This window comes from Zalophus californianus, chromosome 3, assembly GCF_009762305.2.
Source record: "Zalophus californianus isolate mZalCal1 chromosome 3, mZalCal1.pri.v2, whole genome shotgun sequence".
Lineage (NCBI taxonomy): Eukaryota > Metazoa > Chordata > Mammalia > Carnivora > Otariidae > Zalophus > Zalophus californianus.
Window position 1 is genome coordinate 62,149,250 of NC_045597.1, and position 144,179 is coordinate 62,293,428.

General features: G+C 42.0%; 2 protein-coding genes and 1 non-coding gene across 3 annotated transcripts; 1 reads left to right on the forward strand and 2 right to left on the reverse strand.

The window, feature by feature from the left end:
* Positions 1 to 19,425: 19,425 nt before the first annotated feature.
* FOXO1 (forkhead box O1) lies at positions 19,426 to 112,029 on the forward strand. The gene is made up of 3 exons (XM_027588680.2): positions 19,426 to 20,485; positions 106,748 to 108,103; positions 108,567 to 112,029. Exons 1-2 carry the CDS (start codon positions 19,835 to 19,837, stop codon positions 108,083 to 108,085), a joined length of 1,989 nt encoding a protein of 662 aa, XP_027444481.1. The 5' UTR covers positions 19,426 to 19,834; the 3' UTR covers positions 108,086 to 108,103; positions 108,567 to 112,029.
* Positions 20,772 to 21,203, reverse strand: LOC113919483. The gene has a single exon (XM_027588681.1). It carries the CDS (start codon positions 21,189 to 21,191, stop codon positions 20,835 to 20,837), a length of 357 nt encoding a protein of 118 aa, XP_027444482.1. The 5' UTR covers positions 21,192 to 21,203; the 3' UTR covers positions 20,772 to 20,834.
* Positions 79,002 to 79,108, reverse strand: LOC113921110. The gene has a single exon (XR_003519518.1). It is a non-coding gene; the product is annotated as a U6 spliceosomal RNA (small nuclear RNA).
* Positions 112,030 to 144,179: the final 32,150 nt, after the last annotated feature.

A 144,179-nucleotide genomic window follows, 5' to 3' on the forward strand; every position in this document is an offset into this window, starting at 1 on the left:
GGACCCAGCCCGGACTTTCTGATCAGAGCCCCTGAGCGTAGGAACCTGGAAATTTGCTTAATAAATTCTGCCCTCTGGGAAGTATGAGAAACACTCCTGTGGATGTTGGTTCCATAAACCCGAGTCTTCAGATATGTCCGGGGTAGGCATATTGGAGCAACCTGGGGAGTTTGACGAAAATACAAAGGCTGCTGAAAAGAAAAAAAAAAAAAAAAAAATTCAAATGCTGCTGATTCGGCCCCAGAGATTCTGATTTCAGAGGGTCTGACGAGAGTCTTGGGAATCTGAAGTTTTAACAATCCTCCCTCCCTAAGGTGATTCTAAAATGCAGCCAGGAGCCAGGGGACCAATGCATTAGCTGACAGTGCTACCAGTTAATTCAACTACTTATATCTTTCATCACTTTCCATTGATATTGACCTTTACAATGTTCAAGATACTTCCTGTTATTTGTAGATCTATTGTGGGAGATAAAGGTGACTAAGTCATGACCCCTAGCTACAACAGCTTCAGTCTGGAGGGAAAGACGGGCATAAAACAATTAGCTAGAAGCCAATGTGAATCAGAGGTCAGCGTATTTTAACCCAAGAACCATGTGTAATTTATTGAGTGCCCATTTTCGTGCTGGGTACTGTGTAGTGTAAACACTTGACACTCCTCCATGGGGCCCCTGGGTGGCTCAGTTGGTGAAGCCTCTGCCTTCAGCTCAGGTCATGATCCCAGAGTCCCGGGATCGAGCCCCATGTCGGGCTCCCTGCTCGGTGGGGAGTCTGCTTCTCCCTCTGACCCTCACCCTGCTCGTGCTCTCTCTCTCTCTCACTCTCAAATAAACAAATAAAATCTTTAAAAAAAAAACAAAACACTTGACACTCCTCCAAATGCATGTATGAATTCTGGGGACATGAGCTTTTTTTTTTTGGTGGTGGTTTAATTGCAAAGCAATCTGAATCGTGATTTCTCGTTCTGATGTTGTGTCCTCTGTTTCTGGGAAATCACTTGATTAATTCTATTTTACTGCAGGTGATACATGGAAATATCAGGACATTTTCTTAAAATTCTATCTAAACTCATTATGAAATGTTACCACCCCACTCAGAGGATATTTGGGAATGTGTGTGACAGGAGGATGGTTTTTGATTTTTGGTTGTCACCATGACTCTCAGGGGACAGTGGTGTTACTAGGGGCCACGACTGCTAAATCAACACCTTGTAATACACATGACGGTCCAGCATGTTGAAGAACTGCCCTAAATGCCAATATTGATCCTGCCAAGATACAGTGGTAGCATATTTTTTTTATTTTAAATTTTTATTTATTTTTCTTAAGTAAACTCGAAGCCCAACGTGGGGCTTGAACTCATGACCCCAAGAGCAAGAGTCACATGCTCTACGAACCGAGCCAGCCAGGTGCCCCTCAGGTCCTTCTTCTTGATTTCCCTACTTGGGGGACACTGACAGCTCAACCCAAGGTACTGGACTGCCCAGCCTTCTTTCCCAGTCTTGCATCCAGCACAGGAGGAGGAAGGATCAAACCTCTGATCTCTCTCTCTCTTTCTCAGTTCTTATCACCTTTGCAAACACCAGCTCAGCAGACTCAAGTCTGTAAAATCATCCTATAATCTATAAGAGTAGAGTGGGCTAAGTCCAGATTTGGGTAGGAGGGGCTCCCCGAATGGAAACAGAATTTACCGGAGCAGAGTCCTATAAGAAGATAACGGAACACTTTGCATCTCCTCCTGAAGCATCACAATCCTGTGGTCCCCAGGAACAATCAGGATGAATTTGCTCCTACGTGCTTAACTAAAAGAGCCCAAAGTAGATCACACAATTCCTCCCGAGTGATCTTTTTTTTAAAAGCAGTGTTGATAAGCTTTTTTTTTTTTTAAAGATTTTATTTATTTATTTGAGAGAGAGTGAGTCAGAGAGAGCATGAGCAGGCGCAGAGGGAGAGGGACAAACAGACTCCCCGCTGAGCAGGGAGCCCATTGCTGGGCTAGATCCCGGCGACCCTGGGATCATGACCCGAGCTGAAGGCAGACGCCTGACAACTGAGCCATCCAGGCGCCCCTGTTGATAAGCTTCTCTTAAAAAAATCTACCCCCCTCCCCACCAAAGGCTTCCATAGCCTTGCATTGATTAAATGGCAAACATTTTTATCTTTCCATGTGCTGATCCTTGTTTGGAGCACCACCACCTTCTCTAATTGAGAAACACCTTACCATTTCTATTTTTTTTAAAGATTTTATTTATTTATTTATTTGAGAGAGAGAAGGAGAGAGAGAGCATGAGAGGGGGAGGGTCAGAGGGAGAAGCAGACTCCCCGCCGAGCAGGGAGCCCGATGCAGGACTCGATCCCAGGACTCCGGGATCATGACCTGAGCCGAAGGCAGTTGCTTAACCAACTGAGCCACCCAGGCGCCCCACACCTTACCATTTCTAAAAAACATAGCTTAGCAGTGGCTGCTGGAGGCTTCCCTTCCAGGATCTCCCTACAGAACTGGCCCTGGTCTCCCCTGCTTGCTCCCAAGGGACAGTGTGGGACAACGTAAATGCAGCACACCCACTTAGGTTACCAACACGGGAAGCCTGGTTCCGTGATGAGCTGTGTCATTGTGCATAAATTATTTACCACCTTGTGCCTTTGTTTCCTTATTTGACAGCAATTGTAAAACTTGTCCCTAGCCCGGAGGATGGTTGTGATATGTTGTCTAATACGAATAAAGGTACATACTAAGCATGAACTAAATGCTTATTCATACATCTCTACTGTAGCCTTAAACATTGTGTAAGTAGGCTTCAGTGGATTTCTTGTTGAACCGCTATGTAATCCCAGGTTTTCTCTACGTTAATGGTGGAACTTAGCATAAAGAAAATCAGGGCAGAAGGTAGCTACACTGGTGGTGAGCAGAGCATAATGTGTAAACTTGCCGAATCATTATGTTGTACACCTAAAACTAATATAACGTTGTGTGTCAACTGTATTCAGATTAAAAAAGAAGAAGAAAGAAAAGGAGAAACCAAAGAAAATCAGGACAACTGCTTTTTACATCAGGGTTTCCAACTTGCCCTACCTGTAGGAGTTGTGCTATTAATTAATTAATTAATTAATTTGACACACAGAGAGAGAAAGCACAAGCAGGGGGAGCAGCAGAGGGAGGGGGAGAAGCAGACTTCCTGCCCGATGCGGGACTCAATCCCAGGACCCTGGGATCATGACCTGAGACCAAGGCAGATGCTTAACCCACCGAGCCACCCAGGTGCCCTAGGAGTTGTGCTTTTATTTTTTTTTTTTAAAGATTTTATTTATTTATTCATGAGTGACAGAGGGGGGGAAAGAGAGAGAGAGAGAGAGAAGCAGAGGGAGAAGCAGGCTCCCAAGGAGCAGGGAGCCCGATGTGGGACTCGATCCCAGGACCCTGGGATCATGACCTGAACCGAAGGCAGAAGCCCAACCATCTGAGCCACCCAGGCGCCCTAGGAGTTGTGCTTTTAAAGCACATTCGAGACTGCATACGCCATAATGTGTTTGTGGGTGACAGTCTATTTTTACTCTTTCTTCGATTTAGGCGTTTTAGGCAAACTATGGATTGCAGATGAATATGAACTCCTTCATGAGAATGATCTGTATATTAGTAGGCTTGCTTATAAAAACAAACAAACAAACAAAAGAAGCCAACATTCGTCCTGTCCCTTCCCCTGGAGCATGAGCTGAGAGGTACAGTTGAATCAAATTTATAATGTGCTTCTGACCCTATGAGAAATAAACCCTGAAGACGAGCATGGATTTCCAAGTTGTCTAGTTCCTGTGAAATCATAATGGGTAGGTTTGGTTTTAGAAGAACTTGTCCCTTAAAGCAGTTTTTTCCCCTACAGTATGACTAATAATGGTGGTTATTAACATTGAAGCCAAAGTACCTAGAATTAAGATTTTGGCAGAACACACTGAGGCATTCCATAGTTTTGGACATTTAAGTCCATGCCCTTGATGAAAAATTTACTTCTTGCTTAAGAGACTTTAAAACAAGAGGTGGAAATAAGTGACAGAAATAAAAGTAATATGACAAATGTACCTCAAAAGCTCTCCTCCAGTGATTTTTAAAATTAAAATTAGGATAAGGATAAAAAGCCCAAGAACATCAGGTCTAAAGGATTTGCAAACAGCTTAGAAAATCCTTGAGGAACTAGCAGAAGAGCATTTCAGGCAATTTAAATTTCCTGGGACGCTTTGCTCATTGTGAGGATATGATACTTTGAGAGCATTTTTTTTTTCACCTCAGGGCTAATCTTTCAAACCTGGCACAAGGTTATAAGTGAAATGGTTTCACTTGGCATATTTGTGACATGAATCTATCTCTAGCTTCCCTTTGGTTTTGCCAATACGGGCCCACCCATCAACGGCTGAATTGGAAACCCCTGTACGGTGTGTCTTACCCCACATGGGGCCCCTGGAACCCATCAGTGCGGATCAGGCGCCACTTGGTTGTGGTCTGCTGCTTGGACGCGCCCCTCTGTTTTCTCCTCTTCCTTCTGGCTAAGAGTGCACAGAGAGGTCTAGGCCATACGGGCTCCTTCTGGGCCCAGTTGGCTGTACACTCCACCCAAATGCAACGAGAAAAAGTAGTTTCTGTGTGCAAATCGATGTTGCGAAATTATTTTACTATCTAAAGCAGGGCTTGCTTTATTAAGGACAAAAATCTTCCTCCACATTTCATTAAAAGTCATTCTAGTTCCAACTTACCCCCCCCCCCCACTCGTTTGCCTCAGTTCCTCTCCGCGTCAGTGGCCCATTCATCCGTGGTCTCTCATGTGGCACTGAGTGTTCTTCTACTATCCTTCTAGGGGTTTGGGGTTTTGTCGTAATGGCTAGTCATCGTTCTACTTCCATAATTATCACTGTTTATGAAAATCTAAGGCATAAATTTCTTTTAAAGATCAATTCATTCCCAAAGCCTACTTCCTCCCTTTTCCTCGAGTGGAACGATGCTATTTTTAAACTAACAAAAAAGATGCTTCAGAGAGGATGTGAAGATCTAAGGAAAATTCTCTCGTAGTAAGTATATTTACTCATTAAGTAAAAATGACCCAGTTTCCAAAAGTGCAACTGATAAAAGTTTTTTTCCCCTGCCAAAACTAAATATTAGATCGAAAAGAGCTAATAGAGAATTCAAGACATTTTATGTTAAAGCATGCCTATATAATGAACAATAATGAAAATGGTGGAGTATTTGTGTTACTTTTAAGATATTTTAAAAATTAAACAATGTCTAAAAGGCTGATAAAAGACTTTTATTCCCCCCCTACATTTACGTCTTTTCTCTAAAAGGTAAAGGGCACCTTTTTTTGCAGAGGGACTACTAATATTACCTACCAGTAGGGGGCACTAAAACACTGCTTTTAGACGTTACTAAAAGTACTTTTATCAACGTGAAAAAGGACTTTTTGGCAACTTTGCCCCTTCTCATTCATCAGAAGATGATGGAGGACACTGTCAAGGGAGAGAAAAGTGGTTCAAGTAAAAGATGAAAGCTAACAAAGAACTATGACTAAGTTTGCGGAGAATCATTTTCTGTGTAAAAAGTAGCGTGACAGCTCGGTTTAATATGTTTAGTATTAGTGAACGGCTCAGGAACATAAAACTTCATGCTAGTTCTCTGACGCCCCACAATGACTGTAGGCAATTATGTATGAGGATCCCCCAAACTGAAACAAACGGCAAAACCCAATTGCACCTGGTCTGCTGTACATTTTGATGGTCTATAATATGCAACTTCAGAAAATACTACATTGTAATAGCTTTCAGATAGATGATAGTTTAGGCTTGGAACATTTAGCTGTCTACTTGAGGTGTGGCAAGAGTACATGGTGAAGAAGGGCCAGATGGCCCTCCTGGGTGCCGGGAGCCATATTGGGAAGGCTGAACTACGGGGGGGCCTTGACTACTGGCCGGGGCGACCAGCACTGGGAGGTAAATGAACTGAACATCTGATCCTAAAACAGTGCTCAATTTCTTGGAGTGTTTATTTCCATGAGAACAGAGGGAAAAGCAAGCCCATGCATTTCCCTTTGGCCCCGCCACACAGTTTGAGAATGTGCACTGCATTTAGCCCAGCCTGTGGCATTTTTGTCCTTTGTTTTGCAAATCTTAGTGGTATAGAAAGAAGCCAACAGCACAGGAAAAAAAAATTCCTATGGCTCTGAATATGTTAAGATTTATCTTAAATAGGGGGCCCAGCCCAGCTAGTCTCTTGTGGGGTAAGCTTGGTGCTCTGTCCCTGCCAAGATGTAAAGAACCCTCTCCGCAAGATAATTTAGCTGCACCAGACATGAGATGAGCTGGGTTTAGATCCTGACATGGGAGGAGCTGCAGTAATGGAGCCGAGGGGAATGCAAGCTCCGGTGGGGAGTGTTGATTTCAAAAGCACGTTCTTGAAAGAGTTTTTCTCTTCCCATCATGAGGCTCGTGCTAAGATCAAGAGTAGGAAGGGAATTAATTAAATGTTGTCATCAGCCCAAACAGGTGGATGGCAAGGCATGGACAATGCTGCTGAGGCCAAATGTCAGAGATGGGGGGTGACTGACAACTCCCCAGTGTGAGTCCAGAAGGCCCAAGCTGTGGGGGCCTGGGAGGAAGCCACAGAAGTTACCTGGAGGGCCAGGGTTTACAATCTGGGTGGACTGGGTCTAACCCGGACATCTGAGGCCTGTGTCAGGGAAGACTGGTGGCCTTATGATGCCTCACAGCCACAGGGACCATACAGGGCAATGAGCTTGAATGCACTCTGGGTGCTGGCTGCGGGAGGGAGAAGCTTCTGGTAGGTTTTGAATGTTCCCGCTCCTGGCTCCTGCAGGGGGCTGCCAACAGATCTGGTCTTGTGCTTACCTTATTCAGTAGGCTGTCTTTCCGTTTCTTTCTTTTTTTAAAAAAGATTTTATTTATTTATTTACTTAATTTTAAAAATTTTATTTATTTTTTAGAGAGAAAGAGCACAAGCAGGGGGAGCGGCAGACAGAGGGAGAGGAAGAAGCAGATTCCCTGCTGAGCAGGGAGATCAACCCTGGGGCTCGATCCCAGGGTCCAAGGATCATGACCTAAGCTGAAGGTAGATGCTCAACTGACTGAATCACCCAGGGACTCCAATATTTTATTTTTAAATAAATTCTACACCCAAGGTGGGGCCTGAGCTCACAACCCCGAGATCAAGAGTCACGTGCTCTACCAACTGAACCAGCCAGGTGCCCCAACCTTCCCCTTCTTTCAGAGCCCCCTCCCACATATGTTTTTCATCCAAAGACTGCTTGTCCTAAGCATGGTGTTTCTAAGGGCTCTGCAAAGCCTTAGGGAAGGCGGGAGAGAAGGCTCCAGAGACTAGGGGAAGGTGAGTGGGGACCTCTCTTTCCTCCCATCCTTACTTGTTCACAGAATGGTTTACGGAAGGCAAGGACGGACCTGTGTGGATGGCATGATTGAGCCCTCGCGGACTATAGATACAAGACCAACTGGGGGTGCCTGGCTGGCCCAGTTGGAGGAGCATGCGGCTCTTGATCTCAGGGTCCTGAGTTCGAGCCCCACGTTGGGTGTAGAGATTACTAAAAAATAAATAAACTTAAAAAAAATAAATAAAGGACCAGCCGGTAGGGGATATAAGCCCCTGATGGAACTAAGGCCATGGTGGATTCCCACTCAGCAGAGAACCCCTCTAAATATTTCCAGAAGGAATCTCAGTCCCTGTAAACATGCCAACAGTGCCTGGGGCTAATCCCCCCTGCAAAGCACCTTTCTAAGATTGTCTAAGTTGGCCCCCACAGTGGATAGGCGTTATCATTCCCATAAGGGGATATCATTATCATTCAGATAAGGAAGCTACCAGGAGGGGTAAGGGGTAGAGTGTGAATTTCAATTCAGGTCTTTTAACTTCCCCTCTTGTGTTCTTACCCGTTCTTCCTGATGTGTGCTGGGTCGGTGAGGAAGGGTAATAAGTAGTAGATTTACTAATTAAGGATGCCACATGGCTTCCCGGTTAAGGGCAAAGACTCTGGACTCCCTCAGTTAGTATCCCAGCTCTCACGCTTGCTAGCTAGGTGACCGTGGGCAAGTGACTCCACCACTCTGGACTCACCTGTAAGACAGTAGGACCTACCCCCAAGGGTTTTGTGAAGACGAAATGAGTTTATACAAGAGAGTGCTTAGAACAATACCTGGCACACGGTTCTCCTCTCATGCTGGCCATGCTGCTTGTTAATAAACCCAGCATTAGCAGATGGATTTGGTCGAGGCTTTGGCTCTCAAATTAGTGTTTTATTTGCTTAACTGTCTTTCTGGGTTAGGGCCTTTAGTTCCTCAATGGAATGTTAAAAATCTAACTTAACCTTTGGAAAAACATAACTGATCATTTAGTCAGTGTATTAGTTTGCTCGGGCTGCCATAACAATATACCACAGACGGGGGCGGCGGGGGTGCGGGGGGGTGGGGCTTAAACAGCAGAAATTAATTTTCTCCCAGTTCTGGAGGCTGGATGTCCAAGATCAAGGTGCCAGCAAGATTGTTTGTTTGTTTGGGTTTGTTTTGTTTGGAGTCCTCTTTCCTTCGCTGGCAGGCCTCCTTCTCTGTGTCCTCATATCATAGGCCTCTGGGGTCTCTCCTGTGTCCAAATTTCCACTTCTTAGAAGAAAACCAGTCAGATTGGATCCGGGCCCACCCTAATACCGCATTTAACTGAATTACCTCTTTAAAGACACCATCTCCAAATGCAGTCACATTCTGAGGTTCTGGGGGCTTCAATATATGAATTTGGAGCAGGGCTGGAGGGAGGACATAATTCAGCCCATAACAGATTCCTCAAGCAAAAAAAAAAAAAAAATCCAGATGCATTAACATCAATCAAAGAATGTGCCAGGTGTCATTTAAAGGGAGAAGTTGAGAGATTGGGAGCCTGATGGTTGGTGAATGCTAGCAGGAGTACCCTCGCATGAAGGGTTCAGGAACCCTGAACATCAAGGAGGATGTTCAGGAGCCAAAGTATACTCCAGATTTGGAACTAAGTTGGATATCATGGTTTAAAAATTTTCCCTAGCTTCTCTCTTCTACTCTCTTTCTCAGCTGGCTACCAGAAGCGAAGTGGTCAGGGATAGCAGAGGGAAATTAGTGAGGACTGAGGAGAGCTATTTCAGGAACACTGGTGGTCCTTGTCACCCCCCCCCCCCACTGCAATACATACACACCTGTCCAACTCAAGAAAGGCCTAAGAGTTACAGAGATAAGGGAGAGTGCTTTCCCCATTACAAGTATTTTTTAAAAGATTTTATTTTTAAGCAAACTCTACACCCAACATGGGGCTCAAACTCACAACCCCGAGATTAAGAGTTGCATGCTCTACCAACTGAGCCAGCCAGGCACCCCTACCCATTATTACTATTTTAATAATTTCTCCATCATGACCCATTTAAAAATAATTTTTCCATTATGACGAGTTTAAGAATTTGTTAGCAAAGGCCCTTGCCAATAGAAAACCTCCACATCTTTAAATGTTTTGGGGGTAACATTCTTACCTTGACTGTGTAATTTTATCAACTTTTTTTAATTTCAGGTCCATCTGATTGCTAATTTAAGAGGTTTCCAATGGTTCTCATCAACTTCTGTTTATTAGTGACTAAATCTGCTGTATGTTTTAATTGGACTGTAAAAATAAGGTGGCGATTTGTGATATTTTAATAGAATCCTGGTGTGTACACATAACGTGCGTGAGCACACACACTAGCATATGCGCACGCGCACACACACACACTGACACGTGGTTTTATAGCCCAGCTGCCAAGAATAACTAATCTAGGAATAACTGCAGAATCTGATAATACAGGTGGTGTTTCTTGTTAGAAATAATTTGTCTACATGAACAAGCATGAGTCTTTTTTAATTTTAAAAGTGATTATTAAAATTAAGTTACTGACTCCTTCCTCAATAGCTATTTAAATAGTCAAAAAAAAAATCATTCCTTAAAAAAAAAAGGATTCAGGACTTAGAAGCCATTATATTCCATTTCCATTTAAGTAGAATACTTACCGTCCCTGTTGTTCTGTAAGTTTTCTTTTCTTTTTTTGAGAGAGCTAATTTTGTAGGATTTTTGTTTGTTTTCTCTTCATGAGAAAGTCACTTGTCTTCAGTTTCTAGGTTTCTTGGATGCAACAACCTCTAATAAAATATATTGGGGTGTCTGCGTGGGTTTCATTTTTAAGAATTTTACCCTAAGGAACCACAGAAAACCAAAGAATACATTGTATCAATTCTCTGTTGAAATTATTTTAGAGAAATTTTCTCTATTGTTAAGTTGGGCTGCCTTCTGTGATAACATTATCTGTTGAAGTTGAAGCTGCCAGTAACATCATCAGCTAACCTCCCCAAATGAGTCAGCTAACTTTATTTTTAACTGCTTTTTAATTGTCTACTGAGACTGTCAAGGATAATAGGATCTTTAAGGACTTTATAGCAAAGTTTTGGTATTATCAGACCATAAAAAAGGTGGATCAAAGGTTCAGAATCCTCAAGTCCTTTTTATGTATTGCTTTCTTTTTTAAACTCAGCTGTAGGCCATTGATAGGTAGTAAAGATCCCTAATTTGAGACTTTTCCTAAATGCTTGTTATGATATTCCACGGGTATTACACACATTACTTCTGAATTCACAAAGAATCAGTTGGAATTGGGCAAGCAATGTTCGTAACACTTGAATACAAAGGCAAAGGAGCCATAGTAGGATTTTGAACAAATACCAGTGATTTAGAAATCATATGTTTACCTACGTTAAAGTAATTCATAGTGTAACAAAAACCTACCCACGAGGTTGTACCAATGTCAAAGAACAAACATTTCATCCCTGTTTCAAAGCGTTTTAAGACATTATTTTAATCTTTATAATACCTCATTGAGGTATGTGGGTGGCAAGTCATACCAAGATAAAAATTCAAAATGCAGAATAAATTGAACATTGCATAGGGAAGAAAAGAGCTTCTAGTTGATCGTGCCTTGTTGGTTTTTGGCTTGTCTTGGAAGATCCATTGGTGATTTCACTTTATCATCTTTTGCATGTAGGGCCAACAAACATCATGGCAGCATACTTTATAAAAAGGCTAACAAATCCATGTCTCTGCAGTTTCCTGCTCCCTCAAGCCCTGGCTGGAGACAATCGAAGGGACACAGTGGGGCGGGCTTTCAGATTCCAGAGGAGGCACTCTGCTCTTCTCCACCCTGTTTCCCCAGGCCCTGTCAGGCTTCTGATATAGCTGTGTCTATCATGGAAAGTGAAAAATCAGATAAAAAATCAGATACATGGCTAGTAAAGAAGAGAGGTAATATATTGGGATGATTGACTTTACTTGGTTATCACACAAAGGCTGGCATTAATCTTCGACATTTGCAGACTCTCCCGGCAACTGGATGGATTGGGAAAAGTTCAATGGGTCATTAAAAGGAGGCTATCTCCTGGAGATTCGAAAGCACTGAGGAGTGATTTTCCTTTTGTGATTCATTGGCAATTGAAAGGGTTCCTGGCTGAAAGGAAGGTAGCCGCAGATAAGTTCTTCTGACTAATACTGACCGGTAGTCTGGTTTGTAGAGACTGCCTATACTTCCCTGTGTTGTGAGGCTAAAGGCAAGAGAACACACCCTAAACCCTTAGCTGAAGGATGTTTTATTCATGCCTTTTATGAGACCTGGGGGCATTAAGATATGATCCCATGCCATTCCCACAGTCGTTTTCTAAAGGTGCTTTAAAAATATTTCTGATAGTTTGTGCTCACTGGATGGTGGAGGAGGCACTTTCCGATTCATTTTGAGGTTGGCTTCAAAATAGAAGGGAACACAGGGTTTTATTTGTTTTGCTTGTAATTTTGTTTATTTTCTCAGGAAGGAGACCTGAGGGCTCTGACCAACCCGCAGCAGATTCAGCAATAGAGCTGGATTTTAAATAAGTAAGGCCTCCATTTGAACTGTAAAATAGATGTTCATGTGTTCTAATCTAAACCCAAGCTTCTGAAACTCATATGAAGAAAGCCTTTTAGGTAAAAATCCCATACAAATAACCTTCTTTAGGGGGAAGAGAGCCCAAGCTAGCTGTTCAATTTGGTTTCTTGTGCTTTTATTCAGGATAAGACGAGCTGTGGAAAGAGTTCCAGATAAGCCAACCATTCCGGAAGGGCAGGTTGCTCTTATTGTATATGGTCGGTTCAAATAAGCAAGTGCTAATGGCTTGACATCCCCCACATCATTTGCGTTATACAAATGCAAACATCAGCATTATTATTGTTATTTATGTTCTATCTCTAGGCTTCTTACATTAACATAAAGTAAACTGGTTTCAGGCAGAGCCCACTGCAGGTAACCACGCCCCCCTAACCAAAAAAAGTCCAAATGTCAATTTTCTGGAAAAAAATGGAATCATCGAATTAATCTCTGGTGAATTTCTATTTCTCTTTTTAAAATTTCCAACATTTTATGGAGGCAGAGAGTTAGTGTTAAACAGGAGACAAGCTCTGGATTTTGATAATGGTAGGTTCAAGTCTGCCTATAATTAGATAAACTTGTAAGGTAAGACCTTGGGTTAATTGCTTAGGTCTTCGTACCTCAGTTTCCCAATTTCTGTAAAATGTGAATCATAATATCTCCTACCTTATCGGGTGGTTTTGAGGGCTGATTCAGATGATAGCTACAAAGTGCTTAGTCCATAATAGTTGAAAAAATAGTTGTTTTTATTAATCCTGGGGCACAAAGAAAATAACTTTAATGTATATGTTTGATTCTGGGTCAATAGTGATCTATGGTTTATAACTGAAAACATTTTGAAATAAGAAGTATATACTTATATTTGTCAATTTATATAACATCTTGTTTCAGATCATATATAAATCTGAAAAATAGGAGGAAGGGATTTCACCAAGCCTCGTCTTGGATTGTGGAAAGTTTTTCCAGGTTGGGTTCTTCCAGAGTGCAGGCATGCAATATAGCTGTCAAATGTTCTGTTTTTAGTTTGTTGTTCAAACACAAAATTATTTAAAGCACACATGGCATCATATGAGACAAATCAGTTTTTCCTCCAGCATGATATCAGTGATCAGCTAATTAGAAATTCCATTTTTAAATGCTAAACCTTAGAATATAGAATATTTCAATGTGTTTTAAAGGCTGTATTTACCGCCAAATAGAAACCTGATATCCTGGAGAACTACTGATCCATCTATGTTTACTCTCTGGCACAGCCGACTTTGCATATGGGTGGGCCCTGTGAGACAGCCAAATCTGAAATTTGATAAAACTCTTACCTCCTGTTTTCACACCCTAACTGACACAGTCGGTGACTATACGTATCATTAAAAACACATGTACTCTACAGAGTCATTACCTCTTGTTATTGATTTTTATCAACCAATGACAAGCAACATGGTTAGTTACTATAAAACGCTAACAGTTTTTTCTTCATTCTTCTATTACTGTCACAACTCTCATGGGTTGCTTTCCAATCACATTGGACTCCCTTTCCTTACTTAATGGTATGGAAATAGGGTGATTGGATTTGAAAAAAAAAACACCCAATTATTGTAAAACAGCAATTAATTCTTACTGCTTAACTTGAACATTCATACATATTAGTTTTCCAAGTAAATAAGTAAAATGCCTCGTTAAACTTCCTTTCTGCCAAAAATGTACTACCATCTGTGTTCTACATGGCAGCGTTTTCTTATTTAATACATATGTCCCCCCTTTTTTGGAAGCATGTTAAGAGCTTTAATATGACATGAAACAGAAATAAAATAGTGAAAACACATTGTGTTTAAGCATGGATGCAAAATTCAGATTTGTGACATTCAAAGAATTTGGGATTTCATGTGCCATCCATGAATTTTATGGCAATTTCATGAGTCCTTAATGTCAGGAAAAATTTTAATTGTAATACTGATACAGTTTGGAGTTTGGGAGAGTTATTTTATAGTGTCAAAAATAGAGACCTAGCATTTAAAACAGGTTGAATTTGAGGGGCAACTGGCTCAGTCAGTAAAGCATGCAACTCTTGATTTTTGAGTGGTGAGTTCAAGCCCCCCGCTGGGTGTATGGCTTACTTTGAAAAAAAAAAAAAAAGGTTGAATTTTAAACAAACAAACAAATAAAATAAAGTAGGTTGAATGTCATCAAATAGTCTGAAAATCCCAGTTAGCAAAGGTACTGTCGTGAGAAGCAATGCACGAGAACTCAGTTTTGGCCTGAATGTTGAGAGGTCTGCATTCTGGTCCCAGTGCTTTACTAACTGTACAGCCATGGGTCAATCTTTTAAGTTCTTAGTGTCTCTGTTTTCTTACCTGTAAAAGGAGGAGTTTGTGTTAGACCAATAATGATCACCTATAAGTCCATCACCCAGATACAACCACTGCTAACATTTTTAGCTGACAGTAGTACCTTCCAATCTTCTAAATACTGTTATCACCAGCATCGCACCATCACAAATGTCATTACAAATGCTTTGTCCACTTTATTTGAAATGACATAAGATTCTACCTTACAGATATGCCATTATTTATTTAACCATTCTCTATTGCTGGTCATTTAAATTATCTACAAGTATATTTCAGCATTCCTGTAGAGACCCACAAGTAGTCTCTCACTAACACTTCAAATGAGGGAACAGAATTTATCAAAGGTAACAAATATTGGCTCTTTGTAATTGAAAACACTGATGATCTGGTTCATGACTGGCCCAAGGCCTCTCTCCTGTTATACGTCAGTAAGCATTGTCTTTGTGATTGGCAAATAACCTGATGTAGCTTTTGTCTTTTATCCATTTGAACGAAAATCATCTAAACTCCAAGGGCTGGTGGCCAGAGCTCATACTCCCAATGCCTGTGAATGGCACATTTATTTAGTTTTTTTTACTTCTTATTATTTTTCTTCAAAATTGATGATAATATTTCAATTTTTTCCTGACAGCATTCTTTGTAGCTACCAAATGCTTTGTATGTGTATGTGTGTGTGTGTGTGTCATTCCTCCAAATAAATATTGTTAATACGCACTGGTTATTTAAGAGTATCATCCGTTGTCCTAACTCTGACATCAAAATCATATAAAGCAAAAAAAAAAAAAAAAGATTTGCAAACTCAAGGAATTTGCCATCAAAACAAAGTACTAAGATGCACAATATCTGGCATATGCATAGTAGGTGCTCTATAAATCTTTGTTGAAAGGATAACCAAATCCAAAGGAAATTATCCCTCAAGAAAAATGAGGGACTCCTACTATTGCTAGAGCTACCACTTAATATGTCAGTCGGGTTTCAGGACATCGGTTTAAGAACCTGAAGCTGTGGTTTTTCAGATTATTTTCTAGGGGCAAAGTGAAGAAAGGTTTTAGGTTGATAGCAATACCTCTTTTTTTTTTTGTAAGATTTTATTTATTTATTTGACAGAGAGAGACACAGCGAGAGAGGGAACACAAGCGGGGGAGTGGGAGAGGTAGAAGCAGTCTTCCCGCGGAGCAGGGAGCCCGATGCAGGATTTGATCCCAGGACCCTGGGATCACAACCGGAGCCGAAAGCAGATGCTTAACAACTGAGCCTCCCAGGTGCCCCGATAGCAGTACCTCTTAATAATTCAGACAAAATATCAGAAATGAGCAGTTGTTGAGGAAAGGGAAGGTGAGGTATGAAGCGAAGTGTCATGACTGAAAAAGAAACATCCGGACTTTTCATTTACTCATTATATTGGACTTAAGTTACCTATTTTGACAGGTAAAGAATTTAAACCAAAGATCAGTATGTTGGTGGTGAGGGGTAAATGCACAAGTTTCTGCCAAGGAATTGATGGAAGGGAACCATCCCTCAGTCTTCCTGTCAAGGGTGGTGCGACAGCTACTCTGAAAACCAGGCAGAAGAAAGAACACCACATAGGTTTGTGAGATGGACTTTGTGAGGATAAATTTCCTTTTTCAATTTAATTGTTCTTACCTGACATGAAACATTTCTCTTTCCATTTGGGACATACGCACCAACCAGTAAGCGATGATCATTAGAAACGGCCTTCGAAGCAAACAGCTACCACAAAAAATAGTGAAGAAAAGAAGTGAACTTTTTTCTCTTAAGCAGAACTAGTGCCAACCTCAGTACTTTGGCATCCTTCAAAGAGAGAGAAAATGTTTGTTTCTGACTAAAAAAGCCCAAACAACTTGTTTTGTAATCTTTTTTTCTTTCATTATCTTACTGTCACTATCATTTTTTTGTGTGTGTCTGCTTTTTCAATCTTCCAAAATCCAAACTTTGTTTGGTTCAGTGGAGTTCACCTAACTAAAATTACTAAAATCTGTGGGGTTGACTGGAAGGAAATACACTACAAAGTTTTAGAGTGGTTATCGCTATATAGGAATTGCGGATATTTCTGATTTTCTGTGTATTGAAGAGATTATTGATGGGAAAGCAGGAAATTGGAATTCCAGCCATGGCAGCACCACTGGCTTCTGTGTGACCTTGGGCAAATCAGCCTCTCTGTGCCTCAATTTCCTTATGGAGAAATTAAAGGAGGCCACTAAGGTGATCTCTACTTTCAATTTTAACATTCTGTGGGTCTAGCTGAAAAGAACGTTTAGCTTGGTACAACTCTTATGGAAGGCAATTTGACAGTGTGTCTCAAAATTGCAAATGCAGGGGCGCCTGGATGGCTCAGTCGTTAAGCGTCTGCCTTCGGCTCAGGTCCCGATCCCTCAGGTCCTGGTCGCAGGGTCCTGGGATCAAGCACCGCATCGGGCTCCCTGCTCGGCTGGAAGCCTGCTTCTCCCTCTCCCACTCCCCCTGCTTGTGTTCCCTCTCTCGCTGTGTCTCTCTCTGTCAAATAAATAAATAAAATCTTTAAAAAAATTGCAAATGCATTTAACTGCTGACCCAGTGATCTCTTTTCTGGAAATTCCTCCTGTATATTATACTTGCACAGAAGCAAAATGAGTTATGTATGGTTATTCATTACAGAATAGCTTGTGTGAGCTAAAGATTGGAAACAAGCCAGTGTTCACCAGCACCCTAAGGTTCAGTAAATTGACATGCACAATGGTATAGTAGGCAGCTAGAAACACCTTTAAACATTTGTTCACTTTTTTGGAACTATGTGTCAGGGACATTGGCACTGTACTCTGTGCCTGCTTCAAGACCAAAGAAAAGCAAATTACAACATTTAAACAATTAGGCAGGAGAGTCCAGATTTCAAGGACCTGAGGAAAGTCTGTAAGAAAACTTCCTTAATCAAATACTCTCCTCTGACCTAACCCATGAAAAATTGGAATTGAAAGGAAAGCAAGGCCAAATCCGCAGCTGGTTTCCTTTGCCAAGAATGATCCACCAGGGCACCGCCTATTTGTAGGGTGCGGCCATCTGAATGGGGGCTGCCTCTGCAGAGCTTAATTGGAGAGGTTGAGGGTATCCACAGTTCCACATTACCTCCTTCCTTTGAGCTCATCGTCTGGGTTACTGAGGTCCCCTAGCGGCTGGTAGAGGTGGCCCGAACTGTCCAAATTTGATAGTAAACGCGGAGACCACAGGAGAAGGAGGGTGGGAACCAACCCTGTCCTTAATCCATCAGGCTCACGACCTTCTCCCCCAGCCCCCCATTATCGGTAGGAAGTTCTTGCGATAAGTGGGCTAAGAATAAATAGGGGTCTGAACTAGGGAGATGATAGTGAGAATGTAAAGGAAGAAATAAATCTCTAAGTCCTTTCAAACTTCTGTAAATGAGGCCTAATTTTCTTTAGATGCCACTTTTTCAACTGAAGAATTACCTGTAAGAAAAAGGGGATTTTTAAAATAATTGGGAGCTGTCATTTTGGACAAGGTATTTAAAACCCTACCGTCAATCTTCCACCCTAAGTGATCCCATCCCTATGAAGGGAAATGCCTTCCATATTCCTCCTAAAAATCAAACCAAAACAAAAAAGCTGTTTCTTGAAAACTCTTTCTTTTGCCCCCTAAGACACAAGGACCATTGTCTTCCTACCTTTGGCACCACTGATCTCGACAGGACCTGGAGCCCAGATGGGGAAAGGTGTGGTGGGGTGGGTGAGGGGTTTACTGATACTCGCGGCAAACAGTTTAAATGAACCTGGGGGTGGGGCAGGGCTGAGCCCCAAGGCTTTGGTCTTACCCCTCTTGCGCTTTTACTTCTCGACACCTTACCACTTGCATCCTAAACAGCAAAGAAATAACAAGCAAACAGTTGAACTTAATTAGGGGTAAGTAATAAAGTAACAAGGTTCTGTCTGCATCCCTTCTCTGATCCCTTCCCCGCAGCGCCTGGACTATTAAGAGTCTGAGGTTCCCGCCCAGGGGAAGATGTTCCCACAGAGGGCCTGCGGTCTAGGATGCTTCCGAGTCTGTGTGTGCGTGTGAAACAGGACTGTCTTCGGCCCGCGCTGAGGCCCTTTCCCTTATTTCTAGCCTTTTAGGTCAAGAATGGAGTGAACCCAGCTGGAGGCTGCTGGGCTGAACGCCTGGCCCCCGGCGAGAGCGAACCGCAGAGGCTCAACTTGTGGGTGCGGACAGGTGGGCTCCCGGCGCAGAGGCGGCGGGGAGGATGCCCGCCGCGCGGACTCCACCGCCAGGATCCAGGTGCCGGGGGGGGGGTCTGTGCAGCCCGCGTGGGGGCTAAAGAACTTGACAGATCGCAGGGAAAGAAAACAAAAAACAAAAACAAAGCCCACCGACTTCCCCACGTCTCTCTGCAAAAAAAATCGTGGGTGGAGCCGAGAAGGGGGCGACTGAGTAGAATTCCGCGAGGCCGCCTCCGCCCGCCCACCCAGTGCCGGCGGAGCTAGGAGCGTTCCCCCGGCCCCCGCCCCGCCCCACTTTGGGCCCCGAGCGGAGGTCGAGGCGAAGCGAGAGACTCGTTCCACTCGAGCTTCCCGAGTACTCGGCTTTGCTCCTCAGTAGTAAACAAAGTGTCGCCGCCGCCTCCACGCTGGTTTGCCTCCTAGCAATCAAAACACTGAGAGCGCGAGAGACTCACAGAAACACTTGAGAATTACCAGAAAATAACAGAGATCCAAAAAAAAGAGAGAGGAGAGAGAAGAGAGGGAGGGGGAGAGAGGGGGGAGAGGGGGGGAGGGAGGGAGGGAGGGAGGGAGGGGGAGAGAGAGAGAGAGAGAGAGAGAGGAGAGAGAGAGAGAGAGAGAGAGAGAGAGAGAGAGAGAGGAGAGAGAGAGAGAGAGAGTGTGAAAGAGAAAAACACCCCACTACCCCCCCACCAAACCACTGCCGCCTCCCGGTGGAAAACCGGCCCCCGCCCAAGCGGGCGACCACTGGCTGCCTGGGCGGCGGCGCCGCGCGCTCATTGGCCGCGCGGGCTGTCAGTCAGGGGGCGGGCCGGCGCGCGCGCCGCCGCGGGCGGGGGGCGGCGGCAGATCCCGTAAGTCGGGCGGCAGCGTAATCGCTGCAGCCGCCGCCGCCGCCGCCACATTCAACAGGCAGCAGCGCCGCGGTCGCGCCGCCGGGAAAGCGAGCAGCCCGCGGCGTCCATCCGTCCTTCCGTCTGCGGGCCCTGTCAGCAGGAGTGCGGCGCCGACCGCTGCCCGGCCGGGTGACTCTGGCTTGCCGTCCTGCCCGTGCAGCGGACCTGGAAGAGCCTAGATGTTGATGGACCCGCGAAGTTAAGTTCTGGGCTCGCGCTTCCACTCCGCCGCGCCTTCCTCCCGGTTTTCGTCGGCTCGAGGCACGGACCTCGCCCCCGCAAATCTCGGACCGGCTCTTCGCGCCCCCTCCCCTTTGGCCCCGTGTGGTGCGCTCGACCCCTCGGCTCTCCCGCGGCTGGGGGAGGGGTGGGGGTCACCATGGCCGAAGCGCCCCAGGTGGTGGAGATCGACCCGGACTTCGAGCCGCTGCCCCGGCCGCGCTCGTGCACCTGGCCGCTGCCCAGGCCGGAGTTTAGCCAGTCCAACTCGGCCACCTCCAGCCCGGCACCGTCGGGCGGCGCGGCCGCGAACCCCGACGCCGCCGCCGGCCTGCCCTCGGCCTCGGCGGCCGCTGTCAACGCCGACTTCATGAGCAACCTGAGCCTGCTAGAGGAGACCGGGGACTTCCAGCAGGCGCCCGGCTCCGTGGCGGCGGCCGCAGCGGCGGCGGCAGCGGTGGCGGCGGCAGCGGCCGCCGCCGCCGCCACCGGGGGGCTGTGCGGGGACTTCCAGGGCCCGGAGGCGGGCTGCCTGCACCCGGCGCCACCGCAGCCTCCGCCGCCCGGGCCGTTGTCTCAGCACCCGCCGGTGCCGCCAGCCGCCGCCGGGCCGCTCGCAGGGCAGCCGCGAAAGAGCAGCTCGTCCCGCCGTAACGCGTGGGGCAACCTGTCCTACGCCGACCTCATCACCAAGGCCATCGAGAGCTCAGCCGAGAAGCGGCTCACGCTGTCGCAGATCTACGAGTGGATGGTCAAGAGCGTGCCCTACTTCAAAGATAAGGGTGACAGCAACAGCTCGGCGGGCTGGAAGGTGAGTGGCCTCGGGGCGCACAGCCGGATAGGGAGTGGGGCGCGGGGACCCCTGCCTCCACCTGAGGTTGTGGTGGGGCAGACGAGGGGGCGGCTGTGGAAGTTGGCTTGCCCTGAAAGTGCAGGGCATGCGGGCAGCGAGTGCAGAGAGCGCGAGAAGTGGCAGATGTGAGTGGTGGGCTTGCCCGGGACCTGTCGGGGGACCGGAATAAGTGTGTGAGCGCGCTCAAGTGAGAGTTCGAGCGCGACGGGGGAGGGGGCTCACTTGGGAATTAGGGAGTGAAAAAAGTACGACAAGAAGTGGACATAAAAGCGGAGAGAAAAGTTCGCCAGTGAAAGGAGGAAGGGGTTTACTGGGGGCTGCTCGCCCACGACCGGCGAGGACCCTGCCACTGCTCCTTTTCCTTCTGGACCTTGGGGGTGAGGGCGGCTCCTCTCCGTCTCCGCGGCGCGCGTCCCAGCAGCCTTGGACTGCGCCGCAGAGCCGTTTCCGCCGCGCTGGGCGGAGGAGGGCGCGGCGAGGCTCTTCGGGGCCCCGCCGCCCGGGGACGGAGCTGTAGGTGGAGGGGACGGACAGGTCGCGAGCCGACCCCTGGGGGCAGGCAGCGCAGTTTTTGGAGGCCGGTGTGCACTTTGCTTTGTTTTGATTTTATCCGAAGTGGCCTCGAGTGCAAGGGGCCGGGCGCGCCGAGCCCGAGGTAGTGCATCCGACACGTGCGAAGAGGCGGCCACCGCCTGCGGTGCGCGGGCGCCGGGCCGCGCGGGGAGAGCTAAAGTTCAAGTGTGACCCTCGGCGGAGGCGTGGGCGGGAGCGGGAGCTGCGACGACGAGGGAGGGGCCGCAGGCGTAGGAAGAGAGCGCCTTTAAAGGGCCAGCGCGCCCGGGCGGTGCGCCGCTCCGGGCCGGACCGCGGGGGTGCGAGGCCATCACTTCTCAGCGCTAGGAAATTCCCCCAAACTTGGCCTCGCTCATTGTCCGAGGTCTTTGATTGGGCTTGGAGAAGCTGCCCTGGGTGACTAGAAGTGGAGATGTGTGTACCTTTTTTCTCACTTTGCCACCTCAGTGTTACGGAGCGTGGAAGTACAGATAACGAGGGGCAAGGCGGGGGTCTTTGTGACAAGTGTTTTGGGGGAGTCGGAGTGGAGGTGCGCATCAAAGGAACGTGTGCTAACGTCCTGCTTCGATGGAGGACTGTAGATGAGGCTCCTCTGGTCCTTTCTGCCTTTCAGAGAGGGGAGACTCGGAGGGACTCAGGGTGGGGGCCAGGTACTTCCCTACTTGCAGGCCAAAAGACCCGGGGGCTCTCAGGACAGGCTGTGGGCTGGCTTACCGGGGGGTCCGTTCGCCGCGCGGCCTTCTGAAGCTGACAATTTCTCACTGTCACAGGTGGAGGGATCGATACGAAAGTTTAATTGAGAACTTCTTCCTCACTCCTTATCCTGACTGTACAGCATAATAAAGATTGATCTTTGCTGCGCAATTGGTTACACCACGGTTGTTTTACATACACTGTCACGTTTGTGGTTAATGTGTGTCAAAAAGGTTAAGTTACTCATATCTTATTGAAGTTCCTGGAGAAGGAGCCAGGATTTTATTTTTTCCAAAGTGTGTTTTAGAGTAAAGGTACCACTTACAATCTCATTACTAGGCATTACATGCAGTTTTACCAAGTTTTAAAAAGCTTGGTATGTATTCTTTTAAGTCACAAAATCAGGATTGTCTGCCAAATCCAGTTTTACTTAACATTTGAATTTAAGTACTTGACTTACTCATCTTATCAACCCTGCTCGAGCTATTTATTATGAAGCGTTTGCCATTTAAAAAAAAATTTTTTTTTTTTTTTTGGACATTCAAAGTACGGTGTGTACTTACACCATTCTTTTACGTCCTTGGAAATGGATACAATCTACTTCAGTTTGCTGGAGTGCCTTTCTTTAGAGATGGGGAAGGGCAGTGTTTTGGGATTATATTTAGTTTTGCCTCTCAGGGTCTTAAATCAGAGTATTCTTCTTAAACTAGGAATATAACCTAGAATTTTAAGATTTAGTGCTTTTAAAAAATAGATTTTAAGGCCAAATCAAACCCCCAACCTTTTTTATTAGGTTCTTCTAACTTTTTTCCCCAAATGCAGTTATAATTTTTTCTTTAAAAATGTACTCAAATAGCTAGAAGATCCATTAAGCGATAGTAAGAATTGTTAATATCTGCTAAGGATTGGAGGCCCAGCGGCATCTCCCAGTGGAAACCAAGTGGGGCTTTGGAAGGGAGCAGGCTGCCATTCTCAAGTGAGTAAATGTTTCAGGTGTAATGAGAGTCCGTTGGTGCAAGTCACATTATAGCAAGTGCATTTTCACTTTGAGTAAAAGGATATTTTAAGAAGAAAAGAAACAACTTTATTCTAACTCATAACTAGTCTTCTGATTTGAGTTTTCATAAAAATGTGTTACTTGTTAAAACCAAGTTTCTCAGATTTGAAAGACCCTCCTGTTTTAAAGAATCACAAAAGGGACAAATTTTATTATGACTTTTAGCTTAAAAAAAAATTCGAATTCTAAAATGCAAATCAACCAAAACCTAACTGTTTTAGAACTGAGGAGAGGCTGCTTTGGAACTATTTCCTGTGATTTACTACTGGGAATTAGACTGAATCTTTAATTATACAGTTTCTTGTGCTTCAACTTCCTGGGGCCTGCCAGAGAATTTGAAAGTCATTTGCATAGGACAGAATAATTGAAAAGCTGTTAAAGAGTTCATAAACTTCTAGTTCCTTAGACACTGGTTATATTTGTGGGATGTGCGTTTTGTATTTGTAGGGATGGTACATTACATCTGCTTTACACTTGTTTTAATATTGGCCATAACTGTCATAAGGTTACACTCAAAGTGGAAGCTAAGACTTGGAAAACCCAGGATCTTTTAAACCATGTACAGTATTTATAAATAGTGAAACTTCTTTTCCATGACCTGTTTTCTCCCCGCCCCCCCCTTCACACCCATAGAAAGCTTTCTAGAGCTTGGGAAGTAGTATTGTGAGCTCTGGTTCTGTGTGGGTCCCCCCCCCCCCCACCGCCTTTAATGGCAGTTTTAAGTTGACTCTTGTTTTTTGTTTCGACATTATTTGGAACACCTGGATTAAAGAATGCTTCAACAATAAATCTTAATACATTTTAAAGAAAAGTTTAAATTGTTTTATATACCTCAGATATTCTTTATTTTGGAATAATGTTTTTTTAATTTGGCCTATGAACTGACAGTACTTTTTAAAAATTTTTTATTTTAAAATTCATATTCTGTACTTCAGGTTTGTAATCTTCAGGTGAGTGATTTAAATAGCCACAGAGCCCTTGGCACAGCGATGACAGATGTTTTCTTGCTACATACTCATATTTGACTTAAAGAATGGCCTCTCAGTGAGGCTAACTTCTAGTTACTGAAATTACCTTAAAGTGGAAATTTCAATATATGTATTTGGGGAAGGGAGCATGAAGAGAATTAAAAATAAATAAGGGAATTATGCAGCCAAATTGGTACCATATTTGCTGAAGACTGAAAAAGGTATGTGGGACTGATGTGACAGATCTTATGGCTGGCATGTTTTTTTCCAGAAATTCTAAAATCGGTGTCGGTGTCAAGTTTGAGTCCTTAATTGATGATTATAAGAATTTTATTTTTATTTTACCTGTGTTTTTGTGGCAGATCCTTGGGAGAGCTGTGGCCAGAGTGGTGACTTCTGTTTTTGATTTTTTTCCAAATTTTATTTTCTTAGAGTGGCAAATATTTGAATACTGGAAAGAAGACATTTTTAATTCTCATGCAAACTTTATAAAAAGGTTAAAGTACATTGAGACACTCCCCTCCCTCCGCTATTACTTAGAGGCTGTCACATTGGCAATGGACACAAATGTGGCTAGATACTAAGCACTGCACAGGGAATCTTTTGAGGGGATATATAAAACGAGGAGGAGGGGAAAGAATACTCAGTGGTGAGTTAGAATCCCTGATAGGTTGAGAATGTTTTGCCTGTTTTTGTGCCTCTCCATCCAAGCTCCTAAACTACAATTCTGTATGATTTTCTAAGACAGCCGCTGTCTGTATTTGCCTGGAATTTCTTTGGAGAGTCTGAATTATTTGCATTTTTCTAGAACACTCTGCCCTTGGAAACTACCCAGTACCCTGGCATCATGGGAATTTAATCGCCTGCTTTTTTTTCCCCCCTGCATGTGCCATAACTTTGGGGCTTCCTGGAATCCTCTTGGAGAAGCAGTATAAACCCCATGGTGATTGGAGAGAGCAAAGGAGTGTTTAGTTGTACGGAGCATTGGAACATTGAGTGATTGAGCAGAGTGGATCTAGCCCTGCTTCTTTCAACATTGCCTTGGCCTTCATAATAACAACTTGTAGAGACTTGCCCTTGCCCTTGCCCCTGCCCCAAACCCCTGGAATCTCCCTTGGGTCAGATAACTACCTTTTCTTGGTGTGTACAAAATCCTGAAGTTAGCTGGGCTCCTCTTCAGTTGTCAAACAGAGAAGATCAGATGAACTTGAGAAAGTGTATTATTTTGGTGTCTAAGGCTTTGTGTGTTCCAGTGGATATGCTGTACATAAATGTACTAAAGTCTGGAAGAATTCTCCCTTTTTGCTAATTCCTGATAAGGAGTAACAGAACTCATGTCAGTGGCACAGAAATTCTTTGCAGAGAATTACTGCTTGTTATCTGTGGTCTTCTAAGGAACATATGAAATGTGAAAATGCATTTTTGTACATTAGTGATTTCATATGGTTCAATTTTTTTAAAAAACTACCCTCCCCATTGGCATCCCACTTTATTCTACTCAGTCTACCTATGGTTTATAAATTTGTGGGTTAAGCACTGCAAATACTGAGGCTTGGTATTCTTGCCACTTGGAAGGCTTTTTTGGGATGCTTTCCTTTTTTTCTTCCCCTCTTTTTTTCTTTTTCATCCATCCTCATATACCTTTGACGTAAGCTATTAAAAAGCAAACTAGTATTGATATTATGCCAAATAAGATTAGAAAGCTAAATTTACAATCCCTTTCCAGTTTATTTTTTAGTGAATTTTCACCTTAATGCATTACTTTAAGGACAGAAATTAAACATCTGTCCTTTATTTCAGGCTATATTTATTACAGAAAAAAAAGTGAGACAGAGCTGTGTGATGAGCTTCTGTAGCCCCCAATTTTTGGCTTCAGATGTTTGCTGAAGCTTGCAGTCTTTATGGGTCAGAAGTCACTAAGGCTGACAGGGGAGTGTCTAAGTCTTCTCCTTTCTCAGTTTTCCATTGACCACCCCGTACATTCTTATTGGGAACTCAGTTACATTGGACTATCCTGATACCCTCCCCTCTCCCCCTTTCATCTGGCTTCTCCTCCAGTTGGTTCGCTTATCATTTTTTCTTCTGTGCTCAAACCTAAAGATACCTCAGGACAAGTTGTGGACTTTTTCTCTGGTTCCTTTCTAGATAACTTACCCCCTCTATTGTCCTGGTCTCCAGGCCATTAGTGTCCCACTTTCACCTCAAATTGAACACGTCGAAACCCAAGTGTGCTATATTTCCTCTTACTCTGAGATGAGGTTCCCATCTTGAGTTCCTTGATTTGGTTAGTGGTCTAGTTAGTTAACCCTTTCCCTAGTTTTCAGACTTGGACGTCCTCTTCAGCACACTCTTCTCATGCCCCTGAGTCTGTTAGCTCTTTTTTCTTAGTCTCTTGAGACATTGACTTCCTGACTGTACCCATTCTCCTTGGTTAGGTCTCTTATTTAAGTTCTAGACCATCCTGTCTGTAGGACTTGGATCATCTTGTGCCTCTACTGGAAGTTCTGAAAATTCTGCTTAGTATGCAAAGCTCATGACTGTCCCACCAACTTCCAGTCTTGGTTCCTGCCTGAAGGCATTTTTGCCTTCTCTGTGTGGATGCCTGGTGATCGCTTAATTCATGCTGCTGTGTATTATAATTTAACTTTAATGCCTGCATGTTATATTGTCTCAGTTATATTGTAAATATGTGGTTGGGAAAGTTTTTCTTGAACCATGGATCTTTTATATTTTAGCTTTCTATGTGTTCACAGTGTGATAATGTTTATATTAGTATAGCTGTAAAGATCTGTGATTATTTTCTGGAGATGGTCAAAGTATTTTTACTTTTTCCCCATTTGTTGAATGATTATTGGGTAATTGATGTAATGAATGATTACAGAATGTTGTACTAGATGTATCTGAATGATAGAAAACTGATTCAAATGTGGATCCTGTAGGGAGATGAGGTATGACATGGAAATAACTATATAGTACATGGTAGAAAGGGTTAAGTGCCTTCGGGGAAACATAGAGTTCTGTGTTGGCTATCGAAATGGACCTTGAAAATGGGATGTTAGTCTCCAAAGATTGCATTATAATATTTTCAAATGTTCAGCAGTGTTGAAAGAATTCTACATTGAACACCTGTATACCTGCCATCTAGTTTTTACTACTACCATTTTATTATACTTTATCGTGTATCTGTCCATTGGCACATCCATTTTTCTATCAGATTATTTTTTTTTATTTTTTTTTATTTTTTTATTTTATTTTATTTTATTTTTTTAAAGATTTTATTTATTTATTTGAGAGAGAGAGAATGAGAGATAGAGAGCACGAGAGGGAAGAGGGTCAGAGGGAGAAGCAGACTCCCTGCCGAGCAGGGAGCCCGATGTGGGACTCGATCCCGGGACTCCAGGATCATGACCTGAGCCGAAGGCAGTCGCTTAACCAACTGAGCCACCCAGGCGCCCCAGATTATTTTTTTTTAAAGATTCCATTTATTTTAGAGAGAGAGAGAGAGAGAGAGCAAGCACAAGCAGAGGGAGAAGCAGGCTCCTCTCTGAGTGGGGAGCCTGACGGGCTCCATTCCAGGACCCTGGGATCATGACCTGAGCTGAAGGCAGACACTTTACCGACTAAGCCACCCAGGTGCCCCCCATCAGATTATTTTTAAATTGGTTTTCTAAATGATGTATTGGCATTCATAAAGGCATGAAAATAGGGGAAGCATCAGTTTCTCAGAGTAATATATGAAACCTAGGAAGTTTAAAAAGTATAGGTAGACTATTGTCAGATTGAAATTGGACTTTGTATATATTATGAAAATAATATTATAGACCAAATTTTTCTATGAAATTATATTTTTTTATAATGTAAGGAATTAATGAAAATGTCACATTTTTAGTTCTTAAAATTTAATTTCTTAGAGATGCTTATGAAAATATAGAAACCCATGGAATGCAAGTGAAGCCAGTGTACTGCATTTGGTTTAAAATTCATATACAGAATTTGATAATGGAACATGGAACTTATTATATAATTGACTTAATATGAATAGTAGGCATGGGGCGCCTGGGTGGTGCAGTAGGTTAAGTGTCTGACTCTTGCTTTCAGCTGGGGTCGTGATCTGAGGAGCGATCTCAGGCTCTCAGGATTTATCCAGCTCTCCACTGAGCAGAGTCTGCTTGGGATTCTCTTCTCCCTCTGCACCTCTTCCCCGTACCCCCCACTAAAAAAAATAAGAAAAACATTTGAATAGTAGGTATTTATAAAGTATTTAGCTTTTTGCTTGGTCTATTAATTAAAACTAACTTAGTTTTAGGGGGTGCCTGGCTGGCTCAGTCCGGTGGAGCATACAATTCTTGATCTCAGGGTGGTGAATTTGAGCACCACCTTAGGGGCAGAGTTTATTTAAAAACAAAAACCTAACCTTCGTACTTTGTGTCCTGGGAGCAGAGTGATTTAAACAAAGCAAGCTCATTTTTTTTTTTTAAGATTTTATTTATATATTAATGAAAGAGAGAACACAAGCAGTGGCAGAGGGAGAGGGAGAAGCAGACTCCCCACTGAGCAGGGAGCCCGACCTGGGGCTTGATCCCAGACTCTGGGATCATGACCCGAGCTGAAGGCAGACACCTAAACAATTGAGCCAGCCAAGCGCCACCCCCTTTTTATTTTATTTTTATTTTATTTTATTTTATTTTATTTGACAGAGAGAGACACAGTGAGAGGGAACACAAGCAGGGGGAGTGGGAGAGGGAGAAGCAGGCTTCCTGCCAAGCAGGGAGCCCAATGCGGGACTTGATCCCAGGACCCTGGGATCATGACCTGAGCTGAAGGCAGATGCTTAACGACTGAGCCACCCAGGTGCCCCCCCTTTAAAAATATTTTATTAATTCATTTGAGAGAGTGTGAGAATGAGCAGGGGGAGGGGCAGAGAGAGAGAGAAAATCACCCCCTCAACCCCCCACCCCCGCTGAGCAGGAAGCGGGACATGGGCCTTGCCTCCATCCCAGGACCCATAGATAATGACCTGAGCAGAAGGCAGATGCCCAACTGACTGAGCCACCCAGGCGCCCCAGAATGCTCATTGTTATACATAATTTTTGTTTTTTTTTTGAAAAAATTAGAAATTCTAAAGTTGGAGTTAGCAATCTCAGAATATACTTAGGGCAATTATGAGGGAAAGTTGTATTGTCTTCAAAAGATGCTTTAAAATTTAAACGTCGGTTCTAGTATTGCATTAGCTAAATAATAGAAATTCTTGATAGCTTTCTCGTAATATGTCTTTACCCACTGACCCTGGTGTAGGAATGAAGGTTATAATGAGATACTTCAGTGGATCCAGAGGAAGTTAAATTGTGATGTGCTAAACCTAAAAGTGATACCAGGCAGGCATGGAACTGAATGTATTCAGAATACTTGTGAGTGAGCCTGGCTATCTCATGGAGAACTTAAAGATTTATGCAATAGAAAATGTATTTGGGTATAGCAAAAGGCACAAATACACATTATTAACCATGTTAGAAATAACAAGTGTTGGAGAAACGTAGAAAGCTATTTTAGTAGTATATACATACCTGTAGTAGCAGACAACATATTATTTAAAAGGTACTTTGCTTTGGGGAGTGAGAGACAGGGAAACAAAAAGAGCTTACTACTACAAGGTTTTATTAAATGTGTAAATTATCTTCCACGTGGGCAAAATAGCTTTCATAGCACATCACGATATCACACTTGTGAGATCAAGTGAGGTTCAGAATTGCAGCTCATCTTTGGTCTTTTCATTCCATAAGTAGAGAGAGATGTAAAACATCTTCATCCTTTAACTTGTGTCTTGGTTCTGATTTTGAAGGAGAGAAGTGTGGAGTCTTTGCTCTTGGGAGGAGAGGCAGAGTCAATTTGTAGATCTGTGGGAGGACAGGTCATTTTTTCCAAGGTAGCCTGTCCCTTTGACACTAAGTCACAGGAGTTCTAGAATTCTTAGGAATGGTGGATGGCACATCTCTCAAGAGAATGCCACCTCTAAAGCCTGTGGTTCATTGGTCTGCCCTGCAGTGCCTGCGACATGGCATGTGCTCTTAGCTCCAGCATCCCATGCTCCTCTTAACATACTCCTGCTGACCACATACGTGGAAGTCCCCAGGCTGCCACCTTTGTGAGTGTGACCTGGTTCCAGCATCTCTCTGTGGCTCTTTGAGACCTGAAAAGAAAATCTTTTTCTGCCTTGATTAACTTCTCATCCTAGATGATACTCGTCTTAATTACGGTGTGTTGCTTAAGTTATGGAACTGATCCTGATGCTAAATCCTGTGACTTTAGTGGCTTTGGAGATGCTGCTTAACTCCTCTGATTAAAACAGAGCTGTTAGGCGGAAGAGGGTGGGAAGAAGGGGTGGCCTGTTTTCTTTTGTTGGATTAAACACATTTCTTGGATAAGCAGATTTTTCTCAGTTGCCATTCCTCATGAATCTGGAAAATGGGTCATGGTTTTGTGAATCTCTTCTTTTATTATACCAGAGATCTGATAAACATCAGAGGTGAGAAAAAAATGTTTGTCTCTTTACAACCTGATACTGAAGTTGTTACAGAGCTGCCTTTGCACTGCTGGTGAGAGGCCTCACGTTACTGGTTTGCTGAGTTAACAGTTTGAAAGTAGCTAAAGGAACCTGACTTCAGGAAGGGGAGGGGACCTCAGTAGTTGCATTTTATAACTGCAGTAGAAAAGTCTCAAAGAGGGTGATTAACCCTCTGAGTCTTGCTTGGACTCCAGCCAAGAGAAAGGCCTAATGAAGGAAGGAGGAAGAGGAGAACCAGCTTGGATGATGTGGGCAGATAAAGATCTTTTCAGTATCTCTCCAAGGGTTATCTGACGCCTGGGGGCACTTAGCTTTTAGCTTTGCCTCCTCAAATCCTCCTTGTGCGTACCCCCCCCCCCCCCCCGGTGTGCCAAACAGTTTTCCTTTTTTTTTTAGTAGGCTCTGTGCCCACCATGGAGCTTGGTCTCACAACCCCTAGTTCAAGAGTCTCATGCTCTACTGACGGAGGCAGCTGGGCGCCCCCAGTTTTCCTTTTTTAATCTAGAAAATTAGTGCTTTTCCTCTACCAGTTTCTTTCTTTCTTTCTTTTTTTTTAAAAAGATTTTATTTATTTATTAGAGAGAGAGAATGAGAGATAGAAAGCACAAGAGGGAAGAGGGTCAGAGGGAGAAGCAGACTCCCCGCTGAGCAGGGAGCCCGATGTGGGACTCGATTCCGGGACTCCAGGATCATGACCAGAGCCGAAGGCAGTCGCTTAACCAACTGAGCCACCCAGGCGCCCGCCTCTACCAGTTTCATGCCCCAGAAAGCCTAACATGCAGGTGTCTTGAGAGAAGCCCCATCTTGTTGTCTAGGTGAGAAATCCCTACATACGGAATGGGAGGGTCTTTATCTTTTCAGGGGTGGGGAGGGTAAGAGTGAAAAGGGCTTACCCTGCATTTTGTATTTGAAAAGAAATGCGTTTGGATTTCAAATCCAATTTGAAGAGAGAAATTATAATGAATTATATAATTCCTAGGGTTGTAAATATTATGTGTCCTTCAAAGCTTGAAAACAAAATAACCACATAAATATTTGGGAATGGTCTATACAAGTAAATTATCAAATACCTTAGACAGTTTGGTTGCTTGGAAGCAAGGTCAAAGGAAATGGTTTGCATATGGTTTAGCTAGAGGCTCTTATTCTGGCAGATTCTTGAGGTAGTGACAGTCAAAATGTGGATTTTATTGTACTATTTTGACATGAAAGGAATTTTTTTCCCTGTTGTTCTCGTATAACCTTAAATGTAGGGTTGCATCAGGATAAATGCATCAAGATAAGTACCTTCAGGCACCCTAACTTTGTTTTGGAGATGATGTAGTTTCTTGAATTTGTGACTTGTAATTTGCAGAATCATCAGTTTGTCACACCAGTGAAGTTTCAGTGTCAGGTTCAGCCCACCATACTGTGATTTGAATGTAGGAGAAACCCAACTACCTTAAGGCAAGTGTTACATCACCTGCTTGCATCTGGGGACCTCTCTTTCTCAGTCTGTGGGGCCAGCTCTGAAGGGGGGGAGAGGGGAACTTGCAGAACTTGTAAATATCAACTAAGGTTGTTTGTGTACTGGGTACCAAGCTAATTGCATCTCTCTAAATTTGAATGTAAACCTTTTCTCTCAGGATGGGTAGATATGCATGCCATCATGAAATTTACATGCAGTGAATGTGAAAGCTTCCTGTGGACCATCCTGCTGACTTTTACGTAATCTATGGGGCTGAATTGGTCTCTCCTTCCTCTTTACTGTCCCATTATAACGTTTGCATATGCCGAATGTGAAAGATTCCTATACTTCTGTTACCTATGTGCCTCAAATGGTTTCTTGAACCTCTTAGAATTCATGAAATAGAATTGATTATATATGGCCTAGAATAATGTCTATTATGTGTATTTGCATTAACAGGCAGACTTTCAGATTATAACACTTATTTTTTTGGGGGGGTGATATATAATACTGATTTCAAACACAGTATTTGATGGCTTTACATTTTAGAAGAGATCACCAAATGATTTTCTTTCTTTCTTTTTAAAGATTTTATTTATTTATTTGACAGAGAGAGAGATAGCGAGAGCAGGAACACAAGCAAGGGGGAGTGGGAGAGGGAGAAGCAGGCTCCCTCACGCAGAGCAGGGATCCCGATGTGGGGCTCGACCCCAGGACCCCGGGATCATGACCTGAGCCGAAGGCAGACACATAACGACCCAGGTGCCCCACCAAATGGTTTTCATTGCTATTTTCTCTTCTGAAGTATTGGGGAAAATTAAAAAATAAATGCTAAGGAAAGGTATTAGGGTTAAAAATTCCTGTAATTAGATATGTTTTGATGTGATTTTCCTTTTTTTTTTTTTTTTGGTTCTGTAATGGGTACTTCCTCAGCTGTGATCACTGTGCTTTGTAGTAGCACTGTAATATTATATCCTAGTATTTCTGGGATATTTCTTTAAGGTGCTTTATATTTCTCAAAATGCCATTTTGATATCTTTGAATAGTTATACAGAGGACATACTTGAAAAAAAACAAAACAAAACACAAAGAAGCAGATTTAGAATTACCAAAATAGAAATTTAGAATCATGGTTGCCATGGCTTTCAGAATTACCCTGCTCACACTTTGGTGTGTAGTTGGGTCCCCTGTATTTGAGGGCTAGTCCCCACGCCATCTGTTTCTATTTTTTCAGAGATTGACCTTCTTCATGATCTTTTTAGCCTGTGGTGTCTAACTCAGAAGTAAGTATTCTGGAGTCATCTTTTCAGGTTAGTTGGGTTTCAAGCCATTTAATAAGTAGTTTGAGTATTAAAGTTTGTGTCATTGCATTCCTTAGTGTGATTGCTTTATTTTTGCTTTATTTTGAGCTAAAGGTAGAGGATGTGGGAGAGAGACATAGAATAAAATGGAGAGAGTATTATATTGATACATATGTAGCTCACATTTATGCTGTTCATTCTGCTCCACAAACTCTGGGAGGGTGCATGTTTGAAAGTCAATTTCAGAATTCATTACCATTCAATTGCATGACTTATAAATTGTATTTCTAAGAAAAAAAATTAAAATAATGACTATTGTGCTGTGTGTTTCTGTTGAACGGTGAATGATCTTGGGTTATATCAGATGCTGAATTTATTCATAGAAAGATCCTACTTAATTTCTTTTGTGATGAAATTATGGAGACATTTTAATCAAAGACCAGTTGTTGATGGCTATGGTTCTTAGACTAACCATGACTTCCGTCTGTGTTTGTATAAAAGGCAAGAAGAGAAAAAAGGAAAACACAAGCAGTCACGGAAGTCAAGGGCTGAGATCATTCTCCTGCGATTGACAGCTCAGGGCCTCCAGTTAAGCCTCATTCACACTTCCCACCCCCATTTGTGTTTCAAATAACTTTTAAAGAGGACTGGGAGGAAGAAGTAAAGATGTCAGAGGCATAAAATGAAAAACTTTAAACAGCTCAGATTCTAAGATACTGCATCATAGGAATTCCTTTCCTTACTAACTTCAAATGGAGAGCCCTCCCTTAGTCACATGCCCTAGTAAGCTGAGACTGTTTCAGGGCTCACTTAAATAAAAAAATGACATTGAATTTTATTAAGCAAACTTTGGAGTCTATGACTTGCCTTTTGCACAAAAGCTCATCTCTCCTGGTGAGGGTCGCCTGCTCCCTCAGGCTATTTTGTTACTCTGGCTTGAAACAAGTTAGCAGCCACTTGCCTGCAGACCTTCACAGGGCTGTCCCATCAGGGGCCCACTGATAAGAGCATAATGACTTGTTAGACTACATTTATTTTGCAGATGAACTTGATTGTCACCAGGACAGCACACTGGGTGTAGGCTTAAAAACTTTTGAATTTAATGCCTCTTCCATCTTTCATCAGGTTATAGCTTTTGGATTTATAGTTATTCGTTCTAGCTATAAATACATTAATAGCATTTTTCTTTGGCCAAATATGGGGCATGACCTTTGACATCCTGCCTGGCTGTGCCTGGGAATTTGACATCCTTCAATTTAGATGGAATTCCCTTGCTTTGTTTCCTGTGATAGTGTGGGGAATACACATTTTGGCTCTTTCAAACAGAGGTGGAGGAAGACAGGAAAAAAATAAAATTGGACAGCACAAAGTGGGTCTTAATTATTTCTGCTGGGTGTGGTTCAAAACTGGCACGCTCTTTATAGGAGTCTGAGCCTACGAAATTATTTAGTGTGGAATATTAAGAAAATAATGATATTTAGTTTTATTGTCTTTGATCTGGGTTTAATTTTTGACTAGTTAGACATTTTAGGATCTTTGAACGCTTGTATTTATAGGAGAAAGAAAATCTTTCTGTGATGCTTTTATGTCCTAAGTATGCTATCAACAGCAGAGAAAGCTTCAAAAGGGAACCTATGGCTCCTCTCCCGAGTGGAGAGTGTTTTAAAGTTTACATGTGTGATTGTTTCCTGAACCACCGGTGGTCAGAACCACCATCAAAAATTATCCCCTCTGAATTGTCATCAAATTCAGTATCTAAAATTTGATGAGGTAGAGAGAAATGTTGAAGCCAGACTTTTGCAGTGTTTCTCTTTTTAAGAGTCACAAAAGTCCACTTTTGCCTTAAGTGCTTTAAACAGAAAATCATGATCTGTTTATGACACTCTCCCTGACCCCCTCCCCCCATTAATAGGCTTGCTATTTGTTCATTAATTTTCTCATTTCCCATCTAAGGCTGATACCTGGGGTAGATTAGTTAAAAATGTGGGATGTAGGGAGTCTTTCTGATCTTTTCTCAATTATTCACCAAATGAAGAATGCCACATAATTTTCTGAGCTTTTGAGGGCACAGATCTGAATGGCTTATATTAAATGGGTCTTTTTGATCATCTCCTACTCCCCCCTCCTTACTTTTTCATTTCCTCTTTGCTTTCTTTCTCATTTTCAGCCCCCTAGTTTATTCAATTTGAATTAATTTCTCCAACCTATTAAGGTAAATCGGGTGAGAAGTTTCTTCAAAGGTTATTGCTGGTTCCTGGTACATTTTTACTTCATTACAACAACCCAGTTGTATTAATTACTGCCATTGGAAATGGTCACTAAATTATTAATAGATCTAATGCCATTCATAAGTATTTACAAGTAGAAGATTTAATGTCTGACAAATTGTGTAGGAATTATGTCAACGTGTTTGCACTCTCATTTATTTCCTAGTTCTTGAATTTTGGCTTGGGCTTTCAAGTTTCTTAAACTTTGTATAATGAAGGTATGAAGAATCATGGAGACTATTTTATTTTATTTTATTTTTAAGTAATCTCTACACCTAATGTGGGGCTCAAACTCCCAACCCCGAGATCAGGAGTCACATGCTCCACCCATGGAGCCAGCCAGGCTCCCCTGAAGTTTTATTTTGAACAAATTTTATAACTATCACCTGGTACAGAAGCCTCTCCTTGGCCATTTGGGGATTTTGAGAATCTATTATTTCCCACACTGCTATAAGGTTTATTTCTATATTGAGCATAGGTGTTTCCCTATAACTGCCCCCTCCCCTGCCCCTGGCTTGCTTCTGGTTCTGGATTTGGGAGCTACCTTGAATTAGCTTAATTTATTTTCCCTTCAGGTACATGAAGCCAATTCCTATAATTATTCTTTTCCCAGCTAACCCATCCTAACTCTTTAATAAGCCTTTCAGAGGGACTTAGATTTTCTTTGTTTCTTTGTTTCTTTGTTTCTTTTCTTTCTTTCTTTCTTTCTTTCTTTCTTTCTTTCTTTCTTTCTTTCTTTCTTTCTTCTTTCTTTCTTTCTTTCTTTCTTTCTTTCTTTCTTTCTTTCTTTCTTTCCTTTTTTTTTTTTTTAAAGATTTTATTTATTTGACAGAGAGAGAGACAGCGAGAGAGGGAACACAAGCAGGGGGAGTGGGAGAGGGAGAAGTAGACGCTTAATGACTGAGCCATCCAGGCACCCTGGGACTTAGATTTCTATGTGTTGACAAATACAGAATCCCAAACCTAGGGTTCTGTTGTCGATGGGGAATGACCAGTGAAGTACACAGGGGGTTGGTAGCACCCTTGTCTAGGGACACCATGCTTCTGGGAAGGTGGCTTGAGCCTGTGCTAGGTTTTAGATGCTGTCACCCTTTGACATAGAAGAGCTGTAAAAGACTGTAGGGCCAAGGGGCCTCTGCTTCTAACCAGTGTTTGGAGGATGGTACTGTGCTTCATGGGAGCAAGTTCCACATTAAGCAAAGCCCATAAAGAGGAGAGTAACTGAGGGGAGTAAGCTAAATGGAAACAACTCTGTATATTATAGGCTTTAAGCTAAAAAATCTGTTAAGTGTGTGTTTGCCTGTCTTGAAAGATACTTTTATTAACTTCAGTTTGTACTGGTAAATGGGCGGGGAAGGGAAGCAGACAGCTTTTCCGGCATCAGATAGTCTGGATGTATAGATGTCAATTTTCACTTGAATCTGCACTATCAAATCCATCCCATTGTGTGATGCGTAGTTAACCTATATTTGACTTTTGGGAGGAGAGAACCATGGCAAGGTGCAAGATGAGTAATTACAGCCATATCAGTGTTAATTCTAGGTGCATTTTTTTTTTAAGATCTTATTTTTAAGTAATTTCTATACTCAGTGTGGGGTTTGAACTCACAATCCCAAGATCAAGAGTCACATGCTCTTCCGACAGAGCCAGCCAGGTGCCCCTCTAGGTGCATACTATTATCACTTGTCCTCATTGAGCTAAAAGTGTCTTCTTGCTGTTCAGTGCTGACTCTTGAACTCTGTAGCCATAATCTGGTTTAGGAGATTTTGCAGCCTTCCTGCCCTGTGATAAATCCGGAAATTATTAGTTTGGAGTTGGGTGGTGTTGGTTGACTTCACATTCTGACATGTCTCTACGTTAGCATAGTCTGTACATTAGTAAAAGGAGTTAAAAACTCGGATTGTATGGTTTTTGTACTTTAATGAGGATGAGCAAGAATGATGTCCCTGTGTATTGGTTTAATACTTGGCATAGACATTTTATCTGTTAATTACAGAGATTTGACCCTGTCAAACCAGGCATTATGGAGTTGGGATCTCCAGTGCTAAGAGCTCCAAGCTCCTATAAACCACTTGGGAAGTGCCTGAGCCAACACTGCACGTGTGACCTGTTACATGCCTTGGGATGGTTCACGTACAGATCTTAGGCCATGAATATTTCTTCGGCTGCATTAGATTGGGTGTTCATCCTGTCTCTGCCTTCATCATCATCTCCCCACCCCTCCTAATATCTCCCTTTCTGTTCCAAGCGGTGAAGTTCCCACTCTCCTCTGTCAGTCTATGTGGAAACTGTCTACTTGGCTTCATTTGTGGTGAGCTGAGGTGGGAGAGGAAGACTAGTACTAGTCCTGTCTTAATCAGATTGTTGGGGAGGTGTGTTTTAATTTCCTTCTGTCTCCATTTTCCCACCTGTGATTTTGGACAGTGCTAATTGGCCAGCCAGTGCCAGTGCCTACAAAAACATGCTTGGAGGTCTTTGGTCAGATATGTTTTCTAACACCCCTGGAAAGATGTCCTTAAGATCACTAGGGTGTTCCAGAACTGATGTTGCAGCCATTGCAGAGCCACCAGAATTCATTCTAACATTTGCATTTTAAAATGCCCTCATGAGCCTCGCTCGCCCAGATCTGTAATTTTGTGGTAAATATTAGGAGTCCTGGATTCTGTTTTCAGATTGGTAACCAGATAATTTAAATTTAGATGAATCACATCACTGCTGTATACTAGCTTCTTGATCTGTAAAATGGGGTTAACGATACCATGGGAAGTTCTTGGTAGGGCAAATGGGAGTGTTCACAGCAGGAGCTTTTTATGCCATATTACACACTTTAGCATTAGCCAAAATAGTTGGACTTAAAATTCAGAGTAGCTGAGAGTTAGGGGCTTTCATTTTTTTGTTCATGGGCTTCTGGATTTTACGGGGTATTTTTATTTTTATTTATTTAAAAAAAAAAGATTTATTCGTGAGAGGTATAGAGAGGGCAGAGCAGGGAGCCCAATGTGGGACTCGATCCCAGGACCGTGGGATCACAACCTGAGCCGAAGGCAGATGCCCAACCTACTGAGCCAGCCAGGCGCCCTAGAATATTTTCATTTATTTATTAATATTTTTATTTTTTAAAAAGATTTTATTTATTTGACAGAGAACGTGCACAAGCAGGGGGAACTGCAGGCAGAGGGAGAAGCAGGCTCCCCACTGAGCAGGGAGCCCGACATAGGGCTGGATCCCAGGACCCTGGGATCATGACCTGAGCCGAAGGCAGACACTTAACCAACTGAGCTACCTAGGTGCCCCTATATGGAATATTTTTAGATAAAAAGCACAGATCATAACCAAAGAAAGAGCCAAAATACCTAGCTATCTTTCCTAATAATACTGTAGCAAGTTTGATAGGGGCACTCTGGAAGACTTGTTTTGTGTTTTGGAAGAGCTTCTGATGGCATGGAAAATATTCATCAACATGAAAAAGCAGAATATAAAATTGTATGTAAACTGATCTGAGTGTATGAAATATCTTTCAGTTTCCAATTGTGTGAAAAATCTGAAGGAAATAATACCCAAATGTTAATGGTGGGTAGTATTTGGATTATATAAATATGGGTAATTTATTTTTCCTTTATATTTTGACTGACTTTTCACATTTTGAGCAACAAACACATTAGAAGCATTTAAAGTTTTTGAAATTCTTCTTTGAAAGATACTGGATTCAAGCAAGTGTTGATTAGTTCTACTGTTGAAGGAGAAGAGGATGGGAATTAGACTTCGTGTTTATTATTTAATTGCATGAGCATACCAGGTAGATATTGTTACTATCCCCATTTTAAATTATTTTTTCATTTATTTTTATTATTTTTTTAAGTTTTAATTATTCATTTAAGCAATCTCTGCACCCAGTGTGGGGCTTGAACTCGTGACCCAACGTCAAGAGTCTCATGCTTCTCTGAGCCAGCCAGGTGTCCTCTCTCCCCATTTTTTAGATGAGGAAACTGAGGCACAAAATTAATTGCCCAATGTTACATAGTAAGTGATGGAACCAAGCAAGATCTCACTGGGTTTTTATTGTAAATCTCAGGCTCTTAACCAGCTCTTAACCACTTTACTGTGCTACATCAGAGAGAATGATTATCTTTGGAATCTTGGAGAAAAAAACTAGAACTTAAATTTAAAGTTGGAAATAACGAAGGTAAAATAAAATTAATGATAGATAATCAGTTAATTAACAGAATCTAAACAGTTAATGCACATACTGACAGTCCCAAGACAAATTTGGTTGGCTCATCCAGCTAGTTAACTCTTGAGGATGACAAAGTACTTTGATATAGGGAACCTTTGGGTTAGTGGATTTTCTCCTCTTCTGAGGAGAGGAAGGAGTGTATTTGTGGTGATGATTAGTGAGTAGTTGGGAAGAGATGACCAAGTGACCCAGACATGGCTCACAGTGTGGCCAATAGGAGTTGCCCCATGTTTTCCTCAGTAGGTGGATGGGTGGACTTTACTCCTTTGTACTCTGTCACTCCCTTCACATACTGCTTAAAAGGAGGAAAAGTACTTCCTTTCACAGGGAGATGGACTTGGCTTTTTGATGCTCTATGATTGACAAATAGAACAAATACTGACCCATTTGGACAGAAAAGACTTTGTTCTTGGGGTGAGCTTAAGCTTCAGAAAGGTTACTGAGTCCTCATTTGAGGAGCAAGGATGAGGTAAAATTCTCAGTTAAGGTGTTATCCAAATTTCACTAAGTGCTGGTTCGTCTTCCTTACCATTCGGCAGTGTCTCCATTGCATGGATAGGAAACTGAGGCCAAGGGAGGCGTTGTGGCTTGCTCCAGACCACCCTCCTTGCATTGTAGGAGTTGTGGATTGCCAAGCTGCTCTTCTTACTAGATCATCAGTTGGCCTGTATAACTCCTGGGATTTCCCTTGTTTAGAGAAAGTCTTTTGGTTTTGCTTTGAAAGATGCATGGAGAGAGTAGTGTGGTTCAGAGGAAGGATAGCCTGGGCTTCAGAAATAGGTGCTGCTTGCCTTTGGATCTTGCTTCCAGATAATGTTCATTCCCATATAACCTTTAAGAAATCATGTCAGCTTACATTGGTTCTTTGCTTGTACGAAGTGGTGGCGTTTTAGGTGTTCCTGAACAAGTAGTTCATAATAGATGGACAGGATTTGTGCCAGTTTAGCATGAGATGATATAGAAGGTTATTAATATTTTATTAAAGTGATTGAATTTCTGTTTACCTATGTAAAAGGGCTCCTTGGGGCAGTAAATAGTGTTTTGAACCATGATACTGTCACCAAATTTATTCAAGCTTGTTGAACTTAGCAGAACTTTGGGCAAGTTAACATTAAGTATGGGTTTCTTCATCTTTAATGATGTTTGTTTTGAGGGCTGAGGGTGGGGTTGCCACATAAGAAGGCAGAGGTTGCTGTCTCCCCTGTCCTCCATCCATTTTATCTGCAGAGATTTTTCAGATAGAAGGGAGAAAGGAAAAAATTCTAAGTATTTCTACATTCTTCTTGTACAAAAGACTAGGCTGGTGGTTCTCAGCTGGGGAGGATTTTGCCCCCCAGGGCACGTTTGGCAATTGGGGAAGCACTTTTGGTTGTGGAAATGGGGCAGGAGGGGGTCACTACTGGCATATCTAGAGGTGAAAGGCCAGAGTTGTTGCTAAACATCAAAACATCCAGCAGGGCTCAGGACAGCCCCTCAACAAAGAATAATCTGGTCTCAAATGCCAAATTCTGCTGAGATTGAGAAACCCTGCTCTGTGCAAAATTACCCTGTATATTTTCCCTGCAGTAAAATCCTTCTATTTGTTGATTATTAAGCTTCTGCAAAACTTAGAGTGGCATGAATATAGAGTTTGCCTCCGTTCTTCTCATCACTGTCCTGAGAGGTCAGTAATTCACTCAGGACAGTTGCTGCCTTCTGAGATCTTCATTCCCCCAGGTGTATGTTAGTAAAATGCTCATTCCAGGCCTGGTCCTCACGCCTTCATGGAATGGGCATTGCTCACACTGTGCTTCCTTCCTCCTCCCGTGCAACCTCTTTTGCCACCTCCTTTATGAAGCTTTTTTTGATTTCCTCCCAGTTGAATGGGATCTCTTTCCTTGGATTCCTCATAAACAGGTGTGCTTTCTCATGGAAATTCTCCTGGATTAGTCTCTTGCTTCCTGTGTCTCATTGGGCTGTGAGCTCTGTAGGGTGATATTCTTCCCTTCTCTTTCCTGATCCTGGAAACACCTGAGTATGGTTCCTCACACATAATGGGCATGAAACAGACATTTAAAAAATAACACATTACATTTTCCTTGATGAGGTTGTGAAAACTATTTTATTCTTTCATCTTATGTCTTCCTCCTATTACTTTACTATTCCTCTGTAAGTTATATGATAATGATGATGTCATCAAAGGTTCTCATCTGGCTTCACATGTTTTTCTAGAGTAACCATTTAAATTATCAGGTCCTTAAATTACCAGGTTCACTGTTATTATTGGGCTAACCTAACCTGACCCAATCCATATGATTCTTAAATTTAGAAAGGAAGAGAGTATTCCAGTCTTTTCTGCCAATGAACTGTGCTGGTAGAAAAAGAGATTTCAAGAATTAAAAAAAAATACAGTTGAAGTAGGCAGACATATCATTGTTAATGAAGTAGGTGGACCCTAGGTAAAAATGTATATTGTAGCTTGGAAATGAGTCTAAAGTGCTTCAGAATTTTAGTCTCGCCTGTAATTGATTTATAGAGAAACAAAATGTTTCTGAAATTCTGTAGTATTGGTTATCTAAACTATAGATTTAAGTTATTCTCATAAAGTTTATAGTTGCTGAGAAGTCAGTGTACTAGAGGGCCAAGAGCTTGGGTTCTGCTGGTCGCACTGTCTGGGTCAAATCCTTAGCAGCTTTGTTACTTGGGCAACCCATCTCACTGTGCTTTAGCTTTCTTATCTGAAAAATGTGAATAGTAATTCTCTTCTAAGTTGTGAGAATTCAATAAAATGTAGAATGTTCTAGTGAGGTGTTTGGTATGTAGGAAGTGTTTTATAAATGGTAGCTATTATCGTTATTTTAGCATAGAACAATTTATAGAAGGCAGAAAATAGGAAGGAGATTGACATTTTTTGAGTTGGGTGGAATTTATACATGGGAAGACTCAGGTCAAGGGTGAGCTCCGCACGTGGACCTGCTGTGAGCATTTATACTAAAGTCATTAGCCATTCAATACCTCCACTGCTGCAGGGTGAGCTGCTGTCTGATTTTTGAATCCAGTCTTCCTCCATTTGTGAAGTTCTTAATCTCTACGCCTCAGTTTCCTCATCTATCAGCTGGGATAATAATGATTGAAGGTTGTTGTGAGAAGTGGTTGAGTTAATACATGTGAAGCCTGGCACATAGTCTATGTTCGAGAAATGCCATTGTTTATAATTACTGTTATTTATTCCGCTTGTACTTGGTGCCAGATACCGTGCTAGGATTGTTGCAGATGTTCTTTTGTTCTCATGGCAACCTTTCTAAATGAGTATTATCATCAGGAAACCCAGAAAGTTGGAAGAACTTGCCCAAGATTGTATAGCTTGTGGCCGTTGTAAGTGGCAGAGGTTTAACTGAATCCTCTGATTTTTTTTTTTTTTTGAAGTTTTATTTATTTGAGTCATCTCTACACCCAACATGGGGCTCGAACTCAAGACGGTGAGATTAAGTCTCATGCTCCTCCGACTGAGCCAGCCAGGTGCCCTGACCCCTCTGATGTTTAACTGATGTTTTGCACAAACATGTGATACTGTGGTCCTGAGATTTGCATATTGGTCTGTGGGCAGGGGGCAGTAGCTGGAGTGCAGTGCAGGCCCTCGAGAGTGGGTAGGGTAAACCTCCAGTGGAGGGTGAAGGACTCGGAGCAGCCATTGATCTTGTCAGAGGGTGTGCCTGATGGCCATAGGCCCTGCCTGGAGAAGGCACCAGCCCTGCTCAATTGTAGAGGGCACTGAGACAAATAGAGTTAAAGCAGTTGCCCAGACAGGACATTTCTAAATTTTCATCTGTGTACAAATACTCTGCTAGATTGTTGTGAAAATATTTTCATGATAGTTTTAACAGGGTATTTGTTCAAGGATTATAAACCTGATTACAGAAATTTCAGTAGTGTTTGAGCAGATTATGAAGCTGTGTAAAAACAAAACAGATTGTGATTTTTTTTTCTTTAAATGGCCTCAGTGGTGTATAAAATAATATTTTCCTCATTCTCACGGATTGCAGTATTAAACTATGAATTAAGTCTTTAAATGTTGCCCTTTTGTATTAAAGGGCTTTTTATTAGAAACAATTAAATTTTTTCTAAATATTAGAAGAAGCTTGTAATGTAATGGTTCTGTAAAGCTACAGATACTTGGTAGCCTACAGAAAAATTGTATCATCTTTACTCCTTTCTTCCTAGGAGGAACTGTAGAAACAGAATGAACGGGAACCACTATTTTCTTAAACTTTTTTTTGTTGTTCGTATGGCATTAGGCTTTATGGTTTCTTGACTGAAAGGCTCTTCTGTAAGCATTTCTGATGCCTGACACTTTACTTCAGGCAGAACACTGCCAAGGTGACCTGTAAGGTAGATGATCTATATGCTTAATTGGTCATGACTCATAAATGTTGTGAGTTTGGTTTAGGGGCTTAGGTTTTAGTGAATGAGGCTAAATTGACAGTGAGTTTGTAGAGGTTCCTTCCTTCCTTTCTTTTCTAGAAATTAAGACCAAAGCCACTTTTCTTAGTAATATACTAGAATGACTTATAAATTGTGCATTTTCTTCTGCAGCTTCTTACGTTTATATTCAGTTTATTGAACATCCATTTGCTCATTTATTAATGTCTAAGTGAGATTTGTTATCTACATGGTAAGACAATTACACACGTTCGCGTGTAGTTGTGTAGACACGAACTAGTTAAAATTGCTGAGTCTTCGCCTGCAGATTATCCCAACATAGAGCAAGGCTTTGTGGTGTCATTGGGAAAACTCTAAGGGGACTTTGTCATGGGTAGTTTTATTAGAAAAGTGAAGCTTCTATACATTTGCTGTAAAATCATATAGCTATGTATCAAGCCTTGTTATCCTAACACATACCCATCTGTCATGTGGGTAGACAGTTTGATGTTGAAGAGCTATAGTCAAATCCTAGATTGTAAAGGAGATTTTTCATAATTGTCTCCCACCAAAATATAGTGAGTGTTTTACTTGGAACAGTACTTAGCAACTTTATTTTTATGACCTTGGATGCTTGGCATAATATGTACAATAGGCATTTCCACTGATGCGTACCTGGGCCATTGTTACCAAGGGGGCTGCTGAAGGAAGTTGAATTCCTATAATTGATTATAAGGAAACTTGTGAGTTCTTTCCTTTTCCACTCAGAGAGTTACTGTGACTTGGTTTCTTTTAGATATGGAATGTATGGACATCCACATTCATAATTTTTATACTAGCTTTATTGAGTTATAATTCACATAGCATACAATGAACCCATTTAAAAAGTACAATTCCTGGTTTTTAGTATGTCCACAGAATTGTACAGTCATCACTATAATTAATTTTAGAACATTTTCATCACTCCCCAAAAAAACCTGTAACCATTGCCCAGTTACTTGCCCCCTACTTTCCAGCGCTAGGCCACTGCTTATCTACTTTCTGTCTTTATGGACTTGCTTATTCTGGGCATTTCGTGTAAATAGAATCATATAATAATATGCAGTCTTTTGTGACTGGTTTTCACTTGGTATAACGTTTTCAAGGTTTTTATCCATGTTGTAGCATGTGTCAGTACTTCATTTCTTTTTATTGCCCGATAGTATTCTACTGTATGGGTATACTGTTTTTTATTTATCCATTTATCTGTTGATGGACATTTGGGTTGTTACCACTTTTTGATGATTATGAATAATATTCTGTGATCATGTACAATTTTTGTGTGAACGTGTATTTTCATTTCTCTTGGCTCAGATATATACCTAGGAGTTAAATTGTAGGGTCATATGGTAACTTCTTGTTTAATATCTTGAGGCACTGCCAAACTGTTTTTCCAAAGTGGCTGTACCATTTTATACTCCTACCAGGAGGGGTATGAGGACTCTAACTCCTCCATATCCTTGATAATTCTTGTTACCGTGCTTTATTTTAGCCATCTTAGTGGATATGAAGTGGTATCTCATCGTGGTTTTGTTTTCTGATGGTGAATGATGTTGAGCATCTTTTCATGTGCTTATTGCCCATTTGTCTGTCGTCTTTGGAGAAATGTCTATTCAAATCCTTTACTCATTTTTTTTTTTTTTTAAGTAGACTCTCTGCCCATCGAGGGCTTGAACTCATAACCCCTAGATCAGGAGTTACATGCTCTATCGACTGATGCAGCCAGGCACTCCTCCTTTACCCATTTTATTTTATTTTTTTATTTATTTTTTTTTTAAAGATTTTATTTATTTAATTGACAGAGAGAGAGAGAGACAGCGAGAGAGGGAACACAAGCAGGGGGAGAGGCAGAGGGAGAAGCAGACTCCCCACTGAGCAGGGAGCCCGATGTGGGGCTCGATCCCAGGACCCTGGGATCATGACCTGAGCCGAAGGCAGTCGCTTAACCAACTGAGCCACCCAGGCGCCCTCCTTTACCCATTTTAAAACTGTGTTATTTGGGGCATCTGGTTGGCTCAATCGGTGGAGTGTGCGACTCTTGATCTAGGATTGTGGGTTCGAGCCCCATGTTGGGTATGGAAATTACTTAAAATCTTAAAAAAATTGCGTTATTTATGTTTTTATTATTGATATTTAAGGGTTCTTTATTCTAGATATAAATCTTTTATCATGTATATGATTTGTAAATAACTTCCTCCATTCTGTGGATTGTCTTTTCACTTTCTTGGTATTTTTTTCTTTTTTTTGAATTGTGGTAAACTACACATAAATTTACCATCTTCACCATAATTAAGTGTATAGTTTGATGGCATTCAGTAGTGTCTCATTGTTGTGCAACCATCACTACCATCATTCTCCAGTGTTCTTTTCATCTTGCAAAACTGAAACTCTTTACCCATTAAACAGTATCTCCCCGTACTGTCCTGTCCTACCCTCAGCCCGTGGCAGCCACAATTCTACTGTTTCTGAATTTGTATACTCTAGGTATCTCACTCGTGGAATCCTTTTGTGACTGGCTTATTTCACTTAGCATAAGTTCTTCAAGCACATACTATGGCATGTAACAGAATGTCCTTTTTTAATGCAGAATAATATTCCATCACATGTATCTGTCGCCATTTCCATTCATCTGCCAGTGGACACTTGGGTTGCTTCCATTTTTTGCTACTGCTGCCATGAACATGGATGTAGAAAAGGTGGTGGTGTTCTTGGAAATACAAAAGTTTTAAGAGTTTTTGATGGAGCCCAATTTCTATTTTGTTGTTGTTGTTGCTTATGCTTTTGGTATTGTATCCAAGAAACTATTGCCTAATCCAAGGTCACAAAGATTTCGGCTTATATTTTCTTGTAAGAGTTCAATAGCATTAGTTCTTACAGTTAGGTCTTTGATAGTTTTGAGTTAATTTCAGTATATAGTGTGAGTTCACATTCATATTTTTATGGACTGTGTTCTGCAGTTGTTTGGTCTGCTTTGATTATGCTGTGAGGTTGGAGCACAAACACTTGTAGCGGGGAGCCCTTCTTCACCACTCCCACCTCCTACAGGACCCCAGGCCTGCCATCTCCTAGCTCCAGAGGATTGAGAAGTCTGGAGCAAAGACTTTGGCAGTAATTATTTTTGCATCCTCTTCATGTTTCTTTATTCAGCATAATGGCTTCATTCTTTCTCACTTATCTATCTCCACAGCATATGTTAGGCAGAAAACTCCCCCTCAGTGTAAGCCTCTTTGGGAATCGGAAGTCACACCTGTGTGGATGCACTGTCCCTTTTCTCTTGTGAACTGCACTCCAGCAGAATGGTGTGCTGAGAGGGATCTTAGTGTACCTAAGGCAGCTTCCCTCCCATTTAAGAAATTTACAAGGTTTCAAACAAATAAAATGACAGTGGTGTTGCCAAAGCATGTAGCCTTCACAGTACTTCAGGGGGGAAAAATAGATTGTTTCAGGCCCTTTTCTTGTTTACCAGACCAATCATTAAATGACAAGCCTTTCTTGGTTTTTCCAGTGTTGACAAGTAAGTTTTGCTCTTCAGTAGGAACAAAAATAGCCCAGGACTGTTTTGAAGGATTCCCCCTGGCATGCGTGAGTATGAACTACATGCAGATTTTCTATACAATTAGCGATTCTCAGGGTTTCAGTTCCCCTTGCATAGTACTTGAATTCTTAGAACAAAGTGCCTAGCATTTTGGGGAGGTCTGGGGTTTCTGGTTTTAGCTAATTATGTTTTAAAACCTCCTTCCCTGGGTTGCCTGGGTAGCTCAGTGGGTTAAGCATCTGCCTTCAGCTCAGGTCATGATCCCAGGGTCCTGCTCAGTGGGGAGCCTGCTTCTCCCTCTGCCTGCCACTCCCCTGCTTGTGCTCTCTCTCTCTCTGTGTCAAATAAATAAAGAAAATCTAAAAAAAAAAACCCCAAAAACAAAAAGCCAAAGCCTTCTCTTATTTTTTGGTTGTAGAAAGGTAGAGGGTATTAGCCAGTTTTTAAGTGGTGAACATTATTTAGTAAGTTAAAAATACTAAATGTGACCTAACTAAAGGTTCTTACCGCACTATATGTTGATGGGCTTGAGTGCTGAGCATGAGAAAATCTTAAACCCAGCTACTTGTTGTTTCTGGAGCCTTGGTGACCACTAGTTCCTATCTGCCTTCTAGGTCCTCTGGTTTCAGAATGATGTACACTCATTTCATTGTCCTGAATCCTGTCATCTGTAGCTTCCTCTTACAGAGCACTGTGCCCCAGGGGAGCCATGTGGAGGCCAGTGCCCCATCGGGAAACTGGATCTGTGTCCCAGGCCCACAACCCAGTATGTGAAAGGAGGGTCTCTGGTGGGTGGGCCCCACACCCAGCCACTTTACATACCACAGACTGTGAAAGAAGTCAGCATAGTTTAGAGCTTATCATTCTAACCACCCATTGCCACCTTATTGGCTGGGCCTCTTCAGTATGTTACTGAATTCAGATATGGAGCTCTTAGGAAGTGCTTAAGCCAGTGTAGGAAGATGGGGGCTGTTACGCTTGTTTGCATAGGTGTATCTTGTTCATGAGGTGCACTTGTGATGAACGTGGTAGACTGAAGGTGGCTTCGCAAAGGATCAGGGACAGTACTATCTGAATTCAGGGGAGAGAGGAGTCTGTTTTTCCAAATGGGTGCCTGGGGGAAAACTTTGGGCTTTAGATGTGTGGAGGTAATGACACTCAACATTATTTTGTATTATTTCAGTTTACGTGGTACTGTCATATTTTCAACCTCAGTTACTTGGCCCTCAACCACTCTGCCAGTTCCCATCTGCATCTTGTCAGTAGGTGGCCATAATCCCCATTTCACAGATGAGGAAGTGGGCTTCTCATTGAGCATTTGACACAGCTTAGATTTGAGTCTAGCTGTGTGAGTCCAAATTCCACTATTCCTTTTCCAGGAAGTAGTAGTAGAATGAACAAAAAAACAAGAAAGACAAGCTCAGATAGTACAGTGAGTTCTTCAGGATTATGGAAAGGAGCGGTGAAGAGTAAAGGCATCAGAGGGCCACATGGTTATAAGGTAGGTTGAGACAAGTTGTCAGCCCACAAAGCCTGAAACCCTCAGAAGGCTTTGAGTGTGTGTGTGTTTTTCAGAAACCGCTTTTTGAGGTATAACTCACATGCATAAACTGCACATATTTTAAGTACACAATTTGATACGTTTTGACATACATATGCACTTGTGAAACATTACCACAGTCAAGATAATGAGCATCTCTATCACTGAAAAGCTTCTTCATGCCCCTTCAAAGGGCTTTTCATTTTTTTACTATTTTTTATTTTTTTTAAATTTTATTTATTTATGTGACAGAGAGAGAGCAGGAACACAAGCCAGGGGAGTGGGAGAGGGAGAAGCAGGCTTCCTGCTGAGCAGGGAGTCCAATGTGGGACTCGATCCCAGGACCCTGAGATCATGACCTGAGCTGAAGGCAGATGCTTAATGACTGAGCCACCCAGGTGTCCCTCAAAGGGCTTTTTAAAAAACAGAACAAAACAAAACAAGTTTTTATTCGGAAATATTTTCAAAAGATAAGCTTGAAAAATATGAAGAATTTCTGTGCACCCTTTATCCAGAGTCACCAATTTTTAACATTTGCCACATTTGTTTGCATTCTTATATATATACGCACGTGTGTGTGTATAAATTTATATAGACATATATTTATTCACACACATTTTTCTCTGACCCGTTCAGGAGTAGCTTATATAAATGGTGTTGCTTCATCCCTTAATGTTTTGGTGTGTATTTCCAAAGAATACCAGTAGTCTCCTATATATCCATGGTACAGCTGTCACATTCAGGAAACTTACCTTTTTTTCCTCCCTATTTTAGTTTATTTAAAAAATTTAAATTTTTATTTTAAAATTTTATTTTCTTTAGACTTTATTCATTTTTTAAAGATTTTACTTATTTATTTTAGAGGGCGTGAGTTGGGGGGGAGGGGCAGAAGGGGGACAGAGAGGAAGAAGGAAAGAATCCCAAGCAGACTCCTCCCTGCGCGGGTCCCATGCAGGGCCAAGCTCACCACCCTGAGATCACGACCCCAGCTGAAACCAAGAGTTGGAAGCTCAACCACCGAGCCACCCAGGCACCCCTAGACTTCTTTTTTTAAAGTAAAAAGAGTTTAATTGGGTTTAAACTTACAACCCCAAGCATCAAGAGTTGTATGCTCTACCTACTAAACCAGGTGCCCCCAAAATTTATCATTAGTACCGTGCTTTTCATTCTGTTTTTTATTCCATGTTCCAGTTTTGTCAGCTTCCCAGTAGCGTTCTTACTAGTGGCTTTCTTTTTCTCCTGGTACAGGATCCAGTGCAGGGTCGCACAATGCATTTAAGCGTTACTTTCTTCAGTAATACCTTTGAACAGTTTCTCAGTTTCATCTCTCATGCAATTGACAGTTGAAAGAACACACAGCAGTTAGTTTAAAGAGTGTCAGGCTTTTGAGCAGGTGGTTGAAGTGATCCCTCTGGGTCCAGGGAAGATGAGCAGGGTCTGGATGGGCATAGAGAGGGTCTGGGGCAACGACCTTGTTGCTGTGATTCTGAGAGGCCTACATTAGGGTGGAGGAAAGTGCTGATAAAATTGCTTGGCTGTGGGAGGAATGGGGGAAGAGCAGAGGAGATTGCAGGGTTCTAGTAATGCTCGAGATCTAGCAAATTGAAGAAATAAAGAGGAGGGAGGAGTAAAGAAAAATTGGACAAGGGTAGGTTCGTGTCCCCGAGTCATATACATATATTTCTTAATTCTTGACATCACGACACCCCTGGCCGGTACAAACTTTGTTTAGAAAGAGGTTGTGAAATGTTAGGAGTTTTGGATCTTGTGGCCAGATAGAAGTTTGTCGCACGAAGGGCAGCTGCCAGTGAAGGTCCCCCTTGTTCTGTGTGTTGATAGCTGGTAGTCCTTCAGCTTCGGGTGGAGGGAAGTTGGTCCTCTGCTCTAAGGAATCAAGGCTGTACGGAATCTGGGGCGGCAGAGTCTGGCCACCTAGTTTTAGGGAAGTTCATGAGCCCCTTGTCTGCCGTGAAACAGAGCATTGTCATTGTTCCACAACTCAAGAGAGCATACATTTGGAAGGGAGGGAGGTGTAGGTGGAGTTTACAGCATTGTTATATAGCCTATTTTTCATTTCTTTGGGTATTTAACAGAACACTAGGTAAGGAGTTAGTTACCTTTGGGTTTTCTATATGGTTGAGAAAATTTGCCAATCTAAATTGACATGGGAGGCACCTGGCTGGCTCAGTCGGTAGAGCATGGGATTCTTGATATCAGGGTCGTGAGTTCAAGTCCTATTTTGGGAGTAGAGATTTCTTTAAAAAAAAAAAGTATTAGACAAGAAATTATTTTTATAACCCTTGAGACACAAAATTGCGGGGTTAGGGCAGAAGAACTCTCACTGATAGGACAGCTTTAGAAACAGCTTTACATTTTCAGTTTTATAAAAAGTTTATTGCTTTGTATCAAACCATTATAACTACCTAAGATCAGTGAATTTACTTGGTTCCTTTGTCAGGAGATTGGGAATATCTTTGAAAGTTTTTACAATATTTTAAGTAGTGGGAATAGTTAAAAATATATCCTATTGTTACTAGAATGTCTGTTAGTAGGATTTTTTATTATTTGATCTTAGTTGAATACAGATGGTCCCTGATATACAATGGTTTGACTTAAACAATTTTCCAACTTTACAGTGGTGCAGAAGCCAATACACGTTCAGTAGAAACCCGTACTTTGAATTTTGAATTTGGATCCCTTCCCAGCTGGGCAGCAGCGCCTCCCAGTCAGCCACGTGATTATGGGGGTAAACAATAGATACACTTATAATCATCTGTACCCATATGACCACTCTGTTTTTCACTTTCAGTACAGTATTCAATAAACTACATGAGATACTCAACACTTTAAGATATGCTTTGTGTTACATGATTTTGCCCAACTATAGGCTAATGTCCGTGTTCTGAGCACATTTAAGGTAGGCTAGCCTAAGCTGTGATGTTCGGAGTTGGGTGTATAAATGCATTTTCGATTTAGGATATTTTCAGCTTACAGTGGGTTTAATCTGGATGTAACCCCATCGTAAGTTGGGGAAGATCTGTATATCCTAGAACAGGTATTTTCTAAAATAGCAGTAAAGATGAAAAAGGCTTTCCACCCTGATCTGGGGTGTCCTCATTTAAACTCTCTGTTTCAGTTTCAGCGTATATAAAATAGAGCTGATAATCCGTACTGTCCTGGATTGCTCTTAAAAGCGTACATGCAGGGATGCCTGGGTGGCTGGCTCATTCGTTAAGTGTCTGCCTTCGGCTGAGGTCATGATCCCAGGGTCCTGGGATCCAGTCCCACATCGCTTCACCCTCTGCCTGACACTCCTCCTGCTTGTGTGCACGTGCACTCTCTCTCTCTCAGAAATAAATACAGTCTTAAAAAAAAAAGTGTACATGCAGTGTCTTCAGGTGGCAATAAGGGAAGGTTGCTATCTGTGTAATGTACCCACCATGAGCCACATTTTCCTTTAATTTGCGCTTAAAACCTTATGTAGAATATAATCACTGTCTCCACTTTTGTGGAAAATTAGATTTTCTTTTTTAAGGTAGGCTCCACACCCAAGGTGGGGCTCGAACCTATGACCTTAGGATTAAGAGTTGCATACTCCACTGACTAAGCCAGCCAGGCACCCCGAAAATCAGACTTTTTAATTGGGTCTAAGATAATAGAGATTTAAGTATTATAAACTCTGTTTTATAGAATTTTCTGTTGGGCCACATAGGTTACTGGTCTTACCATTAAGTGTTAATGGTGGGAAATTGTGGACACCTATTGAGAGATAGTCAGAATTTGCTGGATTTATTGGAAAAGTGATCTATTAGCACTGAAGTCCACAAGCAGTATATATTGTTGATATGATACCGTATTCATTTTATTTGAGTGGGAAGGAGATCCCTTGAGTTTTTGGATGACACTTTGCATACTTAATCTTTAGTACATTTGTGCCATGTCAAATTAGCTCTAGGTCATAATAAGCAGTTTATTAATACATGTATTCGTGGTAATGCTTTTATTTCCTTTTTGTTTGTTCGAATCTACATTAATGTACTATGTGTTTCTTTCAATTCAGTGTGGAAATTCTGTTGCATTAAAGCTTTAAGCAGTTTTATCTTTACTAACAGTCCACTTAATCACAATAAATAGTACTTTCATGATTTCTATTGTTAAATTTATCCAATCAAAACTATATATTACTTGACTTTGTTACTTGCATATAGAATTTGAAACCATGTTTTATAATGGGCTTGCAAAGAGCTTTAGAATATATGCACAAATGTTTAATGTTGAAATTGATATTGTTAAATTTTCTACCTGAGGGATTGCCAGAAATATTCTCTTATATGCATAAAAAACTATGCATACCTCTCACTGAGAGAGTTAGTTCCATTACTGAAACAATCCCACTGAAAGTTGTAATCATACAGTCTTTTACATGTTTACAAAAAGGTATAGATTGGGAACATGGGTAATTCCATACACTTTAAAAATTTACTAAAAATAATTCAGAGTGGAGTGGGTAAGCTTTACAGAGTATTAAATTCATACACAATGTCCCCTTGCCATTTGCCTGGCTAACCACCATTTAAATTATTATGAGATGGTTAGTTACTCTGGCCTTATAACTCCCGCCCCCTCCTTTAGTCAGAGTGCCATTCTCATAATACAGTATGAATCAGAACTAGAAGTTCTTAAGTGATGGGTTGCAATGGGCAATACCTGGTAAATGATATTTAGGTATTGTTTTTTGGTACAAATTTCAGATGTTATTATAAAGCCAGTTTTGCAAGTTTTTATGAAGCTCCTGTAGTACTGTTCTGTTTAGTCTTAGTTTTTTCACGAGTGATATATTTTTGCAGCACTATTCATTGTCAGTAGCTTCTTTTTTTTTTTTTTAAGATTTTATTTATTTATTTGACAGCGAGAGCAGGAACACAAGCAGGGGGAGTGGGAGAGGGAGAAGCAGGCTTCCCGCTGAGCAGGGAGCCGGGGCTCGATCCCGGGATCCGGGGATCATAACCTGAACCGAAGGCAGACGCATAACGACTGAGCCACGCAAGCGCCCCTTGTCGGTAGCTTCTTAAAAGTCATTTCGTTTCATTTTTGTTTTCGTGATTATAAGTGTACTTTTTAATCCCTCTCCCTTATTTCATCCCCCCCCCAACCATCAGTTCTCCATAGTTAAGAGTCTGTTTCTTGGTTTATTTCTCTGTCTCTCTGCTCATTTGTTTTGTTTCTTAAATTCCACATATGAGTGAGATCATATGGTATTTGTCTTTCTCTGACTGACTTACTTCACTTAGCATTATACTCTCTAGCTCCATCCATGTTGTTACAAATGGGAAGATGTCAGTCTTTTTGATGTCTGAATAATATGCCATTATATATTTACACATTTTCTTCAACCATTCATCTACCAATGAACACTTGGGCTGCTTCCATAGTTTGGCTGTTGTAAATAATGCTACAATAAACATAAGGGTGTATGTATCCCTTTGAATGAGTGTTTTTGTATTTTGGGGGTCAATACCCAGTAGTATGATTACTGTATTGTAGGGTAGTTATATTTTTAACTTTTTGAGGAACCTCCATACAGTTTTCCACAGTGGCTGTACCAGTTTGCATTCTCACCAACACTTGTTGTTTCTTGTGTTTTTGATTTTGTTGCCAGTAGCTTTGATAACACTACTAACCTGCTTTCTGTTGATGGCACTATCAGGCTGTGTGATGTGGTAACACTTCCCAGGTTCACGACATCTTAGAATGGAGACTAGGTTCTATCTCCTTTCAGCCTGTCCTGCAGGAGTCACCTGGTCCCTGTTTATCGGCAGAGATGGGGGCTTCTTTGACCATAGTTTGCAGTATTGGCCTCCATTCCTTTTATGGGATGCACTCTTATTTATCAGTGTCCTTCTTAGTGTGTGCTAATCAAGAGCTCACCTATCCTCTGGCTATGATGTGGTTAGTTTTGAGCACAATGGGACTTTAATTTTCTGTGATCTTACTTTGGTTAATGCAGCCTAGGACCCTAACAGCTTGTTGAGTATTTGTATCACTGATGGTTCAGTTGAAGCTTGCAGTCAGCAAGTGTTTCTGTTTCTCACATCTTTGTCTTATAATTCTGTTGAACTTTCAATTTCATCTTGATTTTTAACCCAGCATTCTAACTTGTCAGTGTAATTTAATTCTATTGTTGGCTAGTCTTATTTTACTTCTTGTCAAGTTTGCTGGTCTACCTTCTGGGTTATCATGTGATACAGAGGTATGCACACAGAGTAAGAAAAGGTTTATTAATTAGTGTCAGCAAAGTAAAAACTAATGGCCCACATGATCCCGAGGGTCACTTTAAAAAGCCTGTGTTCATAGAGTGGCCTACCAATGGATTAATGTTTTATGGTCATGTTTTTGGTAGAGAAATGTATTTCAATATGATTGTTATTTTTCAGAAGTCAGTTTCCTGTTTGCATTGTTCTCTTCCCCTTTACCTACATTTCATTGTTTTTTTTTTTTTTAACTTTCCCATTGGAGGATTAAAGGAAAGGTGACTAAATGCAAATTAGGTTGTTTGTTTTGGTTTAGTAGTACTCTTTTTTTTTTTTAAAGATTTTTTTTTTTATTATTATTTATTCATTCATGAGAGACAGAGGGATAGAGAGAGAGAGAAGCAGAGGGAGAAGCAGGCTCCCAAGGAGCAGGGAGCCCAATGCGGGACTCGATCCCAGGACCCTGGGATCATGACCTGAGCCGAAGGCAGACGCTTAACCATCTGAGCCACCCAGGCGCCCTAGTAGTACTCTTGATAAAAGGTATTCTTTCAGTTGAGAATTTGTGATTGGCATAGGCTTAAACCTTGAATCTAACCCTGGAAGCAGATAATGCCCTAGGGAGTCTCCTCCTGTGTGGAGGTTATTAATGAGTAGAGCACTCTTCCCCCTCCATGCTTACTTGTAGCTCTAGTAATTCTTGGGGAATGGGCACGATAGGAATAAACTGGGAAGTAATTTTTAAAGGATTGGGATTTTTCGGGACGCCTGGGTGGCTCAGTTGGTTAAGCGTCTGCCTTTGGCTCAGGTCATGATCCCAGGGTCCTGGGATCAAGCCTGGCATTGGGCTCTCTGCTCAGGAGGGAGTCTGCTTCTCCCTCTCCCTTTGCCCCCCCGCCTGCTCATGCTCTCTCTCTCTTTCTCAAATAAATAAATAAAATCTTAAAAAAAAAAAAAGAGTGCTATCTCACGGTATCATGTTGAGACTTGGCTATTTCAATCAGATTTTTTTTAAATAAACACCCCCTTTATAAGTGTAGCATTTTCCACAGTTGTGAAATTTGAGATTTTAATTTTAGAATGAAGGAAAAGTCTTTAATGGAATATAAGCTTGCATATATGAGAGAAATGTCAAGCTTATTAGGATACAATTTAAAAATACTGTATATAAATAATTACATAATGCTGTAATACATCAGATCTCTTTTGAGGAGCCTCAATAATATACCAGTCTCAGAGTTCTTTAGGGTTTTAAGGGTTTGGAAGAACCCCAGTTTTGTACTGCTTTCCACTGTGGGAATGCTGATAGAAATAAAAATTAAGCTTAAATTGTAGATGAGCTAATGAAATAGCTCCTTTTTAGTTAGTACTTATTTTGTACTAGATGGTAAGGGCATATCTAATTCTAATTCTAATTCTTATTCCAGCCATATAAAGTAGATGATGTTGATATTCCCCTTCTTTAAAGTGGAAATCAAGGCTTAGATATTTCCGGTAATACAGTTAATAAAAAAGGATAGGCTGGAATCAAATCCATGTCTGTCTGTTTCCAAGGCTCTTAGTTTCAAGTGTTGTACTACCTTCAGTTTTGTAATTCTGGTCTTCAATAAAATGAAAGCACTCTTCTCTCTGCTTTCATCATCCATTTGAGCAAAATCACCCACCATAACATAATCCCGCAACATGGAACACAGCTCTTGGGAGCTTAGAAAAATGAAGAGTGTTTATTTTATTATGAATTGGTATTTATACTTATACATTTAAAGTTCTTAAATCTTGAACTAGTCTGGACGGAATATCTGGAAATGTGGATAATGTCATTTTGACAGGTGTGTTACACGTTGATTTCTATTTTTGTTAATGAAAGGATGAGGTTGAAGTGGTTATTATTTGTTCAGTGGCCCAAAGTTGTGAGAGGACTAGACCTCTTCATCACTTGTTCTTGGTAATCTTAGGCTTACACTCTAGTTTCCATTCCCTCCAGATATGTTCACATATGGTACACCTCCTTTGTTGTGCCATGTGTGGCATAGTATACTCATGCTTTCCTTGCTTAGGAAAATCTGAAATTAAAAATTAAATACTGTTAGTTTTGCTTTCTTAGTATTCAGCATTGTTACTTGACTCTTCTGTTTTCAGATCATGATTCCTTTTCCTCCTAACAAGTCCTTTGACATTTTTTTCCTTGTTCCTTCATCCAAACGTAAGTTAGGACCACAGAGATGCTGGCCTGTTGAGGCTTGTGTGCGGGGCTCTGTGTCTCTACTGGCTTGCACTTTGTCTCCCACCTGGCTCTTGCGTACCGGGGACATGTTACTTGGTCTTCTCCTTTTCTGTCAGAAGAATCTGTGGTCTGTGGTGATGTCACCTTTCTTTTTAGTGGTAAACATTTTTAATAACCTTTCACCTTTTCAATTCCCTTATTCATTAGGGATAGATGGTTCCCTAAAATACAATTTCTCTTCCTATTATCCCATTTGGATTCCATGCACAGATTCTAATTGAAGTATGCATGCAAAGATGAATACTTTTGTATAGTATTTTAAAAATCTGGGGGCGCTTGGGTGGCTCAGTCAGTTGAGCGTTTGCCTTTGGCTTGGGTCATGATCCCAGGGTCCTGGTTGGAGCCTGCTTCTCCCTCTGCCTGCAGCTCCCCCTGCTCGTGCTCTCTCTCTCTTTCTCTCTCTCTGACAAATAAATAAATAAAGTCTTAAAAAAAATCTGTTTGTTTTTTTTTTGAAAGTTATTTGGATTCAGCAAGGTGGGTAGGGAATGTCTGTGTATGTGTTTGCACGTTAGGGTTCTAGAGCAGAAGGGATATAACTTGAAAAAAAGAACACCTGAAAAACTCAGAATTTGTCTTGTGTTTCCTGTATCAATCAACCAACCACTACCAGTTAATTGCAGTTGGACCTGGAGGTTAGTTGCTACATTTCCCACATAACCCCCCTGCCCCCAGACCCCCATCCAGACTATTAAATAGTGCCAGTTTATTCTTTTCATTCCTTGGGTCTCTTATAGGTCTTAATTTTATTGTGCTTCTTTGCCTCTGCATCCACTCCAGCTCACTACTGATCTGTCCTGTCCTTCAGCACAGAAACAAAGCTTCATCTTTCCCCACTGTATTTCAGGCTGGTTCTGTTCTGTGGTAGCTTCTAACACTTACCTCGTATAATAAGTAACATTCCTTATCGTAGGCTTTTGGTACCATCAAGTGTCTCTATATTACAAAATGCCCTTTCTGCTACTCCTGCTTATGATTTTACCGATAGACTTCTTGTCCTAACCCATGTGCATTTTGCCCTATACCGAGCCTCTTCGTCTGAAATATTGTTTCCCCATCTCTTCATTAGACCTACATTGTCTCATCCTCAGGACTCATTTCCTTCTCAAGAACTTTCTAGAGGTACCTGTTTTGATTCTTGTTTTTATCAATTAAATTTCCATCTCTCTCCTTCATACTTCTTCAAACATTAGCGTCTTTGTAGAGCTCTCTTGAGAGAGCTCAGCATGGTCTACTGAAGACATTTGTGTTCCATTCAAGTAAATATTCCAAATAACACTTCTGAATTCAGAAAGAAGGCCTTTTTCCTTTCCCTTTCCACCCCATGTGTGATTTTATCAGCAAATTCTGCCCTCTCTACCTTCAAAGTATGTTCAGATTTCCTTCCCACATCTCACCTCCTCTATTCCTGGCCTCTGGTCCAAGCCGTATGATTTCTCACCAGTTGCTTGCTGTGTCTCCTAACTGGTTTCCCACCTCTGCCTTTGCTTCCTGTCAGCCTGGCTCCCTCAGTGGAAAAGCTGAAGATTCCTCCAGTGGCCTATGAGACTCCCATGACCTGATCCCCCAGTCATTTCTCTGACCTCATTTCCCTCTCCTTGGTGTCCTTCTGATCACATTGACCTCCTTGCAGGCCAGGCATTCTCCTGCCCCTGGGCTTTGGCATCATCCTTCGCCCCGTTTTCTAACGCTCTTCTCCAGGTATCTTCCTTTACTGCACCTCCGTTACTCAGATGTTAGCTTTTCTGTGTGACTTTCTCTGACCACTTTGCTGATAATCGTAGCCTCCCCCATTCCCAGTACATTCCCCAGCATTGTCCTCTGTGCTTTATTTTTTATGGTGGCATGTATTGTCACCTGACCCACTGCATGTATTCTGCTTGTCTGTCTGCCCTCTAGAGCATGGGCATCATGAAGGCAAGCATTTTCTGTTATGCTCATACCTTTGAACCCAGCACATAGTAGGTGCCCAGCAACTGTTTGTTGCATGAATATACCTTTTTCTATACCTCTGAGTTCACTGTGTGCCTTCTGTCTCACTGGGGTGATTGGGGTGGTCTTTGGGAGCATCCACTTGTTCTGTGTCATAATGCTTTCTGGAGCTTTTGAAACCCCTCCTCACCTGTGCATTGTTTGGTCTCCTTGCTCCTTAAAACTGGTTGTCGTGTCAAGCTAGGAAGGAATGAGGTTCTCAGGAGAACCTGTATAAACAGTGTGTGTTAAATAACTACTTTATACAAAGTTTAAATCTAAGCAAGCTCTGGATAAGGGTCTGAGAGGGTCTTTGTGCTCTGTAGGTTAGTACTCGGCTTTCGTTCTTTCCTTTCTGCCCTGACTTTCTGGTTCGTGTTTGTCCACATAGTCTAAATGTTTTCTGCTGGAAGGCTGGCCACCAGAAAAGGGGTGTGTTGCTGTACTTGCAGTCTTCCTTGGCAGGGCTTGGGGCCTGGGACCTGGGTCTTCCATCGAGTGCACAGCACTGAAATTCCTCCAGCATCATTCTCTGTAACAAAACCCTCTACATGAAGATTTGCTCTCAGGAGCCCTCTGTGCCTTAGTTTTCGAAAAGTGTGGGGGGCTGACTGTATTTTTAAGTCTTTTACAATTCCAGTGACCTTGAGTCACGTAGGCCACTCTGGGTAGCATGTTCAGATGAATTACATGTGGTGCCATCCTACTGCAGGATTGTGCTGCTTTGAAATGGAGGGCCACATTCCCAGCAGTGCTCTCGTCTTTCTAAAGCAGGCTTAGGGCGCCTGGGTGGCTCAGATGGTTAAGCGTCTGCTTTTGGCTCAGGTCATGATCCCAGAGTCCTGGGATCGAGTCCCGCATCAGGCTCCCTGCTCTGCGGGGAGCCTGCTTCTCCCTCTCCCTCTGCCTCTCTCTCTCTGACTCTCATGAATAAATAAATAAAACATTAAAAAAAATTAAAAAAAAAATAAAGTAGGCTTAGCTCATGGTCGGCACATATTCTGATGGTTAAATGTATCTAGCCTCAAAATTTTTAGCCACTGGAGGAGATGGGTACAGTAGAGCCCAGGTACACAGCAAACAGTTTGGTATTTAGAAGCACCCTGGCATGGCTGGGTGCACGCGCACATAACCAACTACTGGCGCTGTTAGTGCCCAGGGACTTTTCCAACATTCGTCTCCATATTAAATTTTGTTCTTATTCCTGAAACAGAGTGGCCACTGAAATCAGGAACTAGACTGCTGGAAAATACCTTTGGAAACCACTGTGTTGCATGGTAGAGGAAAGGCAACTGCCAGTTCAAATGCTGGGTTGGATGCTAGGGTTTTTTTTTTTTTTTTTTTCCTCCCCTCTCTCTTCAAAGTGGGGCTTTGATTTACTTTCTCTTCTGTCTGTTAAAGCTCTTCACAGACTCTTAGAAAAATGAGCCATTTAATGGTGCCAGCCATTAGGGTGCAACTTGAAATCCTGTGAGCGCCATCCTGGCAGTCCTGGTCGCTGGGCTCTGATGAAGACTACAGAACTGAAAAGGTGGGGCTGCCAGGCGGTCCATCAGATGGTTCTGGTGTGGTCCACACTCATGTTTGTTCAAGTGACCTGAATGTGCTTCGTCTTTGGGGACCTGCTTTAAATGCAGATGCTAATGCCCCATAATCACCCACTAAACGCAACCTAGTGAGAGCCAGGAAATTCAAATTCATAGTGCCTGTGACTTGGCCACATTGCCCACACACATATCAAGGTCTTAAATCAGAGAGACTACCATATACAGTAACACTCAAATTGCAGATGGGACTGGAGTTGCTGTTGCTGTGGGAACTGCAACTTTGAAGTTCCAGACTTTGATGTGATTAAAGTCTCAGACTTAAAGTCCCTCTGTGTGTGGTAACCTTTTTTTTTTTTTTTTTAACACCAAACTGAAAATAAAAATTGATTTAGATTGGCGATGGGTTGGAGAAGCAGCTTGTAAAGGGAGGAGGCCTCTTGCAAACCACATGTAACTGTGTCACATTCTTACGTGCCTAAGGAAGAGAGAGATGACAGGCCACTGACCTTTTTCACTCTTTCTTCTAGCCATTTGTTCCTCACACCCCGCCCCCAACACACGGGCCCTCTCCTCACCAAAAGAGGACACTTTTGACTTTGCTGTGTTTCACTGACCTAGTGATCATCCTAATGGAGAAATAAGAGTTTATGTGTATTAGCTGTTTGTTTTAACAAAGATCCCGGGGTTCAGATACTTGGGATCATCTGGTCGGTTTCTTAAAATTGTGGCTGGTTAAAGTTTACTTCTTTGACTTCACGTTGCTGAGGAAAGGAATATGGGAAAGCAGAGTTTGTGGGTCATTTGCTCTTTAAAACGTTGCCATTAAAATTCTAGATCACCTGATACCAGTAATGGAATTGACTTTAAAAAAAAATTTTTGTGCCTAGGACCTTAAAACATCTCAGCCACAGAATTGTAGGGTCAACTTTGTTTTTAAAAGAAATTTCCTTAGGTATGCTTGCACTTGTGTATGTACTTTGTGTGTGTGTGTGTAACACACACGCATATATATCAAGAATCCCTTCTATTTTTAAGGTTGAAACCCTGAGGTGTCATCCTGGTACTTCAATTTTATAGATTCATAGAGACCCTCTAACATTCTTTGCCCTCATTAATGGCACGTTCTCTTAATATTTAAGTGTCTGTAATGTCCTGTGCACCTGTCCTGCTCTGTCCCCTTTGAGCTTTATAGAACCCATGTGAGAGGTGGTGAAGCCCAGATTTTGTGGATGAGACTCAAGGTCTCCATGGTGTGACTGCTGAAAAACGCAGGATGAAGAGTGGGAACTCCCAAGTGCAGTTCTTGGCCAGGCCTCGAAGAGTCTACTGACTGTCTTTGGGGTAATTCCTGCAGGAAGGCAGGGCAAAATTTAGCCCCCTGGTTCGTGTGTTTTTTTTTTTCTCCCCCAGTATTGATAATACTATAGCTGTGATAGGAGTGAGATAACAAGGCTCATGAGAGGACATAGCTTGTGCCTTTCAAAGCTCTTGAAAATGAGAACAACACACCCAAATATGCCTTCTGCTGTTTGCCTTTCTCATGGTTAGGGACATAGGGAGAGTCAGGTGAGGAGGGAATGGACGGTAAGTCAGTGGGAACGTTGGCAGGTTTTCCTACCTAGAGCACCCTTTCAAGAGGAGATGGGATGATGGCTTCACTTTCTTAATGTAAACAGCAGAGCTGTGCATTCTTTGTATTCGGATGTATTATACACTGAGAGCCTTCTATAATTCTAAATTTATTTGTCATATCCTAAAGTATGTATGTACCTAATATTGGCTGCCATTTTGGATAACAAGATTGCATTCTGAAGTGGTGTCATCGGTGGTCTCTGGAACCCGTAAGGGAGTTATGGGTTCTAGTCATTCTCTTCTGTGGGAATACAATGAATTTAAGTAGCAGGACAGAACAAACTCATTGTTCCTAGAATGTCCTGCTCACTCATTGTAGTTATTTTATCTGCAGACAAGATGGGCTTATGGTTTTATATGCAGTGTACATGTCATCGGGGAAGCATTTATTTTGGCGAAGGTGTCCCTTTCCCGCTGACTTTTAGTTGAGAGGTTGCGGTAGTCAAGACTTTGGGTTCTGGAATGTATGTATATATTTGTGTATACATAAATGTAGTTTTATCACACCTGGCAACCTTAACAAATGGTGGTGAAATATTTTGGCTTTCTTTTAACAGTATTATCATGTGGTTGACAGTTTAAATAAGCAGCACTTTATCTTGATGAAGCGAATGCATTTAATTGGTTATCTTGGCCCACCAGGGTGTTTGTTGGTCAAAAATTTAATTTTCTTTCTGGGTGTTTATATTATTTTTCCTTCTAGATGTTTGTGAGGTGTTGTTTTTATAGCTTATGTGGAAAACATGCTTTTTCTTTTTTAAAGTGGATTGTAGTGTAGAGCTTTGTTAATAAAAAAATTAAAATAAAAATGGTAAGGCGGAATGACTTAGTTATTTTTATATTTTCCTGTAAAAACAGCCTCAGTTAAGTGAGCCACAATGAGCCATGATGTATTTCCTCCATCAGGATGGAAAATAAGCCATTTATTATTTCAGGTCTGACTCACAGTGAACCTGCTGACACTGGGATGTTTTAAAATCATAATCATAAGGAACAGGTTAGGGCAGAAACTTGGACGCTGGGCCTAGGATTACCTGCTTATTATAATGTTTTACAACTTGGATGCTTTAGGTTTTCTGGCACAATGTCCTAAACCTCATACACTAAACACCCCCTTGTTGTACAATTATTGCTTGCTGGTTTTAGATGGTGCCAAATAGATGCCTCATCATAATTACCCTTTTTTAATTTCACTGTTTTACACACACACACACACACACACACACACACACACACACACACACACACGTTGTTCTCTCCTCTCCCTTCCCCCAGTGTGCTCATCTCTTTCCCCACTCGGGATGTCCTCGGTTAATAAGGACTGGGGAGTGAGAGATGTGGCCCAGGGTGCGACACAGTGATTGCAAAGAAAGCCAGCTATAGTGGATACAGTTACTATGTGGTAATAGATGTGCTTCTTTATCAATATATTAAAATAACAGGATCTTCTGGTGAGTCATCATAATTCTGAGGTGACTCATTTACAAGTAAATATTTTGAATTTTGATAGCAACTCTAATGTGAAGATACCAAATTTCCATTGGTGCCAAAGTCACAGGTACTGCTAATACTATGTTATTAGCATTGCAAATCATGCTAAATTTCAGTGAGAGGTTAAAAAAAAGTGCATGTCAGTTTGTTGCCCCCCAGTTACCACATCCCTTGCGTTCTCCGTGTTAAATTTGGCTTCGAGGGATTCCCCCCCCCCCGAATATCTGAGTAGCTTTCATTTTCTAAAGGAGATCACGAACTCGTTTGACATAAAAAATAGATGCCTTCAAACCTGTATTTTTTTGTGCTGTTGCATAAATGGACTCACAGGTGCCAGGACCCGGGTGTAATTCTATACATACTCCAGGCATATAATGTGTATACTGATACATGAACTTGGAAATTACATCCTTTCGAAAGGAAGTATGTCCTCATTTTGTAGACAGAAAGAAGAATAAAGAAAGGAGACACATTAACCTTGTCATGATAACCAGAAGGAGAAATCAGCAGTAGGTTTCTAGTTTGGTATTTCACCCTCCAGATGAGTATTGAATAGAGTGTTCTGTGGGTCTAAACGTAATTTTATTTCAAGTCTACTTAGCTTCAAAAATTACAAATGATAACTATAATTAATTAAGCTATGGTAGTTTTAACAACATTGAACTGTGTGCTGGAATAAGAGATGGCTAAATTGAAGGGCATTTACATGGGCCTTATTGTTTAATGTTATCTTGATTTGGAGGCCCTTTAAAAATATCAGAATTCAGTGTATTTTAACCTTTATCATAGTTGAGGGTTTTAAAGCAGTCTTTTAAAAGTCTTTAGTACCTGTGCTGAAAGATGGATGTACTCCCTTCCCATCATAGGAGCTGAGAATTATTTTTAATAAATTAGCTGTGATTGTGACAAATCTTACTGCTTTGAAGGGGAAAGAAGGCATTTTATGAGGTGATACTGACAGGATACGTTTTTCTCCCACTCTCACAATACCTACCTTAAGAATCAGTAAAACATTTGGAGATGGCACTGTAATTTGGAGACCTGTTCCTTTCTGCAGATAATTAAAATAAAAGATGACCCTGAGGAATTAGTAAAATGGAAATAAAAAAGAGTAAAGTAATTGCTACTTTAACAGCAAGTTGATATTCTAAGGGGATATAGCCGTGACAGGTAACCATAAGTATGCATTTTTGACTTGAAGGATAAGACAGTGATCAGTCATCTTTTGTGGCATAACAAGCAACCTCAAAATCTTGGTGTCACATACCTACCAAGCATTTATTTCTTGTTCATGTGTATGAAGTTAGCCACATGGGAACAGTTGGGACCAACAATTCTATTTACCACAAATGCTAAAAATGTTAGCAGCTGAAGGAAGCATTTGGTTATGAGATTATATGGTGGCTTTTGTCATTTCCCATGCTCCAAGAAAGACCAGTTCAGGTGTTCATGTGACTGTGGACTGAATTTAACACATCACAGAGGACATGTTACTATCAGGTAGGGGGTGAGCTGAGATTTAGATTCTAAATCTGGTTCAGCTGTTTACCTGTTGGAGGACCCTAGGCACTTCATGTAATTTGTCTCTGCCTTGGACCACTTTGTTTTGTAAAATGAAGATGTTTCATTCCCTATCTGTATGAACAGGTTTTGTTTATTGTCACCTCCAGTCAACCTTTATGTTGCCATGTATTGGAAAGGTGTAAAACATTAGGAAATGCTTAAGAGCAACAGATAGGATTTTATAGCCAAAGGAGGTTAAGTAGTGGACAAGAATAAAAGCATTGAATGTATGGGGATTGATAATTTATGTGTATTGTACTAAGTAGTGTGGAATAGTGACTGCTGAATGCTGTATTGGGGGCTGTAGAATCCTCCAGTAGGATCTAAGTTCCTTGAGAGTGGAGACAGTGCTTTACTTTAGCATTCATTCATAGTGCCTAGTACAGTGCCTGACATGTAGTAGAGCACATTTGGAACAAATGAAGGTTGTAAGAAGCCCCAAATGGGAAGCTCATGGAAGTATAGCTTAAAAGTGTTTCCAAGAATGATGTGTGTTTTCTGGTGCTCCTATTTACCTCTGGGGATTTGGAATGTTACAGTAGTCCAAGGATTGTAACACTGATGTAGACATCATATACTCTTTGATTCCTTGCTATTTTTGCACATTTTGTTAAGTACTCAGCATGGTCCCCCAGTTTTCCAGGTGTTGCAGAGTTGCAATACCATGTGCCTCTTTCTGTAACAGAGGCCTGGACAAGGCACAAGGGAGAGACATGGCAGGAGGCAGCAGTGACCTCTGGTCAGGAGGGATACGGAGACCCTCTAGGAAGCACAAAATGGCACAGTATGTTTCGGTAGCCCACACACAAAGTCAGAAGGATGAGAGGCAGAGTGAGACAAGGCTGCAGAGAGGCAGGCAGGGTCAGATCTGAGAACCTTGCATGACTTGATCTTTACCTGATGGTACCTGTACCTTGATCTTTACCTTTCCAGCCTGGAAAGGAAAGCCACCAAGGGGTTTTTAAGCAGGGTCAGGATGGGATCAGATTTTAGAAAGTGGAGAACAGGGGTGCCTGGGTGGCTCAGTCATTAAGCGTCTGCCTTCGGCTCAGGTCATGATCCCAGGGTCCTGGGACTGAGCCACGCATCGGGCTCCCTGCTCAGCCAGGAGCCTGCTTCTCCCTCTCCCGTTCCCCCTGCTTGTGTTTCTGTCTGTGTCAAATAAATAAAATCTTTAAAAAAAAAAAAGAAAGTGGGGAACAGGGATGGCACTGAAGTTGGATGGTGGGGACACAGGACCCTCAGGTAACAGTATGGCTTGGGGAGAACAGAGGGACAGGCGGACACCTGGCAGGTAGTCTGGCATGAACATCCACTTCCATAGCCCTGCCCTTCTAAAAAACAACACATGATGTGCAGTCATTTAAAACCCCTTTTTCATAAGCTAACAGAAACTGGTGTACTACTTCTGAGTACTCTTCATAAGCTGACAGAAGCTGGTGTACTACTTCTGAGTAGTATTTCAAGGACTATTGCTAGTCCTTGAAATAGTCTGTTTTAAGTTAGACAGCTTCAGGTGACAGGATGGGTGTGGTATAGTCTCAGTGTTGAAGAATGTTATAACCTCACTTTGGTAGATTGTCAACTTGGTATGTTTGAAACCTCCTTGGTCACTAGAGTGATGGGTGTTATTTTTGATCTTCAGTTTTTACATTTGCTTTATCTTGCTATCAGACATTTGGAAAACTTGTTTTTGTAGTGTTTTGGTTAAGTAGACATGCCTTTCAGTAAATTCCTCTGTATTATTGTGTCAGGGTATCTTTTCTATTCCAGATTTGTTGATATTTTTATTATTATTGATAATTTTATGATTTATCCACTCATGCACATCTTCTAGATTATTAGGTTCATCCTTAACCAGCTTTAAACACTTGTCAGCTGGTGTGAAGAGGCATCTTTGAGTGGTTAGTGTTGTCAGTATTGGTATAATTTGTGGTGTCCTGCCACACATTAGTCGGTCACATTTGCTAGCCCTGCATCTTCACTGATCACCAGTGGTGGTGTTCCTTCCCTTTGTGCAGTTGCCAATGATTTTGTCTAGAAAAACATGGGCATTAAAAAAAACTGTAGTACCAGCTGAAGATAAATAACTCTCCATTGGTGTTTAAAATTTTTTTTTATATTACTTCTGTGAATTCTCTTTTACATTAAACATGTACATTGATTATGCATCTTCTCATTGAACCCCAAGGGATTTGTATTAATGAGTTTTATGCTTTGAACTTAAAAATTTTTTCTTGTCCTCATAAGTGAGACTGGGGAGAAAAAGGGTTTTTCATATTTCCTTTGAGAGCTTTTCTTTTAAGTACCTATTTTGAGAATTTCTCAGTTGTACAGCAGGCCTAATTTTTTTGCAGATGACTAGTTTCAATACCAGAGAATAGATCCACTGTCCCTTGGTTGTTCACTTCCCAGTTCCTTCACTCAGATTCACCTTCATGAAGTTAAGGAGAGGACACATAACCTACAGCCAAGATGTAGGTTGCTTAAGTCTGTTGTAGCTAGTTTAAAAAAGTTTAAAAAATTTAATTTGTTCCTATGATGATGGGACTGAAAATAAAACCAGAATGCTTGTCTTTTGTGAAAGTTTACATGAATTTTTCTGTGTGTGATTTCAACCAATGCCTCTTCGCTCAGAAAGTTATATATATAATTTCATTAACAACATATGTACTTCCAGGGACGCCTGGGTGGCTCAGTTGGTTAAGCGTCTGCCTTTGGCTCAGGTTATGATCTCAGGGTCCTGGAATCGAGTCCCGCATCGGGCTCCTTGCTCGGTGGGGAGTCTGCTGTTTCCCCCTGCTTGTGCGCTTTCTCTGTCTCTGACAAATAAATAAATAAAATCTTAAAAAAAATGTACTTCCATAGAGTTCCAGTTACCTTTTTTTTTTTTTTTAAAGATTTTATTTTTAAGTAATCTCTGCACCCCACGTGGGACTTGAATTCATAACCCTGAGATCAGGAGTCACATGCTCTATGGACTGAGCCAGCCAGGCACCAACCTTATTTTCAATCATAAATCTTACAGTTTGTTTTTGGATTACATAACCGGTCTGAACTGAGGATCTTTGATGGTATATCCATTTCACGGTATTTATCAAGTGAAGATTTTTTTTAAAAGATTTTTATTCATTTGAGAGAGAGAGTGCACTTGCATGAGTGGTGGAGGAGAGGGAGAAGGAGAAGCAGAAGCCGACTCCCCGCTGAGCAGGGAGTCTACCACGGGGATGCAGGGCTCAATCCCAGGACCCTGGGGTCATGACCTGAGCCTAAGGCAGACGCTTAACCATCTGAGCCACCCAGGTGCCCCTCAAGTCAAGATGTTAATGATAAAACTGTGCTTGTACAAAGATACTTAGTTATTGCTTTATCTTTTTCAAAAGAACAACATAGCAAGAGTAACATCTTATAAAACATGTGCCCAAAAGTGCCAGTCTGACCAAAAAAAGCCGTTTAACCACTGAGAATTGTAATAAGAATTCTGAAATGGGGTTACAGTGCAGTATCGTGTTTAATGTATTGGGCAGTTCAGAAGATTCATTTGTTCAGATTTACTTGGAGACTTGAGAACTAATTTGGCTTTAAATTTGTATTTATAATTTTAAAAATGTGATCATTAAAGAAAATTTGAAAAATGGGAAAGTCTGCTTTATTTCTTTAATGAAACATCTGAATGTTTTAGCAATGGTTCTGCTTTCTGTGCATTATGTTTTAAAAATCACTGCTTAATGCTGTGTATAAAACTTGCCAACTTGCTTTTGATTAATAGAGTAAGTTCATTCAGGGAATAATGTAAAATATCATTGGCAGCATAACTGGAAGTGGCTCACAGATAAAAATTAGCTTCAAGTCAACAGCTAAATTACTCTTTTCATATTATCTATTGTCCTCATTTAGAGAAAAGAAGCATGCTTCATCGTAGGGATTCTTATTTAATATCTCCTAAAGGCTGGGCTTTAGCAAACCCAATTTATCATTTGTCATCTGCTAGAAGTTACAGTCTGTGAAGGGGGAGATGAATGCAGAGCAGGCAAACAGAGGGGAATTGACTTATAATCTGTGCCTGTGGGATAATTTTATACACAGACTGGACATGGCTCAGGCTCATGTTTTCAGACATCATTCCTGTGCAGGTATTGATCTCAGATTTTCCCTTCAGTTTTTATTGGTAGTAGATTTCTTGAAGAAGGATGGATCACTGTTGATTGGTTGTTAATCATCTAGAATTTGTTATGATTAGGGAGTCTAAATAAAATATTGGATCTGTTAGATCTGATTTGGTCAGAAATTTGAGTGCTTAGTTTCATGGATTGCCTTTTAATCATCATTGGTGATATGCAAATTGAGCTAGAGTCTTGAATATGAGAAGTACCTTAGGAGTAAATTAGACAGTTTGGAAGCTCCATTAACTCTTTCGGAGTACTGGGCTGCTATTTAGTCTACCCAAACAATAATTTACTAAGTTTAGCATACCCAGACAGTAATTTGCAAAGTAATACCTTGAAGATGCTAGAAAGAGTTAATGAAGCTTCTGAAGTACCTTGGGTTTTCTTGGAGAACCTGTTTCAGCGTTTACAGTGGTTGTACTTGAGAAAAAGTGTCTTTAAATTGAATGCCTATTGCAGGAATTGTTGCTAAATTATGCTCCGATCTTTTTTTTTTAATCCAACTCCCACCCTATCCTCGGCCCTCTTTTGCATTCTGAGCAAGGGTTTGCGAGGGTTCAGTCCTGTGGTTTCTGTTCTCACTGGGTTCGGCTAGGTGAGAACAAACACACGGTTTCTGGAGACCCATTTAGTTCTTGCTGTCTTGCTCACCTCCCGTATTTTTCCGGTATCTACCTCTCTACATCTTTCTCCGAGCTTTAGTCTAATTTTCAGCCAGCTGGTGACCACATGGTGTTAAACTCACCTTCCTCCCTAAAACCACTTTCCCTTACTGCCTACATTATATTTTGAATAGCATTCACCACCATTCTCTCAAGAGTCTCATTCTGGAGCTATGGAGAAAACTGTCAAGTGTCAGGATGAAACTCCTTGGGAGTTTTGCCTCTCTCCTTCCCTGTGGCACTCACCATCTCCTATTTGGACCTCTACATTGGGCTTGCTGCCTCCAGTTTCCTTTTTCCTCACTCTACCCTGGACAGGCTACCATAACATATTTCTTGACATGTCACTTTAATTATATCCTTTATCTCAAACACCTTCAGACACACTCTGCTGGCGTTCCAGGCCACTCACCATCTGAAAGGCCCATCTTTCCAGCTTCCTTTCCTACAGACTCCTCTCTCTACCAGTCCACCTTCCATACAGTAAGACACTCTCCTGCCTCCTATAGTTGTTTTATTCATTCTCCACTCCCAGCAGGACATGCCCTTTTCCCTGTCCACACTGATTCATCTGGAACTATTCAGTGGAAGAAGTCAGGCTCAAAAAGGTACATTCTGCACAATTCCATTTGTATGAATTTCCGTAAACAAGCAAAACTCTGGTGTGTGTGTGGTAGAAGTCACAATAGTGGTTACCTGTGGGGAAGGGGCTGCTGACTGGGTGGGGCATAAGAGAGCCTCCTGCTAGGGTTCTGGAAATGATTCAGGGGTGGGCGGTGGTGACATGAGGTGAACAAATGTAAAAATTCGTATAGCCGTACACAGCAGGTATCAGCTCTTGGTTTGATGTAAATTAAACCTCAATAAAGTATAGACTAAAACAGTGCCCACCTTCTGTGGGCTCTGATAGGCTTAAATTCGATAATGTGTTTAAAATGCCGAGCATAGAAACTGGCACATGGGGAAAAATCCCCATGCTGCAGTTGAACAGTTGTCTTTCTCCTTCTGAATTGTGGAACAGATTTCCCCAACAAGACTAATTTGCAAATAATTTGACCTTGAAGACCTTTTTTTGTATTCCATTCTTAACTTGAATCTTTTATTGCCATGTTTATTGCTAAATTGATATTGATTTAATGTGGATACCTGCTTGCATTTTTTAGTGTACACTTTTTGATGGTCAATAGAAATAGTGGCCAATGTGGTGTTATGGAAAGCTTGTAATAGTTTTAATGTTTCTTTTCCCCCCAAAACATTGCGCACATCAAAAGAAGAATTTTGAGTTTGTTTTAAAAGTATTTTACGCAAACTTAACTTTAGAGTTATTTCCCTGAGTATTCTTGTTACTAGGGAAGCATCCATAAATGGGACTTAGGGGAAGGCATATTACATCTCAGTGTAGGAAGACTTTCTTAGCAGAGCTGTTAAAATGGGCTTAAATGATTTTTAAATAATAAATGTCTTGCAGAATGGTGGTTAACAAACTTTAATGTGTGTATGAATCCCCTGGGGATCTTGTACAAATGTAGGTTCTGACTCAGGTCTGGGGTGAAGCCTAAGGTCCTGCATTTGCAACCAGCTTTCAGGTGCTGCTGTGGGTCCCTGAACTACACTTGGAATAGCACAGAATGAGTGACATTATGGAGGGCAAAGCAAGAACAACTTAGTTCATAAAAACTGCTTCACCAGTTTGGGTGAATAGTGACCGTGTGAGCCATATTTGTGTAAATATTCCCGAAAGAATCCATTCAAGAAAGTACTGACTCTTCTTTTAAAGTTTCAGTGTTATGTGATTTTTTTTTTCATGCTAGGGGGCCAGACTGGCTTATTTCATTAATTTGTTTTTGTTCCTTCTTGAAAATAATGTTGTATTAGTTGAAAGGGTCATGAATTCAATCAATTTTTAGGGAAAGAAATTTAAAAATAACTTGGAATCTTTTGTGACTGCCCCTCCTTAAAAATAAAGTAAAATAAAAAACCAGAAAAACTGAACTAAATACCACTGGCAAGACACAGTCCTTCCCCATTTGTCACCATATTCCATGAACAGTACTTGACAAAATAACCACCACTGTGCGGTATGCCATTTAAAGAGCCATTTTCACTACTTCATGTTCTCCCTCTCACTGCGGGTAGATTTCCATTCCCCTCTCTGAACTGGGACCTCCTTTATTCCGTTCCTCCGTCTTGCTTGTCATATTCTTGACTCAGTAGAGGATGATTTTATACCCTGTCAGACTTTAACATCTGTCAGGCTATGATTTGAGACTGAGAAAAACCCAGGTTACAAATTGCAGATGAGGTCCAGCTCTTTGATGTTGGGAGAGCAGTGCTGTCTGAGGGCTTGTCCCCGGAGCAGCGCCCGCCAGCCCGCTTCTAGGCTGCCTGCAATTTCAGGGCAACAGGAAGAATGCTCCTCTGCCTGCTGGCTCCTGGGCACATTCCTTTCTGTTTGGGACTGAAGTACACGCACGCATTATTAAATTACTTAATGAAGATTTTGTAGCACACCTCTAATACCTTTGAAAAGGCCCTTTGAGCACAAGAAGGGTGTGTGGGCAGAGGGGGTGGGAGGAGACGGGGAGAGAGAGAGATTTCACACTGGTGAACAGGGTCCTCCGCCATCCTCCCGAGGCATGTGAGTGCTTCAAGGCTGGCTGCTGCTTTTCGGCCCTGAATTGGCAGAAGGGACCAACGCAAGCTCAAGGGAAGGTTCTTTATAGGGCAGGACCCATTACCGAGGGGAAAATGCAGGGTTTTGGCTTCAACCTTGATGCAGCGTTGCCATTTACATTCTGACACAGGAGACCTTGTTTAAATTTTTTTAAAAAAAGATTTTATTTATTTGACAGAGACAGAGAGCACAAGCAGGGGGAGGGGCAGAGGGAGAAGTAGGATCCCCGCTGAGCCAAGGCTCCAGGATCACGACCTGAGTGGAAGGCAGGTGATTAACCTATGAGCCACCCAGGCGCCCAGGAGACCTTGTTTAAAACTATGATTAAGGGCCTCCAGGTGGTAGGCTGTGGTTTACAGACCCTGATAACTTAGAGGGGTGCAGCTCACATTGATAAAAGTGGGCTCCAGTGGTCTCTGTCAGAATCGAATGTAATTGAATTATGTAGATGGTTCCAATAACAAAGATGATTCACCTCCCTGCCACCTTCTTACTGGGGAGATCTCTTAGAGACTAAGAGAACACAGAAAGGCTGGGTGGTCATGAACTTGTCTCTTGTATTAAACTCTGTGAGATTTTATCTGTAGTAATAAGAATAGTAATCCCAAATACACAGGGTTATTGTTGGGATTGATTGAGATAATATGTTTGGAAGACTATGGACCTTAAAGTATTAATCACACACACACACTTGTAAATAATGGTCTTCCAGGGTTTTGCTTTGTGTAAATAGTCCTGCCCACGTGATCAGTACTAAATTGGCAGAAAAAAAGCAGCCCATTCCTGCTTACACCGTGCTGGGGGAGTACTTTGGGATGCTGTGCTTGTCTTCAGACAGAATGAGGCTAACTTGAGGGAAGACAGCGAAGGATTAGTGAGTGATGAGATGGCATAGGGGACAGTGAAGAGAACGGTTGTACGTATTGCAGACTTTCTTTCCTGAATACCTCAGTGCTTAGATGATTACAAAGAAAGAATTATGTGGTGTTTAAAAAGTGGGTGTGACTTACATGTGTTGCTGGCTTGGAATGTAAGCCGGCTGAGAACGGAGCCTACCAGGGATTGTATGTATGTATGTATGTATGTATGTATGTATTTATTTTTAAAGATTTTATTTATTTATTCACGAGAGACAGAGAGAGAGAGGGAGAGAGAAGCAGAGGGAGAAGCAGGCTCCCAAGGAGCAGGGAGCCCGATGTGGGACTCGATCCCAGGACCCTGGGATCATGACCTGAGCCGAAGGCAGACGCTTAACCATCTGAGCCACCCAGGCGCCCTACCAGGGATTGTATTTAGCACGATGCGAATTGGGATTGGTTGGCTCGGTTGGAGAAGGTGGCCCTGACCGTAACAGTGATAATCTTGCCCTTGAACCTCACTGGGCCAACCACTGAGCTGCTAAAGAGCTCAAAGTACATGATCTTACTGGAACCTTAGGTGGCTATTGTCCTCATTTCATAGTGGAGGAAACAGAAAGGTTAAGTCATTTACCTAAGGTGGTATAACTAGTAACTGGCACACATTTGAGTAAAGATTTCTAAAGAAAGCCACATTGCTTCCTAAGGCTAGGTTTTAAAATTTTATTCCTCAAATATGGATTAGCCCACAAAGACTTTAAGGTAGTCCTGGTAGTCTTCAGAAGGGTTACGTTTTCACTAAGGTACATGAGACCATGGATAGAAATGGTAATACTAATAATAATTTTGTACCTGGATTAGAACAACCCAGCTCCATTGTCTTGGCCCAGGCTTTCCAGTGGATTGTCAGAATGAAAGCCTCAGTACTCCTGTAAAACAAGACAGTGCCCATTTGAGAGCAAATGGGCATTAATCTTCTTTTCTGTAAGGAAAGATGAGTTTTCATGCAAATGAACACTGGGTCCATTTGGCCCCTCAAGAGGAATTAAATCAGATTCCATAACTATCAGCCTTTACTGTCCTTTGTTGTAAGACAAAACACATAGACTATTGCTATTCCTCACTGAGCCCAGAGTAAATTCTGTTGTATTAGATAATCACAGTGCTATTATACTTAATTGGACTTAAACTCCTTCCTCCCCCCCCCCCCAAATTATGTTCACATTTCTACAGAGCCTTTCAATCACCAGAAGGAGAAGAACTCAAATGTCACTGTATTGTAGCTAGCAGACCAAGTTGTGAAATAAACATACCTTGAAATGTGACTTTCATACCTCATGTTTTTTATGGCCTTGATACTTAAAGTATGGTTCATGGGTGGGGTTGATGGCATCAGCATCACCAGGGAGCTTGTTAGAATCTCAGTCTTGGTCCCAGGCATACTGGATCAGAATCTGCCTTTTGACAAGGTCCTAGGTGATTCCTATGCATTTCAAGTATGAGAAGCACTGATTTTTATGGTACTCATCCCCCTCCAAGTTAATAGTTAAGCTTATTGAATGGAAGCTTTTTTCTTCTCTACAAAGCTCATTTCAAGTATAAAATTTTATATTTTAGAGCCAGGCCCTAAGGAATAGAAATGTCAGGTTTGGCTGTTTAGCATCAAGGGGCATCTTGCCATTTCTAGCAAAGTGTGAATTATTTATTAAACCTTTTAATCCATCTCAGTTTTTCTATACTGTCTTTGTATTCCGTTTGTAATGCAGAGCTAGTGGGGTGTTCCTTTATTTGGGGGAGAGGAGTTAATCTTGGCCTCTTGAGAGTATACAAATCTCAGCCAGGTTACAAACAAAAAATCTCATGTCGATCCCACTGAAGAGAGAAGCCCATTAACCAGACGTCATAGCCAGATGGCTCCTCCTTCAGCTGCGCATCTTTTCTCCTGCCTCCCTCTTGTGCGCTTCCTTAGAGGGGAGCGTGAGGCAAGAAGAAAGGTGCTCTGTCTCTTCATTTATTGTCTATGCATCCTGCCCTCTCAGCAGGTGACCTGGGCCTGACTCCTGTCACTTACTGGCTTTGTAACCATGGCCTCCGTTTCCTCACCCCCAAAATGAAGGTGTTGGGATTCCCACACTCTGGAGAGCCTCATTTTTACCCTCTCCGGCCAGCTCTTCGTGACCCGTGGCCACTACTGTCCAAGCTTCTGACACGTCTTCTTTCTTCTCTCTTCATTCTTCTCCACCCCTGCTGCCCTGCCTTCTGCTAGGCTCTTTCTTCTCTCTCAGACAAACTTCAGAATAGCCTAGAAGTGATCAGTGTGGGGTTTTTGTGCACTGTCGAGGAGGGAGATTCCATATTCAAGGACTGAGAGTTGAACTTGTGAATTTATTTGAATTCATATTAAGTCTCCACTTGATGATTATACAGTTCTCTTGGAAGTGCTTCAAGCAGAAGCACCCTTTATGAAATAATACCTCTCCCCCTCCTATTTTTAGGAGGTTAAGTTTTTTAAATTCAGAAAAAGCAAATCTTGGATCATTTTAGTATTAACTGTGGGTTGTTGTCAAGCCAGCCCTTGTGTAAGGGGACCTCATTAAGCAGTGCTCTATAATGGTGACAGGGCGGCTTAAAATATCTTAAGTAAATGTAAATGGTCTCAGAGCCAGTAGTTGAGTTTCACTTGAAAGCCAATGAAACATCTAATTAAGGAGTAAAGGATGTCAGAAGGATCCAAAGGCCTGAATTTTTGTTATGTTGCGGTAGATTTTACTGGAAGCCAGAGGATTCTTTATATGATAAATTTGGGGGAAATAAAGCAAATAACAAGAAACTATAATTTCCCTTTTCTTTACTTGTGGTATAAATAGAACCGGCTCATAGGTCAGAATGTTCAGTAGTTTGTATATACTTACTACCAGGGTTCAAATTTGAACGTGAAATATTTTTTAAGATGGGGGGAAGGGCAGGGGAGAGAGAGAAAGAATCTTAAGCAGGCTCCATGCCCAGCGCAGAGCCCCATGGGGCTCGATCCAAGGACCCTGAAATCATGACCTGAGCTGAAATCAAGAGTTGGACGCCTAACTGACTGAGCCACCCAGACGCCTCAAACTTAAAATATTTTTTAAGCACACTCTACGGTGGTAAAAGCTTTTCTTTACAACATGTATAATTATCTTGCAAAGCTTTTTTTTAACATTACATAAGGAGAAAACAGTAACATCTTGGAATGATTGTAAACTGGCACTTAAGACCCTGGAAGTGAACTGTTTTCTAATTACTGTATTATATGTGTGACTCGAGATTCCATACTCCTCCTCCTTCAGTCTTTGATTTTAAATAGTCTTATTCAAAATGCTTCCTTCTATTCTTGAGGCATAGTTGATACTTTAGCAGTGTTCAGTTTTATATACATAATTGTGTAGGCTGTGAAATTATTGCTTAATTAGATTGGTACTATCATAAGCTATGTACCTTTTAATTATGTTTAATAATGTGAGACCCAGAAATGCCCCCTCTATGCTCCTTTAATATTTCATGGCAGGACAGTAGGGGTGCACCATCACTGTAAAGTAAGAAAAGGGACTGGAAAATGGGAATTGGGGTTACTGAAACTGGAAACAGAGTAACTTGTAGATTCTTTCTGGTGATGAAAAGTTTGGTTTCTTGACTCTGCTAAGTCCTTCAGAAGGACAAACAAGGGTAAGACAGAGTGTTGGTCCTTCAGGAGCTCACATTCAAGGCAGAGCTCAGCTGATCTTACAGTTCTAGTCATTGAATTGGAGCTATTCAGAAAATGTCCCTGAGGCATGTAGAAACCCGGCATCCTTCTGTCAGCCTTTCTTCTGCCTTGCTTTCACTGCTGTTCAAAAAGCGAACGTTCTTTGTTCTGGATCTTTGAAATATGGATTGATTTGTTGCTTTTCAGAATTTAAGATAACTCCCTGAAAGCTACTGCAGGCCTGATTCATTAAGCAAATTGCAGACAGGAAGCAACTTTCTCTGTATCCTGAGTTTTGATAGGTCCCCCCCCCCCCCCCCACGGAGGACCAGGTACACAGGCTCTCAAATTAATTTGGTGTTGAGTCATCTGAGAGCGGTTGGAGGGGGAGGTGAGAGTAGCATGAGGTTTAAATGAGATGGGCATTGCACATTATGATGTCCCCAGCGTGGAAGAGTAATACGTACATAGTGTTATTGGATGGAAGATGTCAGTCTCCGAGCATTCAGCAAGCCTAATCATTTATTTCATTTAATCTACTTGCAAAGTCTTAACTTATTTATTGACCTATAGCAACCAAGAATTTTGAGTCATCTTCGCTATATTTTTAAGTTATGTGCATTCCCCAGGAGATACACAACCAGCAGGTTGTGGGGACAGTATGAGGAGTAAGAGAGATTGAGTAACACCAGCCATTACCACAGTGGTACGCACAGCCTCTTGGGTTTTGTTTTGTTTTTTTTAGTGTTGCTAGCCCTGTTTTTTTTTTTTAATATGACCATTTATGTGCAGTGTTAGAACTGTGAAAATAAACTATGGTGAATAAAAATCATAATAGAGGCTGCCATTGTTGGAGGACCAGAAGACCTCACCATTTCAGGTGTCTGAATAATGCTGGATCAACTGGAAAAGAACGCAAGGAAACGTTCAGGAGTGATAGAAGTGTCCTCTTCTTGATTGGGCTGGTGATCCAGGGGGTATGCAATTGCCAAACTCAACCATCTCTTAAGATCTGTGCATTTAATTTACTATAAATTGTACCTTCTCCCAAATAGGGAACACTTCATGAATTTGTGTTTTATCCTTGCACAGGGGTCATGCTAATCTTCTCCGTATTGTTCCAATATTAGTATATGTACTGCTGAAACAAGTAGAGTATAACCTCTTGTTACTTGAAATTTTAAAGTTTTTTCCCCCATAGAAGACTTAAACAATACAATGATTGGAAAGATGATGCAGCTACTCTTCGAAATATCTGTAATGATTTTGACTTAAGGTAAAATATATATTGAAGGGGGCACCTGGGTGGCTCAAGTCAGTTGGCTCAGGTCATGATCCCAGAGTCCTGGGATTGAGCCTTGCGTCGGACTCTCTGCTCCGCGGGGAGCCTGCTTCTCTCTCTCCCTCTGCTAAATCTAAAAAAGATTTTAAAATCTTTAAAAAAAAATGTGCTTTGGAACCTCTTATCAAAAGTAGAATTTTACAAAAGTCATTGAAGGAAAAGGCCTTCATTATCAGATGTCTTCATTCTGAGATTCACCAGGGCAAGATTCATGTTTTTGTAGAAAACTCCTGTTTCTTTTGGAGCTCTCAAAGAGATAAAAAGTAACACATCCGGGATGAAAAGTATTTTAAATTTAGTGTCATATATGAATTCCTACATCAGTGACCATGTCAAGAATATGCAGAGACTGGGTGCCTGGGTGGCTCAGTTGGTTAAGCGACTGCCTTTGGCTCAGGTCATGATCCTGGAGTCCCTGGATCGAGTCCCGCATCGGGCTCCCTCCTCGGGGAGTCTGCTTCTCCCTCTGACCTTCCTCCCTCTCGTGCTCTCTCTCTACCATTCTCTCTCTCTCTCAATAAATAAATTAAAAAAAATCTTAAAAAAAAAAAAAGAATATGCAGAGACTTTTCTCGCCATATCTCCTTCTTATTCATGGAGTCACCGTTTACTTAATACCTAACACATAGGCCTGGGGGCTGGAGACCCAGCAGTACAAAACACTCACAAAATTCATACCCATGTGGAGTTTACAATCCCAACAGGAGAGATAGATAATGATTAGCTAAGTGTAATGTGAAGTATATTATGGTGATAAATGTTTTGGAAAAAGTTAAGCAAGTGGGGCCCCTGGGTGGCTCAGTTGGTTATGCGTCTGACTCTTGATCTCAGCTCTCATACCTTAATCTTAGGGTTGTGGGTTCAGGCCCCATGGTGGGCTTCATGGTGGGTATGGAGCCTACTAAAAAAAAAAAAGTTAAGGAAAGCGGGGTAGGGGGGCAACCCTGAATTTGAGGATGGCCTTAATTGGGGTACATTTATTCAGACACCTGAAATGGTGAGGTCTTCTTTTGAATCTTGCACCGCATACATACATTCCTTCATCACAAATACATGTTTTTAAAGATATATTTATTTGAGAGAGAGCGAGTGAGAGAACGGTGGGGAAGGGCAGAGAAGGAGAGAGTGTCTTTTTTTTAAGATTTTATGTATTTGAGATAGAGAGTGCATGAGGTGGGGAGAAACAGATGGAGAGGGAGAGGCAGACTCCCCAGTGAGCAGGGAGCCTGATGTGGGGCTCGATCCCATGACCCTGAGATCATGACCTGAGCCAAAACCAAGAGTCAGATGCGTAACTGACTGTGCCACTCAGGTACCCTATCACAAATAAATATTAAGAAAAAACATAGTGTATCAGCTCTTGACTCCCTTATGTCATTCTGTTAGGATCCTGCACCCTAATGAAGTCTGTGAGCCCAAAGATAAGAAGAGTAGCTGCTATTGAGTTGGATGGCTTTGTACTTAAGGAAATCCTAATTTCAGTTGCTTAAAAGGCTTCAATGAAATGGGATATTTTTGCTGTCAATTGCTGAATAACAACATATTCTGAAACTTAGCAGTTTAAAATAACACACAGCCATTATTTCAGTTTCTGTGTGGTCAGGAATCTGGGGCCTAGCTTAGCTGAGTGCCTGGAGGAGAGGAGATGACATAGGGCCTGAATATCAGGAGATTCTTAGGGCATCGTAGAGGCTGTCCACTGTGTGCTGTCGCTCAATAGTGACCCTGTATCTCTTCAGGTCGGCCTTGAGAGCTACAATTCTTCCTGCCCCCTAAGGAAGAAGAAACTGGTTCCTGACTTTTTCATCCAGTTTTCCAGTCAAATACAGCACACGTCCCAAGGAAATAAGGGTTGGCAAAAATAACAAAACAGTAAAATTACAAAGGGACTGGCCTTTAATGGTTTTACACTTTCTCTGTTCATGGGCCCCATTGGGTGCTTCCTCTGTCAGCCTCCACTCTGCTTTCTTTCCTTCCCGGCACCTGGTTGGCCTGCTGGGTAAGTACAGCACTGAGATTCCTGTTCTGGGCCTTGGGCTGCCTTGCACACTAACCTACTAGTCACTCCCTCCATTCCTGGTCGCCTCTGGAGCTTCAGTTGCTCAGAATTGCCCAGTTTGGCTCAAGCTCCTTCCCAATGATGGTTTCTTCTTTTGGTGGGGCTTGCCTTGTCCATGAGCTGCTGTCTGTCTGAACCATGTCTGGGCCTCGTTCTGGTGCTATGTGTCTGGAAGGAGGGAGCCACTAGGAAACAATCTTAAGTCATTGCCATCCTTACCATCTTGCCCTCTTCCAAAGTGTGCATTCCCTCTTGGGTTTGTCAGGGCTCCCCTTCCTCCTCACTTGTTGGCAGAAGGGCCTCTTTATTTCTCAGTTGACTTGCAGGGTAGCAACGACCGACTTCTGGCGAACTTCTTGCCTTTTCAGCTCGAGACTGCTTGTCCTCCTGGCCTCCGCTCCTCCTGCGTCCATCAGTCATGCTCCCTACCTCCAGAGGTCTTGCAGAACCTGTGCACTGTGTGTTTTGCAGTACCTACCACCTTAAAAATCAGGGATCAGAGGAAGGGGACTGTAGATTTAGGTAGAAGAGGCTTTTGCTGGCCAATATATAAAACGGAATGGTAAATGAAAAATTGTCATTTGCCTCGTGAAATGTTCAGTTAAATTAAGTCCACTCCCTTCCCCAAGCAATTTGATTTTCTTGAAAAAGGCTGCACAGAAGGCATCAGTACAGCTCCTGGTATGTCGCTTAAGCTGAAATGGTATTTCAGTGTATTTCTCCTTCCCCACCGTGCTTCTACTCCCGGCAAGTCTGAGCCATCCTAGCAAGTTTTGGACTTGGAGACGGCTGGGTGACCTGTTCTGTGGAGATGAAAAGCTAACCTTTATCTGTTGCATTTTCTAGATTTTTGCTTGGTGTTTGGTTCATCACTCGACTCGTTCTGGATCCGAGTTGACATATTTCAGTTCTTGCTGGGCTACCACTGGGAATAGTTAGTATCTGTCCTGCAGAGGACTCTTAGGCCCCTCCCTCTGTTTCCTCAGACTGGATGGGATTACTAAAGTGGGGTCCTCTCTCTCTTTTTTTTTTTTTAGACTGACTTTTAAAGGAGTTGAAGGGTCTTTGGAGGCCATCCGTTTACTTGAGGGAAACTGAGTAGCAGAGAGGTTAAGGCTATGTCCGAGGTCACCAGGCTGGTTAGTGACACCAGGCAGAGCAGTATTTCTTGGCTACCTGCTCAGTGTCTTCTACACACGATGCTTCTTCCCAGCTGCATCGCCTTGAAAGCAAGCTGAAGGCAATCTCTGTTTTCATTCTGCACCCTTGACAGATGAACACTTCTCTAAAACTTTAGTTTAACTCTGGAAGGAGTGGGCCTTTGGATAATGGGCATTTTGGAAAGAAAGCTATTTTAGGAACGGTAACTGCCAGGAGTCATTACGTAAGAAGGGACCCAAGAGTCTCAGCAAGGAGAGGATTTCCCTGTTTGTGGCATTTAAGTCATGGTATAAATTCCTCTCATGGTGTTTTGTTTGCATCATTTGGCTTAGATGTTGTTAGATGTTACTAGCCTAATCCAGTTCCTTGTTTTATGAAAATAGGTTTTTTGTTTGTCTAAGTGGGCTTCTCTTTGTCATTGTGCTGGAATAGTCATTCTTGGACCAAAATGATGGCTTTTGAATCTCTGTTATGTTTTCAGGCATGCCTTAGAGGTTGTAAGATAATACTGTTGTTACTGGGAGGAGTTGGGTAAGGGCCATAAACACTCTGGAGAGATAGGAGAGAGGTTGCCATAGGGCAAAATTGCAGACTTCTGCTAAAACTTCTTGATTGCAAATTATGGCCAAAAAGTAAGACTTCCGTAGCTCTTCAAATTCCTAGTACTTAGGTCTTCACATTGCTGTTTCCAAGCACCCCTCAAACATCTGCTGCTTCGGGCCTTGTGCAGTCCTGCTCTAGTGACCAGCCCCAGAAGTCTGACATCTCTTCCTGTCTCGACTCATGCCAGTTCCGAACAGCTGAACTCCCAGCACACGGGAACAATGGGGCTCCTGAAGGCTCTTCTGCTGTTGACATCCAGAAGCACATTCCCTTTCTGAACTTCCAGACAGAGTTACCGGGCTGACTTTGAAATGTTCTCTCACACGAATACATTCAAGGGATTCTGTTAATCTATTCTGATTTATTTAGGAGGCAGCAATGTTCATTATTTGACTTATGTTAGTGGTTAATTAACCAAACTAGAACATGTTTTCTTTTTACAAATTGAATGCTGAGAGAGTAACAAAGACCAAATATTTTACAACACAGATTCTTGAATTTGCTCTGAAACACTATATTTATTTTGCAGCAACTTCCGGTTTTAGTGACAATTAAATACTATTTCTATTATTAAAAAGTTTCAAATTTTAAGTAACTTGAAATGGAAATGAAAGTCATTTCTAAAAATAATGCTGTGTTTATGTGTTTTTTTGTCTTTCTCTTTTTTTTCTTTTTAAAATTCCATGTCATTAGTGGGGAAGGCCTTGATTGGGGAGAAAATGTAAATTTCATGCCAGTCTCTTTGTTTGGAATTGATGAGAATTGGATTGAACTGTTTATGAGAATAGACAGAAGTGTATGAGGTTTCTTTTAGTGTTGAACAGTGTTGCAGTCATTGCTTGATGATCTACCTTGACTGTCCTGTGGACACATCAGTGGTACTTCTGAGTCACTGTCTTCTTGTTGACTCTGTTTATGTTGACTGTTTATGTTTATTCTACCAAGGAAGCTTCCATAGCTGCTCATTGTGAATTCTCTAGAGACAGTTTGGTTGAAGACCACCCTGATCAGGCTGGTATCTTCTACCAGCGTGGTTTAGGAGATTAGGTGGATAAAGGGGAAATCATCATAATTGCTTCCCAACCGCTTTTTAGTGGGGGTCTTCTTAGGGTGATTTGTTGGCTTGGGAGTAAATCCTACCCCTCCCCCCCCGCGACCCTAATCTTAGACACTCATCCAAATAGAAGGATGAAGATGTATTTCAAAGCTGAATGTTGGGGTGTGTGTGTGTTGGGGGGGATCTAAACTTTGGGATTCTGTGAGCCATTTGGCGATTGTGGAGGGTTTAACACCCTCGTTTTAATTAGCTAACTCAGTGGAAGGTGAAAGGTTGGCAGGGAATTTAGTTTCACTTGTGACATCACTTGGCTTATTCAGATGCAGGTGAATCAGGAGTGGTAATGAAAGAGCTCTGTTGTCCAGATTCACCTGACCTTGCTAAGAAGTGTAGTTCAGGGAATTATAGCCAGAGCCTGTCCTAGGAACACACTAATCAGTTGGAAAGGAAAGGCGGGGGGTCAGCCTACCTTAATCTTCCTTTCTCAGTTTCTTTAGGGTTAAATTAATATTTATTTAAATGTGGGATTCTGTTTGCCTGAACCCCTAAATTTCTGTTAAATGAATTTAATCTGTGAGATTATAGGCTTTCTGTGTACCATAGGAGATGTAGAGATATATGGAGCATAAATGCAGTGTTCTGTACTCTGCATTATATAATTTGAAGGTAGTTTAGAAAGCACTGTTATATCCTGAAACAGTTTGTACATTGATTCTCTTTTTTAATGGAAGAACTTATGGTCTCTGCAGAGGCAGAGACCCATTTCCATTTCCAAACCCCTACCATTTTCAAAGGCAGGGAAAGGATACTGTGCATGCCTAAGCCAGCACTTTTTAAATTGCATGAGTTTCATACTTAATGTCTCCTTAAGTAAAGACTTTTGTTGAATTTGCCTTTCTAGACCATGTGGTAGAAATTGCAAAGGAACAGGGTAACAACAGCACATCTCAGTGGGCAGCTGGTAAGAGCAGACGTGGAAGTGCCCTCTCCTTTGTTGAAAGGTGGCTGTTTTCTTTAAGCACTTGAAGGAGGTTTGGTTTTCATCTAGTGAGCTGTGCTGTAGGTTGTTGACTGACAGCCTTCGGGAACATCCTAGTAATTATTATGGTTGGTGCCGGTTTCTCCCCCAATTCTTGCGTTTGTCTTTTAACAAAAATGACTTTTTATTTGACCAAGGTACCCAACCCTGGAGAGAAGATGAAACTTGGATAAATCTTTATTTTTATTTATTTTTTTGTATTTGAAGGGGAAGATTAAATAACTGTCTTATCTGGATTTTACCATCATTTTTGTGTCCTGCCTCTTTTGGATCATTTACCATCCAGTGCTATTGATGCTTGGGGAGCTTCTCCCGCTGGTCTCCTCTCTCCTTTTCTTCTGTGTTTTGAGCCTTTCCCAGGCAGAGGAGGTCAGGCAGGTACACGTGCCTTTTGGAAGGAGGTGGTGGGAAAATATGGAATAATGAGCCCTTCTGACTTTGGATTCAGCAGTTTAGCACTGGTGCAGTAGGTGGAGTTATTCTTGGAGCCCCAGTTTGAAGATTGCTGTGCAGAAACCCATCTGTGCCACTGGTTGCCAACATTTCTGGTACAAATATTGTCATTTGCTCTTGAGGCAATCTGCTATTTCAGTCCTAGATGCAGTTTTGTAATATGCTGGGCAAAATAGTGGAGAAAAAATATCTTAAGTGGTGGTATAATCTTCAGTTTAAAAACACTTTAGCAATGTTTCCAGTAGAGGATTGTTCAACGTGTCTCCTTTCCTCCTTCCCTTGGCTGTAAACATAATCCAAATTTCATTTTTTTCTTGCTCGTCTGAGCCATGGTTTCCTTGTGCTGCACCCACCCAAAGGAAAGATGGAGGGATAGATGAAAGGCTTAAGTAATAGTACTTTAAAATTGCACTCTGTGAAGGTTTAACATGCCCTGTTCCTTCTGTTGTTAAGAACATAACTTGCTCAGAAGTTACTTCGTTAAAAAATGTCCCAACATGATACCACACAACCCTTTCCCATTGCTCATCCTTCCTTGTTCCAGGTGGAAAGAAGCACATCGGCCTCGTGGGCTACTGAGAAGAAGACCCCTCTGTTACCTCTGCAGAGTGGGAGCTCCCTCAAGGTTACAGGACATTTCCAGAAACCTTAGCGTAGCTGTACTACTATTTGGCTGGGCTTTGTCAGTAAGCCTTCCCTGGAGTGGGAAAGCATGTCCTCTCCGAAGTAGTACGTTTTTTTCTGTTGCTGTGGCTTTCTCACTTTTTTCCCCAGCCCGATGCATAGTAAGAAATCCACTTTATAATATGACTCAGTGTACATGTGCACACACATGATACAAGAGTTTTACATATTAGTATTATACTTGCCCTTTTGTGTGAGATATGCTCTATTTTACTAATTTTTTAAAAAATGCTCAGTCCTCAAAATTGATTTTGCTGCTTTATGGATTACAATCCAGAGTTTTTGGCTTGGGGGCTTTCCCACATTTATTCTTGTAAGACCTTCATGTCCTGGCAACAGCGGTGGAGTTGGGGGAGAAGAGGTGGATGCATCCATATATGGAAGACTGGCCCGCAAGGTTGAAGCAAGGAGGAGGGAGTTCATGATTCACTTGGATGTGCATGGAAGGGATTTGGGGCTGAATTAAGAAAGTAGTGCCCCTTTGGATTGGTCTCAAACATGGAACTAGTTAAAATTATGTACTAAATGAAAGACCCCAGAAGATGTTTGATGTCATTTGAGCTCTGATGTGACGGACTAGCCAGGATAGTTCTATACTTATCTGGACAGCCTTGTCATTTAGATTTTGCATTCAACCCTTGAAAACTGGCAGTGGGTTTGGATCCACTGGATGGGGTTTCATGCCCCTTTTCTTCTGCATTAACCTAAGTCAGGTGCATCTGACCTATGCTCAGTTGTCTGCAGAATCTTTGATCCCATGAAAGTACATTCCACTCTTCATTTCCTCAGAGCAGATGTGAAGTCCACCTTCACCCCGGAGTCAGATGGGTTGTTGTCAATGTAAAGGAGTTTTAGGTGTTATCAGTGTTTGATAAGATACATTACCCTTTCTCTGCGAAGCAGGAGCTCTTGAAGCAGGGGTGGTCAGGCTGCAGTCAGGTTCCTCCCACCTAGTCCCTGACTGGCCTGTTGGCATCTGGAGCAATGATCTTGTAAAGACTCCATTGTGAAGTTGGCCGTGTGTGTGTGTGTGTGTGACTGGAGCAATGATCTTGTAAAGACTCCATTGTGAAGTTGGCCATGTGTGTGTGTGTGTGTGTGTCCAAGGGAAATATTAAAGGGGAAAGCGGGGGAGGAAAATTCCAGGAAGTTGAAAGGTGAGGTTGACACGTCCTCATTCACTAACGATGCTTCTGTTTTTCTTTTTGAAAAACAATGATGATTTAAAAATTGATCTCAGAATGAACTGGCATATAATTATATTTTTAAACATCTTAATTTATTAAATAACATCATACTCATAAATAGCCTTTATTATTTGGTGTTAATGACCCAAAGTACCACTAACACCGCATTTCTCAAACTCATAGGAGATACTTGTTAAGAATATTCTGGGATTTCATCCTCTTGCTGTTGAATCAGAATCTATATGAAATAACACAGTTATTTTCTTAGAATATCAGAACTGGAAGGAATGTTGGTCATTAAGCTACTCCAGTTGTTTCCAAACCGGCTGAGTATTTTAATACAGGTCCCTGGTCCCGTTCCATTCATACCTGTTGCATCCCAGCCCCTGAGCTGAGGGCTTTAAGTGTTTCTGTTTTCAACACACTTTCTGGAAGATTCTGATCATTGGTTTGGAGTGATAACTACTCATCTGTTCAGGAAAATTGCCTTAATGTGCTTGGTTATTGGGCTAGATAATAGAACAAAGAATCCTTTTCTGCTTATCTACTGATTTATTCAAATAATATTTACATCTCAGGTACTGAATAGGTAGGTGAGTGTGGGCAGTTTCGAGATGAGTGAGCAGGGTCCCTGCCCTTGAGAGTGGATTGTTAGCCTTTCTCAAGGGATGAGTTTGGGGGTGGCATGAGAATCATTTGAGGAGCCTTTTCAAGCCCCAGCAATCAGATGGGTGTGTGCCTGTACAAGAAAGTATGGGGGCCAGCTCTCCTTCCCTTGCTGGCTGCTGGCCACCCTCCATTTGTCTTTATCTTACAACTTTTTGAACTATTTTAAACATCTAGGAAAACACAGAGCCTAACATAATTAGCACCCACATGACCCTGCCAGGTTTTAACAGATGTCACTCATCTTGCTCTAAGCCTTCTTGTGTTGGAGGGTCCTTTCCTTCAAGAAGTCTGCCTCCTTGCCGGGCTGATACATGCAGGTCCATCTCCCTACAGAGGAACGCGCATTGGGCGCCCCCCCCATTTACATAAATGTTGTCAGTTAACAGAGGTATCATTCTGCAACTTGATTATTTTTAAACTCAGCATTATGTTTTTGAGATTTATCCATTGTTGTTACATGACCTGACGTGACCGCATACTTAACAGTAAAATCAGGAAATTGAAGCCAGACGGCTTGAAAACCTTCTTAATGGAAAAAATTCAAGAAGATGTGGGTGGGAGAGAGTTTCTGTTGAATTTTTACTATAGAACATTGTTATTTATGGGAAAATAGTTGATTTGAATTATGTACTGTTTTGAGTAGCCCAGTATGAGCTTAATGAGAATTAATTGCATGTTGTATGAAAAGTTAATTGCTTTTATTTACTCTGGGTATAGTTATTGCAGTTTGGTCTAAACAGGTGAAAGTTAAGATTTGCGGCATAAAACAGGAAGCAGATGGGGGCTAATTAAAGTTCTGTTGATAAAAGGATGACTGATCAAGGAGCAGCTGGTTTCCCAATTTAAATGCAATTTGTACTGTTGTTTGAGGGCAGCCCTCTGCAAGCTATCATGAGTATCTTTTCAAAGGTGGAGGAATTCGTTTCAGCAACAAGTGGGAAGGCTGTTGTGCTCTATTTTTGTTCACCTTTTTGCCTTCAAGCGGTGTCTCTTCAGGGTCTGTCCGGGATGAGGGAAGGGATCACAAAACCTGGCCACAATTTTCAGTGGTGCTCCATCCACTCTGGATACCTGTTAAACCTTGGGAAAGCCTCAGTCCTCTTCTGTAGCCTCCAAGAAAGTGCCCTAGCATTTGATTGAATGTTGCCTTTCTTGTTATTTCTCCCAACACGCTCTCCGGGCCATAACCCAGGAAGGTCCATGTCTCCCTAACTGAAGCGCTGTGTGTGTACGTGAGCGCCAAGAGGGGCAGTGGAGACTGTTTTGAACTGAAGTGTGTTTGAGCTTCAGGCTAAACTTATTTTGCTTGATTGTGCCCTGGATGACTTTCACCTTGAAATGACAGCATCTTTTGTTGCTACTGCTAATAATGGTTGGATAAACATTAAGACCCAGTACCCTGGGTGTGTTTTGCCTAAAGAACAAATCAGCACTGGGTGCTTTTCAAATTTGTGCAGGGAGGTAACATGAGGTCAGATGAAGTTTAGCCTTTGCCTGTAGTCAGAGGCTAGACATTTGCTTGACATTTTGTACTTGTAAGTGCTTTGTGTGGTTATCTAATTTTAATCCTTACAAAAACCTGTTGTAGTGGCAACTATTATTCCCACTTTGCAGATGAGGCTGGTGAAGCATGGAGAGTTTAAGTGACTCAGCCAAGTTCATGCATTTGCTAAGTCCCAGGACTGGGTTAGAATTTGGGTTTGTCTAATAACAAGCGCATGTTCCTCAACTGCTGTACCCTACCAGTTTTGTGTAACACACTATTGTTTTTTCCGCTTCCTGCTTAAGGAAAGAGCTGTTGTTTCCTGGAAATACAAAAATCTTAGGATATGGTTTGTGAACTTCATCTTATTTGATTATGTAAGTGTGTGTGTGTGTGTGTGTGTGTGTGTGTGTGTGTGTGTGTATCACACTGATACAGGTCCTGGCACTTGGTGGAGGAAATCAGTGTTACGTTATTTTAATTTTTTGAATGAATGCCTGAAAGAATAGGCATAGGTATCTTATTTGTCCTTCACCCCCACCCCCAAAGAAAGTAGCTTTATTCTGATTATAAAAGTTATACATGCTCTTTCTTTTAGCAACAGCAAAAAAGACAACATGTAAAGGTAAACTAGAAAGTGAAAATCCCCATTACCTTCACCATCTAGAGACATTATATTCATTAAAATATCTTGTAAAAGAAATAATTGGCGCTATAGGTCTTATGTAACTGGTAATAAAGAGCACCATTTGTATTAGCTACAAATTCTAATAAAAGCGTGCAGTAGATGTTTTAGGGAACGTCATAATTGACATTCTTTGTCAAATACTGTATGCAAACTTTCCAGTTCTAGTCGCTATTTTTGCCCAGTCTGGTTCTACACTAGTTCTGCTACTCCCCATGCTAATGGGAGAGCCTGTTCTGTTTCATGTCCCCAGAAACCATCCCTCTGCTCACATCACAGTTCTTACAGTGTGAGGAGTGGTGTCACAGCCAAAATTCGAGTGTTTTCCTGACCCAGGAGAATGCTCAGGATTCTTTGTTATTTGTTTCATTCAGCTGTCTTCTCAGCAAATCAGCCTACTACACTCCTCTCCTGTTTCCTCTTGCGCTTCTCTTCTGCTTCCTGTGTCGTCTGTCTCTTCCTCTAATAAAAAGCATTTAGGGAGGCCGCCTGGGTGGCTCAGATGGTTGGGCGTCTGCCTTCGGCTCAGGTCATGATCCCAGGGTCTTGGGATCGAGTTCCGCATCGGACTCCCTGCTCCTTGGGAACCTGCTTCTCCCTCTGCTTCTCTCTCTCCCCCCCCGCCGCCCCCCTGTCTCTCATGAATAAATAAATGAAATCTTTAAAAAAAAAGAAAGCATTTAGGGAGGTAGAAGAGATTTGGAAATGAAATAAGAGTGGGCCCATTTTTCTCCCCTGGTAGCTCTGCCTCATGTAGTTTTTTAAAGTTGTATTTATTTGAGAGAGAGAAAGAGCACAAGCGGGGGGGGGGGGGCGGCGGTGGTGGTGGGAGCAGAGGCAGATGGATAAGCAGAGTCCTCATTGAGCAGGGAGCCCAACCCTGGACTCAGTCCCAGGACCCTGGGATCATGACCTGAGCCGAAGGCAGACGCGTAACCGACTGAGCCACCCAGGCGCCCCTACCTTGTGTATTTTGAAGATACTGTTGCTGATTGTTAACTCTGTGCTGTTTGGGGGAGGGGCCTGTGCAAGACCTGCTTTATATGGAGCAGTCTGACCTGGTTGGACAGTCGGTGTCTCCTTCGTTCTTCAAAGAATAGGAGATATGGTTCATAGAGCACCTGGGCTTTCCAGGGTAACTGGGAGAATAAACTTGTTCTTTGGTAGGAAGCTTGGGGGCAGCTCTGCAGCTTCAGATTAATGACCCTTTCTGCCCCGGACACAATCCTGAAATCTCACAAATGCATAGAACTTGGTTTGTGCTTTTTGAAGCAGTGGTAGCCATTATGACTTTTCTGTGAGGCAGTTAGGACAGGCATTATTTTTTCCACTTTGTAGACAAGAAACCTGAGACACACAGGATATAAAATTTGTCCAAAGTGCTACATACATACAAAGAGTTATACTTAGGTCTTCCTTTTCACCACCATCTTGCCATTGGGGCAGCATTTTCCAAAGTGTGTGCCACTAAACATTGGTTTCACAGCAGAGTCTGTCAAGAATCATTAGAGGTGGAAGTCTGTGTGTGTGTGTGTGTGTGTGTGTGTGTGTGGATACATGTTACCACACCTACGAAACAAAAAGTCTACTGGAGGGTGTTTTGTTTTTGCTTTGCTTTATGTATTAACATGAAGAATCCTGCACAGTTTTGTGACCACATGTCCCAACTGTATGTCCTCAGTGAGTTCCTCACCTTGAGAGGAATCATGGTTGTTTGAAGCTCATGTTCAAGATGCTTCACTGTGCTGTTAATGTGCTGCTTTGTCCTGGGTTTACTTTGGAGGTGTTCCAGGAGACCTCATTGGTTGGAGGAAAATCTAATCTTTGGGGACCTGGAGGGAAAGTCCAGGGGATGCTGTTACATGGGCAGTGGTTGGGGATGATGCCTTGGGAATAAAGACTACCCTGGGGTGGAGTAGGAGGCTGGCCATGGGAAATCCTTGTCATTATGTCCTTGTCAGCAGTTCAGGAGGAGCTTTATGGAGGAGGGCTTTAACCAGAACACGGGAAAGTCGTTAATCAGCAGGATCAGCATTCTAGGACCAGTTGTCAGTGTAGTCAAGGTAAAGAGCCATGAACTGTAACCTGAGTGACAGCTGCACTGTTTAGCGAGGATGGACTTAAGAAATTTGGACCCAGAACAGCATGCTGCTGTATCCTGGCACAAGTTTGACAAGGCACATTCCCTGGATGAAGCCATCTGCATCAACACGCCTACCCCCCCGCTTTTCTTTAATATTTAATATTCAACTTCGCACTTGGCTAATTTGGGGGGGGGTTGATGATAAAGGTGCAAGTGGCAGATTCTGCAGCCATCTCATTAATCAGCTTTCCTCTTTCCTTTTAGCAGAAGCAGAACTTCTAGCAAAACTCTTTTATTTTGAAGTAAAGTGTTCAACCAGAGGGAAATGATGGATTATTTTGCATTGAAATCTCAGAAGGAAGCAAGTCCAGCTTCTTAGAACTGATCTTGGATATCACACTTGATTTTTTTCCCTTTCCTTTTCTGTTCTTCTTTTCTGCCTTCCTAAGAGCAAAGGATCTACCTGCTTTCATCCTAAGCTGTTCCAGGAATTTGAGTGTAAATCAAAAGTTACAGTACAGTAGTATTTTAAAATCAGAAGATAGAAACCCTGAATTAATTGGAAGTGTTTTGTTTGGTTTTGTTTTGGTGGGGAGAATAAAATGATCTCAGTAGGAGGAATGACCGGGAGAAGGTGCTGTGAAAAATATGAGAAAGTTAACAACCTAAGGCATGATCTTTCCTCTCAGCAAGTGTTCTTTAGCTGTCCCTCCAGAAAAGTGATCAGAGAAAGCATGACACTGTATCCCCTAAGTTTTATAAAATGTTTGAACTATCCACTATTGTTTCTTTGTTTGCTAGTAATGTTGTGACTTTTCAACCTGATTGTAAATTGGGTGGCACTAACTTACTTTGGGACAGAAAGGAAAGGAGGTAGGAGGCAGGTAGAGGCCAGGGCATCTGTGCCATGGAAGAACAGAAGTCCGTGGGATTGGCCAAGGGTGGTTGGGTTTATGCCCACCAGCATATGCTTTTACAATCAAATTCTGATGGGATAATCAACTATTAAATATTAAGTTCCCAAGATTTAGACCTTCGTGTGTGTGTGTGTGTGTGTGTGTGAGAGAGAGAGAGATACCTTCCACGAGGGTGGGAGAGGGAGTATGGTGTTGTGCGGAGGACAGTTGGGGAGCCAGATGCCATCTCAGCTTATCCTCCCACCACTGTGGTCCAGCTGTAATGGGCCATCTTTGGCCCTGGATTTCATATGCACCCACCAGAGCACTGACTTAAAACTAGCGAATAATTTGTTGTAGCTTTATCCATGTTTATGTCAAACAGTCCATGGTTACATTGTAGGGCATTATTTCCTTTAATTTCCCTTTAGTAGTTCAAAACAACCTGAAAGATGTTATGGTTGAGCCCAGACAATGACCTCAAGAAACAAAAATAAACCTTTCAAAAAGTGAGAACTGAATCTGTATGCCAAATGTTGTGAACGATGGATGAAAGTATAAAAACACACTGGACTTCATGAAGGGAGAGTTTTAAAAAATTTGTTTTGAAAACAAATGGTCCCTGCCCCCGGATCCTGCCCTCCTGTGACTAGGAAAAAGTCAGAGATTATGCCATGAGTTCCAGAACAACCAAGTAGCATCCAAGTCATGAGACAAAAGCCAAACAGCTGCTTCAGTGTAAAACGCCAGCATTTTCTGATAGATCAGGTCCTAAAGATGGCACTTGTGAGACTGGCTCGGCACACCAGTCTCTCCACACGAGCTGTGGCCGCGTCCCCTTAGCGGATGGAACTGCAGACACCTCTCGGTGGGGAAGAGCGGTGCCAAAATAGCACCTCCCTGAGAGGCTTCTGCTTATCAACAAAAGTTAATATGCACATTAAAATACGGACACCCATGCATATTCACATTTTTGGACAATCAAAGAAGCCTCTGCTTTCCAAGCAGGACACAAACTCTTCTTCTCTCCCACCATCTTGTAGGGAGATAGGTTGACACTTTCCTCCAGGTTCCACGTCGTACTTTATTCTGATCTTTCATGTGCTCTTCTGTGTATTACATGGATGCAATACAAGCTCCTAGCTCCTAGATTTTTTTTTTTAAAGTGTCTTCCCACCATATCTCCCCCTTTCTGTGTTTGAGCTCAGACACTGCCACATTTACTTCTGACTTCTCTAGACATGTTCTGTTAGTGCTTTAAAATATTTTTCTCACAAATATTACTTAGCTGATATTTATTGGGCACTTTGTATGTACTGAACATTCAGTACAGTGACTCAATAAGATAAATACTGTTAGATGTACGTCACTTGCATAGTAGTCCTCATGCAGTATATAGTGGCAACTGGATTGAGTCCAGGTCTCTCTGGTTTTAGAACACATGTTCTTAGCCACCACACAGTACACTGTCAACTTTGATTCATATTCGGCCCTCACATTAAGAATCCCTTTCCCTTTTTATTCAGCAATCCAAATCTTCCTTTGTTGTGTTGTTGGCCATGTATACATATACATATACATGAAAAGCTCTTGGAAACAGGAAAGAACCTCATGCTACTTTGTTGTTTCCATAGTACCTAGTATGCAGTAGGGGCTCAATAGATACTTGTTGAATGAAAATTACACTGATTGCTTTTAATTTGGCCAAGTTTCAAGACCCTAGGGAGCCTGGGTGGCTCAGTCGGTTAAACGGCTGCCTTCGGCTCAGGTCATGATCCCAGGGTCCTGGGATCGAGGCCCGCATTGGGCTCCTCGCTCAGCGGAGAGCCTGCTTCTCGCTCTCCCTCTGCCTGCCTCTCTGCCTACTTGTGCTCTCTATCTCTCTGTCAAATAAATAAATAAAATCTTAAAAAAAAAGTTTCAAGACCCTAATTTGTTACTGAAGTGAGTGTAAATAAATAAAGTTCTGAGATTGTCAGTAGATTTAAAAATAGTTTACATTAGACTGATTTCAACGAGGCTTCGCTCAATCTCTTGATTAATTTTGGATGCAGTTTTCAATGACAAAACAAAGGTAAAATTTTATCTTTTGTTTGTATTCCCAATAAAGGTGACTGATTTCAGGTCCTATAAGACCCTTCCTTCTTGGTACACTGTCTTCCTTCTCCGCCTACCCCAGCAACAAAGCAGTGCCCTGACACTGGGCTGGGCTGGGATTGACTGAGCATGTTTTAGTCCAGCCCTGATTCACCCTGTGGTCTTTTTAGAACACACACGCACGCACACACATATAACCCAATCTAGAAAACTAGGTTTTGTTCTAAAATTGTATGATACTCTAGCTTAATTTATAGCTACTTTGAGGACTAAAATGGTTATCCAATATACTGATGTCTGTCTCTCTTGTTAATAGAAATGTATTGTGGACTTTAAAAATGGTTAAAATGTAAAATTTTATCTTCTGGGGCTAGGGTTGCACTGTGAAGAATGACCATTTCAAACTTTGTTCAATTCGGTAACAATTCTGTGCTATCCATTACATTCTTAACTAGGTTGTCAGAATTTGACTAAATTGCTTGCTGAATTGGATCCGGATATCTGCAGGATGCTTGGAAACAGCCCTGGCTTGGGCCCCAGTCTCCCATGGCAGGGGGGGATTTTACTTGATCATGAAGCAGATGGGCCCAAATGGTTTTGCTATTAGGTTTTGGGATTAGGTCAGCCAGTGATTTTTTTTTTTTTAATAGTTATTTGATTTGGGACAAGACTTTTTGGGAGGCTGCCCCCAAACAAAAAACAATGTATGCTTAGCATTCACAAATCATTGTTGCTTTAGGCCCCTTAGCCAGAGTATTGGGCAAGCAAGCCAATTTCAAGATTCTGTATAACTAATGAAACTTTATTTTGCAAATAATAGGTAATTCAGCATATTAAATTTTCGCAGTTTCTTTCCATTCTTTTTGTAATCTGGATTTGTGATATTTGAGTTCCAAAATAGAAAAACCACTTTGACTTCATACTTTTAAATTCGGTTTACTAAGAGTAGCAGTTCTTGGCAAATAGATTATGCATTCGGTAGATTCATTTTTCCCTAGATTTCCCAGACAGTGAACATATTTAGGGTAAAAAAACAATTCTAGATTGTACATTCTATGGATGGGATGTTGCCCTAGAGATTTTATTTTATTTTTTTTAAAATATTTTATTTATTGATTTGACAGAGCACAAGCAAGGGGAGCGGCAGGCAGAGGGAGAAGCAGGCTTCCCACGGAGCAAGGAGCCTGATATGGGGCTTGATCGCAGGACCCCGGGATTATGATCTGAGCCCAAGGCAGACGCTTGACCCACTGAGCCACCCAGGCACCCCTGTCCTAGAGATTTTAATCCATCAAAGTTTCAGTGTTCTTTCCTTTGAATTTATATTCAATTCATAAAGTTTTTCATTGGCTCTTTAAACAGTTTGGGCACATACCCGGAATAAACATTCACCTAACGGAACAGGTTTAATGAGCTCACCACTATCCCCAACAAAATATTTTAACGTTCACTTTGATCCTTTAATAACTTTAGGAAACTTGAAAATTGATGAAACTCTTATGTGCTGTGTTTCATTTTATGCCTAATTTGAGCTATTCATCAGAAGAAAAAAACTTCTAAAGTGTTCATTGTTTTTATTTTGTTTTACCTTACTCTGGTAGTCAAATACACCAATAGTTATTCTTCTGGTAGCCAAATACAGAGGTAGTTAATTGTGTTGTAAAGCAAAGCATTTATAGAGCCACTGAGGATGAGAAAAATGGTATGGCCTATAAAATGGACAAAAATTTTCATTAAGAAACAGCAGGATCACTTCTGCAACAAATAGTTCCCTTTTAACATTATGCTGTGGTACGGCCCTATTTGTCTGAGGCAGTCATTAGGAGCAGCAAAAAGTCCATATTCTGAGCAGATAATTAAATTGGAGTTTCAGGGGCGTCTGGGTGGCTCAGTCGGTTAAGTGTCTGACTCTAGATTTCTGCTCAGGTCATGATCTCAGGGTCATGAGACTGAGCGCCTGTCGGGCTCCGCAGTGCACTCAGAAATAAATCTTGAAAATAGAAGTTTCAGAAAGGATGGGTTCCTTTAGGTCACCTAAATGGGCAGAATGGGGAGTTGAAGCTCTTTGCTGTGGACTTGGCAGTGCCTGGTCTGTATTCCTCCCTGGGGAAGGAGGTGAGTGAGTTAAAGGGTTGCCAAGTATGCCTACATGCTGCAAAGAAACTAAATTAATCCCAAGAGAAACAAACTCCATGTTGAAATCCTTAGTTAGCCTACAGATCCCTTAAAGACACACACACACACACACACACACACACACACACACACACACACACACACACACACACACACACACACACACACACAAGAGAATTCTAACTAAATGAAATTTAGTCTCTCTTTATCCACCACTAGGACCTAATTAGCCAGGGTGGATGACACTCATTTGAGGTTGGCCTTGTTGGATTTTGTGGCAATGTGATCTGGCCTAAGTGTATGACAGCATGAGGTAGTTTCTGTTTTCTAGACTTGTCTTAAACAGGGGTCCGTATTAACAACTTTTATGGAAGTCCTAGAGGGAGAGTGATTAAGATAAATGCCTCGTGATCTGGAACATGAGGAAAGATGCTTGTATCTGTATCTAAGGTTTCAATCTTACCTGCATTTTTTGGAATTTTGTCTTGGCGTTTCTGGTTTCTGATGGTGTGTGAAGCATGGGGCGTTAAATGGTACAGGAAGGACTTTCCTTTTCATGTTTTGAAAATTAAGGGCTTTACCCTTTCTTTCATAAAACAGTAGCTTTCTTTGATATGGGGCTTTGCTGTAAGACACAGCAAGGGGAAACACTGTGCTTCTTTTTGGTTATGACCTTCTGAAAAATAAAAGCTTGTGATAGTTTTGATATCATTAAGTAAATTTTCTGTTCTGTCCCTGGAGATTTTTTTTTAAACCCTACCCAGGGAGGTTGTTGGCTGGCATGTTATTCTGAAATATTTAGGCTTTTGACTAATATGAGAGCTTATCAAAGATCAGGCAAGCATCATCTTGCATCCTCGGATCATCATCTGTTTTCTGCATTGCAAGGTTTCTTTTTGCTCTTCCTTCGAGGCTGGGGGTGCCTCTGTTTTCCCTCTTTGTTTCCTAGTATCATGGTCCCATTCACTTGTAGCTCACCTTTTTACCAAATACTTCGTCCTGCAATATGTTCTTGAAATCGCCCACCTTTTCATGGCTCTCATAGGGTTTGTTCTCAGCCAGGTAAATGGCAGTAAGTAGTGTGTGAGAAGAAATGAGAAAGAGCACTGTTCTAATAATTGCCCTCCTGAATAGAATCTGTCATCACTCTGTCTCCTCCTTGAACAACCTCGTAGACACACATGTGTTCTGACATAGGTCATCCAAAAAGCCAACAGAACACACTAGTTAAATCACATTTTTGCATTGAAAATCTTCTTAAGGGAGAAAACAATTTTTCTGTAAGGGAAAGATTGCAGTTCAGTTGTGAGGACATGGAAACAAGTCTGAGGAAGGGCTGGCAGCCTGTTAAACAGGAAGTTTGTGATGAATGGTTTTTAATCAAGTAGTAACCATTCATGATAGCTTTAAAATTCCTGTTTATGTATCCCTTTGCTTCCTATCACAAAATAGCCAACCTTTATTTCCTCAGCTTTGTGTCCAGGGGTGCACTAAGTGCTTTCCATATACATGCTGCTGTTCAGTCCCTAAGCATCCTATGTAACAATCCTGTGTAATTACTGATTCACAAATGGCGAGACTGGGGCTGCGTGAGATCAAGGCACTCACTCAAGGTGGCCCCGCAGTCAGCCTGACCCTGGGTTCTGCCTCTGTGTGCTTCCCCACAAATGTGAAACTTCTCATGGTGCTCATGAGTTCTTAAATTTGTCTTTTTGGTGTTTTATGTGAGAGCATAATCTCCCACATGCTTTTTTTGCTGGAGGTTCTTTAATGTAGTCATATTTTCCTTCTTTGGAATGATTTGAGTCAGAGAGAAAGCTGTTTAGAGCTAAATGTGTATCTATAGCCATTTGAGAATCTATAGCTGTAAGAACTGGTTTGGCTAGGGGAGGGACATTGCACGTTCTTCATACTTGTTTTACATTTCTTCTAGGAATAAAGCCCCATGTGCTTCTGCTTTTTGTAAATGAACACTCATAAATTTTTCATCTGCATTTTAATCTTTCCAAACTCTCTTTTCCGTAATATGAAATGGGGGCATTAGGCCAGTTGACCTTCCCATTGCCTTCTAGTTTGCAAATTTTATGAGGCTGTGAGTCCTTTCTTCACAGCCCTGGGCTCACTGGAGAAGCTGAGTCCTCAGTGCAGACCTGGGGTGAGAGTGGCCTATGGGATCGTTTGGTGTCCAGGCAAGGACCAGTTCCTGGGCAAGGATACCAGCCTTTTGGAAGAAGAGCTGAATGCTGCTGGAGCCTAATGTGTAAGCATGCAGATTAGCTATTCACAGCAGATCTTCTATTACAACACTTTTCAAACTTCAATCTATATGCTGTCTATTGATAGTGTGTCTATTGACATCACTTGTAAAAAGAACAATTGGCCAACGGTCACGTTTTCCTTCTGTTTGCAAGCAAAATGGATTATTTTACAAAGTTGTTTTATTAGCAACTTTAATGGGAACTCTGTTGAATAGAGATTATTCCGACTTTCTCCTTAGTTTGTTTTCACTCGTTGAAGTGCAGGAAGAGACGGTGTAAGAGAGAGGAAGCAGGAGGAGGGAGTCGGGTCCACGCTGGGAGTCCGCAAAACAATTGCAGGCATTGACAGCGTTCACAGAAATTAGATAAAATGCTTTTGGAAAAATCTAGTTTGTCTAGCATTTTGAAAGAATTTCTAGAATTTCTAGAACAACAAGTTCATTTAGTCATGTGTTCCAGCGTCTTAGTTTGAAGTTCTTTTTGTTTGACTTGGTCACTGTTGCTTACGCCCACCCGGTGGCAGGGTGCTGGGCAGCGCTAGGCTGCAGGGGCCTCTGGGGCCACTCCACTTTCCTGTGGGTCCTCACAGCCTCCTTACGCATGCTTTCCCCAGGGCGATGCTCATACCTGAAGTTCACACTTCAGCTGCTATGGTTTCTTGCCAGAAAGAGTAACCCCTTAGAATCGAAGCAAATCCTATTTTGTAAATTTATTATCCAGTGAGGCAGAAAATTAGTTTTGTAAACTAGTATTTGTAAGCAGAATTATTTCCACTCCCTCGAGATGCATTCATATAACCTTAGTCTTAAGTATGTTCTTTTGATTCTTAACGATGAAGCCCAGGAGGTGGTTTTTCTAGCCGGCAGCAGTGAGTCTACGTGCAGACTCATGAAACCTTGGTCTGAGTCCTAGTTGTACAGTTCATTTTCTGAGCCTCAGTTTTTCCATTTCTAAAACAGGTTCAGTAATATCTGCCTTATAGGGATCTTCCAAGTGTGGAATCAGATGAGGTTTTAAAAGCAATTTGTGTGTAAAGTAAAATTCAGACCTAAAGTATGAAGGCCAGCTTAAGTTGATGGTTTTGTTTTATTTTTGGGTTAAACACAAAAACCAGAGTAGTCTTAGAACTGCCAACCAGGAAAAAAAGTGGAGGGATGGCAAGACCCATGGCTGAGAGGTGGTGGTCTCCACGCACAACAATGGACAGGCTAGATGGAGCCAAGCTGGCAGCTCGAGTCAGATGGCAGAATTCAGGGTGATGAGGGTCCAGGGGACAGAGAAGTGGTCAGGAAGGAGCCTGGGGCAGGGCAGGGGAGGAGAGATGCAAACCAAGGGCTAGAACAGACCGTTTCTTCAACTCAGGTCTGGTGGGCCACACAGTTTGCTAGACTTGACTCTAGATTTTCTTTGTTCAGGTTTCTGGTAGATTAGACGCCTACTGTAATAGACTAGGGGTCTCTAAATGTTTTTGTAAGAATCACATACCCTTTCCGATGTTACATTTATTCATTTGCACTATAACAGTACATTGCATACATTATATAACATTTGCAAATATAGATTTAAAAATGAGTCAAGAAACTTAAAAGTAAATGAAAGGTATGAAGGTTTCTTCTTGCTTGTGCTTCAGTGGCTCTCTGATATTGCTTTAGACAGCAGGGCTGGGAGCATCCTGGGGAGGGGCAGTTCCTGTCTTGTGTCTTCAGGGCATCTAGGGGCCAGCCTCAGAGCCTAGCTTCTTCCAGCCAGGGAGGGAGGCAGAACAGCAGGGCTCAGTCGTAACCCCCCCCCTCCCCCCCAGGAGATACCAGACTGTGGTCTGTTGACTGTGGCCTGTGTAATCCCTGCCACTGCCTACCCCATCACGCGCCGGCTGATTGCGGAGTGCGGCGAGCCCACAGCCGTGCGTGATGCCCACGTGCAAGGCTCCAAGGCAACACCTTGAGAAGACTTCAGGGTTCTCGTGACACCGGCAAGGGTAGTGATACACCAGCTTTGGTATCTGAAGTCCTTCTTAACATCTGTCCACAGCACCCGAGACACTATCTAGTGCAGAGAGAAAACATCTTATCTCTTACCCTGAATTGGTCTATTTTTCCAGTACCTGACATGTAAAAGCCTTGTGTTAGTGGCAACAGTGCAAGGTATGATCATAAATAAAATGGTTATAATACAGATAAGTCTTTAAAACACAGACGTGTTATTTTATAGATGCCATTATTCTAATAATGACAGCTAATATTGAGGTAAGCACTTTACATGTGTTATCTCATTTCATCTCCACAACAACCCTGTAAATGTAGAACCTATTAATCCATTCAACAGATACTTGAGTGCCTCTTGGTGATGGAGCTGTGAGGATACAGTGTACGAGAAGACAGACCAGGTCCTGGGCTCATGCAGCTTACAGTGTAGTGGGGAGCCAGGCACTCCCCCAAGGGACCACACATAGCTGAATCCTAATTGTGGTGAGTAAACAAGGTCCTGTGTTAGAGAGCCATAGGATGGGATGGTTCCAGAAGAAAGGGACATTTGGGCTGAGAGAAAAGTTGGAGGAGGTGGGGTGGTGACCTTTGGCAGGAAAATGTCAGTGCTCTTGGACAGTTGTTTGTGCATCATTTTCTGTCCCAAGTGGCCATTTAGGTGGACTTGTTCTTGCCCCAGGTGGATCATAAAACACCTAGAAGGCAGACTCTGCCTGCTTCCTTCTCTTGTCCTTTCCTGCACCTTGCACAAAATAGGTCCCAGTAAACGTTATTTGGCATGAATTGGTACATGAACAGATGGTTAAAAGATGTGTAAGACATTACATCTTCCCTGTGATGTGTTTGGGATGTCAGTCACCATTCATTGAATTTGTCTTGTGTGCAGAGCGTGTGTATGTGTGTAGGGGCTTTCAGATTAGGAAATAAAAAACGTACTTCAGCCCTTACCCTTTAAGCTACTTGGAATCCAAAGATCTCATGAAATCGAACACCTGGGAGTTAGAAGCAGGCTGAACGAGCAAGCACATACCTTGTGCAGCTCCTCCTGCCTCCGACACGACCCACTGGGTTCCTTGGGTCAGGCTTTCCAAGAAGAACGTGCTGCCTTGCTTGGGGTACAATCAGGGAGCAGGTTGCAGAGAGAGGGTATGTGCAGAGGAAATCCAGCTTGGTATTAGTAAAAAACCCAGGCTGCAGAGAAATACAGCTGGTGGAGAGGAAATTTGCTGATGTGGGGGAAAAAAACCCTAATGGCGTCATGTAAAAACTCAGGATTTGGGTAAGTGGCTTACAGTGCCTGAGTTTTCTGTCTTCACAGCCTGCCTCGTTCCTCAGGTACTATTTTGTTCATAGTTCAAGAACTGAGTATCTTCAAGCACCGACAGTCGCGTGTGGCTCTGCGCAGAGTTCACGGGAGAACTGCAGTTCCCTGCAGCCGTGACTGTGCCCTGCAGGGATCTGCAGACATAATACCATTAATAGCAGCACACATTTTTACAAGATTTACCTCTTTGTGCCCCTCCCTGCCCTCCCCCGCCTACCAGAGCCCTGCTGGCTGTATGAAAAACAGGAATTTTTGTAACAAGCCCTGCACAGCAAACCTTTTCCTGTTTGGAAAAAAATTTTTTTAATTGTTGGCAAAGTTAGAAGACAGCTCTGTTACTCAAAGAGCGACCTGAAATGTCCTCTTAGAAAATATGGAGCGTGATGTTTTGATAAGTATGGGATTGCTCTGGACCCCCTTTTTGGAGGAGGGGGTTAAGTCTAAGTCTGAGTAGTGAGTTAGCGTATGTCCCACCTGAGTTAGTTGAATGCTTCCTGAACTTTTTGAAGATTTTATCATTACACGTTCTGCAGTCTTATTAAAAATGTCCCCTAACTGCAGTTACAGATGAACTGATCTAATTATGTGTGTTGTAGAGCTGCACCACCCTCCACCAGTCAGTGCAGACAGGAAGCCATCGTCTAGGGGGATCCTCCCCCTTTATCACTAACTAAATGTGACAGGGACAGGAGTCAAGCTTCCTTTCCTCCAGAGATTTCATCGTGGCTTATCTGGGTGTCTGTTGTGTTCCAAGAACAAGATAGTCATGATGGAATATTGTGCAAACGTCCAGACTTTCAGCCTATAGAACATGTCATAGGGTCAGAGCACTCGGCTCCCTTCCAGGTCTACCCCAGGGACAGGCCTGCCCCTTTTTCAGGAGGAATTTAGAACTTGGTTTGCTGGTGCTAGTGGGCCCAGGAGAGGAGGCTGTATGCTCTTGGGAGCATACATAGGTGTGTGTGTTTAAGATCCTTCAGTAGGGTTTGGAGACTCTTCCGGGAATGAAATAGGCCATTGGAGAAATGTAGTCTTTGGCCTCTTTTAGGGGTTCTTGTACGTACTTAAAGTCTTCCTCAAAGCTTGTCTTGAGTTGGGGATAGGTCAAGAGGTGGGAAGGAAGAGGAAAGTCTAGGGAACAAGAGAAACCTGCCTGCCACCCACTCACACACCTGCCCCGCATCCAGCCCGGAAGCCCCCGTTCAGGGCTGTGAGTCTGCCCTGCACTCGCTGTATGCCCTGGCAGAAGGGCTCGTCACGTCGCTGCTCTGTTGCAATTCTTGGGTGGAATGTAGTACAGAGGGTCAGAGGGCATTTTGAAATACGGATTTCTCAGCCCTGGCTGTCCAGCCTCACTCTACTCAGATTTTTGCATCTCTTTTTAGGAAGGGAGATTTATTTTTCTTTTCTGTTTTCAATCTCTTTTTAAAAAGAGAGAACGTGAATTCATGGTTTTTGTTGAGGCCCTGGCCTTGTCCTGCTGTGCAAAGGCTTTTTCTGGTGCAGCGATTGGCACTCAAAGCATCATTACATCCCACATGGATGGCAAAAGGTTGTGGGCATTGTGGCTGCATCCCTGGGTGACCACAGATCCAGCCAGAGCCTTTTCGTGGTCAGGGAGAGGGGCCACAGAGGTCCAGGGGGCCCAGTTGGCCGAGGGTGCCAGGGAAGGCTTGGGAATCACGGTGACACCCAGAATCCTGCTCCTGGCCTTGGGCTCAGGGCCCTGATGACAGAGGCTGCTGAATGTGCAGCTAGTAAGGGTCTACTCTTGCCCTGTTCTGTATGGGGAGCAAAAAGCTACAAGACTGGGGACAGGAGTCCCTTGGAGTCCCTTTTCCGTATGTCCCAGAGGCTCTCCAGATGCTGGCAGTCTCACCGTGTGTCCAGTAGAGGAATCAGATTGGGGCTTCCTTGTTTGCAGTCTGGCCTTGCTGCTTTTACTGGAGCTTGAGACTATCTGGCCTCCTGTATGTTTGGAGTTGTGGGTGTGTGTTTGTAATATGGCTAAACTCCTACCCACACCCCCAGTAAATAGGAAGAGGGGAGCAGGACTCGGGTTGGCGATATCCTTGTGCCCCCCAAGTTGGGATCTGGTACCTACTTCTTGGTGACCGCTTACCATGTGCCAGGCACCACTGAACATTTTATTTTTTTATTTTATTCAAGATTTTCTTTATTTATTTAATTGACAGAGAGACAGCAAGAGAGGGAATACAAGCAGGGGGAGTGGGAGAGGGAGAAGCAGGCTTCCCATCAAGCAGGGAACCCAATGCGGGGCTCCATCCCAGGACCCTGGGATCATGACCTGAGCTGAAGGCAGTCGCTTAACCAACTGAGCCACCCAGGTGCCCCACCATTGAACATTTTATAAACTCTATCTCATTTAATTCCTCTCCTAGCCGTAAATGGGTTTATTATTTATCTCTGTTTTACAGATAAGGAAGCTTGAGGCATCTAGGGGCCAAGCAGTTTCCCAAAGTTAAGTTGATTTTCTTTACTGATTATGTTAGGTATACACGTGGCACAGTTTAGTCATGGAGCACCTATACTTAGCGGCTGAAGCCTAGAGCTCTTTGTACTGCCCACCACTTCTTCCCCTGACCCAGGGGGTCTTTTGGACAGAGCTTGACCTCAGATGCAGTGACTGATGTTGAGTCAGTTGGCGCACACTACTGGTTATTTTTGAGAGAAGGGGGGTGGTGAACAACACTGGAATTTTTTTTTTTTAAGATTTTATTTATTTACCTGACAGAGACACAGCGAGAGAGGGAACACAGGCAGGGGGAGTGGGAGAGGGAGAAGCAGGCTTCCTGTGGAGCAGGGAGCCCGATGCGGGGCTCAATCCCAGGACCCTGGGATCATGACCTGAGCCGAAGGCAGACGTTAACGACTGAGCCACCCAGGTGCCCCAACAACACTGGAATTTAAAATTTCCCTTTTTGGCAGTTCAACTTTCTAAAATGAGAAATATCCTGTTTGTCTTGTATTCACCTATATTTGCCTAATGGACTTGAAAAGTAGAAAGGAATCTAGGTCTTACTAGTTTTCAGGCTTTTAATTCTTAACTAAGAATATACCCTGCTTCACTTCTTTCTTTTCCATAATCATGTGGGCCCAGTAATATAAAACTTCTCACTTGTGTAAATGGCATATGTGCAATCTGAAGAGAATTGGCAGTAGTTTTAGGGGTGATAGAATGGAAAGGGTTTTTGATAGCACTTTGTTACAGAGTGCTATTTGCATAGCATTGTAGCCAAGCAAAAATTTAAGTGGTTTTAAAACCAGTTCCTGTAATTGCCCTATAAAATATAGCTATATAAAAGATGTCTATAATAGTGCTTATTTAATTTTGTCCCCTCATTACGTTAAGATACAGATACTGTTTTTAAGATAAGATACTATTTCTCTTACACTGGTTTGAGCTCTTTTATAGTGGAGTTCAGAACCCATGTGGGTGTAACTGTATGGGTTGAAATCTGTACCACAAACTTTAACAATTTTTTACTTGTCTTCCCATCTATCTGTCTGTACCAAATAGTATTCCAACTGGAGAAGTATTGTGTTTCTAACATGATGTTTTGCTTTACAGAATTCAATTCGCCATAATCTGTCCCTACACAGCAAGTTCATTCGTGTGCAGAATGAAGGAACTGGAAAAAGTTCTTGGTGGATGCTCAATCCAGAGGGAGGCAAGAGTGGAAAATCCCCCCGGAGAAGAGCTGCTTCCATGGACAACAACAGTAAATTTGCTAAGAGCCGGGGCCGGGCTGCTAAGAAAAAAGCATCCCTCCAGGCTGGCCAGGAGGGTGCTGGGGACAGCCCAGGATCTCAGTTTTCAAAGTGGCCTGCAAGCCCTGGCTCTCACAGCAATGATGACTTTGATAACTGGAGTACATTTCGCCCTCGAACTAGCTCGAATGCTAGTACTATTAGTGGGAGACTTTCTCCCATTATGACCGAACAGGATGATCTTGGAGATGGGGATGTGCATTCTATGGTGTACCCACCATCTGCTGCAAAGATGGCTTCTACTCTACCCAGTCTGTCTGAGATAAGCAATCCTGAAAATATGGAAAATCTTTTGGATAATCTCAACCTTCTCTCATCGCCAACGCCATTAACTGTTTCAACCCAGTCTTCACCTGGCACCATGATGCAGCAGACACCATGCTACTCATTTGCACCGCCAAACACCAGTCTGAATTCACCCAGCCCAAACTACCAAAAATATACATACGGCCAGTCCAGCATGAGCCCTTTGCCCCAGATGCCTATGCAAACACTTCAGGACAACAAATCGAGCTATGGAGGTATGAATCAGTATAACTGTGCACCGGGACTCTTGAAGGAGTTGCTTACTTCTGACTCTCCTCCCCATAATGATATTATGACAGCAGTTGATCCTGGGGTCGCCCAACCCAACAGCCGGGTCCTTGGTCAGAATGTGTTGATGGGCCCTAATTCGGTCATGTCGACCTATGGCAGCCAGGCATCTCATAACAAAATGATGAACCCCAGCTCCCACACCCACCCTGGCCATACCCAGCCAACATCTGCAGTTAATGGGCGTGCCTTGCCCCACGCGGTCAACACCATGCCCCACACCTCGGGTATGAACCGTTTGGCCCCAGTGAAGACAGCTTTACAAGTGCCTCTGTCCCACCCCATGCAGATGAACACCCTAGGGGCCTATTCCTCAGTGAGCAGCTGCAATGGCTATGGCAGGATGGGCATTCTCCACCAGGAGAAGCTCCCCAGTGACTTGGATGGCATGTTTATTGAGCGCTTGGACTGTGACATGGAGTCCATCATTCGGAACGACCTCATGGATGGAGATACTTTGGATTTTAACTTTGACAATGTGTTGCCCAACCAAAGCTTCCCGCACAGCGTCAAGACGACGACACATAGCTGGGTGTCAGGCTAAGAGTGAGTTAGTGAACAGGTAAGATCACCCCAATGTCAAAAGACCTTCTGAAGCCAGAGCTTAAAATAGAGGAACACAGTAACTTGCCATATATCTTCCATAGTTGCGACTTTTCTGATGTCAGCTGCCTGTTCCTTGCCGAGAGGCATCTTTTATCATGCGTTCTCTGCCCCTTTTGCAGCTCATAAATTTTTTTTTTTGAGCTTAAGCATAAGGAAGCTTCCTTTGACTGCTTTAAAGATTTTCTTTTGACAGTTAGATGGCTGCATCTTTTTAGTAGCTCTTCAATAAATGAATATGTTTGATACAAATCAAATACTGCAGTTTTGTTTTGTTTTTTTTTTAAATAGAATTTTCCCCCATTGAATGATTTTGGAGCTGTTTGAGAAAGCTCCCCCCCGCCCAAGTATATCTGTCACTCTAATATGTTAAATTGAATTGATTTTAATTTGGCTGTATTTTCATTGTGTGTTTTTTCTAGGCTACACTTAAAAGTACTTCAGATTGTCTGACAGCAGGAACTGAGAGAAGCAGTCCAAAGATGTCCTTCACCCCTCCTTTTCGTTTCTTGATTTAAAAAAAAAAAAGAAAAAAAAAAAGCATTTCTTTTTTCCTTTCGTCAGACTTGGCAGCGAAGACACTTTTCCTGTACAGGATGTTTGCCCGATGTTTGCAGGTTATGTGCTGCTGTAGATAAGGACTGTGCCATTGGAAATTTTCATTACAATGAAGTGCCAAACTCACTACACCATATAATTGCAGAAAAGACGTCGGATCCTGGTGTGCTTTCAAGTTTTGTACATAAGCAGTAGCTACGGAATTGTATTTGTGTGTTTTTGTTTTTGTTTTTGTTTTTTTAATATCCATTTGGTCCAAGGAAAGTTTATACTCTTTTTGTAATACTGTGATGGTCTCATGTCTTTGATAAGTTAAACTTTTGTTTGTACTACCTGTGTTCTGCTGAACAGACGAACCACAGAGAACCAAGCTCTCCATCCTGCGCCTCCATGGAACAGCTTTGGGCCTGTTCACACAACCACACAATTCACATGAGAACCAATAGCCTGTTATCAGTCTGCTGAATTCATGGACTTGTCAAACACCTTTGGGGGAAAAACAGATTAAATGCCAGCCTTGTACAGGTCTTTTCTATTTTTTTGTTTGTTTATTTTGTTATTTGCAAATTTGTACAAACATTTAAATGGTTCTAATTTCCAGATAAATGATTTTTGATGTTATCGTTGGGACTTGAGATCATTTTTGGAATAGATACTGAACTGTAATGTTTTCTTAAAACTAGAGTCTACTTTGTTACATAGTCTGCTTGTAAATTTGTGGAATCCCAGATATTTGAGGCAGCATCCATAATTTTCATTTTGTATTTCTAACTGGATTAGTACTAATTTTATACGTGTTTAACTGGTTTGTACACTTTGGGATGCTACTCGGTGTTGTTCCTGACTAATCTTAAAATCATTGTAATTAGTACTTGCATACTCAACGTTTCTGGCTCTGTTTTGGCAGGAGGGCGGTGTATAGTTATGGACATTTTGCGTTTCATGTGTAGGAGAACTTAATACGTTTTTTATGTGTGTATTTGAAAGAAATTCCATCTGCTCCTATTATCCCGTGAACTGAGTACGTCGCAGAGCATTGAGTCCTCTGATAGATGCCTGTGTGCTGTGTTGTGTCAGTTACTCCCGAGGGGCCTCGTGATGTTTGTGGATCAGAAAGGGAGTCCTGCATCTAAAACCATGCTCCTCTCTCAAAACTGGGAGTTTTGATTAACTCAACCTTTTTGAGTTGAGCTTCAGCAAATGTTTCCCTTCGTACTTCTGTGCTCTTATTTGTGGAGGTGGAGGTGGAGGTTGGTTTTGTACATCTGCCTCGAAGGATTATGTTAAGACTCACACTTCATCCCTCTGTCCCTTCTGTCCTGCAGATTACGTAGCACACTGTGGAAATTTAGGTGGAAAGAGGAAAATTTAAAATAGGACTTTACTAATTTGCAGAATGCTTTGTGTCCCTGAGTGCAGATGGCTACCAAAGGGAACTAGAGCTTGTTTAAAGATTGGGGCAATTAATTTGAAAACCCGACAAACCAGCTGTAAGTTGCATATTTGAATTTATTTTAAAAGCTCTCAGTGTAAATTAAAAATTGGAGAATTTCTTTAGCCTTTAGCAACCTAAACTATAATTCTGCATCATGTTTTAATATTTTGCAATTACCTCTAACTAACAGACCAGGTTAATTGGCTTTGTGCCCCTCAGTATTTTCAAGTCATGTGGAATGCCCTAAGTCAGCACAATAAAAGGAGCAGGTGTATGAAAATGTTCCTCTTGCCTTCTTGAGAAGGCTTTGATTTCTTTCTGTGTACTTAGCCTGGATCACACTTGCTTTGTCTTGCATGTGAATTGCGGATCTGTTGGCTTGGTTTTTCCTACATGTTTAACAAGAACACAAGTGTTCTTGAAAGATTTCCTATAGGAGGCCAGCTCTGTTGTAAAGCTTCCCACTGTGACTTCTGCTATTTTGAAAATTCATTAAATAGCCTCCTCTCCAACTATCTTCACTGTTGGCCACTCCAAAATATGTCTGGTTTTGGAAACTCTTGTTCCTCTAAGCAGTGCCTTCTGCATATGTGATAGAACTTGTCGGTGCCAGAGTCCTCGGGTTCCCATTCCTGTTGCCATGCTCACCTTCTTTCCTCCTCTCATGCCCTCACACGACGAGCCTGAGAGCCCCCCCCCCATTTGTTCATTAAAGAGGCAACTACAGCTGAAATCGCTCTTAAAATCTTACTACATCCTAGAGTAACTTTTTAAAAAGATGTTTCTTCCTCCTGAGTCTGTGTAAATATCTTTTTTTTTTTTCCCCTTCAGATTTCTCCTTGTGTTGAGATTCTGACATGAATCTTGGGTATCTCTCTGGGGTACAGTGAAGTCCAGTGAAAGACACCTTGTCTATTTTGAAAACAAACATTATGTGACCTCTGGTATTTCTTTTTCTGTACGAATACTGACTTTCTGGAGTAATTAGTATATCAGTTATTGTACATGATTGCTTTGTGAAATGTGCAAATGATATCACCTATGCAGCCTTGTTTGATTTATTTCCTCTGGTTTGTACTGTTATTAAAAGCATATTGTATTATAGAGCTATTCTGATATTTTAAATATAAAATATTGTTTCCGTAATATAGATGTATGGAATATATTTAGGTAATAGATGCATTACTTGCAAAGTTCCGCTTCAACAAACTGACAGAGTCTAAATTAATTAGCATATATTGTATCCCAGTGGGCAGTAAATCAATGGAACGTACCAAGAAGAGAAGAAGGATGCTTAAAACGGGGGAAAAAAAGTTTTCCAAAGTTATACAATTTGGACTTGTCCAACTGCTGGGTATATGTTACCAACACCCCTCTCCTCCCCCAGACTTACTTGAAATTCTCACATTCAGCTCTTAAGAGTGCTTAATTTATAACTGACTTTTAAATGAGAAGTTTCTCTTGTGGTTTTGGTTTGGGAGTAATCATTCATTAAAAAATGCAATGTGGTTTATGCAAACAAAACAGCCTTGCATTACTCTTGGCCTCCTCCTTGAGGGTGGTGCGCACAGCCTGGCAGTGTGGCCAGGGGAGTCCTGTCAGGACGCGGCCGTGCCCTCCTGCATTTCACTACTCGAGTTCAGTAACAGCGCGGATTCCATGTTCCTGTTCCGATACTCTCTGAGAAGTGCCTGATGATGCTGATGTACTTACAGACACAAGAACAATCTTTGCTATTATTGTATAAAGCCATAAATGTACATAAATTATGTTTAAATGGTTTGGTGTCTTTCTTTCCTAATTGTGCAGAATAAGCTCTTTATTAGTGGTTTTCTTTTTTAATATTTAGGTTGAGTCAAACCTTGTGAGCCACAGTGCCATGGTGTCTTCAAATCTGGTATTTCTCTTGGTGGGGGTGGGGGGAGGGCAGGGAGGGGCAACTCTAAAGAGTTGAAGCCCCAAGAGTTGAACAAGTAAAATTCTTGATAATAAATGACCTCGGAGTACTTCATCTTTGGAATGTTTGAAAACTACATCCTGTATAGTAATTCCTAGGCATATTAAATCTCATGTCGGAATAGACTGTGCTAAAGTAAAAACTGAAGGGCAAGTTAGGAGAGTCCTGGCCAGGAGGGTGCCGAGCAGGCACTGGCTTGGGTGCGGGGAGCAGTGGCTCCCGGGGCCACACGTGGCTCCTGTCCCCACCTTACACTCCTTGCTGAAGGGGGAGGATTGTGTCCTCCTTTAAGTGGCCACGGATTGGAGGTTTATATGTTTGCTTTATTCAGAAGATGCCTGAGGAATGAGCTAGGATTAGATTAACATGGTTAAAATGCATTTTGAAACCAGGACAAAGTGTGGTCTCCTTGCTCCTGACTCATTTACAAGGCAAGTGAATGAATGAGAGTAGCAACAAGGAGATAGGTTATTCTGATGTTTATGTGTTTAGACACCAGAAGGTCAGTCCAGCTTTCAGGGTTGGTTGGTTTGTTTCCCTTCTAGCAAATAGAACCCTTCCTTTAAAAACACATGATAGTCGGAAAGCCCAGAGTGTAGAACAGATAAAAGCATTTACTCCCAGGCCCTGGGGCTCCTGCACAGATCACTTTGGGAAAACTGATCTAGCCCAAATGCAGAGAAGTGCCCTGATGGTGCTGTCAGAACTCAAGCCAGCAGTCTCCTTTCATAACCCTCCGTGCGTATACACAAAATCCTGCATCTTGTGTCGTTTATTGAGACCAGTTCCCAAGTTTTAACATCACTTGATGAGAGGAAGCGATGCAGCAGGAAGATTCCCCGGATGGATCTCAGGGCTGGAGCTCAGTGCTTAACGTAAAAGGAGAAACTTCTCAGGCCGTACATAGCCCCCGCTGTGAGCAGACCGCTGATGGTAAAATCAGGATGTGTACCTAGGATTGTTTCTTGACCAGTGAACCTGCCACCCTGAAGGACTTTGCCTCAGCTATTGTCTCGTCATGTTTGAGCTGGCCCCTGGCTGTGCTGTGCTAGGTAAAGGTACACTGGTTGGAGTGGTTAGGTAGGTGGAGGGCTGCTCTGAGAGATGTATCGTGCTAAGTGGCAGTGTCTGAGTTAGATGCCATCACATGCGCGTTGAACTTTTGATCTGCTTGTGCTCATTACAGGCCCCTGAGCCTGCAGCCGGGTTGGACCGTGACCTCCAGAATGGGGGTGTAGTCACGGCAGGTGTCTTACTCCAATTTGCTATTTCATTATTTTGGTGTAAAAAATGGGTGGGGGCGTCTGGGTGTCTCAGTCAGGATCTCAGGGTCGTGGGGTCGGGCTCCGCACTCAGTGCAGAGTCTGCTGGAGATTTTTCCCTCCCTCTCCCTCCCCTTCTGCTCCTCTCCCTGCTCGCTCTCACTAAATCTTTTAAAAAGTTTACACTGGTGATAACATACATGGAGTCTAGATGTTTTCCAGTTCTTTAAACTGGAAAATGACATTTCCCGTGGAACGGAAAGGAAGGTACGTATGCTGGTGTAAGAAAAGAAAGAAGGCGGCGAGTCCCATCAGCAGTGGGGGATACATCAGAAAACCAGATGTGAAACGACAGCTGTGGTGCGAGCTGAAGGTGTCTGGAGCCCTTGGAGGAAGCTACAGAGTGGCACGGGCATCCAGAAGCTTGAGAACTTATAGTTACTGTGGGTGGCTGGTGGGGGGAGGCTGTGCGGATGCCTGGCTTTGGCAGTATGGCTGCGAGGGGGGAAGCTCCACATTGAGAATCCATTCGTCTGTTCTAAGAAAGGGAAGGAAAGGAGATTGGCGCCAACTTTTCTTAGCTGATTGGTGGCAGGATTCTGTCTTCTCCCAGTCCCCTGTGAATTCAAAGGCCTAATGAAATTTCTTGGCATTAGTAAGTACCTTTACCGTGTTTCTGTCTTCCAAAAGTGCAAGTCTTGTTTGCACTGGAAACCACTGGTAGAAAGTAAGGATTTACATCCTCCAGGAAGAAAGAGGGCGACTTTGTGAGGGCTCAGATATTCATTCTTTACCTCTCATTCCTTCCATGAGCTCCAGTCCCCCACCAGCCAACTTCTCAGAATTCGCAGAGAACTTAAAAGTTGCAGATGGGGCGCGGCTCAGTTGGTTAAGCGACTGCCTTCGGCTCAGGTCATGATCCCGGAGTCCCAGGATCGAGTCCCGCATCGGGCTCTCTGCTCAGCAGGGAGCCTGCTTCTCCCTCTGACCTTCCCCCCTCTCATGTGCTCTCTCTCTCTCACTCTCTCTCTCAAACAAATAAATAAAATCTTTAAAAAAAAAAAAGTTGCAGATGGTAGCCTGGGAGCCATGTTGGGTACTTGTACTGCTAGAGTTTCTGCAAACATTTTTGGGGTTGTAACCATAGGAAAATGGCTGCCCCCACTGAGATGAGCTTTGTTGAGACAGCTGCTTAGAATAGGGCTCACAGTGGACCATTTTAAACCAGAGTTTTCTTTCTCTCTGATGCGTTGGGATAAAGCGGGGGTCTGTTCTGCACTTCAGTGCTTGTTTGCAGATTGAGAGCAGAGATGCCCATTCCTTGTTTGTGCTGGTGTGAGGGACGCTTGGTAGGCTTGCGGAGTGTGATCTGCTCTGCTGCTTGGGAAGCGATTGCTTCACAGATAAGGAGAGTGGAGGATACCTTCTACTACCTGCCTCCCAGGTTTGATGTGAGGATTAGAGGATGAGGTAATGTCTGTAGATGGCTTCCTGTGTCCGGGAGAAAGACCTTGTACGTGTGAGTTGGTGTCACTGTAGGTAATAGTAGGCTTTGGGGATGTGTTTGCTTAATGGGGCTTTTGGGCGGTCAGCATTTCCTGCAGAATGAGTGGGAGAGCCACTTGGTTCATTTCCATCTTTGCTCTGCATTCTTATTTGCACTCTTCCATCTTTTACGCAGAGGAGTGCGGACAGTTGGCCAGACCGATACTCCCAAGGGAGTCAGTAGGCCTTTCTTTTCTTGGTAACTTGAGAAATAGTAAGTAAGTTGTAAACCTGTTATGTGCCCAATCCAAACTAGTTGTGATACTGGTCTTTAAGAAGTTTCCCATGGTCCCATACTAAAAGAAAATTGAGAGACCTTTAGGCTGCTTGACCTTGGCTTCACCCCAGTCATGTTTTCCCAGTAGACTGTGGAGGACGCCAATTCCCTGTGTTCTTTTTAGACCGTCCTTCTTTGTGATAGGGAGAGGGGAGGGCAGGAAAAGCCTGATGTGGAGGCCACAGTGAGGTATTGGAGCCTGAACCTCCCGTTCGTGAGAAGTGCTTACGTTTGCAGGGATTCTGAGAGCTGATTTTTTTTTTTTTTTTAAGAGAGGGAGTGGGGGGAGGGGCAGAGGGAGAGGAAGAGAGAGAAAAGCAGGCTCCACTTCCAGAGCCTGATGTGGGGCTTGATCTCATGCTTAACTGACAGCCACCCAGATGCCCCATTGAGAGCCAATTTTAAATACCACCAGTATTTACAATTAAATTAGGTAAACTTATAAGTAAGTTGTAAGTTATATTAAGAAAAACAAGGGTAGTAAGTGCTCAAAACGCATCACTAATGAGTTTCATCCTAACGTACTACATTGTACTCTTGTCTGCTCTTGAGGTATGTATGTGGCTTTTGTCTGGTGGGAATATTTCATGGCGTGCTACTGCTCCGCTGAAGCCGAACAGTTTCAGTTGAATGAACGTAATTTGAATGAAGGTAAGAAATAGTTTAACAGTAAGTCATATCAGTTAAATTTACTGAGAAAATACATTTATTGAGAAAAGAGTCTGTTGGGATGCAAGTCCATTTATCTAATCCAGGCTGAATCGCTGTCATATGTTGGCACCAGATAAAAGAGTTTGGCAAAAGTCAATGAGAGCATTTTGTGGGAATCAATTGGCCCGATAGAATTTACAATAGAGAGTGTGGTATATTTTCTTATTTGTAAATTGTATGCTACACATCCTTCACGGCAGTAAATTCATAATAAACTTAAGTACATCCAGGTATCCAAAGAGCAGGTTAAATATTGACCAGCACACCATTGACAGCGTAATGAAGGCGCTAGAGGACTGGCAGTTTGGGTGGTCTAGAACAAACAGAGTGGAGATAGGGGAGACAGAACAGGAAGTTGTGGTGAGGCTCAGGGTGTGGTCGGGGCACTGGGTGACTGAGTGGCCATGGGGTACGGGCCCTAAGGGGGAAGAGGTCTGGGGAAGATGAGGCCTGGCGGTTGCGTGGGGCATGCACATTAGACTTCAGAGCCAATGGCAGCAGGACCTGGGGCACAGAGGAAGTTTCAAATTCAAGTGCCAGAGCCTTTAGTCTGGGGGAGAAACCAGGAGGCACGTGGCAGCTGGTTATCGTGACCAGGAAGGGTACACAATAGAGTAACCGGATAACGCATCAGCAGAGGTTTTTTTTAACCTTGCCGGTGGAAGAAAAAGGTTCTGGAGTTGGAAGTGGAATGCGAAAGGACACCACTTCCACTTTTGAGACTCATCAAGGTGTGTCACTTAGGGATCTACATACTGACGTGAGTGGGGGAATGACCCGTGTCAAGACCCCATCCCAATGCCTGGCATCCAGAAGGGGCCCCCGAAATTGGGAATGACCAAACATTCTGGTTTGCCCGAGAGAGGCTTGGGCACTTTGCCCGGCATAATTGTTAATGCTGCTCTTATCATTCTGAAGGGCTCAGGTTTGGGTGGTTAATTATATGTTCACTATACGTGGATAACCGCTGTTGGGTTTCTACTTCCTGGAGCCCTCCCTGCACAATGGATGTACCGAGAGTTGCCTGTGGGTGAGAGCACTCAGGGCCCCCTGGAAGAAGCTGCCTTGGGCTGGAGGGTCGTTGTTTAATCCCAGGCCTATGAGGTTTTTCCCAGCCGCCTTTCCAGCGTTTTCATATGCTGGAAGATTTGTTTATCGGGATTGTCTTTCTCCTTTCCTTAACCGAGGTACAGCTCAACGCCTTCCCTACTCTTCAGTCCCGCCGCAGCCTCTCCTCAGAGGAGTTACTTGAACAGGTGGGTCAGCTGAGTTTCAGGGCTCCTTTTCCCAAGATGCACCCGTGGCTGTGTTGAGCTCTAGCTAAATAATAATCCTCCGTAGTCTCCCAAGGCAGCCCTGTAACCATCCTCCAGAGAAGCTCGGAGCCAGGCCTAACTGACTTGGGTCATCACCAAGCTCCCAGTGAGCCTAAAGCAGCTGGACACTTGACCACTGGACACAGCCAAAGGCATTCTTTGTTGAGCCAGGCTGCGTCTGCCAACATTCCAACAAATTAAAAGCAGACCAGGAAGCCCAAGGTATTTTGACAGGTCTGGAACTGCTATTGGCGCTCTTAAACCGAGGAAAGCTCAAAGGCGGGAGAAGGGATAGGACCAATGATGGAAGACCTGTGAGAGATCATTGGCTTTCCTTGCAGCCAGTGGTCCCCCCATGTTGCAAAACCCTGCCTTTCCGTATAGCTTTTGTCTGGGCTCAGGGGACAGAGCCAGTTCCTCATGTTTATCACCCCCCTCCAAAACTGCCGTTAAGAGTACCAGTGCATCTGATTACTGCCACCCCGGGAAGGGTTAGCAGGTCTGCAGCTACAGGTCGTGCCAATCCTGTGCCAGTTTAGAAAAAAGGTGTGTGTGTGGGGGGCAACTGTTCACCCTTAGTTGCTGATGTGTTTTCACAGAACCTCCCTTGAAAAAGACATAAACGCTGCCATTTGTAATTTTTGTCTTAAAAAGTGTTGCTGTGGGATTGGGTGGCTTCTGCTTCTCCCCTACCAAATGGAATTGGATAAAATACGTGGATTTTTGCATCCTGATTTTTAAGAATATTATTGTGAAATTAATTTGAAGTCTTCAAATATTTTTTGAAATAAAATATTTTGAAAGGAAGGTAATTTTCTTCTTTACAAGACAAAAAGTTATTCCTACTTCAGGTCATCACATCTAACCAAACCAAGACTTGGTAAAAAGGAGACATTTCCTGAAGTCTGGCAATTTTGTTTAGAAATACTGTTGAAGTTGTGATAAGACATACCCTGAATAGACAATGTCATTTATTCCTGTAAATGTATCTTATGAGATCTCAAAATTCTTCAAGCCCTATGGGCTATACCTTAAATTAGTGTTATCTTTAAGGTTCCAGTTCCCTTCTGACTCCGTTTTCTGTCTTGAATAATTGATAGTCTGTTAAAAGCATGAATAATTTTCAAAAACCCTGGCTAGGACAGGCTGGAAGCATTTAACAGCTGTATGGAATCTCATGTAACCATCATGTGCCTTTTTTTTTTTTTTTTTGGAAACAACAATTGTCCTTGTCTTTTGTAAGAAAATCACATGATTCAAAAAATAGATGACTAGCAATAATTCTGCTGTCACTTGGTTACTGGCAGGAGTAGGGATAGGGAGGAAGATACAAGAAAAATGCATTCTTGGATCTTGCAGCCACACCAATCTGCAAACCTTCCTGGAGTAAAGAATTTCCTTTGTCATTTCTGGGTAACTAAAAAAAGGCTTCGGAATGTTTCCAGGACTGGGCACTCTGTTGTGTAATACTTTTGGAGTCTGAGTTTACCTTCCTTTGCTCAAAGAGTTGGCTCGAAACCCAGCCATGTACCCCCTCCTGAATCTGAGTGTCGGAGAAACTGATAGGAATTGAGTGAATGAAAATTCAGTCTTTATTATGGACGATAATACTCCCTCTGGGGTTAGAATTTCTTAATGTATTTGACAGCAAAAAGAAGTTTGAATCAGCAGCGGACCCCAAAGATGCTGGTCGACCAAGTGTCTTGAAATGAAGCATGCCTTTGTCTCAGTTGTCCCTGTGTGGGAAGAGAGCTGCAGGTACCTGTGTCACAACCTGAGCGACAGGGGAGGCCTTCTGCCATCTTTTGGATTCCGGAGAATAAAAGTCCCAAATGCGAAATGTTTGAAAGCAGCAGGGCTAGTCATTGACCTACACAAGGAAAGTGTTGGAATTGAATATTTCTTTGCAACATGAGCCAATGTTTTTTTTTCTCAGGACAGTTCTAAGACTTGTGGAGGAAAAACTATAATTAAGAAAAGTGGATGGGTTATTAGGAAAGGCTTTCTATTCAGAAGGTTTTGTGAGTTTAGTAGCACTTAGCATTTGCAATGCTTTCTGTCGAAGGATACCAAGCACCTGCCAATGTAAAGAGCAGAGGGGCACCTGGTTGGCTCAGTCGGCAGAGTGTGCAACTCTTGATCTCGGGGTTTGAGTTCGAGTGTCCATGTTGGGTATAGAGATTACTCGAAAATAAAAGTAAAAGCAGAGCGAACCCACTCTAGGTGAACCACAGACTAGGGAAAAATGTCCCCTGGGTCGGGGAGTTGTGTTACTGGAGACCCTGAGGGAACCTGCCAACGTGAGACACAGTGTTTCTCAAAGTGGGAGCTACTACTAACTGTGGGCAACAGAATTATTTGGGAACATCTGTAGACATGCCACGTCCAGGGCTCCTCCCAGACCTATGGGTTCGGAATCTGCAATAGGAGTTACGATGGCTGAGAAATCCGCATTTTAACTATTCCAGGTGATTTTTATGAACAGTGATGTTTAAAAACGGCCACCAGTCTATGGAGGTACTAATAACATTTACTGCTATTCATTCATCCGTCCGATGATTAAATATCTACTGAGCACCTGCTGTGTTCCAGGCCTTCTCAGAGGGCTAGGGGTACCCTGTATGAGGAACAGGACGGGACAGACCCATTAGCCACCCTCCTGAGGCTCGGCGTCTCCTACCCTCCTCAGCTGTGGAGTGAGGTTTACTCTACCAGAAAGATGTCATGAAGTATTCTTTAAAAATAGGCTACTTGGGTCAGATAAATACTGGGCTGATAACAGACCCTGAAACTCGAAATCCATCAAAGGCTTTTATCTGCCTACTGTGCTGGTGAGTGCTGAATATACGGGCTGACTAGAGTGGGCCCCTGTTCTCCAGGTGCTTATGAGTTGAGGCTTGGTTTGGCTTCTCACCAGCATGAGGCTCAATCCCTGAATAACGCTGTGGAGTGGCTTTTAAGCAGCTTGAGCCAAGAGGCAGACCTGGAAACACAACCGATTTGATCCAGAGGGGCCACATGACTGAGCTAAATGCTTCCAGGTCTGAGGAAAATAACCCAGTCCATGAAGGATCTGTTTTCCACTGGAAATGAGGCTTAAAAAAAAAAAAAATAATAGTAAAGCTGTAGGAGAGAAGCCACTCATCTTGCAAAATCTTTGAGGGAACGTAAGCTGGACCCAGTTGTTCTGGCTCAGATGAGCTTACCATCCAGACTTCTGTGGCCCAGGCTGGGCAAGTGCCTCCTTGCTCCCCGGCCAAGCCTGCTGCAGCTCCAGGGTAGGGAGCCTCTCTTCCAAAGCCCTGGTGAGCAAGAGCCACGGCGTGAACCGCCCTGGGTAGGGTCAGACACTCTATCATGATAATACATTGACACGTCATTTGGGTGGTGTCCTCAGGCTGAGCTCTGTTCCACACAAGGGAACGTTCCAGATCACTAGAAGTCGCTGCCTCTAGGGTTGTCTGGATTTTTTCTATTTTTTTTGAAAAGTGTCCCCAAAAGTAGGACATAAATCTCAGTTGTGAGAAGAATCTTATTCAGTTCAACTTGACCTTTTCTGATGATATCGCAGAATATCTGCGACTGAGCCAAATTGGTGTTCAGAGATGTCCTCAGGGCTGTTGACACAGATCTCGGTGTTGGACCTTCCCTCCTTTCAACTCTCTCTCTCCCTGGGTCCCTCACTCTCCCCACTCTTTATCCTGGAAAATTTCCGACCTAAACAAAAGCACGGAGAATAAAAAGTACAGTGGTCCTCCATGTACTCATCACCTGCATTGAACAATTAACAACTCAGGACCAAACTTATTTTATATATACCCACCCTTCACCCTGGATTATTTTGAAGAAACTCCATATAGCACAGAATTTCACCTGTTTAAAAGGTATATCTATATAATTATATAGAGAAGAATCCTTTTAAGTTTTAAAATATTTTTGTTGACTTGTAACTTACATACATTCAGATCTTCAGAGAACTTGGCAACTCCATCTCAAGGTACATCTCGTTTTTAGCATCCCGCCCTTCGTGCCCTCTGCCGTCAGTTCACTGTGTTGCGAAGCCACTACTGATCTGATTTTTTATTGCTGCTGATTATTTTTGCCTTTTTGAGAATTTCATATAATGAGATCATAATTCTGTTCTCCTGGCTTCTTCTGGCTAGTGTATTATTTTTGCAATTCACCCATGTCGTTGCTTATATCAGTGGTTTGACCCTTTTTATTTTTGAGTAGTATTCCATTGTATAGATGTGCTAGTTGGTTGATCCATTCTTCTGTTGATGGACACATGTGCTGTTTTCAGTTTTTGATTAGTATAAATAAAGTTGCTATAAACATTCCTATCCAAGGTTTGTGTGTGTGTGTGTGTGTGTGTGTGTGTGTGTACATATATTTTTATTTCTCTTGAGTAATTACCTAGTATTGGGATTGCAGGGTCATAGGTATGTTTACCTTCTTAAGAAATGCCAGATGGTTTTCTGAAGTGGTTGTACCATTTTACACTCTCACCAACAATGTCTGAGAGTTCTGGTTGTTCCATATCCTCTCCAAAATTTAGCATTTTTCATCTTGATTTTAGCCATTCTGTTGCTTATAGTGATATCTCATTATGATTTTAATTTGCATTTCTCTGATGATTAATGTTGGTGAACTCCTTTTCATAGGCTTATTGGCCATTTGTACATCCTCTTTTGTGAAGCATCTATTCAAGTATTTTACTCATTTTTTGATTGGGTTGTTTGTCTTTTATTATTGAGTTGTAGGTAGTTTTTGTATATTGTGGATACAAGATACGGGTGTTGTTCTATTTGTCTATGGTCTACTTACCTATCTTTTCAGATCTAGGTGTTGCACATATTTTCTCCCAGTCTGCTATCAATTTTCCTTTTTTCTTTTTTAAAGATTTTATTTATTTGACAGAGAGAGAGACAGCTAGAGAGGGAACACAAGCAAGGGGAGTGGGAGAGGGAGAAGCAGACTCCCTGCTGCGCAGGGAGCCCGATGCGGGACTCGATCCCAGGACCCCGGGATCATGACCTGAGCTGAAGGCAGATGCTTAACTGACTGAGCCACCCAGGCGCCCCTGCTATCAATTTTCTTGACAGTGTCTTTTGATAATTAGTACTTTTAAGTCCACTTTATTAACATTTTTCCTTTAAGGTCTGTGCTTCCTGTGTTTTCACCAAGAAATCTTCACCCCACCCTGTATTCTCTTATGTTTTCATCTAACCATTTTTTTTGTTTTGTTTTTCTGTAGGATCAAGAACTAAAACAACAACAAGAATGTAATCATAATACCATTATCACACATAAAGAATACGACAATCTTAGTATTATTAAGGATCCAGTCAGCACAATGTTAAAATTTTCTCAATTATTTTCTAACTTTTCCTTAGAGTTTGTTTATTCACATTAGAATCCAAATGATGTTCATATATTGGTATTTTGATACATCTCTAAGAGTCTTTCTTAATCTATATATCTTGCCTTTTTTTCTTTTTCTTTTTTTTTTTTTTTTTGCACTCTGTTGAAGAAACTGGGTCATTTGTCTTGTGGACTATCCCACGGTTTGGATTTTAGATTGTATTTTCATGGGATCATTTAATATATTTCTCATCCTCTGGTTATCCTGAAAATTACTCGTTAGATCTCGAGTTGTGATCATATTTAGGTTCATTTTTTTGTAAAGGGTGTATCATAGTGTTCTGTGAATACATAGGGTGGGAGGTACATGATGTTTGTGTCTCTTTTATATGATTTTAGTGGCCACTGATGATCACTGTTCTCATGATTATTTCATTAGGGTTAGAAAATGGTGACATTCTGGGGCACCTGGGTGGCTTAGTTGTTAAGCATCTGTCTTCGGCTCAGGTCATGATCCCAGGGTCCTGGGATCGAACCCCGCATCGGGCTCCCTGCTCAGCAGGGAGTCTGCTTCTCCCTCTCCCACTCCCCCTGCTTGTGTTTCCTCTCTCACTGTGTGTCTCTCTCTGTCAGAATAAAATAAAATCTTTAAAAAAAAAGAAAAGAAAAAAGAAAATGGTGACATTCTGTCATCTCTTTTAAATTCATTAGCCAAAAACTTCAATGAAGAGACCTCCCTGTAAGAACCATTTGGGCGCCCTATGGACTTTACCTTGAATAGTCAGGACATGAGAGATTTTAGCAGATCACTAACCTGCTTTATAATCACCAGTTTTAAATTCTCCCCACAGTATTAGGCTGAAGTTTTTGCTTATTAATATTTACAGCAATGGCAATAATTAATAATCACTGTCTGCTGAGCGCTTTTTGGGGCAGGTTCTAACGTTAAGTACTCAGTGTAGGTCACTCATCAGGTACTCCGAGGTGGAAATGATTACTCAGAGATCCTCATGGCTTTCACCATAAGATAACGGATTTATCTAATCATCCCTGATCTTCCCTGTCGGTTTCTTGTAGGCCATTGCTTCCCCTATGGATACGTGGAAGGCTTCCCTCCTCCTTTAACTCTTTAGGTTTGAAAAGATTGATAGCATGAAATCCCTTTCCCTGTGTGAAAAAAATAAGAACTCAGGATAAACACTCCTATAACAGGATGTTGACTATTCCTATTAACGGTGAAAGACCGTGGCTCTAGCCCCGTAATCCCAACTCTGGCTGTGTATTGACTCAAGCCAGAAATTTAACTAAGTCATCCTACCCTGACAAAGACTCCATTTCCTCCTTGGTAGAATGGGAAAAATAATACTGGATTATGACTTGTTGCCAAAGAGGTGTTTCCCACTACAGACCACTTGGAGACAACTTGGGTAGGTGGTGGAGTTTGTGACTGCTTCCAAATAAACATCGGAGAGCAGCATCCCAGAGAACACACCCTCCCTGGTGAGAGTCCCCATTTTTCCGTCCTCATGGCTTCGTGTCTTGTAAAAGGAAATGACCTAAGTGATGAGATGTTTGAAGGAAATTATTAAACAGAATACTTAAAATTGGCTTTGACTTGAAAGAAGAAAATGTTTAAGATTTGAAAGACTAATGAGCTTGTGCTACATAACAGTCCCTTTTGCCGGGAGACATACCACTCAGCTGGTTCATAGGCTGAGGTTTGCACTCTTTCTTGATTGGAGGAGGGGGATAATTTTTGTCTGTTAGCCTGCGTGTGCCTCCTTGTCCTTCCTAGCCCTCAGTGCCCTTCCACAAATATATCTTACACACACCCAGCTGTTTCTATCCCTTTGCACATTTAACTCAGTCATGAAACAATCTATTTTCCCTCAAAACCTCACCAAGGATTGCTGTGGGCTTTCCTGAAGATACACATATGTTCAGTAAAAGTTTACCAGTCTCCATTGTTTTTTTTTCCTTCCTTCCTTCCTTCCTTTTTTTTTTTTTTTCCCCTAAGAGAGGGAGCTGGGGGAGAGGCAGAGGAGGAGGGTGAGAGAGAATCTCAAGCAGGCTCACCACCCAATGCAGAGCTTGATGCGGGGCTTGATCTCACACCCCTGAGATCATGACCTGAGCTGAAATCAAGAGTCGGATGCTTAACTGACTGAGCCACCCAGGCGCCCTGAGTCTCCATTGTTTTAAGCTAGGGATTCTGTTTTATATAGAATGATTATTCATCCCAGTTTTCTCAGGACAGCTTCAACTTATACTTGTTGCCCTATGGTAGTTAATAATAGTATCCTCTTTCACTTTCAAAAAGTGTCCTGGTTTGGGTATGTCATATGGCCACCCTACTCATACGCAATAGTTTACCCATTACTTTTCTTCAGGCTCAGGTGTGAAGTGGTGGACGTGAGCAAAAGTCCCCCTGGCTCTTCCTGGAGGAAAGAATCACTGGCGTTTCATGACTGCCCCCTCTGATATAGTCTGTAAGATTGGGAGTTCTCCCTTATTTTTTCCCAGCCTTGCTATTTTTGATAACCAGAAACGTTGTTTTTCATCTGAAGCCACTCCAAGTCTACTGCCTTGCAGCTCATTCCAAGACAGCGTAGCAAGTATAAAGCAACTGCCATGTTTCATGTTAGCCTGTCCACGCAGATCTGAACTGCAGTCTTACAGAATGCCAGGCGCTCATGGCTGGGCATCATACTCCAGAAGCCTTTGCCCAATGAATGGGAACCATATTAAGAGGATGCTGTTCACTTCATTTTTTTATTTTTTAAAAAAGATTTTATTTATCTATTCAACAGAGAGAGAGAGAGAGAGCATGAGCGGGGGAGGGGCGGCAGAAGGAGAGGGAGAAGCAGGCTCAGGGAGCCTGACACGGGGCTCCATCCCAGGACCCTGGGATCATGACCTAAGCCAAAGGCAGACGCTTGACTGACTGAGCCACCCGGGCGCCCTGAGGATGCTGTTCACTTCAGACAGCTACCTCAATGTATGGTAACAGACCAGCACTGTCCAGGACAGAGGAGAGGCAAGGGAAATTCAGCTTGATCTGAAACACAAACACACAAACCAAAACAACCTAAGATCTACTCATCAGAGTCCTATACTTAATTTGCCTGAGTCAAAAGTGGCAACTAGGAGTGCCTCGGTGGCTCAGTCAGGTTAAGCGTCTGACTCTTGATTTGGACTCAGGTCATAATCTCAGGGTCGTGAGATGGAGTCCCATGTCGGACTCTGTGCTCAGCAGGGAGTCACTTGCTTAAGATTCCCTCTCCCTCTCCTTCTGCCCCCTCCCCCTGGTCATGCCCTCTCACTCTCAAAAAAAAAAAAAAAAGGTCAACTATATAAAAATCAAAAACTTAAAAAAAAAAAGAAAAGTGGCGACTAAACATAGCTAAAATAACCGAGTATTTTGCCTGATAGTGACTCTAGACTCAACTAAGGAAAGACAGGTTAAGAGTTGAGTTCCTAAGTGAGTTCAACTCTTTGGGATATACACAGAAATCACTCATGAATTACTTTGGTCGTTATTCATGCATACATTCTTCTAACAATGTAACAATCAAGGTAAGAGATCTGAAAACACCTTAAAAACTGAAATGTGTGTAAATATTAAGTAGTACGATTCAGAATCCACTATATTCGGGACATTGTGTTTAAGGCTGTGGGAACCAACAACCAGTAAGCCATGATTCTTACCTTCAAAAGCTTATAATTCAGTAAAGCAAATCATCGGAACACAAGTAAAGCTCCCAGTGGCCAAAGCTAGAACAATCTGAGCAACAAAAGAAGTGATGGTAGTATTTATATTTAATATAATTTATATAATTTAATTCCTATATAATACATTATACATAATTTACAATGATAGAAGAGTATAATTATATATTCTGTGATGTAATATAGGGTATGATTATATTTAATATTAATTTTAAATAAATATTCTGCAGTTAATACTGAGAAGTGTAAATGACTGAAATAAATAAGTACATGAGAAGGAGAGACAAGTTTTCTTTACAGAAAAGTTCTGATGAATAAATATAGAAGGAATGAGGGAAGTAAAGGTCACCATTAGAATATCAGAGTAATCATTGTTGTAGGAAGATCCACTGATGAATGGTAAATTAGAAGGCAAAGGTTTAAGGAGAAACAGAATATCTGCCTAGCCTCAAAGTATCTCCCCCACATATTTTCTAACTATGAAGGGGGGCATAATGAGACTATAGTGGAGAACCCTGGCGGGTGCCACCTTGGCCAAGTGATCAAGTTCAACATCGACGGTAATAAGACCCATCAACACCATGTACTTGCTGATGTGATGTCCTGAGAAGTCACATCCTGTCTGTGGTATTCTTGCTGAGAATGAACAACCTCGGTCTAGCGGTACGAAGACATCAGACCAACCCAAGTTAAGAGACATTTTATAAAATACTTGACCAGTTCGTCTCCCAAAGCGTCCGGCTCACATCACAGATTTGGGGGAGAGTAAGGAGACTTGATGACTGAATGCAGTGAAGGATCATGGATTGGATCTGGTTACAGAAAAAAGGACATGGGTGGAAAAGCCAAATAAAGCCTGTAGTTTAGGTAATAGTATTGTACCATCGTTACTCCCTGGTTTAGACTGTTGTACGGTGGTTATATAAGGTGTTAACATTGGGGGAAGTTGGATGAAGTGTGTACAAAAACTCTTTGTATTACTTTTCTAACTCTCCTGTATGTCTAAAATTATCTCAAAAAAGAGGAAGATTTAAAAATCAGCATATGTGCACGAGAGCTAAGAGTAAACAATAAGTGCCCCAAGAAGTGTGGCAGTAGACTTGATTCCTAGTGCATTCCGCCTGGGGTGGGATGGGATGAGCGACACCTGGGGTCGGCGGTGGGGGGGAGGGGTTGGTGTGCCTGGACTGGAGGGTGGCGATGGGGACTTACGGGGGCCTTCTAAGGCGCCGGAGTGTTCGGCTGGGCCTCGAAGGCTGGGGAAGGGGATTGTGATAGTCAGGTTTCGATGGGACACGTGAGGCTTTTAAGGTGGATGGTCCTTTCAAGGTCTGGAGCAAAGCACAGTGGCAGGAAAGGGCAGGAAAAGAGTGAGTGGGTAGGTCTGGCTGGACCTCAGCAGCCTCCAAGAGACATGGCAGGGGCCAGACTTCTCAGTGCAGCCGGAGCGTGGGGAGCTGCCAGCCAGACCCAAGTCCCTGAGAACACTGCTTGGCTCTGCCCCGGGGCAGTTCACCCACTGAAGGAATCGGGGACACAGTCTGAGCCTATCCCCATTGCCTCCAGAGCAGCTCGACACGTGTGAGACAGATGGTGTATTTTCAAGGTGTCTGTGGAGGTCGAGTTGTCAGGGAGGGAAGGCCCAGGAGCCCGGTGTGTGCCAAGGGGCGGGCAGGTGAGGGTTCCCATCCCCTAGGGGCATTCATTCTGTGAACACGTGTGCTCTGTGTCTCTCCCCTGTGGTACGAGGAAGATTCCTGGTGTGACCTGGAACCTCGCCTGCTCAGAATGAAAACGATCTCCCTGTGGGACTCCTCTACTTTCTGGGAACCGGCTTGTTGGCATGACGGGATCGCTGGGCCCAGGGTGTCAGGGAAGCCTCTGCGGGGTGCTTCAACGTCTGGAGTGCCCTAGAGGGTTGCGTGGTGCTTGGCCCAGTTCCTGTGGCTCCCGGTGCAGATGCTGTCTCTGGAGCTTCCCCCAGTGTGTGCAAGGTTGGGCTCGAGGCATGAAGGCTCCTCCAGAGAGATGGGCTGGATTCCTACGTCACGGCTGGACAGCCCCTGTGGGGCCCGTTTGCTGTCCCTTTCCCTCTGCTCCTAAGTGGTGTCGGGAGATTTGGGGGAACTTGTGACTCATTTTAGAACGTGACCGTGGCCATTCTGCTGAGATTGCTGTGTCCCAAGGGAAGACGCACGTGCAGCCTGGGAAGGTGTCTGCAGTCCCGTGGCTCCCTGGGCCCACAAGCTCAAGTGGGACTTTATGGCTAGGTGTGATGGAAAACATAACATTTTTGGGGAGCTGGGCGGCACTGGTTGGGGGGGTATTTGGCTCTGCTTCTGTTTGAATAGTCTGACAACAGCTCCAAAGCGTCGAGGCTGTGACGTCTGTCAGGTCCTGCGTGACTTTGGATCTGCAGACTTGAGGCTAGAACTTGAGCTTTAAAGAATTCAAGCAGTGAGACAGCATGTACTCAGAAAAGCAAACTCTCATCTCTCTGCATATTCAGTTCTGGAAACTCTGCTGAGAGCAAGCAGCCCTTCTGTTAATTAATTTTCTGAAGAAATGGACTTTAAATGGATTGCTGTATTTTTTCTTCCAGGAATTGATCCCTAGATGCCAGATAAATATTCCCTTGATCTTCTGGGGATGTGTGTGTGTGTGTGTGTGTGTGTGTGTGTGTGTGTGTGTGTGTGTGTGTGTGTGTGTGTGATGTTTTTACTTGGTCCCATTGTACGCAGTTCAGCTAGGTCCTGCATGGAGAGCTGGTAGCAAAGCTAGAGAGGAAGCTTAGCCGGCTCCGATACCCCTTCCTCTCTGTAACTGTGATGGGGGTTCATGAAATCACAGGGGCTGGGGGACACCTAAGATATTATGTCCCACAGGAAGGCAGGCCCAGACTCTCTGTGTCCAGGGTGGGGAGCCGAGTGAGAGGGTAGAAAGGAATGGTTGGAAGGTTGGGATCTGTTCTGAGAGTCAGTGTCAAATCCTGGCCCTTTCACCTAACAAGTTATGTAACCTTGGGCAGGCGCCTTCACCGAGCTGAACCCTTCTTTCCTCCCTGACGAAATAGGATAATAAGTAATGCCTTCTTTTCGGGATTGTTGTGAGGCTTACATAACATAGTGCCTGGAAGCTGCCCGCACAGTGCGGGGCACAGAGATGGCCTCTCAGCTCCTGCCATCCCTCCTGTGGGGCTTCCCTCTCACCCTCCCTCTCATCCAGGTGGATGTTAGCATCCTCATTTGCCAGGGAGGAGGCCAAGGACGCACAGACAGGTCTGTCTGACTCCCCGGCCAGTGTGCCCTCTCTCCATGACCAGGCCCGCCCTGGAGCCCGACGGGGCAGGTGCTGTGGCCTCTGAGAGACTGCAGCAGACCTTTGAAGCCCTTTTAAACAGCTTTGCCATTGCAGAATCATCCCTGGAAAAATCTGTTCATCAGTCATGTGCCCTGCCAGGTCATCCAGCAGCCCCAGTGCTTTATTTTCAATGTTCAATGTTTTTTCCCCCCAGTGAAACAGGCTGCAAGGTCCACCTCCAGTTCAGTCCCCCACGAGTCTCAGTGTTAGGAACATCATGGTGAGTGGCTTTGCTTAAAATATCTTCTGTGCCAGCACAGTGCTAAAAGCATTCCCTGCAGTATCTCATTTCACCCCTGCGTCAGTCCTGAGAGGAAGGGGTTTTTATTTCTATTTCCCTGATGAGGAGTCTGGGGATTAGAAAGGTAAGAATTGACTCTAGCTTGTTGAACAGAGCCGATCTAACTCCGAAGGCCATGTTCTTTACTCAGACCAATCCAGAGGAAACGTTCGAGGTTTTCCTACGCCGAGTGTCAAGGGCAAGTGACTGGATGCTCATGTTTGGATATGGAAAAGCAGGAGCGCCTGGGTGGCTCATTTGGTTAAGCATCTGCCTTTGGCTCAGGTCATGATCTCAGAGGGTCCTGGGATCGAGTCCCGCCCCCGGCTCCTTGCTCAGTGGGGAGACTGCTTCTCCCTCAGCCGCTCCCCCTGCTTGTCCGATCTCTCTCTCTCTCCCTGGCAAATAAATAAATAAAATCTTAAAAAAAAAAAAGAAAAAGATATGGAAAAGCCCATTACCCACCTGACAGGTGTAACCCAACCCAGGCCACGCCTTCTGCACTCCAGGCAGGTAAAGATGACTTAACATACTAACAGTGTTCTACATTGAACGCCATCCCCTAATGATTCTGGAACAAATAATCCAGGATTCAGGGAACAAGGGGGTTTGGGATGGAACAAACTGTATAAACCAACAAGCAGCTGTTATGCAGAGCTGTGGGGAGAGCTTTAGACTTCTCAGGGCTGATTCACCAAATGTTGTAGGGAAAGCTCACCTCTACTCAGAATCTTCCTGCTGCAACGTTCCTCACAGATGTGTAAGCTCTGACTTTCGTGAAACAATGCAAAATATTTATTTTAAGAAGAATCCATTTGGTGGGTCTGGGGATCTTACTTCACCAGCTAGACTATAGTAAATAATAGGACGTCCGTGGGGCGCCTGGGTGGCTCAGTCGTGAAGCGTCTGCCTTCGGCTCAGGTCGTGATCCCAGGGTCCTGGGATCGAGCCCCGCATCGGGCTCCCTGCTCGGCGGAAAGCCTGCTTCTCCTTCTCCCTCTGACCCTCCCCCTACTCGCTGTGTCCCTTTCTCGCTGTGTCTCTCTCTGTCAAATAAATAATAAAGTCTTAAAAAAAATAGGACGTCCATGTGTGGCTCCGGGAGACATGATCATATCATTGCTTGGCAGTTCGGCTCCCATCAGGGGGGTCAGACCCACATATTGGTGGTTGGTTTCCATTTTCCTTACAACGTCCCTGGGGTGGGAGGCAGCAGTCCCACACTTTTTATAGTTTTGAAGACATGGGACTTGAGTTCTAGTGTTATTTTTTTATATGCCATTAATTGCCACAAGGTATTTGCATTAATATCAAAGGTGGAAAGATAAGAAGTAAATAATTAAGCGAGAGAGGACTGATTCATTAAAAGACTCTCTTACTCACTGTTTCTCTTTGTCAAATCATCCTTTTATACCTCACTCTTTTTATTATAGGACATTTCTGCCAGGCACAAATGCAGACTAGTATAATGGCCCCACGTGCTTAATACCCAGCTGTAACACTCACAGCCCTCATTCACCCCACACCAGAGTATTCTGAGGGAAATGCTTCCCATTATCTGTTTCTGTAAATACTTCAGTATTAATCTCTAAAAGATAAGGACTCTTTTTTTAAAAACCGCAATCTGATTATCACGCCTTAAAAAAGTCAACAATAATTGTTTATTATCCATTAGTGTTCTTATTTTCCTGACAGTCTGACACACTTTTTTTTTTTTTCAGTTTTATTGGGGTATAATTTACAGACTATAAACTTCACCCATCATAAATGTACAGTTTGATCTTTAGTGAATTTAGACAGTTGTGCAAACATCAGCACAGTGCAGTCTTAAAACATACATTCTTAATGGTTTGTTTGAGTCAGAATTTTATTAGGGCTCATATGTTGTGATTGCAAAATAAAAAAAAATTGAAAACTGTAAATTGAAAATAAAGCACTTGGGCTGCTGGATAATACCTATACATTAAAAGAGACTTAAAGCACATCATTTAACATAAATGTTCACCTCCCCCTGTACTTCCTGTAAATTGGGTTTGGTGACTCCCTGAGATTCAGGTTCCATTCCTTTTTTTAGCAAGATGACATTATAGATGGGTAGTGTCCTTCCAATGGAATGTCATGGTGTGTGATTATCTTTTTTCTTGATTTTAGCAACCCTTGATAATTATTGCCTAAATCCCTTATTTCGTTATGACTGCAAAATGGTGGTTTGCTCATTTCATTTTCCTTCTGCCCTTATTACCTGGAAGGCTTCTGCAAGATAACCTTGCCCTCTTGAATCGCTTGGTATCCTCAGTTTGAATTCGAATACGAAAGCAGCATAAGTGCTTCATCCTTTGCTTTATTTACCATTTTTCAAAATAATGGGTTGATTCGCCAGCATGCTCCAAAGCAACCATTGAGTTTTGTTTTGTTTTTTAGTGTCTAATTATAAAGTCAGAGATTCAGACGTACTGGAAGTGTTTCATTTTATGGTGGATATTGTCCTCTTTGATACCCAGTTATTCCATTTGGCCAATAGGAATCGAATCAATTTGGCACTTCCTTCTTTTGGACGTGACTCTGGTAGGTTTTGGTAGCTTCTTTTCTTTGTGGTATGACAAAAATTTGGGGCTCATCTAGAACATTTTGTGCCACAGATCTGGAATCAGACATTTCTTCAAAGAGTACTTGTTCTTTAAAGTGGAAACTTTTTTATATATTCAGAGACCGTAGTCTGGGTGCTAAGAGGCTCATTACTACTGGATAGGATCACTAGGATTTTTAGTGGACAAAGCTAGAAAAAAATGTTTGAGATAAAATACATCATTAATTCCTACTGTTAATTCCAATTCAAACTCAGGACCACAGGTTTTTTTTTTTTTATTTAACCTAATTGATTGTGCATTTGTATCTCCTTCCTCCACTGAAAATTCTCATTTTCAACTACAGCTGACTCTGAAAAATATAGTTTTGAAATACACAGGTCCACTTACATGTGGCTTTTTTTTTGATACAGTATAGTACTGAAAATGTATTTTCTCTTCCTTATGTTTTTCTTAATAACATTTTCTTTTCTCTAAGAGCTTTCTTTATTGTAAGAACACAGTATATAATACATATAATATACAAAATATGTGGTAATGTTCATGTTATCGGTAAGGCTTCTGGTCAACAGTAGGCTATTAGTAGCTAAGTTTTGGGAGCGTCAGAAGTTATACATGGATTTTTGACTCTTCAGGCTCCTGGGACTCCTAACCCCAGCATGGTTCAAGGATCAACTGTACACCAATATAATCATTTATTTGCTTTATCAGCCCAAATAGCTGTCTTAGAACAATACCAACACTATTACAAACAATATGCTTTATACTAAAAACCAGTTTAATTTTTTTTTTTTTAGTTTATTTATTTCCTTACGTAATCTGTACACCCAACATGGGGCTTGAACTCACAATCCTGAGATCAAGAGTCTCATGCTCTTCTGATTGCCCCCCAAGCATTCAAGTTTTAAAGTTTTTTTTGTTCTTTGTTTGTTTTCCTTTTCGGGGATATTCTACTAAGGAATATACAATAATATCACTGAGTTTTAAAGTCACTTGGAAATAATCTCTTTGTGTGATTATTAAAACGTACAAGTTTGAGTTTATTTGCTTTTTTTTAAAGATTTTTATTTATTTATTCATAAGAGACAGAAAGAGAGAGAGAGAGAGGCAGAGGGAGAAGCAGGCTCCCCGCTGAGCAGGGAGCCCAATGCGGGACTTGATCCCGGGACCCTGGGATCATGACCTGAGCTGAAGGCAGACGCTTAACCATCTGAGCCACCCAGGCACCCTATTTGCTTTTTTTTAAATTTCATTTTTAGGTAGTCCTTCTTTGAACAGCTTCATTGAGGTATAATGTACATATCATAAATTCACCCATTTTAAGTGTACAATTACATAATTTTTAATAAATTTATAGAATTGTACAACCAAATCAAAATCCAATTTTGAACTTTTTTTTTTATCACCCCCAAAGATTCTTTGTATCAGTTTGCATTCACCCCCCAGACCCAGACAAACACAATTTTGCTTTCTGGCTTTATAGATTGCTCTTACCTGTACTTTTCATATGAATGGAATCATCAATAGATTTTTCTTTGCATCTGGCTCCTTTCATTTAACGTGTATTTGAGGTTTATCCATTTTGTAGCACCTCCCAGCAGTATGACCCTTTTTATTGCCAATGGTGTTCCATTGTATGGATATAACATATTTTGTGTATCCTTTTGCTGCTTTGTAGACATTTGGGTTATTTTCAAATTTTGGCCACTTTAAATAATGCTGCTATGAACATTCTTATACGAGTCTTTCTATGAACGCATGTTTTAATTTCTCTTTGGCAGACACCTAAGTGTGGAATTTCTAGGTCATATATAATAAGTTTATATTTAACGTTTTAAGCAACCCTTTTAAGAAGCTGTCCAATAATTTTCCAAAATGGTTGTACCATTTCGCATTCCCACCACCAGTGTATATGGGTTCCAGTTTCTCCACACCCTTGCCAACATTTGCTTTGCCCTGTTCCCCATCTCTCTTTTTGATTATAGCCATTTAAGTGAGTGTAAAGCTTTCTCATTTGGGTTTTAACTTGCATTTCTCTAATGTTGAACATCTTTTCAAGTGCTTATTGGCCATTTGGACATTTTCTTTGGCAAAATATCTACTTAAATCTTTTGCCTAATTTTAGAAGTTGGGTCTTTGTCTTCTTATTACTGAGTTCTATAAGTTCTTTATATATTCTGCTTATAGATCCTTTGTCAGATATATGATTTGCAAATATTTTCTCCCATACGGGGGATTGTCTTTTCTTTTCCTTAATGGTGACTTTTGAAGTACAAAAAGCTTTAATTTTTGATAAAGTCAAATTTAATAATTCTTTTATGGATCATATTTTTGGTGTGATTTCCAAATTTTTGCCTACCCCAGGATCATGTAGGTTTTCTCTTATGCTTTCTTCCAGAACTTTTACAAGTTTTAGCTTTTATTTTTTATTTATCTATTTTAAAAATTTCATTTATTTGACAGAGAGAGGGAGCACAAGCAGGCAGAGTGGCAGGCAGAGGGAAAGGGAGAAGCAGGCTTCCCAATGAGCAGGGAGCCCGACATGGGGCACCTGACTAGGGGCTTGATCCCAGGACCCCGTGATCATGACCTGAGCCAAGGGCAGATGCTTAACCGACTGAGCCACCCAGGCACCCCCTGTTTTAGCTTTTATATTTAGGTCTTGGATTTGTTTTTTAGTTAATTTTTGTGTATGGTGTGAGGTAAGGGTTTTTATTGAGGTGTAATTGACATATAACAATTGTTTCACGTGTACAACATAATGATTTGGTATTTGTATGTGTTACCAAATGATCACAATAAGTCTAGTTAGCTTCTGTCACCATATGTAGCTACAAAATTTTTTCTTATGATTACAGTGGAATATTATTCAACCTTAAAATAGAAGGAAACACTGCTATTAGTGACAACATGGAGGGCATATGCTAAGTGAAATAAGCCAGACAAAGACAAATACTGCATGGTATCACTTATATGTAGAATCTTAAAAGCTGAATAAAGTCAAACTCACAGAGCAGAGAGTAGAAAAATGGTTGCCAGGGGATGGGGGGTAGAAGGAATAGGAAGAAGTTGGTAAAAGATTACAAATATTCAGTTATGAGATGAATATGGCCTGAGGATCTAATGTATGACATGATGACTGTAATTGATAGCCCTGTATTGTATAATTGAGATTTGCTAAGTGAGTAGAAAAATATTCTCAACAACAACAACAAAAGACATAAAATATGGGAGGAAGTGTTAATTAGCTCAGCGAGGTGGGATTCCTTTCACAGTACATACATATACCAAGTCATTACATTGTACACTTCAAATATTTTACAATTTATTTGTCAGTTATACCTTAATTAAAAAAAAAAAAATGAAGCCAAGATCCGGGTACTTGGTGTACTTGTGTGTCCTTGCTTCTCTCAGGTGACAGAGAAGGGAAATATATGTGTGTATATCAATCAGTGTATGTAAACATACCAATAAACAATTCTCTATATAACTCTATATGTCCATATTAAGCCCAACATGAGTTCCTATTGAAATCTCCAGCTGTAGTCCATTACCACATGGATCACTCCCCTCCCTTGTCTGTAACCTCTCACTGTAACGGTAACCTGGCTCCCACCATCCCCCATCCGTTTACTTAATTGTTTAGTTCTAGTATACATGTGGAGCAGTGTCAAATTTGTTAACCTATACCCCTGTGTGAAACAACGTTAACCACTAGAGTATTGTTCTTATATGCAATTTCTTTTGTCTTCAGTCTTTAGTCTTACAGATTCCATTCACTTTCAGAGCTACTTAGGACAACGACATCTTCCCACATCCCCTTTAGTGAGGTCGTTCTAGACATTCACGATACAGTTAGATTGTTTTGTCACATTCCGAATGCCATCCTGTTGTGCCCCCAAACTCCTATGTTTTTGAAGTTTGCATACATTAAGGCTCACTGTTTGTGCTGTTATGCTCTGTGGGTTTCGATAAATGCACAGTCATGTGTCCACGATTACAGTATCGTACACATAGTTCCACCACTGCCCCCAAAATAAAATCCCCTGCGCATCACCTGTCAGTCCTAATTCTCTTAACCTGCATTCCGGGCAACCACCGATCTTTTTATCATTGTTATCATTTTGTCTTTTTTTTTTTTTTCTTGAGAGAGAGAGAGAGTAGAAGTGCACCAGCAGGTGTGGGGAGGGGCAGAAGGAGAGGGAGAGAGAGAATCCCAAGCAGGCTCCACCCTGGGCATGGAGCCCAACATGGGGCTCGATTTCACCACCCTGAGGTCATGACCGGAGCTGAAACCAAGAGTTGGACGCTTAACAAAGTGAGCCACCCAGGCTGGTTTTGTCTTTTTCAGACTGGCGTATGTAGGAATATATGTTTATGAGTTGTCCATGTCTTTTTGTGGTTTGATAGCTCATTTCTTTCTATCACTGAGTAAAATTCCATTGTATGTATATGTGAAAGTTTGTTCATACATTCACCTATTGAAGGACATCCTGGTTGCTCTCAGGTTTTTTTTTTTTTTTTTTAAGTGATCTCTAGGCCCGGTGTGGGGCTGAACTCACAACCCTGAGACCAAGAGTTGCATGCTCTACTGACTGAGCCAGCCAGGCGCCCTGCTTTTAGTTTTTGATAACTGTGAATACACCTGCTGTAAACATTCACATGCACATTTTTGTGTAGATATAAGTTTTCAGATCAGTTTGGTAAATATGTAGGAGTGCGATTTCTGGGTTATTTGGTAAGAGTATGTTTGGTTTTGTAAGAAAGTGCCAACCTGTCTTTCAAAATGGTTGCACCATTTTGCATTTTTTAGCAGCAATGAATGAGAGTTCCTGTTTGCTCTTATATCCTCATCAGCAATCATTTCAGGTTAAAAAAATTTTTTTAGCCATCCTAATAAGTGTGTGATAGTATCTTGTTTAGTTTTAATTTGCAGTTTTCCAATGACAAATGTTTAACGCATTTTCATTTGCTCAGTTGCCATCTATATTTGATGAGGTTGTCTGTTCAAATCTTTTACCCATGTTTTAATTGTTCAATTTTAAGAGTTCTATGTCTATTTGCCTATAAGACCTTTATCCGATATGTGTTTTGCAAATATTTTCTCCCAGTCGGTAGCTTGTCTTTCAATATTGTTAACAGTGTGTTTCACAGTTTTTAACTTTAATAAAATCCAGTTTTTCATTTTTTTCCCTTCATGGATCATGTTTTTGGTGTTGTACCTAAAAATTCATCGCCAAATCCAAGATCACCTAGATTTTCTCCTATGTTTTCTTCTAGGAGTTTTCCACATTTGCATTTTACATTAGGTCTATATTCTATTTTGAGCTAATTTTTGTAAAAGAAGGTCTATATCTAGATCTGAGTTTTGCGTATGAATGTCCAGTTCTGTCAGCACCGTTTGTTGACAAGCCTGTCCTTGTCCTTTCTCCATTGGATTACCTTTGTTCCTTTTTCAAAGATCCGTTGGTTAAATTTGTATTGGTCTATTTCTGAGCTCAACATTCTGTTCTTTTGATGAGTGTCTATTCTTTTGCCGATGCCATGCTGTCTTCATTATTGTGGCTTTAGTGTAAGATTTGAAGTCAGTCTGAGTCTTCCAAATTTGTTCTTTTTCTTTAATATTATGATGGCTATTCTGTCTTTGCCTTTCCATATAATCTTTAGAATTATTTTGTCAATATCTACAAAAACACTTGCTGGAGTTTTTGGTTGGGGTTGCATTGAATCTTATAGATCAATTTGGGAAGAATTGATATCTTGACAATATAGAGTCTTTCAATTCATGAAAGAGCTTGATCTTTGATTTCTTTCATTAGAGTTTTGTAGTTTTCTGCATGTAGATCTTGCATATAATTTGTTAAATTTATACTTAATGTTTTCTTTTTGATGCTTTTGTAGATGGTATTTTTTTTAAAACTTCAATTTCCAGTTGCTAATTGCAAGAATAGGAAAACAATAGACTTTTTCCATATTAAGCTTGTATCCTACAAATTTGCTATATTCAATTATTAGTTCTAAGAGATTTTTGGCAATTCTTTGGGATTTTTCTACATAGACAATCATGTCATCTGCAAAGTTCTATTTCTTCCTTCACAATCTGTATACCTTTTATTTCCTTTTTCCTATCTTGTTGCATTATTTAAGACTTCTAATATGATGCTGATTATGAGTGGTGAAAGGGAACATTCTCACCTTGTTCCCAATCTTAAGGAAAAAGTATCTAGTTTCTCACCATTAAATATAATTGCTGCAGGATTTTTGTGATGCTCTTTATCAAGTTGAGAAATTTTCTCTCTATTCCTAGTTCGCTGAGAGTGTTGGATTTTGTCAAATGCTTTTTCTGTATCAACTGATAAAATCATATAATATTTCTTCTGTAGTCTTTTTTTTTTTAAGATTTTATTTATTTGAGAGAGAGAGTGAGAGGGACCGTGAGAGTAGAGGGAGGGGCACAGGGAGAGTCAGGGAATCTCAAGCAGACCCCATGCTGAGCATGGAGTCTGATTTGGGCTCAACCCCACAACTCCAAGACCGTGACTTGAGCTGACACCAAGAGTCGGACGCTCAACCGACCAAGCCACCCAGGAGCCCCACTTCTGTGGTCTTTTGATGTGTTAGATTACATTGATTGATTTTTGAATGCTGAAACAGACTTGCATATGTAGAAGAAATCCTACTTGGTTGTGGTACATAATTCCTTTTACACATTGTTGGTTTTGGTTTGCTAATATTTTGTTGAGGATTTTCGTACTAAGTTCATGAGAGGTGTTGGTCTGTATTTTTCTTTTCTTGTAATATCTTTATTTGGTTTTGGTATTAGGGTAATCTTGGCCTTATAGAATGAGTTAGGAAATATTCCCTCTGCTTCTATTTTCTGGAGGACATTGTAGAGAATTGATATATTTCCTCCTTAAATGTTTGATAGAATTTACTGGTGAAACATTTGGGCCTAATGCCTATTGGTTATTTATTCAATTTAAAAACAGATTTTATTTCTTTATTTATTTGAGAGAGAGAGAGAGAGAGAGAGTGCAAGTGGGAAGAGGAGCAGAGGTAGAGGGAGAGAGAGAATCCCAAGCAGACTCTGTGCTGAGCATGGAGCCCACCTCGGGGCTTGATCTGACGACCCTGAGATCATGACCTGAGCTGAAATCAGGAGTCAGATGCTCTACCCACTGAACCATCCAAGCGCCTCTATTGAATTTTTAATAGATTTCTATTAAAATAGAAATATTTTATATTTCTTTTAATAGATTATATAATCTATTAAAATAGATTTAATAGAATAGATTCAGATTTTCTATTTCTCCTTGTGTGAGTTTTGTTAGCTTGTGTGTTCCAAGGAATTGGTCCTTTTCATCTACGTTATCAAATTTGTTGGTATAGATTATTATATAATATTCCTTTATTCCTTTTCATGTCCATAGGGTCAGTAGTGTTGATTCTCACTACTTTTAAATGGATTTCTTTTTTTTTAGGGTGGGGAGGGGCATAGGGAGAGGGACAGAGAATCTTTTTTCCTTTTTTAAGATTTATTTATTTATTTATTGACAGAGAGAGAGAGAGAGAGAGAGACAGTGAGAGAGGGAACACAAGCAGGAGGAGTGGGAGAGGGAGAAGCAGGCTTCCTGCTGAGCAGAGAGCCAGATATGGGGCTCGATCCCAGGACCCTGGGATCATGACCTGAGCCAAAGGCAGACACTTAATGACTGAGCCCCAGGGACAGAGAATCTTAAGTGGGCTCCAGGTCCAGCACAGAGCCTGTATGCGGTGCTTGAGATCATGACCTGAGCCAAAATCAAGAGTCAGACACTTAACTGACTGAGCCACCCAGGCACCCCAGAGGGATTTCTAAATATTATTAGTAGTAGTTATAAAGAATATAACTCCCTGTATATTGGGAAAAGTACTACTTTTGTTAAAAAATTAAGTATATAACTTTAGAAACTAGGAGCTGGTTCTTTGAAAGAATTAACAAGATTGATAAACCCCTGGCCAGACTGATCAAAAAGAAAAGAGAAATGACCCAAATCAACAAAATCATGAATGAAAGAGGAGAGATCACAACCAACACCAAAGAAATAAAAACAATTATAAGAACATATTATGAGCAACTCTATGCCAGCAAATTAGATAACCTGGAAGAAATGGGTGCATTCCTAGAGATGTATCAACTACCAAAATTGAACCAGGAAGAAATAGAAAACCTGAACAGACCTATAACCACTAAGGAAATTGAAGCAGTCCTCAAAAATCTCCCAAGAAACAAAAGCCCAGGGCCAGATGGCTTCCCAGAGGAATTCTATCAGACATTTAAAGAAGAATTAATACCTATTCTCCTGAAACTGTTCCAAAAAATAGAAATGGAAGGAAAACTTTCAAACTCATTTTATAAGGCCAGCATTACCTTGATCCCAAAACCAGACAAAGACCCCATCAAAAAGGAGAATTACAGACCAATATCCTTGATGAACATGGATGCAAAAATTCTCACCAAAATACTAGCCAATAGGATCCAACAGTACATTAAAAGGATTATTCACCACGACCAAGTGGGATTTATCCCTGGGCTGCAAGGCTGGTTCAACATCCGCAAATCATTCAACGTGATACAATACATTAACAAAAGAAAGAACAAGAATCTGATGATCCTCTCAACAGATGCAGAAAAAGCATTTGACAAAGTACAGCAAACTTTTTTGATCAAAACTCTTCAGAGTATAGGGGTAGAGGGTACATACCTCAATATCATAAAAGCCATCTATGAAAAACCTACAGCGAATATCATTCTCAATGGGGAAAGGCTGAGAGCTTTACCCCTAAGGTCAGGAATGCGGCAGGGATGTCCACTCTCACCACTGCTATTCAACATAGTATTAGAAGTCCTAGCCACAGCAATCAGACAACAAAAAGAAATCAAAGGCATCCAAATCGGCAAAGAGGAAATCAAACTCTCACTCTTTGCAGATGTTATGATACTGTATGTGGAAACCCCAAAAGATTCCACCCCAAAACTGCTAGAACTCATACAGAAATTCAGTAAAGTAGCAGGATATAAAATCAATGCACAGAAATCAGTGGCATTCCTATACACCAACAACAAGACAGAAGAGAGACAAATCAAGGAGTCGATCCCATTTACAATTGCACCCAAAACCATTAGATACCTAGGAATAAATTTAACCAAAGAGGCAAAGGATCTATACTCAGAAAACTATAAAATACTCATGAAAGAAATTGAAGAAGACACAAAGAAATGGAAAAACATTCCATGCTCATGGATTGGGAGAACCAACATTGTGAAGATGTCAATGCTACCTAGAGCAATCTACACATTCAATGCAATCCCCATCAAAATACCATCCACTTTTTTCAAAGAAATGGAACAAATAATCCTAAAATTTGTATGGAACCAGAAGAGACCCCGAATAGCCAGAGGAATATTGAAAAAGAAAAGCAAAGCTGGCGGCATCACAATTCCGGACTTCCAGCTCTATTATAAAGCTGTCATCATCAAGACAGTATGGTACTGGCACAAAAACAGACACACAGATCAATGGAACAGAATCGAGAGCCCAGAAATGGACCCTCAACTCTATGGTCAACTTATCTTTGACAAAGCAGGAAAGAATGTCCAATGGAAGAAAGACAGTCTCTTCAACAAATGGTGTTGGGAAAATTGGACAGCCACATGCAGAAGAATGAAACTGGACCATTTCCTTACACCACACAGAAAAATAGACTCCAAATGGTTGAAAGACCTAAACGTGAGACAGGAGTCCATCAAAATCCTAAAGGAGAACACAGGTAGCAACCTCTTCGACCTCAGCCGCAGCAACTTCTTCCTAGAAACATCGCCAAAGGCACGGGAAGCCAGGGCAAAAATGAACTATTGGGATTTCATCAAGATAAAAAGCTTTTGCACAGCAAAAGAAACAGTCCACAAAACCAAAAGACAACCGACAGAATGGGAGAAGGTATTTGCAAATGACATATCAGATAAAGGGCTAGTATCCAAAATCTATAAAGAACTTATCAAACTCAACACCCAAAGAACAAATAATCCAATCAAGAAATGGGCAGAAGACATGAGCAGACATTTTTCCAAAGAAGACATCCAAATGGCCAACAGACACATGAAAAAGTGCTCAACATCGCTCGGCATCAGGGAAATCCAAATCAAAACCTCAATGAGATACCACCTCACACCAGTCAGAATGGCTAAAATTAACAAGTCAGGAAATGACAGATGTTGGCGGGGATGTGGAGAAAGGGGAACCCTCCTACACTGTTGGTGGGAATGCAAACTGGTGCAACCACTCTGGAAAACAGTATGGAGGTTCCTCAAAAAGTTGAAAATAGAGCTACCATACAATCCAGCAATTGCACTACTGGGTATTTACCCCAAAAATACAAATGTAGGGACCCGAAGGGGTACATGCACCCCAATGTTTATAGCAGCAATGTCCACAATAGCCAAACTGTGGAAAGAGCCAAGATGTCCATCGACAGATGAATGGCTAAAGAAGATGTGGTATATATACACAATGGAATATTATGCAGCCATCAAAAGGAATGAGATCTTGCCATTTGCAACGACGTGGATGGAACTGGAGAGTGTTATGCTTAGTGAAATAAGTCAATCAGAGAAAGACATGTATCATATGACCTCACTGATATGAGGAATTCTTAATCTCAGGAAACAAACTGAGTGTGACTGGAGTGTTTGGGGGTGGGAGGGATGGGGTGGCTGGGTGATAGACATTGGGGAGGGTATGTGCTACGGTGAGCGCTGTGAATTGTGCAAGACTGTTGAATCACAGATCTGTACTTCTGAAACAAATAATGCAACATATTTTAAGAAAAAAGAAAAAGAAGAAGATAACAGTAGAGGAAGAATGAAGGGGAGTAAGTCAGAGGGGGAGACGAACCATGAGAGATGATGGACTCTGAAAAACAAACTGAGGGTTCTAGAGGGGAGGAGGGTAGGGGGATGGGTTAGCCTGGTGATGAGTATTAAAGAGGGCACATTCTGCATGGAGCACTGGGTGTTATGAACAAACAATGAATCATGGAACACTACATCAAAAACTAATGATGTAATATATGGTGATTAACATAACAATAAAAAAATAAAAAAATTAAGTATATAACTTTAAAAATGCATCTATTGGAATCTGAATACCATATTAATTTGATATCTATCATTATCCATTTTAAAACTACATAAAGAAGCTCATTTTTAACTGTTGGAAATATTACATCATTTCTTTTTCTCTTTGAACTTCTATTTCTATTAAGAATTTTATCTTAACATATTTTTATGCTTAAAAATCTTTTTTTAATTTAAATTCAATTTAGTTAGCATATAGTGTATTATTAATTTCAGGGGTAGAATTTAGTGATTCATGAGTTGCATATAATGCCCAGTGCTCATTACATCAAGTGCCCTCCTTAATGCCCAACACCCAATTTCCCCATTCTCCCACCCACTACTTAAAATCTTAATACTTTCTTATAAATAAAAAGCAAATTTTTTTATTGTAAATATGTCTTGTTATAAAATAGACTTTGTCCTTCTTTCAAAATCACAATTAGTTCAAATACCCATGGCTGAATGTGACTTATTGCCTGAATGATACAAGAGTCAACA

Coding starts and splice junctions, on each gene's coding strand:
- FOXO1 (XM_027588680.2), top strand. CDS start 19,835: ATGGCCGAAGCGCCCCAGGTGGTGGAGATCGACCCGGACTTCGAGCCG. Junction 20,486..106,747: donor ACAGCTCGGCGGGCTGGAAG/GTGAGTGGCCTC, acceptor TTTGCTTTACAG/AATTCAATTCGCCATAATCT.
- LOC113919483 (XM_027588681.1), bottom strand. CDS start 21,191: ATGCACTACCTCGGGCTCGGCGCGCCCGGCCCCTTGCACTCGAGGCCA.